This window comes from Platalea leucorodia (genome assembly GCF_965183815.1).
Source record: "Platalea leucorodia genome assembly, chromosome: 5".
NCBI lineage: Eukaryota > Metazoa > Chordata > Aves > Pelecaniformes > Threskiornithidae > Platalea > Platalea leucorodia.
In genome coordinates, this window is record NC_138827.1 from 83640958 (window position 1) to 83785136 (window position 144179).

The 144179-nt window shown below is 39.9% G+C and overlaps 1 protein-coding gene across 8 annotated transcripts; it reads left to right on the top strand.

The window, feature by feature from the left end:
- The first annotated feature begins 22767 nt into the window (after window positions 1-22767).
- RBMS1 (RNA binding motif single stranded interacting protein 1) lies at window positions 22768-119748 on the top strand. Of its 8 annotated transcripts, none has more exons than XM_082313325.1 (14): window positions 22768-22955; window positions 50562-50737; window positions 77117-77175; window positions 80056-80147; window positions 92057-92214; window positions 95506-95585; window positions 104280-104395; window positions 105276-105325; window positions 105418-105511; window positions 110017-110067; window positions 112226-112336; window positions 113011-113091; window positions 114343-114427; window positions 117257-119748. In XM_082313325.1, the coding sequence occupies exons 1-13, from the start codon at window positions 22893-22895 to the stop codon at window positions 114418-114420; spliced, it is 1209 nt and encodes a 402-aa protein (XP_082169451.1). In that variant the 5' UTR covers window positions 22768-22892; the 3' UTR covers window positions 114421-114427; window positions 117257-119748. The 8 variants fall into 8 exon arrangements, with proteins under 8 accessions (XP_082169451.1, XP_082169447.1, XP_082169446.1 ...); XM_082313321.1 differs by having other exon boundaries at window positions 22784-22955; window positions 104280-104386; XM_082313320.1 differs by having other exon boundaries at window positions 22784-22955; window positions 50565-50737.
- The last annotated feature ends 24431 nt before the right edge of the window (window positions 119749-144179 follow it).

Consider the following 144179-nt stretch of genomic DNA (forward strand, 5'->3'; position numbering starts at 1 on the left):
TGTTAAAAAAGCAATGTTTTGTGTTGGTGAACAGCCCTTCCCCCTCTCCAGGAGGGCTGAACCATGTATATAGGAAAACAAGGAATGTCCTTATTACTGTATGCTGATCATCATGGTTTTCCTGTGTGTTCCTAACCAGGATGGACATGGGCTGTGATTCTTTATTGCCTTGCCCCTCATGAAAGTATTTATAGCAAAAAAAAGGGAGCATAAGGTGTCTGTTATCCAGAGTCTTCAAATAAATCTACATCAAAACCAAATCTTCAATAGTTTTCTAACACTAGAATAATTGACTACCCAGAGCATGGGGAATTCATGAGTCATGAATCAGATCTCCCCCATCCCAGACTACCTGCTTGTCTTCAGCTTTCCAGTAATGGATAGCTTAGGTAGTCTGCAAATAATCCAGACAAAAGGTTGGTCCAAGAGTACCCAAGACAGTGGGAAGTCTAGCAGCAGGGACACCTCCTGAACATTGCAATTCCTAAATTGTCCCTTTAGTTAAAACGCTTTTGTACCTTCAAACAAATAAATCTGACTTCTGCATTTGGAAGAACGATACTGCAACCGTGTAATTCCCTATTATAGGTAAAAAAAGTCCTAATTTGCTTTCAGGCAGGGTCAGCTTTCCTGTTGCAAGGCTGGCTTGTCAACACAATGTCTAGTTCTCTTGTCTAAACTAAAAATCTGGATTGGTCCAGCAATATATATTTTTTGTCAATCAGATGCTTAAATCAGATCTAATCCCCATTATGAATGTTTGCAGGCTGCAAATGCACAGCTTCCTGTCTGGTGACTGCCTCCATACTTCCATTTTCCATATTTCATATAGCCATTATCTATGTAATAATATTTGCAGTAGCCTGCCAGATCACTTCAGCACGGTAGATGGAAAAATGTCACTTTTCCCTACGTGACTCATGGTTTCTGTTGTCTCCCTTTATTTCTCCCAGTTAAAAGCAGCAGCAATTAAACATGGTAAGACAACGGTTCACCACCATTTTCATTTGCTCAGGTCTTATCTCTATAATCTTTTAGATTCTTCTGTTGACTCTTAGGTTGTAAGCTGAATTGTCCCAATTTGTCAGCATATGAAAGTTTGAACAGCAATCTGTGTGAAGGGAACAGTACTGTCTCCAGTTCCCAACTCAGCTCCGTAGTGCAAGGAACTTTTCACAGTCCCACTTGAATGTATCTTGTGCCTCCCATGTTGACTACAGAGGTTTTAGGACACTACAGTAAGGATTAGGTGACGGTAATCAGTAGGGGTGCTGTGCATTCTGCCATGATCACCAACAGAATATTATTCACCTATTTTATACTCTGTAGCTGTTTTATACGCTGTTTTGGTGTTCTTAAATGATAAAGGTATCAAGACCTGAGGTCAAAAAAAGAATTGAAACATCATTCCACCTAGTGGCTTTCTTGGCCGTGCCTAAACCAGTGCTTGTCAAATGACTATTGACTGCATGTTGCAGTAACTTTTTATTTTATTTAGATGTCATTTTCTTTAATAGTAAGTCATGTTTTTGAAATACTGGAAGTACTCTAGTCTGTCTTCTATGTTATGAAGAGATAAAAAGCACTACTAGGTTGAGAAAAAGATTAAATTGGGTCTCCCAAATATTGTATGAGTCAACTACTTTAAAAAAGATTGGCATAAACATCAAGATTCCAAGCAGGTAACGTGAAACACAGACAGAACTACCAGCTATTATACTGGTTGGGTCATGCTACAAGTATACAAGCAGAACTGCTTTAAAGTCAATATTAATAACCAATATTGGATCGAATAAAAGGTCAAAGTACATAAAATCTTATTTAAATTCTAAGGGTAAAAAAATGTTCCTAGAAGTGTATGCAATAACAGGTTTTTTAAAGGTTCAAATATGAACAGAAAAGTAATAGTAGATGAAGAGCAACCATAGCTCTAATATCATAGTATTAATGCCTCCTTTTTCATCGATAGGCTCAAAATAGCTTTAAAGTATGATCCCAGGATTATCAGTGTATTTTACTGCGGAGGAATGAATGCACAGTGGAGGAATCATGCAGTGGCAGAAGTAGACTAAAACCTATATAGCTCTCTTGCATCCTAGCGTGGTATGTTAATCACTAGACCCCTTTACCATGAGTGTCCTTTTTTGCTAGGGGGCTCAAAAGGACAAACTTTAAGCTATGTATGTTTTCATCTCCCTTTTGTATTGGCTTTGGATACTTGGATATTTGTACTGTAGTCCTTTTGTTGAAAGAAAGTAAGTTCAAAATTAGTGTACAGGTTAGAATCTGAGGAGTAGTAAACTGTAATGGTGGGGTAACAGATACGTGATTAAAATGATAAATGATATTCCGAGCATATCAGCACTCTGTTACTGAAGTTTTAAGCAAAGGGGTAATAATACGGATTTCAGTGGATGCTGAAATAAAAGCATGTATTGTCAAACTTGGTATGAATACACTCCAATCTATTGTCACAAATAGTGCCTTTTTACTGCTCAAATGTATGTCTCAAGCTTTTGTGCAAAGTGTTTTTCTCTTCTTTTCCCTTCTTGTAGCAGCTGTATTTCCTAAGGAGAAATGCTGAATGGTAAAAGCAGGAACTTCTAGTTACGCTGTTAGTTCATTTGATAAAGGTGCAACACCTCTCATCTGCACAAAACCCACTTTGTGAAGGTGCTGAAGAGCATTTTGGATGGATGGAAATTAACTGACAAGTACATCCCAGGACTGTACCCATCTCCAACAGCTTTTTTAGCTGCTGGCCTGGCCCAAGAGCTGCCTCATTCCAGCAAATGGTGTGAAACCCTAGAGCCTGTGGTTTGGAGAAGTGCGTAGGGACCCCTCCAGTTCGGTGCATGTAGAGCTAAGTCTGCTCCCACTGGATTCAGAGGTAGAATATCTGATTATTTTAGCAAAACCAGAATTTACTTCGTATTCCAGCACATCTGCCAGGGGAGCCTTGCTGGGGTTGAAAAAATGGGTGTTTGTGATCTGCGTTCTGCCTGTGTGCGTGCACATGTATCTGCCTTTCAGACTAAGCATACGCATCTAGAAAGTATTTTAGGGAGAGTTTTGACTTCCATGCTATTTTTAAAGTGCATTATGAACTGGTGAGTTTATATAAATACTGCGTAACAGTGATAGCCTCAAAACTTCAAGGTTGCTTTATATATTGCGATGAGTCAGTGAGGCTGTTGGCAATATAGAGAGGCAGCTCTCTGCAGAACTGGAGGTTGTGGGTGGGTGGTGAAGTGTTCCAAATACATCATATACAAACTTTCCGAATAAGTAAAAATGCAATTTCCCTAATTGAATATACTTTTATTCTTCCTATCACAGGGATTTATGGGCTCCCTCTAGTGGGCAATTTTAGCGTGTGAGCTTTTCTTACGGGCTTTTCTTCTCCGAGAGTTTACAGCTGATAAACAAGATGGCTGACAGGCTGCAAGCGCCTCAAGATTTAAAAACCCTCCCGTGTTTCTGGTCAGTCTCTTGCTACCGCCGCTCTCAGTAAAGTTACGGGAGAAGTTACACAGCGCGTACGATGCACCCGCCTTCACCCGGTTTGTCTGGGAGCAGGGGCGCTGGCAGGATTCATTGCTCAGGGGCTACCGCCGCCTGCTCCTCAGCGGCCTTTGGGCGGGCAGGCGCTGCAGCCCTGCTGGCGGCCGCCCGCGGCCCGGGCGGCGCCCCACGGCCCTCAGTTTCCCGCCGAGTCCCGCGGCGGGCGGGCGGAGGCGCCGCCCCGCTGCCCGCTCCCCCCCCCCCCCCCCCCGCAGCCGGGGCGCCGGGCAGGGCCGCCCGCCCCCAGCCCCCGCGGCCCCGCCGCCGCCCCGGCGCTGCCCGCCCAGCCGCCCCGCTCCTCAGGGCGGGTATTGCCACGGCGCGGCGGGAAGCGCAGGACCCGAACGATAAGGCGGTCGGCGCGGCCCGGAGGCGCCCCGGTGCGGGTCGGGGGGCCGGGCGCCTTAGGGCCCCGCGCTCGCCTGCCCTTCAGCGGGTGGTTTACGCCGGCTATTAAACACAAATTTTAGAAGTCTTAAGCCGTATTATGATGAACACCGTTTATTAAAACTGGGAGCGTTTTAGGGACCTCGCTTAGGCTTGGTTGCTTTACAGAAAACATTTTGTTGTAGAAAAGAAAGTAATTGGTTTAGCTGCTTTCATTTTTTTCAGTCCGTGTGACTTCCTGGTTCCCTTGTCTTAACAGAAAGCTGGAGCGTCTGGGGTGCAAACGCTGATGGGGGGTTTGATCGTCACCGTGTATTTCTACTTGTCCTCAATTTTAGTTTGCCTAGTAATATATTTTTAAGGTTTGGAGAGTTTTTTTGGAGAGGATTTTAGTAGGTTTTTTAATTATGCGTTTGGGGCTGATTTGACCAGATAGTGTCTTGCTAAAGCTTCGAAGAAAATTAACTCTATCCCAGCCGAAACCAGGACAAGCTTGCATTGCGTGAAGAATATGTGCTTGTCATCTGACGTGCATAAAACAGACAGTGCGTTACTTCAAGGAGAAATGATCGGCTGGACTCTTGAATGCTGAATCCTGCAGTTGTCTTAGCTGCAAAAGTCATTAAATTTGGTTATTTTTCTTCTCATTATAGTGGCACAAAATAAGAGTGGGAAAATGCCACTGAAACAATTAAAATTGGCAGTGAAAAATAAGTGGGTTTTTTTCTTTCCCATACCTCCAGCATAGTTACATTTATAACTGAGTATGTGTCTCTTGTGGTCTCGATTACATCCTGTGTTTTTAGCTGGCAGCGTTTCCTCTGCAGAGGCCCTGTTCTGTATGCCAGCATACATTTCTGTGAATATTAAAAGAACAGAATCAAGACGAAATAGTAAATGAAACTACACCCCCCCCCCCCCCATAAGTGGGTTTTTAATACTAATGCTTGGAACAAAACAAGAAGCTGTATATCTATCGTCGTGTTTCTTTTTGTAACACCAGCGAGTGTGCTAGCTTTGTGTTGTCAAAGAAGATTGAGCAATTCATTTAAGTCATCAAATGTCTTACACAGACCTTTCTCCCATTCTTCAAATATTTGAAGACTATTTCTTCAGTAACATTTTCTAGAAGTGGAGCTTGTCTTCTCTAAAGTATTCTGTGTTTCAGAATCAGGATGCGAATCTTCACCTCCAGAAACGTCTTTTTCCAGTTTGCATAGAAGCGTTTTTGGAACAGTGAACTCTGCTAACAGCTGTATTCAATCTTGAGTAAAATCACTTCCTGAAAAAAGTGAAATTAAACTTAATATACAAGCTTGCTTGGAATATAATACCATGGAGTTAGGGAACTTTGTGATTATGAAACCAAATCCATTCACCCTGCTGAGGTAATTTCTTGTAAATTGTACACTATGGAAATCTTTAATCAACGTCAATGTTTTTAAAGCTAGAATTCATACGTTTCAAATGTGCTTTTTATTTCCCCTCACCCAGAGAGTGCATTAGTTTGCTGGGCTTGTTTTTGTTGTTTTTTTTTTTTTTTTTTTTAAAAGAAGAATTTCTGCTGTGGTTGTGCAAGGTGGGAGAGGAGAGGAGTTAGGGCACGAAGAATGGCACCCTTACCTGCCCTAAATGTTTGGCATCGTAAGTCCAGTCATGAAAATCATGAGACTGGTTAAACAGACAGGTATTTAAAAGCTACGTCTTACATTTTTGTAAAAAAATTCTTTTTAAAAATCAGGCTGTTCTTCTGTTTAACACTGCAGTGTTACACAGAAGGGGTGGGAGGTATTCTGTATGTTTTTATATATTTAAGATGAAATGTGAGGTTCTGGATATATTTATACTGCAATCCAAAGGTAGAAACTGAGCTAGCCTGCGTACTGGTAAGCGTCACTCTTGTGGTATAGACTAAAACCACGGAATAATGCTCAGCTTGCAGCCAGACTTAGGCCACTGACGCTGAAACCCACCTTGCGGTGACTACACTGCTCAGGGTACATGAGTTTCAAAACACAAAACAAAACCAAGAGCATCCACGGACTGAAGCTGCATGTTAGAATTGTTGACATAAGTCTATCGTTCATCTGACTTCATGATCCAGGACTTCAAAACAAGACAGAAAAGAACAACACACCAAACCCAAATTGCTCAGTTGTATTTAAATTTTAAATAGAGGAAGAGAATTTTTAAATCCTTATAGGGGCTGAGCAGCTGAGTCCGTCATTGGGGCACTCCAGTAAAGTCCTGCCTTAGCTGGTACCTAATATGTACCTAAGGATCTAAATATGTTTTGCATATATTTCTGCATTCAGTAGCTTGGAAGCAGAATATAAGGGCAAAGATTCGAATGTCGTTTTCTTATATATGGGATGAGTGCCATAGCCACAGGTTACGGAGTCCATTCCCCTTCTTCCTTATTAGCATTTCATTATTTCACATAAAACTGTGACCACGTTGATAGCAGCAATTGAGAAAGATCCAGTCGCAGATGCTCAAGGCAGCAGGCGCTAGGACAGGGTGCGAGTGCCGGCTCCAGGTTGAATTTGGGGCTCTCGTTTCTACTGGGGTGTTCCAAACGCGTGCGTCTTCTGCAGCTCCTCGCATGTATGGTTTTATTCTGAAGCATGTGTGGTTTCTCTTCCCTCTCCCTTTACTCATGGCATGAGTAACCTAAGGGCCTACCTTGGAGCAGGAAATTCCAGGAGGGGGAAGGCCACCTACTATGTGCTACAATAGCTAGCCAAGTGACTGACAAACTGCCATTTAACTTCCCATGCCCTCAGCTTTAAAGAGAGACCCTCCTTTCAGCAGGAGTTGGGCTTTAAAATCAACTTTCGCTTCCTGATTTACCGGGAGAGAACAGGAAAAAAGGTATCTGAAATATTGTAGAATACTCTAAATTCTAAGAAAAGTTAAATTTTGTGTAAGCACTGACCTTTTGGCTGTATTTAGGTAACGAAACAGATGCAAAAATTTCTCTTATGTGTCATATTGTGGATTCTGGAAAGTAAAAAAGGTAAATTTTAACTCTTAACCCACATGTTCATATGCACAACATTTCCCATTTGATAAGGACAGTCTCTAACTTTAGTAATGTTTGCTATTTTTATGATTCATCAATCTAGAGAGTTGTCAGGGCAAGTTAATTATCTAGCGTGAAGTGGTGGGGTTCTCTTATTGCTTTATATGCTATTTTACATTAGGTTTTGATTATCTATTTTTCTGTGGAAAATATAGGTGTAAATTGCAGTAATGCAACAGAGTGCTCATTGCAGTACAAATACTTTTGTACAAAAAATATACATTAGAAGTTTTCTTTTAATGCAAATAAAAATAATTGCTTTCACCCCACTTGAGCTCAGTTACGGCTCTAAGGGAAGCAGAGTATCCTTAGGGCTTCATCTGCTTTATGGTTGGAACACCGTGTTTTAGTCAGCTTTCTTGTAAAATGTCGATTATATACTCATCTGTGGGATGATAAAGCCCTCTTGGGAACAAAATTAGTTTCTTTCTCAGCATGATTTCTCTTTATTTTATCCAAATTCATATAACGAAAATTAAAATTCTGCCCACCCCAACCAGTTTTTTCCTTTTTACTGCCGACAAAAGAACTGAGCATTTTTTCCATTCCTTGTCCAAATTGTTAAGATGCCCCTGAGGACCTTTGTTTACAGTGTCTTCTCATTCTTTTTTTTCCTTGACATTCTCCCCTCCCTCCAGCAGTGAGATACTAATTAAAGAGAGGACACGGTGACCCTGGGTTGTGTAGAAGTCACAGGGGAGGGGTGGTGGCACAATGACAAAACCATCCCTGCAGGAAGTAATCAGGCCGGAGACCCAGCACAATACTCCCTTCCATCACCTGAAAACCCCTTTCAATTTGGAGATCCAGCCCAGGAGCAGATTTATTTTCCCTTTAATAAAGTATCTTCATTACAAACAAAGCCTCAGTATCTCTGTGTGTCAGTCTGTTTGTTTAACAGGGTTATTATACAAGTACGTTTTTTTCTTAAACAATTACTGGAAAACATTTCTTTTAATAGAGTTTGTAAAGTAAAAGCAGTATTAATAATAGCATGTTACCGAATATCATCTGCATTTGGCTTTAATTTCAGGGGGAAAGTAGTTGGTTAGCATGATATCATCCAGAAAGATTATGGTCTTATCTGGTATATATGAATTTTGCAATATTATTATGGCTATTATTACTTAATTACTGGCTCATTGATACTTGTGTGCTTTACAAGCACCCAGCGACAGACAAATCCAGGATTCATTCCAAATTAGATCCTGTAAACTGGACCAAAAAACCATCACTTTGGATTTACACCTGTGAAAATAAGATTTCTGTTTATCCAGAAATCTCCGCTGCAGGGCATTTCCAGCGTAAGGTAAAGGCCAGGTCCTGCAGCCTGCGCTGGGGCACCGCCTGCTCCCGTGCAGCATTCTGCTGGCAGAGCCAGGGAGACTCTGTTGATATGTTAGTGCAGCCAATTAGATAAATCAGCAGGCTCTAGCCCTAGCACTCAATCTTCCGTGTTATCTGTACCGTTTTATCTTGTACCCATAAAAGAATCCAGCTGATTTCAGTAGCTATCCACTTGGGCTGGCCTGCGTAAATCAGATTGCAGTGTTGAAGTTAGCAACATGATACCTACCATTCCTGTTGAATACATGGGAAAAAAAATCCTGCTGTCTGGGAACTGGATCAAACTGCAGACAACATGCACTTTAAAATGCATAATTAAGGGATTTTTTGATTTTTATCTTTATGGATTTTTTTTTTAGCAATTAAGAATAAAATCGGCAAGGAGAAACATTTAGAAGAGCCCCATTTGAGGCAGAGGAGAGAACACCATGTGTCTTACTCCACAGCCTGAACAAATCGTTGTCTTCTTAAAAATAACCTCTTAACTCTGAGGTTTTGTCTGGGTTGTTTTTTGTTGTTGGTTTGTTTTTTTTTTAATTTTGGAGGTATGGTGATACCTGGAAAAATTACAAGTTTTAGTATGCCCATGTCACTGAGTATCAATCTGTGCAACAAGGTTTACACTTCACAATTAAACATTGTCTCTTCAGCCCAATTTAAAGGGTAAGTGTAACCCAAGTATGGTAGACATTGGATCAGTCAGTTCCACGTATCTAACATGCCTTTCACTTTCGGTGTTAAGGGATGTAAAATATATAAGACCAAAAAAAAGAAAGTCAGTGTATATGTATTTTCAATTAGTTTGCAAAATCTTTGATTATACCAATCAAAAATATCCTGGTCAAATGTAAGGATTTATGTAAGAGTATCTATATGCTAGATAGCAGGCACCAGAATTTTGATAGCATTTGTTCCGTAAACGCTTTTTCTACTCTTATTCTGTAATGACCTACCGATCCCTCAAAAATAAGGTGCTGTCAGTTTTGATAGGCCAGTGGTCTTGCGTCTTCAGGAGGACATTCTGCCCCAGCACCCTAAACCAGCCTGAAGAACAGATGATGTCCTTCCCTGCCGTGACTCCGTGACCCTTCGCACCTACCCGGAGCGTGAGCTGGCTGTGTAACTAGAGACCCGCAAAGTTATTAGGCTGGGCAACAGAAAGGAGCTAATAGTATCAAAACCTAATACTGTGGTCCCATGATCATTAACGCCAGATCTGTGCCCTGTGAGACTGCTTGGCTGCGCAAATGTGATCCAGATCAGGTACGAGCGCACACGAGCTGCGTTGCTGCTGCTGAGGCAGAGTGCACAGTGCAGGGCTTACGATCGCAGAGCTGGAGCAGTACCTGCAGCCTGCCCGGAGCTCCTAGCAGCCTTCCTGCACCTCTTTCTCCGTGAAATGCAGGCGGTGTGTCACTGGCTCCTGAGGCAGGCGGGGTTTCTGGCACCGCTAAGGGAACAGGCTCACTGTCTCTGATGCAGCAGACACTGCCCTGGGTTGAGCAGTGGTGACCAGCGTCCTCCAAGGTGTTGGATTTTTGGGTGTTGGGATCATTTGTGGGAGGCAAAGACAGGCACGAATGCAGCGACTGTCCAAGGGAAAGAGCCTGCTTAAAATGAGAACACTGACATTTTGAGCACCACTGGGGACTGCGATGTTGGAGTAGAAAGGAGACAAAAAGGGATTAAAAAATGCCTCTGTCTGGGTAATCTTCAGTTACAGAGCAGTACAGATGTTTGAGACTGTGATGAGGCATATGTATGGCTGGACTAAAATTGTCGGCTTTCAAAACTTTGGTAAAAAAATGAGATACAGTTTGTTTTTTGAATAACTTTTACCAAGGAGAGCCCATTTGTGCTGAGTATTGTGCATCGCATCATGTGGCGAGCGCAGCTTTGAGCCAGTGCAGACTTTCCTAAAACTTGATTTAGTATCAGGGAATCACGGCGTAATTGATTCAGACCAAAAAGTATCAGCCAGTGTTCTTGCCATCGCTGTTGGTTATTGCGCTGCCCATTTGACTGGATTGTTATTGTTCGGATTCCTTTCTGGTTTTGTAATGGCTGTATTTCACATTAAAGTTCAATGGTTTAATTAAGGAAATGACTGAATAGGAAGTTACTGTAACCATGATTTCAGCTTTTAAAGAAAGATTTGCCATACACATGAGGAAAACTGTGAACTTAAGCTTTTTGTTAAATGTGCAACATCTCCACTTTATTTTTAAACCACTGATACTCCGATGGATAAATCACACGATTTTCTTTCTCCTTGTAGAGCTTTATTAATTTGTTTCCAAGCGTATAGTATGTTGCAGTGTATTTCCCTAAAGTACGGTTTTAAACAAAGATGATTTCATTTGCAAGTTTAATTGAGATCTGAAGACAAAACTAAGGACATTCTGTGTTTGCAACTGTCTCTTGAAATGACAATATTTTATGTGCTACGACATAAAACCCTGAGTAGCTGCTTGCTTTCAGTTTTGAGTCTGGTCAGGGCTCTGCAGTCAGGCTGCATCTCGGCATTGCTGTTCCCTCAGCGGCTGGGTGGGATTTAGAAGTTCCTGCCTCTCTGCCCGGGTCTAGCCAAGCCTGCTACGTGTTACAGCTGCTCTCTACATCAGAGCTGGGAAATCAACCCGCTAGGAAAAATATATATGTATATCTGTAGATTTGAACTGTATCAGTTTACTTTCCCACTTCATAGCACACCTGCATGAACAGTTGATTCAGTCCAGCGAAGGAGCGTGGTAATGTCTGCTCTGAAGGGTGGAATAAGCAGCTGGCATGGATGCGGAGAGGGAATGCTGTGGCGGGGAGAGACATCTCTTAAATCAGATCTGATACGAAAGGAGTAGCAAAGTCTCAGTGAAAAAAGAAAAGGAACTCACATCTACTCACTACAACGAGTACCCACTCTGCCAAATGGTATGTTTATTAGTTTGATCAGCTACCAAATAATTACAGTGGTACAGTAAATAGCATTAAGTACTATGCGTCATCTGAAGCCTGGAGTTTCTCAGCATGAAAAGGCGTGACTTTTTTTTTTTTTTTTGGCCTTTTCAGTGTGTTTACTTCATGGTTTACAGTTCTTGAAAGGCGCGAGGAGCAGTCTAGTTAGTAGTCCAGCACAAACTAAGATCCATAGATAGGGATCATAAAATAATTTCCATTGTAGGGCAAGCTGCCTGGCAGGCAATCAACACTGACAATCAAAAAGTAGCTGGTAGTTAATGAGAGGCACATTTGCCTGGCTGTTTTAACATTTTAACAAAGGAGTTCTAGCACAGTTTTGATTCAATTCTTGAGTTTTATCAGTCAAACATAATAATCAGTAATTAGACAGTTTTAAGCATTTAAACCAACTGTAGCTGGCAAATCTAAAATATAGATTATAAGAGGATGTATTATTTTAAATGGAAATGTTATGGTAATACATTCTAGAATTAACCTTTTAGTTAATTTAAAACTGCCTTTTGCGTTGTTAAAAAATTAAAGGTTGTCTACATTGGTGACATTTCAAAGACTTAACCTGATGTTTTTAAGGAAAATAAACAGATTTGTTCTGTATTCTACAATGACACTAGTAAAAACTACAGTAAGGAAGCTCAGCGCGAGTTACTTGTTTTGTATGATTCTGCTCGAATGGATTTGTGGTCAGATTTTACATGTTTTGATACAAAATGTGTAATTTATTGTTTAATTTTTTTTAATGGAGATTCAGATTGGACTTTATTTTGCAGTTTAAGTCATTTATATCTCAAAGTTTTAGCTTCCGCTATTTTTCTCTTCCATTCTGTGAGTAGGAACACTGTGGTCAAATCTGCTGGTATAGCCAATGCAGAGCCCACTGAATATAGTCACCAAGGGATTAATACAGCTCTCTGGCTTTTTTCACTCTGGCCTAGTTCCTGCAAAATCATGTGCCTACATGATTTACTCACATGAACCGTCATATTGTATGTCGTCGCTAGGAAAAAGAGTTTATTCTTTCTCAAGTTACCGAATACTGAAGTAGATTAAAAAAAAAGCTAAAGACCTAGTAACGTCAAAAAAGTTAGTAGTTTTCACAGGTTTTAGTGACTGGTGTCAGGATCCTGCAGCTGAAATTAGCATTACAACCTAAGGGTTTTTCTTTACTCATACCTCTTGTCAGTACATTTGTAGTTGATTTAAGAACGCTCCTTTTTCTCCAGGTAACGTCGCTAGATTGCATACATGCAAGCGCAGAAGTTAATGCGTGTGCTTAAATGGTCTGAGGCAGTGTTGGGAACAACCCGTCTGTGGAATGAAGTAGCAACTTTAGTGGAAATATAATGAACACGGGGATTAAAACGGAAGCATTTAGGCATATTTAGATTTTCAACTTTCTTTTCATGTCTTTTAAATGGTGTCTGTAATTCTGATAAAAATTCTTCTTGAGTTGTGAAACAATGGGCTCTACTCAGAAAACAATCCGAAATTTCTTGGATGCAAAATGTATTTTTTCACTTTGTGCAGAACGTGATTTATATAACATCTCAGCTGACATGATCTGACACGTTTTTATGAATTCCTTTGCAAGGCAAAAATGCCTCTAGTTGCGATTTATAGTAATGAGACTGTCTGCTGTAAAGTAACTGATTACAATGAAGGTATAAGAAGCAAGCATGTTTGCCTTTCCAAGCCATTAACCGCTCCTGGCTTCTGGAGTACCTAAGCCTGGGTTCTGCAGCAGTGTTATCTGCAGGTCTCTGAAATCCATCTGTTTGGCCAAACGTAATTTTTGTGTGCTTCACCAAATATAGTTGGATGGTATTTTGGCCTGGAGTTCAGCCAATCAGGTTAAATAATATATCCGACAGATAACTGAAAAATACAACAAAGCTCCATCTATGATTATGTAAACAAATATTCACGTGAAAACTTTTCAATGATCTTTAGAATAGTCAAGGGTAAATTGTGTCTTAGGGTGAAAAGCAATACTATGATAGTACCCAGTAGTCTTTATTATGTACATTACATTAGGGGACAACCGGATCAGGTCCTGAAGTGGGCAGCTGTTTATTTGGTAGTTTTGATGGATAGGTAACAAAAACCTGACGTGCATGCAAGGGCGCATGTTCACATAGATTCATGTTAAAACACTATAGAGAAAATTATTCAAATTTGCTTCCCGCTAGAAGAAGATCATCGATTTCCTCCTAGTAAGTAGTCCTAGAAGGTTCACGTAGCCATTTGCTGAAATCCTTTTTGTCTTAGAGCCCCGTTCAGCGAACACTGCTGGGAGCTTCGCTCTGCTCAGAAATAAGTGCAGCAGGTTGTACTGCAAGCACTGAAACATTGTGAAGATCTGGTCCCTGGGGAGTTTAGTGCAAAATTCTTTTTGAAGATCCCAGAACAGAGAAAATCCTGGCTATGCAGAGCCTCTGACAGAAGCTGCAATAGTGGAAGATAGGGGAAGGAGTTGCCAAGGCAGTGAAGAACTTCAAAGAATGCTGGAACTAGGGGCGAAAGTTCAACCTAATTCTTGTGTTATCCGAACTCGCTCATCCAACTCTGTTGCGGCACATCTGCACAAAATGGCTGGGGCCTGGTTGTTGCAATAACCTCACTTTTCTGGAATCTGACTGGAAATGTATGGTTAAAAAAATGGTCGCCAGTGAAAAATGTTCTGAGTAAAGTTCCATGAGGGAGCCCTAGACTGAGAGAAGCCACCCAGCCAGCAGCACCTCCTCCCATGGGGGGGCACACACCTTCCCCACCTTGCCTTCTCCCAGCTCCATGCTCCTGCCACTTACCTTGTGATGGTCATGTTAGGCACCTCGGTGACCCGGCACAACCCCCTGTCATGGCAGAAAGAAAAGCGGAAGGATTTCTGCTGGGTTTGTGAGCTGAATCAGTAAGCAAAAGAAACAGAGGATCAAGCAAAGGGCTCGAAACCATGAAGCTCAGAGCAGGAAGGGGGAAAGGAGCAGAAGTTTTCCTCCTTTTCAGCATCCTTGAGCGGTTAAATGCATGCGGTAGGTCACAAAAGCACAGTCTAAGTGCTTTCATTCTGGGTGAGATCTGGGACCTGCTGGTAAAGCTCCTGTTGACCAGGCCAGGATTTCATTCCAGGTTTTATCTTTGACTTATGTGCATTGATATGGGTGAAAAGACTTGTGAAATATGGTTGTACAGTATCTGATAGATACTTTGAATCCAACTTGAGAGAATGTGTTGAAAACAACTTTAAGAATCTATTTACTTAAATAAATATAAAACTTAATTATGATGCAATGAAATATTTTCCCACCACGATTTGTGCTGCTGCCAGCCCATGACACTTAGTATGGAACAATTAGTAAATAACTCTATGAATTACTCCCTGAAATAAATTGTCCTAGCCATCTTGATTAATTTACTGATTACTGAGCATAAATATTCAGATCGTCTCTGAATTTAAAATTACAGGAACCGAAATGATGAAGGTGAAGGCACAGACTTGAGATAGCAGTGAAGTTTGTGGCTGGTTCAGCTCAGAGTGGAAGTGGCAAAAAAACCTGTTTGCAGCCAGTGGCTGTAGAGTGTGTCAGAAAATGGCTTTGGTGTTCTGCTCCTGCTTTTCGCCCGTCTGTGGTGCATCAGCCACATCCTATACCTTCAGGTGTAGGATCCTATAGCCCTTCAGGGAAGGGCTGCATCAGCAGGAGCTACATCCTTCTTCCATCCCCGGGAGCGGGCTCTGCAGCCACAAGGTGCGGGGAGCCTTCCACGGCAGGTGCCGAGTGCCTTGCTGCTGGAGGTCCTTCGTTGCCATGACCAGCGGGCGGATGACATTTATGAGCTGCTGAGTTTACACAGGAGGAAGAATTTTCTTATTCTGAAGGTGTATCTGTTGATCATTTTCTTCTGTGTTATATTGGTGTTGTGTAGGTGCTACAAATGTAACAAGGATGCAATTTCAAAACTCAGAGGGGTAGAGCATGCATTTTTAGGGAAAAAAAACAGTTTATAGCTTCTTTGGCAGACTGAAAGCCATAACGCCTGTCAGAGATGTAAGCTACACCAGGTACTTGAGGAACAGTTCTATCAAGGCTTATGTGGATACTTCTATTTTAAAGATATTGAAAATGAGATAAGATTCAGACTCATTATTGAATATTTGCTTAACTTCTGCCACATGATCTTGTTTCTTCCCTTTGTACTCTAAATTAGGTTGTTATAATCAGATTTTGTATTATAAACAAATGTCTTTCTGTTTATATGTGATTATAAAACAAACTTGGAGGGTAAAGGCTATAATTTTGAAACAAATAAAATTTATATGCCCCTTTGAAATCTATATGGAAATTAGTTTCTCACACTCCAACTGAGATGATGTAAAGGGACACCAGAGAGCCAGTACCGTGTTGTCAGTGTACTCAGGGGACTTTGAGCACTGTAAAGACATTTGCAGGTCAGAAATGAGGTTAATTGACAGGGATGTGTGTGAGGACAGGAAAAATTTGCACAGTGCTTGTCAGCAGGTAGAGCTGTCAGTTCTTCACTTGACCACTAGTATTTGTCGAACAAACACAACAGGACTTCGTTCCAGGAAAAGAAAAAAAAAAAAAAAAAAAAGGCAAGGGGAGTCATCTTAGGACAACAACATTGTTTGGAAAGAGCCACATTTTGTGGTTTTGTTCCAAGATATCCACACGTATACACCTACTGTACGCAATCCCCAGTCTGGCTTGTCACTCCTGCCGGTGTGACTGCTGTCTGCAGCAGAGGTGTGCAGAGCGGTACCTGGTCTGGTTTTTCCTCTGGTGTTCTTCACGCCCATAGGTTGAGTGTGCAAGCCTGGTTTTGCACTAGCGACAGTAACTCCATATTTTTTGGCATATCATATTTTATGTGACTTCTTCCGCCTTTTTCCTCTTTCTCCATAATGAGCCATTTTGGCTGTAGTGTGTGTTGCAATTCCAGTCTGCTCCTCATTGCTCTGGTACAAAATTTGCTTATAATGCAAATAGTGCATGTTTCATTCAAGGCTTCAAAGTATATGTCCCATTTTATAGATGTGGAAAGACCAGGTAAGGGTCTGAATTTTTTTTTCCATAACTGCAGAGCACTGACAAATCTGAAGCTATTTCAGTGACTTAGATACCAAGAAAACAACACACAAAGGAATAAAATTTATGTCTGGCTGATTTTCAGTCAGATACTGTGCAATGATTTATCTTTTCAGTGTCATTAACTGTTCTCAATCTTGAAACATATTTTAATTGTAGGAGTCTTTTCATTTATTTTCTTTCTTATTTCCAAGATTCTAGTAAAATAGTAACCATTCAAGCCTGGCCCACACGATGAAAAATTTCATCCAAGAAAATCAAGCACACCAAAATTTAACAAATTGTGGCTAGAAAGAGCCTCTTTTCTGTTCGGAAACAGCAGATATAATCCTACTTTAGAACCATACTAATTCTGAAGTTTTAGAAAAAATATTTGTGTATTTCCAGATTTTGCTTCATCTTTTATTAATATTTGTATTAAAATGTAAATATGGAAAATAATACATAAAAAATCCAATAGCTGCATAGAATCATTGTTGCCTAGAAAATATTTAGCAAATATTTTTGCTTTCTTCTTCTACTGTTCCATAAATTCATTCTGCACAAAATGTAAAAAATACACGATCAAGAAAGCGTGTCGAAACAGTGAGCTCTTCTAGTAGTCTCACTTAAAACATAAATATGTTTTAATATAATGATGAACAACTTCCTACATAGTTAATAACAAAGCAGAAAAAACAATATACTTTGTCATTTCAGACAGACTTTATTATTTTTTTATACAATAAATCTGGAAACTGTTTACAGACTTTGACTGCTTTATAGTTTCAAACAAGTGTCTGGCAGCATTTTCAAGCTAATGGCAGAATTCAGATCTTATAGAGTCATTTTAGTTAATTCCACAAATAAAGATTGGATTTTGTCCTGTGTTTTAATTACCGATTATGAGCAGCCTCCTTAAATTCGTGTGACATTGTAACCCTTGACAGTAATTCTGTTTCATAGTTGTGCTTCCCAGAATATACAGGGTATATTTAGGAAAGGGGTGTTTGTTTGACAGTGGAAATACTTCTGTAAGGAAGTATCTTGTCCTGGCTTTCAAAGAATAAATAATGCATTCCATAATATAAAATGCTGGCGTGGCATTAGCAAAGATTGAGTCGCTCTCGTGTTCATATTCTTAACACCAGTCATCAGTGAAGGAATGGCAACAATTACTTATAATTGTGCAATTTATAAAGTGTCCTTCCAAGAACATTTAAGGAAGCATGGAAGGCATGAACTGCAAGCTAAAATGAATAGGAGGAGTCAAACCATGTCATGGGAGGCACAAACCCGGCGGCCACAGCAGAGGCATTCTGTGTGTGCTGAAGGGAGCGGAGGACTGCTCTTTTTTTCACAGAGAGCTGTTGGATTTAAGGGAAAAAAACTCCACAGTAAAGGTGATGGGAAAACCAGAGGCAAGTTGGAGGATTCCCAGAGAGAATGATTTGATGGGTTCAAATCAAAAGAAATCTGTTATAGTGACTGTGCACAGGTATTTTATAATTAGTGATAAAACGGCATTTATTTTTCATATTCTAATCTGGAAGATAAGTAATTTGGTACCTTGGTACCAATATTTGAAATGGTACAGCTGGAAAAGATTATTTGTCTTCCCATTTTGGTTGTGATTGTCATGGAGATTCTTTTCTTATTGTTGAATATATTCCTGCGATTATTCTGAAGAGTGCATTCTTAAACAACGGCTTCTCATTGTGTGCGCAATACCTCACCCTTAGTAGGTCATATACAGTGATCATAAACAATGCAGAAGTCATTGTTTCTTAATAATTTTCTTTTTCTAAAAAACAGAAAATTTACAGAAGTTTTCATATAGAAAGTGTTTTGCATGTTCATGGCATTACTATGTCCCATTTTTACTGAACTTTCCTTCTCATCCTCACTTAGCAAGATACAGATTTTTTTTTTTCATTACCTCTGTACTGGGAATACTTAAATAATAATAAAAACAATTAATCATGAGATTATTTATCTCTAAAGGAGCTTCCCATGTAATGAAGTTTACTTTATTCCTTTGGCAGTTACAAATGCTTTTCTTGCTTTCAGTTCTGAATAGATGAATTTAAGCCTAAGATTAAAAATCTGCTTCTGTACTATATTTAGCTTCCTGTACCCCATTACTAACACTTCTCAGGAAATGCTTAATATCTCTGAAAGTGCAGCCCTGCCTACCGTTTGCTTGGCTTGCGTAGGGTATTTCGAAGTATTTTGCACTGCTGTGGCTCAGCCTCCTGCCTACTCTGGTTTGTATCTTTTTACGTATGACTGGATGTGATGAGAGGATGGATCCTCAAGCAAGTGAGCATTGTGGTGGAAAGCCCGTAGGTCTTCTAGGTCCCGTCAAGGTGGGGAAATGAGGTGCCCACAATCCCTCCTCCACTAATGAGCCTTCAGGAGGCCCTGAAGTGGCCAGGAGGGCAGGGTTGTGAGGGAATTCAGGAGATCCAATCTGGACTCGCAGGGTTTCACAATAGACTGAACGTTTCCCTTTTAAAGCAGATCCAGGGCTGAGGGACCATCTGTCCTACAGAGGCACTGAATGCCCTGAGGGGAAATAGCTACTTCAGTTGAATTTTGAGATAAATAAGGGAAGCCATGAATTTGATTTAGAACAGAAATGGTAAAGTAGCAGCATAAATGTGTAGAACTGTTTTTAAAATAATGGCTTAGTTTTGCCAGTCGACTCTTTGTTAAGATTGATAAACATTACTGGAAAGATTCTTGAGGACTTCCGGTTGTCCCCAGGTTTTCAGAGAAATCTTTATTTCTGTATTTACCCAGTCTCTCTGCAAACCTAGATTTCTGAACTGTACATAAAAAAACCAACCAAACAAAACAGAACATGTAATTACAACATTGTAGCTCCAAAATGCACCAGATCTGCTCAGCAAGTTTTCCTTATTTCTGAACGAGCAACTCTGGGTAATTTAAAGAAGCCCTGAACATAATTTGTGCAGACACTTAGATTTTCTTAGACCCTATGGTCACCGTTTTCCCTGAGGATCAAAATGAATTGCTCATTTATAACTGTAAGCAGCAAGATGCCTGGCTACCTGCAAGTCTGTTCACACCTGTTGTAACACAGTTAATAATAAAGTCCTTGAAAATATGATTTAAATTATCACGCCCATATACATTTCATAGATTAGGTGTCTCAGTTTTGGGATTGCTAAATGAGTAAGAGTGGGACTGTTCTTTGCAAACAAGGCATGCTTCTTGCAACCCAGAAAATACATAGGGGAACTGTTATCAGTACCTTGAACTGATATATCACTGTACATGTACTGAAAAGTCCAGGGAATTATCTCGAGCCTTATCAACTTAATCTCAAATATGGGCTTTTACACAGAAATCATTTAGCCTATGTTCTGGAGTAAGAACAAAGCAGCTTTTTCATATGAACATAGGTTCAGGTTGGAAGGGACCTCAGGCATCTGTAGTCCAACCTCCAGCCCAAAGCAACATCAGCGAAGAGATCAGGTCAGGTTGCTTAGGGCTGTACACAGTCTGGTCTTGAAAACGTTCAAGGACAGAGGCTGCGCAGGCTCTCTGGGCAACGCCTGGCTGTCCTTATGTCCAGTCAGAAACTCTCTCCTTTCAGTTCAGGTCTGCTGTCCTCTCCCCTCCAGCCACACTGCTGTAAGGAGTCTGGCTCTGTGTTCTTGATAACTTCGTCATAGCTACTGGAAGGCAGCTATTTCCCTGTTTTGAGATAAAAATGGAGACAGATTACTTAAGCCTTGTAAAAAGAATAGAAAATGTTAATAGGTAGGTTAGCACTTAGGACAGGACATCAAGGTTTTCTTCCCAGAAAATTCTGTAATGTGTTTTTCTTTAAAAACAATAAATTAGCAGATACCATTTGATTGTGATCTAGTAGATGTTTACAGGATTATATTTGTTGTTGTGTGTTTTCCTAATATGTTAGGGAAGAGAGTAATGGTAACCGAGGGAAATGTGTCACATAGTGGATCCAAGAGAGGGAAATCCGAGTCCGAATCATGGAAAGCTGCGGGACATGCGGCGACAGAGAGGGCAAGACGGCAGCATTTCAGATACTGCTTTGGAATAGTCTTGAGTGCCTTCCCTGATATGACAGTGGCTGAGAATAGGCCCGATCGAGCATATAGTGTTTACATCCCTCCGGCCTCTTCCCTGGGGGATGGGGCAGGAAGAGGAGAGGGAAGGAAGCAAGGGATGATTGATGGGTTTTGAAAAGCTTTTCCCCGCAAGGGGAAGGTGTGGTCACTCTACGCATCTCCAGCTAACAAAGCCCTCCTGTAGGTGTAGCAGCTGTAAGCTTTGTCCCCCCTTTGGTGCCCAGAACACTGTGCAGAAAAATATTGTTCCTATTTTTCATTTGGGAATACCAATTTGAGCAAGGAAGTAGCCTATCACCGTTACAGTTTATACTGCTTTAAGACAGCGTTTCAGCAGTGAATCCGATTGTGTCATCTGTGACCATGGGGCTATAATAAGTAAGACCGGAGCACAGATCACCTACTGTATGTAGTACATCTCGGGAAGGCATGAGCACACAGCTACATTTCTATCAAATTAAGCCACAGGTACATGAACATATTAAGCCAATATAATCTGATACTGCTGCCAAAACAAGCAGTCATGTCCACCCTCTCGCCCCTGCCTATTTTTGCTCTCATGCTGCCTCCTCCATTACGCTGGCATAAGCAGCCACATGCTGAACAAGACAAAGGAAATGATCTGGAAGAAAACTAACCTGATCAGAGAGGAAAAAAAAAGGTTTCTTTCACCCAGAATCAGTTGCTGAACCATTGCTTTTTTCAGCAGTGATGCCAACTGATGGTGTCGTAAAGTGGGCACGAGGCTACGGCCTTAACCAGACCAGGAAACATGAATTTATCCTAGCTTTAAGCCTCTGTGCTAACTTTATGTCAGCAGTGAGAATACAAATGATCTGTGATCCAGCATGAAGGTAGGGTAGTACAGACAGATGGTACCTGATCTGGCATAAAGTCTGCCAGTACAAACTTCTTCCATCAAACATTTTTCAATGGCAGTAATCACCATGTGGCTGCAGTGCTTTTCATCCAGTACCAGCAGCCCTTAAACTTGTGTTATCAAATCCAGGCCAAACTGAATGAGATCCGTTTTAGGAGTTTAAAGAGGAAAAAAAAAGGAAAGTTATGCAGAATGTAGTTCTGCCAAGTGATGGTGCTTTCTTACCGTTGGCTGTACTCAGATGGGCTCTGATCTGTGGTGGCAGTGTATTCGGATACCAAAATACTCAGTGGTTATTTCTAGAGAACTGAGTAACTGAAGATTATGGCTTTTGTAGATACTAGCCTTGTCAGATGGCACTATGGTACTCGGCCTTTCAGTCATGAACTACCTGGCAATTTTTTGTTTCTTCCCAGCTGTTTCCCATCGTCATGTTTGCGTGTGCGAGATCAGGGCCATGGTATTACCAGAAAGAGGAAGAGAAACCAAAAGGTGCCTGATGATGCATGTCTGTACCAGAAGGTCTTCTGCAGTGTTGCCAGTCAGAAACTCAGTGGCTTGACAGAGCTGTAACTCTGGACTTCTTAAAAAAAAACTAGATTACCAGCATCACTGGGTAATGTAATAATGTAAACAATGCAGAGTAATAACGAGTGAAGTGGGAAACTCCCTTTTCTCCATGTGTCCCAGTCTTGTTGCCTGAGAACTGTAATGTTTCCTAAGGCCGAATTTTGTGAAAATCAGAATTTCCCCTGCTTCCCAAATGCTGCCTTAAGGCATTAATGAGGGCTTCGGCCGGATGTTCCCCCCCCTCTCAAACATCTCTAATCAAGAAAAACTTGAGAGTTAAGACCTGCAGTATTTAATGCAGTCACAGCACCCAGCCCTGCAGTTGGGGGGGGGGGGTATTACACAAAAATCAGCTCTCCCTGCATAAGCCGGGAGCTGGCGGCGGGCCCGCGGCGGAATGCGCGGCACGCGGGGCCAGGCGCAACTTGCGCCTGGCCCCGCGTGCCGCGCATTCCGCCGCGGGCCCGCCGTCCGCTTAGGCGCAACCATTGCGCACGGCGGGGGCGCCTGCCGCCCCGCTCCGCGCCTCCCCTGGCGCCGCGCCCCGCTCCGCGCCGCCCCGCTGCGGCTGGGCGTTCGCTCCCTCCCTCTTTCTGGGCGGTGGTTGAGGCCGGCGGGAGGTGGGGATCGGCGGGGCTGGGCTGGGGAAGCCGGCGGCGGTCAATGAGAGCCCGTTGATGGCAGGCTGGGCGGCCGCGGAGGGGTAGGGTCGGCGCGGAGCGGGGCGGAGCGGGGGGTCGGGGGGGGGGGAACGAAGAGCCGCAGCCGGCGGGGAAGGCACGGAGGCGGGGAGCGCCCTGCAGCCCCGCCGCGCCGCAGCCCGGCGGCCGCCAAAGTTGCTCCCCATCCCGAGGGGGAGCCGGGGATCAGGCGGGGCGATGATCTTCCCCAGCAGCAACAGCAGCGCGGCGGGCAGCAGCCGGACCCCGTATCGGAAGCAGGTAAGAGCGGGGGGGGTGTTTGTGGCTCCCCCACCCCCGCTTTCCCCCCACACTTCCCCGAGGTGCGGGGGGAGGAGTGGGGAGAGGGGTGGCGACTTGGCGTGAGTTGCAACTTGCAGCCTGTTCGCTTCTCGAGGGCCGGGATTTACAAAAAGAAACTCTTTTTTTCTTTTTTTTTTTTTTGCCCTTTTTCCCCCCCGTTCTTAAAAGCTGCACCGTGACCTTGCCGAGTGCCCGGGCGGCCTCCGCCGGGTGACCTTAGCGGCCGGGCCGGGCGGTGCGGGGCGGTGCGGGGCGTGCGGCGGCCGAGGGCCGGGCGGCTGCCGGCCCTGCTGAGCTCGCCAACAAGTTAAAAAGGACCCGGCGTTGCAACACGGGCCGCAAAGCGAAACTTGGGGCTGGATGTTTTTCGCTCGGCGTGAAATGAGCGAAAGGACCGCGGCGCGTTCTTTCTTTCAAACAAGCCTCCAGAAGTCCGCTGCCGCGCTTCAGCCTTGTCCCTTCTCCCCCCTTGAAGCGCACAAGGGAAATCCTGTGACATTTTATGGCAGACAAATCGCTCTGATAAGCTCGGAGCACTCGCATCCATGGAGCTGTACTGAAAGAGGTATTTCTTTGTTTGTTTGTTTAGTCGTTGGAAATAAAATAGTTGAAATAGTTGGGTTACAGCCTTGCTGGGCCGTTGTTTCTTTGGCCGCGCTTTTGATTTTTTTCTCCCCAAAAAACGTTGGCGTTAATTTTACACTCTTTACTGCGAAGTGTGTTATTTTTCATTGACTCTTTGATTTAAAGAAAAAAAAAAAAAGCTTACTTTTTAAGTTCATCGGAAAGTGTGTTGTGTGTTTGTGTGCCAGAGGGTAAATGGAGTAGAGGTCGCTGACAAGCTCCCGGCTTGACAAAGCATGCCAAAAATACTATGGCAGGCTTCTTTCCAGGTGAGGAAAAATCCCTCTGTGTCTGCTGCTCTTAGCAGCTGAAACAAGGAATTTGATGGGTTCAGTTAGCAGTACTGGGGGAGTTGTCCTATTTTGCTCGGGGTCAGAATTCATTAAGGGCAGAAATAGCAGAGTGGATCTCGCTGCTGCACACGGTGGGGGGGTTTCATAGAAATCATGGGGAAATGGGCTTCGAAATTTTGAGCTCTCAGTACGTCATTGGGACGGCGTGTGATCTGCGTGGCTAACCTGTGCGACAGTGAAAGTTAGACCCTCATATTTTCTTGACGCTTAAACAAAAATGTCTGTTTCCTTTCTCCTCCTCCCTTATTTTATAGAAATATCTTTTCGATAAGAATCGCTGGTGTTATCTCAGCAGCGCTCTGCAGATGCTGCCTAACAGCGTGTGGAGTTATCTCAGTATCTTACACTCGAAGTGTTCAAGTCCATACATAATAAAACATGCTTATTGTGTGTGCTGGTTTTGGTTTGGTTTTAATAAATGCCCTGGCTACGCCCACGCTGGTGATCTTGTCTGCTGCTCCTGCATACTTTGTAAATGAAGCCAATTTATGAGATACTATTTTCTTACTCCAGCAGAAAGGACCATGAATTAGGGCAGCCCCCGGCCTGCTGCGTGTGCGGGGCGCTGGGCAGGGCGCTGGCAGGAGCGGAGGGAGGGCAGCCCCGGCCAGGCCCGTTGCTGGCAGCGCTGTGTTTTGCGTGCGGATGTGAGTTCGCCTGCTGGTCTGGAGCAGGCTGATAAGATGCTCTTCTTTTCACAGTGCACTCCTTAGATTCAAAGAGCTAAAAGGGCCGACTGAATCAGAAAAACAAACAGACCCTTTTTTTCCCAATAGGCAGAGAAAGAAATGAATGCGGGGGTATTATGTGGGCTTAAGACCCTGGGTACCAAAGGTTTCTTTTGTTAGTGTGTAGCCATTCTCTGCTCAAACACTTCCTACATAAGGAGCCAGGGCCTGAGCCTTTCTCCATTTAAGTCCATGGAAAACTCCTATTAACTTCATTCACGTAGACTAAGGTCGTTTAAAGCTTGACTTTCTGATCTCCCTTTCACTCAGGCTTCACCTGCAGGGGTGAGCTGATGTCAAACAGTGCTGAAGTGTGTTATGAGCCTAATTTTTCAACTCTTGATAACTAAGAATAATCCAGATTAAGTCTCTGCATGCTCTGTGGAACCCATATTCAGACAATTGAATTATAATTGTGCTTTAGTCTGAGGCACTAGGTACTGTTAGTCTAGGAAAAGTAGTATACCATCATCTCTAAAAGGAGAAACTTGATTTCCTATGCTAACAGCATGTAGCATATGAAGCTGAAAAAAATTTAAGTAACTTAAAAAATGAAACTAAAATCTTCTGAGTAGCTGGTATGTCTCTCTTAGTATTGTGACATATGTGATATCAGAATAGTATAAGAGCACTTCAGTTTTAGTGTTTTCCTGTTTCATTTTTAAGAGTCTAGAACAGGTTCAGGTGAAAAGATGAGTGATTTATTGGTAAAAGGCAAGGCGATACTCTCTTGATTTATTTTTCAGGCACTGTAATGTAATGTGAAATTCTGCCTTCATTTAAAACTGACAAAACACCAGTTAGCTGCAGTAGGTCCAGAGCTTTATCCCTACTCTCTTTTTGTTTTCCCAAAGAACTATGTTTTGTTTTATAAACGAATCTGTGCTTATAGTATTATGCTTGTTATCTGCTGTATCTATTTCAGTGTGTAACTCAGGCATGTAGGAGCCAGTCGACATCCTTGGTTTCAGGTCAAATTCGATTGGGTGGTGCCTAATCTTTTTCTCTCTTTTAGAGTACTTGTAAGAATACTAAAATATGGTCTCTGAAGTGGTATTTTCAAAAGGATTTCCTGGGTTATCGGCAGACAGGCATATTAAAAATACTCCTACCAGGCTTAAAAGTTAGACGTTGCTTAAATGAGTGGCAACTCATCTGAGAATTGGCTTGAAATGCAAGTTCAGGTCTAGTTAAAAAATGAAAGCCATACAGTATCTGCAGTAATAACCTATAACAATGCTCATGGCCATGCATCCTATCTGAAAAAGGTAGGCGTAAGCTAATATTTTTACTAACAAGGTTACTTGAGCTATGCAAAGAATGCACATGTGTGCATCTGTAATGCGAAGGAAACAAAATGACCTACAATATCCTGTTTAATACAGGCTTTCTTAGCTCTCAGTTTGTGTGTGCTGAGAACGGGATGATTCGGTGTCCCTCCTCCCACTTTTGTTATTCTCATGTAAATCGGGAGGCGCTCCTCCAAAGTAAATATTTCTACACTCTGTAAAATTATCGTAAATGGAAAATTAGGCTTTCTCCTGCCATCTGCTCCTTGAATCTACAGAGCTAGTGCAGCTATTTGATTAGGGATTTTAAATCGCTTTGTGCAGGGAGGTTCCTCTGCTCTCAGGTTTCTCGAAGAGGAAGCCGGCAGCAGCTCTGGAGGCCTGGGATGGAGGCGAGCGCAGGGTCCCACCTACCACGGCCTGGGTGCTCAGGAGGCCCGCTGTGTCTGTGCCTTTTAACAGCTTTGCCCAGTAACAGTGGTTCTTGTTACGTTTTGATGAGTGTAATGTTTATCTCGCCAGCGTAAGGAGATTTACATAGTTTGCTGCTTTCGAGCAGATTAACTGGGCGTAGTTGCACGTGAGGAATTTAACACTGATTTGGTGTTTGGCCTGTGTAAGGAGAGACATACAAAGCTTTTGATTAATCTTTTCATGCAGCTCTGTTAACATCAAGTGCTGTGTCGCAGGTTGGGTTTTGTTAAAAGTTGAAGATTAAGGTGGATTTAAATGATGGTTAAGTGAAGAAAGCTTTTGCCAATCTTAGGCTAAAAATGTAGATTAGCTTTTCACTCTGTCTATGGGTTTAACATATCAAGAAGCTACACCTGTAATCCTACTTTATTATTTCCCAGTTGGCACTGTGTGTGGTGTCTGTATGTGTGAGAAGGAACCTCATTAAACTTGCAAGACCTGGGCATGGTCATAACTCAAAACACGCAGCTCCACAGAGCAGTCTGCGACCAGACCAATTTGACATTACACCTCTTGTGCGTATACACCGTGCTGTGGAGGGAGGCTGAGGAGCTTAAGAATGAGCAGATATCTTTGGTTACCTCAATAAATGGGATTAGTTTATTTTTGTTTCTTTCTTTCAGAACTATAAGAATTATGTCATTTTGTATCATAGGCTTGTGCTGACAAGAGTCTATTTCCCTTTACATTGCATGCTATGTTAAAGCGTCTACCTGGGTTTAACAAGACTCAGCTCTATATTAAGTACCAGCTATTTTAAATTTTTAAGTGCATCTATAAGATTGTTTGTGAAGTTCTGCTTTATTCTCAAGGGAGCAAAATTGCGCAGTCAGTGGGTTTCTATACTTGTAACACAAACGTGAATGAAAGAAATAAAAGGAAGCATCTTATCTTGTCAGGCATGATATTATAGATTATGAAATGTGATATGATTGTCTTATCTGTATTTAGCAATTTGAAGTTTTTGTTTAGTATTTCTAACAGGATGAACAATATATTTTTATCTCTTTGGAAGTGTTATTGTTTGAAGTATGTATCTTTGCCATTAAGCTTCACATGGAAGGGAAAATAGAAGTCTGTGTCTTGAACATCTGCTGTTTTGTTTGTTTTGTTTTGTTTTGTTTTTTTTTTTTCCTGAAACTTCCAACTGTTAAAAAAAAATTTGCTTGAGTTAACACATTTCAGAAGGGTTAGATCCTTTAAACTAGGATTACTGGCAGGGAGGAGAGGGGAAGGAAGGAAGGGAGGGGAAAATCCTTTCCTGAGAGCTTGAGATGGCTCCTAAATGTCAGCAGAGTGCTGCAACCAAGTAAATAAAAATAATGGTCGTTAGACATGATAGCTGTTTCGTCTGCATTTTTTTTTTTCCATCTCTAAAGTCTTCATTAAAATTGATCTTTGCTTGTTGCATGAGATGGTGTATAACAAAAGAAGTCAGTGGAGAAAAGGAACTTTTTTTACTGGCTTTCCCTCACTGCTCTGTTTCCAGCATCTTATGAATGTTTTTCTCCGTTTCTACATCAGATTATTTTTAAAACAGCTTACTTAGGGGACTCTGTGAAGGCTTATAAAGCTGTAGTCCTAATAAAGAGGTGCATGGAGGTATTTTGATCTTGGATGGAGCGTGTTGGTCAGAAGTTTTCTAGAAAGCCAAGAGAACCACATTTAAATGCTCTCAGAAACCTTGTTGAAGTAATTGGTAGTTATTTTGCATACGTTTCAGAATTGCAGTGTACTGTGGTAATTATAACAGCCCTGCAGAAGCCACTGTATTTGCAGCTTCCTGATGCAACAGGAAAGGGAAGGGATGAGTTACAAGTAGAGGAGAAACGTCGGGGGGGGAACCATGGGTTAGATAAGCACAAGCCTCCTAACCCAGCAACTTAGGAAAACATGCACACAACAAAAAAATCATGTGCTGTAGGGGCTGGTTACTGTGATTAGCACAGGTTTAGCTCCATTTTCCTCAAGAGACTGCAGTTAAAGCAGCATAGCTGCAGCTGTGTATTGACACACAAAGTACTTTTAAACTGCAGTTGAAGTAATTGAATGCTGGTAAGGGATCGCTTTAAAAAGATTAAAGATGAACTAGGTTCATGTTAGTTTATTTATGGCAGTTTACATTTAGTAACATTTATTACAGTTCATGTAAATTGATTTTTAACAGTAAAACTTTATACCAATTTTAAGGCCTGACCTGTGCACTAAGATGCACTGGCTTAAAAATATCTAGCAAATGTTTTGAAGTGTTATAAGCTCTTCGAAACAGAAATATAGTTACAACAGTTCAGAAGTGTCTTTTTCTGAATTTATGATGTAGTTTGAGGATATATCAGCTCTATGGTCTGTTGCAAAATAGAAGCTGATAATTACAGATATCTACAAATATAGAATAGTATAATACAAAATAATAGCTTTTTGTTCATGTGTCCTCATAAAAGCAGTGTTGTTCGCTTAACCATAATAGTTTAGGAAATCACTGACGTGTGTCTTATTTGTTTAAAGTATTCTGCTTTAGAAAAATGATGTGTCAAATAGAGTGGGTGTTTTCATTTTACTTACTCGGTTGGTAGAACTGTAGAACTTTGTGAGGTTGCAGTGGAAACAAATAACGCATTGTTCTGGGGAGCCTCGTTTGGGCTTCATTTTCCTTGGTTCCTTGGTTGAAGAACGGCAGAGACAGCAGGGCACGGTGAGCATCAAACTTAGTCTAGCCTGACATATACCTGTTGTGAAATGAAATGCTTCTTTACAGCATCTAAATATACGTAGCTTTTTATTTCATCATTGATTCTGTTTCTTGGCAGTGTCTCTTATTGGCAATGGCACTTTCACACCTTATTCTAAGCATTTTTTCTGTTTCTCCACTTAGACGAGAAGGGGATTTCTTTCCTTACCTTCTATTGTTTTCTGTTCTTTTATACCTGAATCTCCTCTACCATATGGTGCTTTGCTTCAAGAAACTGGAAACATGACTCCGTAGGTTAACTACAGCTCATATATTCTGTCATCTGGGTACTAAAGCATAACAATGTTAGAATTCAGTCCTTTAGGATATCCGAGGTATGTGTGTGGCACTTCCATTTTTCATGTGCTTGGGGAGTGAAATCCAGGATTCAGGTGTGAGTTTGGGCGAGTGTTACAAGGGAGCTTTTCTCAGGATTGTTAATCACCGCAGGGCACTTCTTTCATGCCTGAGGTGTTACCAGTTCCCAGGATGGCTGCTGCAGCTTAGTGGAGGAGAATCCAGTTATCTTTGACAATCCGAAGCAATGTTCGGAGATGCTTAACTCCTCCAAGGTGATTCAGAATCCTGTTTTAGGGTTTGTCTGACCCACAGGAAAAGTATCAGGTTGTGCTTGTGCTGCTGAAACAATCCAAAACCACTCAAAGCACCAGGCAGGTGAGGGTAAGATCAAATGCAGATCCTTGTTTACAAATCCACAAACAAAAATATGAAATTCTTAAAGCTGAGGAATGGGAAAAAAACAGAGTAGTGGTACAGGACCTGAAAGTTTCCTTTACCTTGTATGCAGCCCTGTGGCAGACGACCTTCAGTCTTCCCAGGGAGACTCTGAATATTGTGCAACCCTGTTGCCTCAGGTTGTGTTCAGAGAAGAGACTCTGATTTAAGGCTCTGTATTTCCTTTTATACTTAACCCATTTGGAGGGTAAGGAGTAGAGGTTTCTTTTTATTTTTTAAGTCGGTCATGCCTCTTTCACTCAGCTGCCTTTCACCAGACAGTAGGTTGTTTTTTCCTGCTTTGGAAGTAATAATGTCTCTTGGGCATCACCAGGTGCAACGCTGCCCGCCCAGGCTTTGGAGGGCTCTTCAGCTAAGCACTGAAGAGATGGTTGGTGTGTTGCAAAGGAAATTTCGTGCTATGATGGATGAATTTCAAGTCTTGTGGTGTTTTTCTTTCTCTTCTACCTATATGTATAATTTGCTAATAATGTTTTAAACAGTTGTGTAACAGAGGCTTTTCTCCAGGCTGCTATTAGAGTGGGGGAGACCCTGTTATTCCAGCTGCTGCAGGTGACTGGCAGCTGTGTAGCCTTTGTGCCCATCTCTGAGGATGGCCATGGTGACCCATTTTGAACCATTTGTATTGCTGCACACATGTGTTTGTTGTTCTGGCTTAGCTATTCATTTAGCTAAGGTTTTAAATAACCTAGTACTGCATGAAACTCCTCATGTAGTGTACAAGTAACATACAGTACAAATTTCTGTTAACTTGGCCCACTGCAGCTGTGCTGTGGGAGAGGTGGAACAGAGTGGGTGTGCCATGCATCTGTGAATGCATTGTATGGCCAGGAACGTGCCTCCTGCGAGCCCGGGAAGGCAGCACCCGCACCAGATAAACCTGGGCTTCGGCAGAGCCGGGCACGCAGTTCCACAGATTTCTGTCCAGTATGAAAGCAACTGCCAGCAGGACGAGATCCTTTGAAGTGTTTAGTGGTCTGTCTTCCAGATGAGTTCAAGAAGAGTTCTAAAAATGTGGGTCTGAATTTTAAGACTCTTGCTTATGCCAGTGCATATTTACATACCCAGTGGTGCCACTGCCTGTGGTGAGACTACTGACGTGAATAAGTGCTTATTGAGACAGAGAACCAGAAGACTTTTGAATATCCCCAATGAGAAACCTGAGATGAATAATTGGTGTATCCTAGGGTTGGTATTAGACTGACATTCAGCAGAATCAAATGGTATTTAAATTGCTTTAATAATTCCATCCAGTCTACTTGGCTTACACGATTCTCATTACAGTAGTACTTGTGCTTATTTAAAAATACTTCTGCGTAATTTGGGAAAAACATTTGTGTTGGGTATTAAATACAACTGCTTAGCTACTAACCTTTGAAACAGGGACAGTTTTTGGCTTTTCTTCAGCATTCCAGGAGATGTAGCTCTGGATGCTACTTATAATAAGAAGCACTTACCAAAACTGGATTTTTAAAAAAGCGTTTCTGCAGTGTTTAGCTTAAACAAAAAGATAAATGATAACTGTTCCTTTATTGTCTTAGGGCAACAATGTTTCCAATATACATGTATACATGTAAATATTCCAGAATTAGGGACAATTTTTGAAAGGAGAAAAGGGGCAGTATCCTACAGTACTGGGGAGCTATAGAGCATGTTTGAAAGCTTGAGTAGTTTTTATGGTGAAGAATACCAAGATGTAATTCACTATGTAGAATTCCAGTTGGTTAAAGGTGCTAGTGAAATTTAGGGCACACCCTGGCACCAGGAGAAGAATGCAGTGGTTTTTTAGTTGTCTGAAGTGTCCTAGGAGCTGCCTCCATTCCCAGTTATGATAGTCCATGATCCTATGGAGGTTGATGCAAGATGGAAATGGTTAAGGAAATCATTCATTGTTTCAGCATGATGTTGATATTTTAATGTCTATAGTGACAAAATCAAGTTAACTTTTGAACCAGACTTTTTCAGATTGCCAACAAACATACTGTTCTTAGATCTGTCAGGTGCAGAGTGTCGTGGTCTCAGGCTGAAGATGGGCTTAGTCATTAGAAAAGGCACTTTGGCTTTTCATGTAACCGTTCTTTACATATTCTGATGAGTTGTTGGGAATACCCTGCTCTGAAGCTCTTGACCATTTTGTGGTTTCTGTTTTAATGTTTCACTTGCAAATTTATTGTTGTTTCAATATAGTTAATGCATGGTTTTGTATTCCAATATGTAAGATGATGGAATGAAAGATCTAGCCTATCTGCGTCTTTTATCCTTCTATCAAAAGACCTTTTTTTGGTGTGACACTTCTCCCGTGACCCTCTTTCAAAATTACTGACTCCTCAGAGCTGGTTTCCATCTCTGCCTTCTTCCTCCTCTGAAATAAGTTCTGTGTTGAGTCATTGTCTTGGGTGATAATGGAAGTCCCAGGTCAGCCACACCTATAAAGTTTATTTAAGGACAGTACAGGGATTAAGATGGTGACATGAAGTTCAAATGGTCCTGTCAACAATATTTTGGATAATCTTAGGTTTGGCTCTTTGAAAGGTATATGTTAATAGTAGTTTCCTACCTCCCATAGGTTTTGTACAGAAATGTACTAACGTCTGGAAGTGGGTCAGATATTATAGCAATTAGGACTAAATATCTTAAATGCGCGCACACACACATGCGCGCAACACGTATACATTTAAGTCTGTTCTCTAAAGCTCAGGATAGAGCAGATTATTCAGAATAATAAAACTTCGTGTTCATGTTCTGCCTGTCATTTACTGTGTGAGTAGTTTCTTTACAGTCTATGGGAATGTTCACGTGAATACTATCATTGGTATTTCCAGATTAATAACAATGGCAGAGTTCATTTTGGCAAGAAACTGGTCTGGTAAAACTATCTAGAACTCTAGTTTTAGAAAGGAGTAGATGTTGTTTTTCTGTTAGCAACAGTTGTCTTTATTTCTAAGCAGAAATTTAGTATGCAGAAAGGCAGAGTTCAACCATTAAAATATTACTGAGACCAGGAATAATTCCATGAAGTTCCATGGCCTAGATCTTGCAGAATTTTTATCTAGATAGCTTTAGTGGTTTTGTGGCCTTTTCTTTCCTACTAAATTAACTTCTTGTTTGTTTTGTTTTGTTTTTTCCCCCTCCCCTCCTCCTCTGGGAAGTCCTTACTCCAATATTCTGTTGTCCTATTTTAATTTTGAAATCCAATGAGATTTGCATAAATTCAAATATTTGGTTTGTTCTTTTAGGAAATGCAATGCATGGTCTTTCAACTTCCATTTACCATGACTTTTGTAGCAAACTAATGATGACTTACAAGATCATTAGTGTTAAACATCCAATGGTTGCACAGATTGATAAGCTGCAAAGGCAGGATTGCTGCTAAGAGAAGTGGAGCTGAATGTTCTTATTAAAAATACAATTCCTTGAAATTGCCTGCAATGTAGGACAAACCTGAAAGCAGTTGCTCAGGACTGTAGCTGTGCAGTAAGTAGAGGGAAGTGATTAATTTGTCTTAAAATGTTAGCCATTAGCTGATTCCCTTTCACTGCAGTGTTTTCAAGTTAATAATAAATTCCAAGTGTACTTATCAAAAGTATTTTCCTTTATCTATAACTTTCTGATGTGTTCAGGGGCATGATTCCTCAGCTGAATTCTTGTACCAAGGACAAGAATGTGACTAATAAAGCTGTGGATGAGTTGGGCTCTGTGCCCAAATGAACTGGTTTATTCCTGACTAGCGTTTGACATGGTGTTCATCTCTAGCCATACATAGCACCAGCCATGGTTCAAGTGAAATGTCCCTTCCCCTCCAGAGCGGAGGCTCTCTCACACAGGTGCTGCGCTCAGGCGTGGCCTGCTGACTGCATGCGTTTCTAAATACATTGGTGACTGCTCTAAGCACTACTTGTATCACTTCTGCGATTTTGGCTATAACTGTTTATATGTCTGAGTGAGACTGTTATCTATCCTGCCAGGACCACTTTATCTTGGCAGTCAAATTCCTCATATATTTAAAGTGTTGTATTAGCAGTACATCTGGAAGCTTTCCTAGGTGTTATCTAATTCTTGTATTTTTTCATTTCAGAATTAACAATGATCTGTAGTGTCTTTGAAAATGATTCATTGTGCAGTCAGACATTCACCCCAGCAGCTATTTGGAGTGTTGCTTCCTTTAATTTTTAAGATGCACCAAGGAATGGCATCCTGCATTTGCTCAGCATACTGCTGATAAATATTTGTAACTTAACTTCAGAACTAAGTTTCTGGATGTAAAAGGAATCATTAATCATGCACTGTGAAGTCACCAACATTTTAATTTTAGAATAAGTCATATCGTGTTGCTTGAGTTTCAGATATCTGAATGACATTCTTAACCCCTTAAAACCACTTTTCTCTCAGAATTAAAAATCTTAGACTTAAAAACTAGCTGTATGAGTTAAAACTGTAGTTTACCAAAAAATAGTTTATCTCCTGGTTCAAACCAAGAGTGAAGTTTCAAATTAGAAGGCAAAATGCGAGGGAAATTAATGAGTACTGTGGAAGTGAGTTAGAATCTCTCTTCTGTTTGCATTATTCAAACACAAATTCCAGATTTCAAGAAGAACAGGAAATGATAAATAAAACAGACATAAATACACACCTTTTTTTTTTGGAAGTGCATGCACAAAGATTTTGGAAAAGATTGTAATTTGTAAAGAGAAAATAGAATGTTTTCAACAGTCGGAAAGTATTGGATCTAGTAAGTGATAAGCATCTACCAAAACATCATCCTTTAAAGAATGAGAAAAGACTGACTTGGGTTTGTTTCAGATAAGGTTATAAGGAAAATCTGACCCTAAGGCCAGAGCAGCATTGCTGCATGTGGTAGGTACACAGGATTTCACTAAAGTTTTAGCAGACAGGTTTGTGCATGCTGCTTGTTGCCTTTTAAGGCTTCGTTACAGACATAGGTATCACATGTATTAGCTGCAGTTGTCTCAGTTTGTGTATGTAAAACCAAAGTTGGTTTAATTCCTGATTGTTTGACAGCCGAATGCTGTTTTGTTACCACTTTCATGAGTCAGCAGGGATGGTAAAAGCAGCAGTCTGAACTTCCTATTTCTTTCTTTTTTTTTTTTCTCTCCTTGTTCTTTTTCAGCAAGGGGGAGACACTGGGAGGGGGAAGGAACAGCCGTGGGGGCAAGGACTACTGCTTTTAGCAGTAGTGCCAGCTCAAGTTACTCCTTGAACTGCCATCTCAGTTTGTGGGTCTGTGGTCATCCTTAGCTTGCCATCAGTCACATCTCTCCCTTGTTCCTGTCCCTGTAACTTCTGCCTTCTCTCACACTTGTGGCTCTGGGGCAATCCAGATCGCAGAGCTGATCCAACTGAGACGCACAGGGCCATCAATTGCCTCCATTGCGCTTTGGTCTTCTCGGCCAAACCGAGGGAAAGGGTGGCTCGAAAGCTGAGCTGCTAACAGGGCTGGCAAAGTCATCTTTGTTCTTTATTTGGTTCTGCACCAAAGCCAGCTTATCAGACCAGCAGATCTAACCACCAGTGTTAAAGCTTTTTGACTTTCTTATACCGCCCTTTTCCTTTTCCCTATCTGCACATCCTAGATCTTTCAGAAAGTGCAGTTGCTACTTCACAGCTTTATCAGGAGTTGACTTTCTGTGTTAAAACACCCCATCAATAACATTTGAAAGATTTCAGCTTTCTGTGCTGTTCTTAGTTGACCTGATGCCATGCTCAGACCATCGAAGGTCAGTATAGACAAATCATCCCTAACATGCAACTAGACATCTACTGGGGAGCTCCCTTGGAAATCTTGCCCTAGTTTTTATGGATGAATCTTCAGTTTTAATCTTGCCTACCTTTACAACTTTGAGAATTTCATCCTTGTGAAGGAATACTGATTTCCTTATTTATAAAGAGAAGCAAGCTACTATTTATAAAAGCAGGCTCATGTGCTGAATTTTGCTATGCTGATTTTAGCAAGCTCCTTGCCGTGTTTCATCAAGTCCCCAGATTTGTTGTCTTCACAGTATTGTGGTGAATTGCCTTAATGTATGAAAGGACTCCCATCTCATCTGTGCATGCTTGATCACTTGCATTTAGGAAAATATTTACATTTTTTAATAACTTTGCATAAAGAAGATTAGATTTACTAGTTGGTTAGATTCCCTAACTGCTACTTTTAAATTAAATGTGTCATGCTCCTATTTGTTATGGCTTAAAATTCAAAAGAGTTCACCCACAGATCGTCTTAAATCGGTGCTCAGCAGCTTTGTGCTTTAGACAGACGTCTAAAGTCAACCTCTCTGGGCCATGGAGGTAGATGTGCTGCCTGAACTGGCTTTCATCAAACAATAACAGAATGGTTTTGCTAGAAACAGCCTGAATCTGTTGAGACTGATGCCGAGCAAATGCTAACAAGCCCTGCTTGATCCAAGTTGAATAGGAATAAATAGTATTTGTACTATACTAAGCATTGTATTCTGGAGTATCCTAGTCCCTATGTCTTCAAATGGTCCTGGGAAAGTGATCTCTCTATTAAGTATGCTGGTAATGAAACAAGTGATATGTATGTTACTGTAACATCTGAAACTACCTTTAAAGAAACAAAGTAAATGCTCTTTTTCTACTCTGGTGCATGAAGATTGTCTAGCTGGAGAGAGAAAAAGTTGTCGGAGGGCATAATCACTGACTGCTGAGATGCAAAAGACGTACTGACTGGAAACGTGTGAAGAGCATGCTTCCCTCTACTAGGAAGCTAAACCAAGCTACGGTTGCAGGTTAGGAATTTGAAAATGTCTAGAGACAGAAAATATGACTTCCTTGTCTTTTCCAGGAGAAAATTGTCCAAATGTCAACGTTTTCCTTGTACTCTTCATAGCATGTGGTTTCAAGAAAGCAGGTTATAAAAGCTTGTGGCAAGAAAAAGTAGAAAGTGCATGATACTGTCTTAGTCCTCAGTGTTCAAACGACCTGTAGTTTAATTCAAGATTTGAGTAGATGGGATACACAAATCTAAAAGATATAACTGCTTTATGTGTGTATACTTACACACACATGCTTTTTGAGGGCAGAGGGGCAGGATGGTAATAACAAATCAGAAAAAACATAGTTCATAGTTTCTTGCTGCTCGTCAAGCTACATTTTCTGCTGCTAGTGTTTCCTGATCAGCTGGGGCCATCTTAAGTTGTCTGTACTGTCTTAGCAGCATTTTCTGTTGTGATAGCAGCTGCAGGGTAAGTGGTGTTTGCTATTTGTCTGAACTGTTCATTGGCCAGATGAGCTGTTCTTGTTTCTGTCAAACGTAGCTGCTTTCGTCATGCTAAACCGATTGTAACTTGTTCTGTGGTGCGTGTGCATGGGTAAATCTCCATGTGCTACATAGGGGAAAGTTGTACAAATCGTTCTGGGCAAGACAGACTGCTCCTCCTTTTTTCCAGAAGAGCAGAGGGTATCCTGTGTGTGGCTGCGTGTTATGTCATACATATGCAGAAAATGGACCTTTTATGCCACTTAGGCTGAGTATGCCGTAGTGAACATTTGGCCAAAAAGGCTGGATGAGGTGGGTTTAATATGGCTGTGTAACAGTGCAAGATCATCTCTGAGAAATGTTAAAAGTTGACTGGTATCCACTGGCCCCAGAAATTTAGACACAGTTGTCCTTGGCACTAACATCAGGTCTTCCTGCACACAGCTCTTTCTCAGCTCTTGCTTTAAATCACTTTTGCTGGGTATAAAGCATACTTAAAGCATTGTGGTATTCATCGCCTTTCATGCGAATACAACTAACAGCTTGTCCCTCCTGGAGTTCGTAGCATGCACGTAACTACACTGATATAGTTGCAGTAATGAAAATCTTTGGTAAGTACTACTGCCATGTCACACCCGTGCTGCGGGCAGTGCAGCCACGTGCCCACATCGAGGTTTGCATGGCGTTTGCAACACTCCTCTCCCAAATGGGAAACGATGCAAGAGGCAAATGTTTTAAAAGCAATGAAGTTCAACTCCAGTTCTTTTCTAATGAAATTCTATGTTTTATTTTAGGAAGCCATGTAGAGTCTCGAGAGTAATTTAGAAGACTTTGGGAATTTCATTTGCAGTCTCATGTGCTACACACGGTCTCGTTAAAATCCAAAGAAAACTGGTATACATATTGTAGCGTGCAAACGAAGCTGAGTTTGCTCCCTGATACTCTATAGAAAAGCTCTATGTTAAAAAGTTTTGCCAACATTATACACTTGTGTCTTCTGGTCTGTAAGTTTTATACAATGTTGAAATGTATAAAACTCTTGGACAGATTTTCAGCTTGTGTAAATGAATGTAGACCCACTGGGTGAGAGTGGAACTAGGCTGATGTGTGCAAGTGCAGAAAACTGACAACTCCTTACATAATGACTCTGATTTAAAAAGTTGCTACTGATTTCACTCATGTTCTAAAAATGGCTACATTGCTAATTTAATAATGCTTGGCTGCTTCTATTCAGTTTGGTGTTTTTGCCATGGGGGAGAATCACATTTATGGAGGTGTGGTCACCCTGCTATAAAGAATTGCAACTTCAGTGTCAGACACCCCCACACACATTCCCACCCCCCCCACCCCCCCCACCAAAATATGTGTGTGTGTATGTGTATATACATACGCCACTTGCAGCAACGTGGTCTCAACCATGGACTCCTTGAATGTCAAAATACCATGACAAACTTAGCACGAACTCATAGTTCCATTTCTGCTGAAATTTAGTTGATAGTCACTTCAACCTGTGCTGAAATAATTGTAAAAGTATCTTAAGTGTCCCTTTTACGTGACTGCAGAGTATAGAAGGCAGTGGGGTATGAAATCCTGAAGTGGTATTTAATCTGAACTATTAGTGTTTCTTGAATTAGGTATGTGCTCTCCTGGTTATACCTGAGAGTTGCTTTAATACTTTACCAGCAATGTTGTGTATGTTCTCTTCCAATGTGTTGATTATAATGAATTGTATCTGCTGCATTTTATCGTATTGCAGAATATAAGAACCACAAGGGCACTTTTTGAAATTTCGGAAGTGAGTAACAAAAAGATGAAAGGAACTTTCAGCCCAGCACAGATCATGCTGACCTCACTTCTATGGCAAATACTATAAAGGACTATGGAACTACTTGCAGTGGAGTAACTAGGAAGGGCAGTGATGCTCAGAGTATGTTTTCCTGTTGTCCAGCTTCTGGAGGAGTCATTCATTCCCATGGAAAGTGATGTAAGATGCTACCATTCTCACTGAAGTTGGTTTAACTGTAACTTGGCATAGGCACATAACAAGCTGCTGACCAACAGAATTGGACCTTCTTGGTATCAGTGTGACCGTACCCTTTGTGTGGTACTTGTGCAGTGTGTCTACACTGGCTTGCTCTTTGCTGATACCTCTGCAGTAGTTAGGCCTGGAGACATAGAAATGCATTAGACAATTAGAAGAGGAAAAACATTTGCAAACTGAGTAGGAAGGGTAAAATATCTAAACTGATCTCTACTTTAAAGCATAAATTGTGCAGCTCAAAAGAAGCCTGTTCATGGGGTCATCCGTACTCAGTCTCGATGATTAAGTCTTACAAAACTGGCTTCTTTTTCTACAAGGCTTTTTCTGACATGCCACCCTTCCTCCAGCTGGAGATGCTGGCTGCAGTGAAGTGGGTGTAGTCTGTCAGAGAAAGGTTAAGATTTTGGAATGTAGGAGAAAGGGCCAGAGCCAGCTGCCTGCACTGTCCCATCTACATTGTCAAAGAATGCAGCGGGAGAAGCAGGACTAGGCTGGCGTATACTGCACTGGGCTACCTATGAAATACTGGCATAACAGAAAGATGGCCTTGCCAAAAAGAACGTACATCCTCCTCTTTAAAATAGAAGAGAGGGATGCACAGTAACAATGCTGCTGCTGTGCTGGGTGTAGTATACAGCCCATAAGGAACCGGCAATTGTAGACAAAGGGATTTTGACAGGAATTGACTCCCTCATACATGGTTGGGCACAAGTTCTTCAATTTATTTTTTAACTTGAATAAACAGAAAATGACATAGCGGATCCCATGTCAGCCAAAAGAGCCATCTGTGGTCTAACCCTGTGACAAACAGTATAGCAATAATTCCAATGCCACCAACAGTGTGGAGTTTGCCAAAAAAGCAGATGCTTCTTTTGACATGCATCTTCAATGCTGTGCCGTTTCTATCCTATAATTGCTGTCTATGGAGAGAGGGTGCATAGGATAGCCAGATGAGCAGAATGATGAAATTGTAGTTTTGGGGGAAAAAGCAAGAGTTTGGAAAATAATAACAAAAAATAAAAAAGAAACACTATAAAAATAATTTTTAAAAAAGGCTGAAATTAAAAAAAATGCAGAATTCTCGTATGTGCTTCATGAAACCTGTGACACTTTTAAAGTAGGAGACAACACTTGCAAGAGCTTATCAGAAATCTTAAGTCTAATACAATATGGAAGAACAGTAAATAATACTTCAGAAACTTTTCTGCAGTTTTTAACTTTTCAGAAGAAAACATCTCTTTCTCTATTATTTTAAAGAAATAAAGATTGGCCAAACATACTTTTTTTTTTATTACTGTACTGCCAGTCTTTGTAATACAGATATTCAAGTGGTTCTCTGAATAAGCTACGGTGGGTATCTACATGTCTGTACTGTGCTATTTTTTAACATGGTACTTAGACTCATCAACAGCAGCTTTGTGAGATATATAGACTTAGCTGGACTAACCACCAAAATACAATGATGGATGTCATCCTCAATTGTTAAGAAAAGAGGATGACTTCATGAATGTTGCGTATTTACTACTTTATGAAATTAAAAACTTAATTACCTATGTCCACAAAAATATGCATTTTTATGTATCAAAAGTAGAAGTACTTGAAAACAGTAAGTTCTCAATCACGTTGAATGTTGTCTGTGGCCCCATTTGTTGGCACTGGAGGTAAAAGTTCACAACAGGTAATGACAAAAAAGGTGAACAAAATAGCAGTTGAGCTGGAGATCTGCAAGAGTCTGTCCTCTGAACAGAAGTAACTGCCTTGTGTGATGCAGGAAAGTCTCACTGCCAGAGCTTAGTTTTGCAGGATTCACTTAGAGAAATGGTTACCTGCTGCTTCTCTTATTTTCCTACAACGGAGCCAAAAACCAACCAGCATAAATCTAAGGCTCTCATTTTCCATATGTTAAGTCCCACCTGGTGGTGCTGCTTTTGGTATGTTACTTCTTCCCATTACACTATAAATGCAGTCAGAGGATAATACATATTATTTATTTTCAGATGTCAGTACGCTTGTTTCCAGATTCCATGAATAAGAAAAAACAATTGCCATTTTTCCTTTACATTTTTTATTATGGGAGATGTCTGATTGTTTTTAATTTTTCTTTCTAAAAAAAAAAAAAAAAAAATTGTGTTGTCCTAATCAGAGCAGTTATTTTCTACTTTGAGGTATTAGTGCACCTTCTGATCTTCAGTCTTGTTTAGGGTAACTTCACTTATTAAGCAGTGGTTAAAAACAAAAAGGCTCAAAGTACCATGAATTTGAGGACTGGGGAGGAGGAGGAAGCAATAGGATCGATGATGCCTTTCAGTGTGCCTCTTGCTCCCCTTCCTCCCCTCCCATGACAGTGCACGCTGAGAAGCTAATGAGTATATTAGCTTGTGCTCCCCTCCAGTCCACACCTCCCCTTCTGCTACAGAGTGCCTTAGAAAGGGAACTCCTGATCTAGGCAATATTTCCTTATTTTGCTGATGAAAATATCATGTGAGATGGTGTCAGAAGTCTCTGTCAAGATCTCTAGATACTTACTGCTTCTGCCTTATCCACTAAGCTGGTTGCACTGGCAGTGAAGAAAATTAGATTGTTTTGATGTGATCTGTTTTTGACAGATCTATTCTGTATGGGCTTCTTTGTCATTTTGTTATCTTCTAGTTTCTTGTAAGCTGATTATTCAAGAATTTGTTCCAGAATATTTCTGGGAATTGAAGTTGAGCTGACTGCTGTGAAATTCCCTGGGTCATCCTCTTCCACTTTAAAAAAAAAAAAATTGCGAGACATTTGATGGCTGACAGAGAAGTGAAACTGTTTATGGGAATTCTATATGTGCCAGCTGCAGTTTGGCTGGACGATTTTTTTCATGTCCTGGGAATTCGACAACTTTTGTGAAGTAGAATAATTGCCTGAATACTTGTTCTTTTCTTTGATTTTTCATCTGTTTTGGGCTGACACCTGAAGAGTTTTTAAATGGTGGCAGTGAGTAGGAGTTTCCTGTTTAATGAATGCTTAAGCAGAGTCCTATATACAGTGAGAAGGGACCACGATGACCTTTTAGTTTAGGGATCTCTGAACCTCTTAACGCTGTGAGCACCGAAATAGTCATCTGTCCGAGAGGCATATGCAAATACTACATTTCTGCACTTTTCCCCTTAAAGCTCGTAGCTGCTGCCTTCAATGCTCTAAGAAACCTTTCACGTGCTTATTGCTGGCATTTCATGGACTCCACTGGGAATATGGCCCATGCCACTATGTAGGACCTTCCTGCTAGCATATGACTCAGTGTGGCCCCTCTCCCATCACACAGCTTGAGACATAAAAAGCTTACTGAGTCATTTTTGACTTAGAGTCTGTAAGTACTGTCTTCTGAGCTGCCACTGAAGTGCTTGTGAGCTGTACGTGATTTGCCAGCTCTGATGTGACCATCCCTGGTCTAGTCTTATCTACTGCATGACACAGGAGTTTCTCAGTTAATTGCTGTTTCAGTTGAAGCATTTCTCTTACCAACAATATCTTGGATGTTTCATGTTATGGAGAACATTGTAAGATTTTATACCCTGCTATTAACATGTACCAACAGATGTGTAATGCAAGGGAGGAATTATTTTTATTATTTGTATTCAGTGTCATGTGCTGGACTTGCTACCTTTCAGAGGCTCGCATAAACCTATTAGTATGTGAGTTAAGCCTCTCTGAAAATAAATGTGTTTTCTTCTAATTGTAATTCAAATTCTCAGTCTGGAACAAAAACTTTAACATAATCTAGGGATTCAGTACCATTTTCTCTCTGGATCCTGAGCAAAAGCCTTGGCTGGTTTCACTGAAGGAAATAGGTCTGCGTATTTACTAGAGTCAAGAAGGAAGTTAGCAGTGAATTCTTTTGTGTCTGTTGCTCAATGAAGGGCTAACCACAAAAACACGTACATGCTTTTTTGTCCAGTAGATCTTAATACCAAGCTCTCTTTCTTCATGTGCTTCAGTGTCTTGACTTTCTTTTTATATTCTTTTAACGTAGACTAGCCGTTGGATTGCCGCAGCCTGTTCAAATTTCAGAAACTAAAACTCAAATATTTTGCTTTAGATGTGTCTGTAATTCTGTCATGGCTTGGGCATGGTACCAATGTATTGTTTCAGAGGATTGTCCAGGGAATCCAGGTATAAAACAGAGAAGGAAGACGATGGTGTGATTCATGATGAGCAAGTAGAAGGGAGAAGGGTTGACAGCATCGGCAGAGGAACAGGACATAGCCCAGCTCAGCACTCCCGTCTGTCTCCTTTGTGATAGATACCTTTTGTGCTGTGGTGCAGCTAGTTGCATGTATCCGGCACTTTCTATTTGTCTCTGGACTAGGGGAGTCAGTCAGTGGAGCACTTAAAAATCTCTGCCAGGGGATAAAGTCAATGGAGTAGGTGAGCTCCTGGGAACTTTGAAGCTTTTTCATTATCACTGTGACTTTAGAAGAGCTACCTGAACCAGGAGGAGCTTCCTGCATCCATTGCTTGCTCTGTTGTTGCAACCTCTCCTGCTGTCTCTAAGTTAGAGATTTTTTTTTTTTTTAGTAATAATAATAGTAATGAAAAAAAACTGTTCTTGGAGAAAAAACTGTTCAGTAGCATCAGCCTGGGTTTTGTCATATAATTCAATGTGGCCAGGATTACGCTCCCACTTTTTCAATTCTATTCATAAAAAGGAAATACACAGATTTGGAGCTTTGTCTCATTACTAGCAGAAGATTGCCGTTGCATTAAGCTTTGATATGTATCATTTAAATAATATTGGTTCCATCTCCTGTAAAAAAATATGGGAACGTGACATTTTGTAGCAAACTGGAATGGTTTGCTTCTGTACTTTCTGTTGTTAGTAATCGTTGCTTTCTGGTGAGAACAAGTTTAGCCCTTCTGTGTTACTGTGAAGGGTGGTTTGTCCTCTCACCATCCTGAGGAAAAGGAAGCAAAATAGCTGTCAGTGGGGAGAGAGCTTGGGTTATAATCAGAATAGTCTAGGGGTGAAATTGTTAGGAGCATCTGAGCTATGACTAAGGGTTTATGCTAGACTTTGTCTTGTTTCGTTGCTGATCAAACCACTCTCCATAAAGATCTTTTAAAAAGGAAGCTGAGAAAAGCACCTACTTACTCCTGCATTTCTGCATTTCAAGGAAGGGCTTCTTAAACAGCTCAGAAAAAGAGGTGTATTGACTCCTTTCCTGGATTTTGCTGGAAAAGCTGCTTGTTCTTTCTGGCAAGATGGTTCAATTTAGTTAAAACACAATGGACTTGAGAAGAAAGACAATATTAATTAAAAAAAAAAAAAGTCAAAGTGAAAATAACTTTTTTTTACTTTCATGCATACGTGATGATATCTACGTATGTTTTTGTTTCCTTTTATTTCCTTTTAGTATGGAGAAGACTGTCATCTGTATTTAGAAAAATAGTTTTCATAGGACTTGGCTATAACATACAGGCAAGAAAAAGGGCATAACCCTCTATTTTTATCTTGCTCCTCTTAAAACTTATGTGTTAAGGAATAAATTAAAGCTGAGAGGCTTTTTGTTTTTCCCTGTTCAGTGTGTTTGTTCCCCCCCCCCGAGTACTTAATTTTCAACCTGATTGTTGCAGTCCATCATTATCATAATGCCAGCTGTAGTTTTTTGGGCATAGTTCTTCCATGCCAAAGATATGGAAGGTTTAGAGAGCTTTTTGGGAGAAACCCAGGGCTGGATCTCCAGGTGCTTCTGGTCTGCCTGTGATATTTCGTAACAAGGAGAGTCTCTGCTTGATGCCAGCCTCCACCCACGGGGTCCTGCCTCTTCCCAGCACCTGGTTGTTTCTGCTCCCTGTGGCTGGAGCACCAACACCCATCTTCACTATCTAAGGGAAGATGGAATAGGCTTGGATCCTGGGTGTGCAAAACAGCTCTGTATGATCATGAGACATGATATCCGTGGTCTCAGCCTTGTGCAGTAAACTAGCCCTTGCTGGAATAGTCCTGTTAACTCTTGCAGCATCACTGTGAGACCATGTTCTTTATCCATGTAAGGAGAAGTTAAGATCGGTGGTTTAAAGGAGGAAGAGGGGGCAGGTCTCAGGGTTTTTCCCTCCTGAAGAGATTTTCAGCAGGAGTCCAGAAGACCCAGCTTCTGAGATGTTCTCTACACTTTATACTGGTATCACCCTGAAAATGCTTAGAAAGCGACCAACTTGCTGAATCTTCCTGTGACAAGTGCTGACAGACTGAAGAACAACAGTCAGAGCACCTACCCTAAGGCAGGAGATGTGAATACAGCAGCGGCAGATCTTTGTTTCTACTGGTTGACTCATGTCCACTGAGAATTGGACTTGGAGAGGCCTCCAGAAATTCAGTTTTGCTTGCCATAACATTTCAGACACGATGATGGAAACCATGAAATAGAATAGTGCAGGACACTCAAAATGGCAACTCCTCTACAGCCGTCGGTTTGCAGGCTTAGACTAAGCGATCAAGATTTAATGTTTCCTTATCTAAAGGAAGGTGATAAAGCAACTGTCTTAATCAGTGAACAGTCATTTCTGTTAAACATTTGGAGTTCTTTCTGTTTGGGACATGATTTTATTCCAAACAGCCTTCTATTTCCTAAGTTGTGCACTAAGCGTGGCAGTGTCTTGCTTCACTAGATGTGGCATCTTCTATTTTCCTGAGCCCTCGCTTTTATTGTACATGTAAAGTTCTGTGTTAAGTAGATTAATAAATAAATAAAAAATCAACACCCAGTTTAAGCCAGAAATTTTCCGGATTCATGTAATTTAATACTTTTTATCACTGTTGCACACATTCACAAAAATGTATGGTAATTTTTATATCAATGCCAGTTACTGAAGGTGCTGTTTCAAAATGCTGTTTAGTGAAACAGGGAGGTTAGGCAAAGTCAGGCAGGGTAAGCAGGTACCTGAAGCTTAATCACCTGAGCAAAGCTAGGCAAACACCAGTGACAAGATTTTGAAACTATGAGATGATCCAAGTAGCAGTTCAGGCTAAATCAGATAGTTAATGTGTGCTGTAATTTATGGTTTCAATTTAGAGTAGATGTGTGAGAACTAACTCTGTTGTTAAAAGTCATGGACTTTTCCCATCAGGAATTTTAGCTGAGCGAAGGAACTCATAATTAAATGCTAGCGTGTTATATAACTTCATAGACATGCTTTTATAACACAAAGTTAGAGACTTAAATGGATTGCTACCATAATAATCACGCTCTGCTTTGGGACAGTCATTATCCAAGTTACCTTCTGCTTGTTGGAGTTTCCTTGGACTTGCGTAGTCTGAAGGCAAGCAAGGATCAGTATCGCTCAACTCCCAGGTCAAAGGAATTTCGAAGGGTTATTCCATTTTGTTTTGGTTGGGTGTTTTTTTGTGTGGTTTCTTTCCTGTTGACAGCAAAGAGGTTCTTCTCCTCCTTGGCAGGCAAAATCCTGCTCTGACTCATTTCCAGTCCTTAAGCATAGAGTGGTTTATAAGACAGACAGGAATGGTTCATATAAAGATGAGTATATTCTCCAGTTGTTTTTCAATACTTGTGATTATTCCTGTTTGGATTTTATATCAAGAAGAAAACACAGGCAGGCAGTTTTCCTTGGTTTAAGGCACTCCATGGTGCCTGTTCTGTCACTGAGCTTTTCCTTTTCCTAATGAGTACCTGTGGTTTTCCCACTGCTGCGGTCGGGCTGTGGAGGGCTGTAGGGAAGGTCCCTCGGAGATCAGGCAAGGGTGTTGGGAGCTCCTCACAGCTGGCTCCAGAATGGGATGGAGTGATCATACAGCATATAGGATGATCATTCTGTCACTAGCCTTTTTTGCTTAGATGTTTGTTGAAGATGACAGGAAGGAAACTGCTGTGGAGAGTGATCCCTAATTACCTTGGGGAGCGAAGACTAAGGAGGAAATGGCAAACCAGTGTGAAAATTATATTTCTTGTGAACAGGAATATTGTCACAAGAAATAATGGTCTGTTACTTAGATTTACTCCTCCGCTACTTGTGTTCAGTGTGTTAAGATGCAATGTTTAAAAAGAAAAATTAATGAATGTGGTTTTATGTATGTTACATTATTGCAAACTGTTGTGAAGTCCATATGATAGAATCTTAAGAACAGCTTTTGATAGGAATTTGTGGCAGAGACTACAGTTTGTAAAACAAAACTTTTCAAAATTGATTTCAGATTTTAGAAAAAGCTTTCAGTTAGTGTTCATGAAAGCTGTTTCTAAACAAACAACCCCAAACTTTGGCCAGGTCTCCACTGCAGAACATCTTGCCAATGAGCACTGTATCAGCCAGGGGCGTGGAAAAAAGTCATGCATCCTCGCTGACATGGATACATTGGCAAAACCCCAGGCTGGATGCAGCTGTGCTGGCCGAAGAGAACTTTTATCAGCTTAGCTTATGTCGTTTGGGGAGGTGATGCAACTACGCCAGCAGAAAAACTCTTCTCTTGGCATGCGCTGTCAGCGTAGGAGGCTCTGCCAGCACAGCTCCAGCAGCAAGGCTCTGCACCACCACCAAGCCTTTTGCAGCAACTGCAACTGGTGAAGGAAAGCCCCTTTGAACAAAAGAGGGACCTCTATCATTTAGTTTTTACAAGTAGTTGTCGATGAGGAACAGAGCAAAAAGAGTGATTCAGATTTTAAAATTAAGTTTTAACGTAGAAAATGTGTTTTAAGTCGTATGGCTTTAAGATGTCACTGGCCCTTTAATGGTTGTCTGTGTGTCACTAGGTTGCAGGGTTTGAGAGCCGCATTATGCCCAGCATCTGTGTTTTATAAAGCTTTGAGGCTGGTAAAGGTATGAGTTTCTGTGGAAGCAGTGAAAAAACCTTCTGTCTGTAAACTTGGGAAGACAACTGTAATCACATTTACATTCCTATCATATTTGGATGTGACCACTAGCACTAGAGCATCTTCATGTTTAAATAAAAGTTTAAATTTCTCAGAATGGAGTGTTTATGTTTTACAAGAAGACAGAGTTAAGATTCCTGCTCTCTACACACACAGACATTTTTCTCTCCTGCCTTTGGCCAGCTGGTGACAAGATTTTACAAAACTCCTGTTCTTCATAACATAGAAAAACAAAGATTTTAAGGGAAAAACATTGTAAGAAGTAAAAGCAAAACCAAACCAAAGATACTGAGAAACAGAAGAGAGGCTCTTAGTCTCCAAGAGTAATTACTAGTTAAGATGAAGACTGGTACGTGTATGTTGACTCCTATGGCAGCTGTACATGCATGCATGAGGGAAGCGTGTGTTTTGATACCTTGAACAGAGCAGTTGTGCATTTGATCCCTGTGTGCGCTTTGAGAGCTCTGCTGAAGGCTTTTTGAAGAGAACAGCAGCACCGTGCCAGACTAAGTTTGTTCAGTTTGTTATGAAGATGTTTTGAAACTAGTTGCTCTGTCATTCTGCATTGCTTCTAACCCTAAAAATAATTGCCTGGCGTTACTGGAAGCAGAACAGTCTGACAGCCTGACTTGTGCTGCTATAGTTAAAATCCGTCAATGTTTCCATTACAAACTTGGAGGGAGGGTTTAATCTTTTTCCCATTTTAAATCATGCCTGGAAGAAATTCTAGACCAGCGCTTCAACTCCAAGTACAAATCTTTTGGAAGAGATTTGATGTTTCTAAAAATCTTTATTTAAAAACAAACAAAAAATCCCCCAACCCTATGGCAATGAAATACAGGTATTGAGTTTTGAAATGTTAAATGATCAGGAATATATTTAATTCTTTTTGGTAATTTTCAGTTCAACTAAATTAGGCAACAACAATGTTTCTAAATATCAATGTTGATTTTATAGCGAGCGTTGCAGTTTGTTGTTCCAAGCTATTACTGCTGCATAATAAACTTTGCAATATGCTGAACGGGAAGATTTCAAAACCTTCCTAGGGAAACACAAAAAAGAAACACATAATTGTCATAAAGTATCTGATATAAGGCATGTCTTTGTACTTTTCTCCCACTCACAATTTCATTCCAGTTTCCCGAGGTTATCTCCAAAATAGTTTCACTTTTCTTGTGTATTAAAGCTGTAGTTTCATGGATGCTTTAAACCAAGGTGAACTGTAATCCCCTCCTCTCTGCCTACACATTCCTGTTCCCTGCCTTGTGACAGCCAAAGCTTTTGCGCAGCACAAAAGCACATGTGGTGAACCAGATCAGGGAAGATAATTTTTTTTGGTTCAGGCTGTGGCTACACAACTGTTTGTGCTAGTCCAAAGAAGAAGGTGGCACCGGGGCGGGAACAAGTGAGTCTACACTGACACCTCACTTTATATTCCACGCCCCCCCCCCGTTGGTTCTTCGCTCTGAGCTTCTTGAGCTGTGGAGGCTCAGGCTTTTGCAAAAAAAGGGCTGCACGCAGCCAGTTTTTGTCAGTGAAAACCTCATAGTAGCAAGACTTTTACTGGCAACTTTAGTTCTCTAGTATATTTGTTAAAGTATTCCTCTTTTACAACACCACAGACCTGTTCATAACACTTTCTGTACAATGTCCTGCTATACTGTTGTTAATGTAAATGATTAAGACTGCTCTACTGCAGATTTTCTCTAGGACATTTTTACATGCCATTAGGGTCTGATTTTAAGAACAATAGCATTAGATACCTTGAGGACTAGGTAGAAGTGCTTATGTGCTTTTCTCCTTTTGAAACTTGAATTTTTTGCCATTATACAGAACCTTTTTCTTGACACTTGAAATACTCCACAAATACTAAGATCAGTGGCAGCGTGAAAGTTCTGCCAAGGCACGCAATTAATTTAAAGTCTGGTCCTTAAGCTGTCTGTGCTCCCTCTCTATCTTTAAAAAAACAATAGCAGTCTTGTGTGAAGTACGAAAAGCCAGAAGAGATACAAAAGAGACTTCTAATTATTTTTATATTTCTGGATAGATTAAGGAAATAGCATAGTCTTCGTGTCTGCCACAATAATTCATTTATGACATGTGGAATAGTCATAGTGATAGCAAACCTAGTTTATACCTGCTGGAACCTAGAGAAACAATATCTCGTGTTTCCTTTTCACATCAGGTGCCACAATGAAGAGTGATAAAATCCTATGAGTAATATTCAGCAGAGGTTGTATATAATTTGAGCCTGTGTCATGCATTGAGCGTGCTTCAGATGGTGGTTGGGTATGTTAGAATGTGCCTGTGCATCCTGTCCCAAATGTGGTGTGAAAGCAGGTGTGTTTAAAATACATGAGTAATTACACAGAGATTTAACACAGCGCTCCAAATGGTAAACAGGCTGCTATAGATTGAGCTAATGTGCATGCTGTGATTTCTATCTATAGTTTACTCTAACGTGCTTTTTCCTTTGCAGCAGTCTATTGTACCAGCCCACCCAATGGCTCCTCCTAGTCCCAGCACCACCAGCAGTAATAACAACAGTAGTAGCAGCAGCAACTCAGGATGGGATCAATTAAGTAAAACAAACCTTTACATCAGAGCACTGCCTCCAAACACCACTGATCAGGACCTGGTAAAATTATGCCAACCGTAAGTACTATGCTTAAATATAAATTACAATGTCATACCTTTTAAAGCTTATAGTAGGTATACAAAATGAGTGTTTGGATTGTGCGGGAAGTAAAACAGATTTGTAAATGAAAATCCTTGTGCTGTAGTATGATGGCAAGTTTCAACTTCCCTGGCCATTAGAAGGAAAATAATGTGTTTGGTGCTTTGGAGAAGCAAAGAAAGTTGAAATAGAGTGGTGAACAGAAGCAACCCATTGCTTTGGGAAAAACTGTGATCACCGTCCTGCTGCCTGATGCTGTTGAAATCATAGATAAATGAAAATTAACACCTGAATGTGAAACTTGCTGTTAAGAACCTGCAACAGAGGGTCTCCTCTGTTCACTACTAAGATAAGCTGTTAAAACAAACTTCTCAAGTAATCGTTCCACATCACTGTAAATTACAGCGTGCATTTGAATGCTTATCCTAGTTTCAGACTAATTTATGTTGGCTGTACATTACTGCACAGCTATATTTATGACTGGAAATAGTCAATCTCTGTAAGAATCCTCCCTCGTGGCTGGAGTTCTGGGTAGACTTGGCTTAGCAGAAGGGTTTCAGGCAATGTTGTTAACATGAGATTTTTTTTGCTTTTGTGAGTTTTTGGTTTTGTTTTTTAATTTTTACAGTAGCACATGCCTTTTAGTTACTTTCAAATGTGGGTCAGATGTCAAGAGACTGTGCAATGATGTTGTTTATACACTGTTTAAAATCATCTTTCTTAAATGTTTTACAGAATTTTTAAAATCCTTAGTACTTCTGAAATTCATAGTGCACTTTCTGGATTATTTTGAAATCAAAAGTACTTAGCTAAATTTTCAATACTACCTTTAAGAAACCACCCAAATCTCTCTTGAATGAAAGGAGAATCATTAAGATTTGTATATAACACTACTGTCTGAGATTCTCAAAGTAATTTTATGTTCAATTTAACAGACAAGTAGCTAGTAATATACAAAAATACATGCCCAAGATCACAAGTTAGCAAAATAGCTAGGAAAACCTGCAAGTCTTGGATCCCAGCTTATATGAAGTGTCTTTGATTTTGAATATTGCAAAAAATCTGATACCTAATTTATAGAGAAGAATTTTTATTTTTTTCTTCTTTAAGCAAAACTTGGACTTTCAAGATAGTAGTCACATATCAGTCAGTATTATAATAAAAACAACTTGCTCTCAGGTCTATAAAGAACAAAATTTTCCATTTGGTCATTTTCCCAACAGCAAATGAAATCCATGTGTTTTACAGAAAAGAGGACAGATCATCAATCTGTGAAAAGATTCATTGATAAATTAAACTTTGTACAGCTGCCCGTGTGACAATGACCTCTTGTCACTTGAATTTTAGTTGCAAATGCATATTTTACAGAAGTGGATTTTTCCTTCCCATTTTTGTCTTTTGAACTGATGCAGAAACCTTGGCCTGCGCACTCGTGTTATCTTAGGACAGAGTTGTGAGGTTATTTTGCACTGGCACCACCCAGTAACTACTGTTTGTGCAGTGGTTACTATAGCACCTTAATCTCTTTCTGAAGATGTTTTGGTTTGCACGGTCTTGGATGTCATCGATGCATGAACATCCTAGAAAAAATATGTTCAATACTTTGCTGTAACTGGTCCTTTTCCTCTTGGATAGCCAAAGAATCCAATTTTGTTGTCGCGGTTCAATATGTAATTGTAGTTGGAACAGCATGAATTTTGCAAATAAAGAAAAGGCAAGAACTGCAGCCATGAAGTTATTAAATCAATTCTGATGTGAATTTATAGACTTGGATGCTCGTGGCGTTTCTTCCTATGAGAGGTTTCTCTTTGAAATGTCTAACTTGTGAGGAAAGGAAGCCCTGTCTCAAAATTCTCCATTTCTGCTGAGGAACCAAGTGAGATGTCCAGAAATTTTAGGCTTGGAATATCTTTCAAAAATCTGGGTAATCTATTAAGAGCCTTAGGCTTCTCTGCCAACATAGCCCCTTAGCAACTAACTTGATGCTGCAGTAAGATACAAATGACGGCACTCACTCCTTGTTCACAGAAGCTCAGTAATCCACTTCTGTAGACTATGGAAAGTTTCAGATGCAAAACGCTTCCTTCCTACAAATCTGCCTAAACTTCTAGGACATAGAGGGCAAGATACTCTTGAAAGTGAACCTGCCATGCTCATTGTTTAAGCTGACACAATATAAAATAAATGAAGAATAAAATCTTGGACATGTAGAAGTCAATGAAGAAACGGCTATTTACTCCAGATCTCTGAAATATTTTCATTAACTCTTTCCAAATGCCTAAGATTTTATTGGGAGGCTTTAGAGTAATTTTAGCTCCTTTTCCCCATATAGGGTGGATCTTACTGTCCTAAGACAGTGTCCACTGGAGTGCTTGATGCTAAGAATGGATAGAAAGGCTGCTCTGCATATTGTAGAGATGATCTTCCTAGCTGGCAATAAGCAGTTTTCAGTGGATGTACAGAAAAAGGTGACTGGCTTTTGTTTTATATCTTTTGGCTGTTGTCAGACAAGACAGAAAACCACCTGTGGGCTGAGGAAATAATGGTTGAAAAACGTCATTGTCACTACAAATGCCAGAAACGTCCCATCTGCACAGATTTTTCCCTCTGATCATCATAGACTTGTGTCATATACTGTGCTGAAAAGTTATTTTCAGTGATGGTTATTGTAGGGGAATATTGCTTTCAATATAATCCCTCAGAATACAAGGCAGAAAAATCTACAGAGTTCTTGTGTGTGTGTGTGTGTGGGTCTGGTTATACAGTGACTTTTATTTGCTTTAGTTCATGTTTGCTTTAGTTCTTGCTCACAAACAGCAGCGTTAATTTTGGCCATGTTTTTATTTTGATTAATTATTTTTGGTGAATCACTAGAGAAACCTCTTATCACGTTATAGAAGTGTTGGGCTTGCTTTCCTGTTGTAGCACAGCTGTGCAGTATTTACGAACACAGTTAGCAAATGTTAACCATTTTTGTGGAAAAGTACTTTCCTGGCAAGAGCGCAGTTTGCCAATATACGTCTCTACAAATCTGCTCTCCACCTCCATCGGCTTGCTTCTTTCTAGTGCTCTATTAGGTGAAGCTTTCTCCTCTTCTCCAAGATGAAAAGAGCATATTATAATTTTGTTGTGAAGGCTTAGCTGGGAGTACAGCTAGCTATTTTCAGACAGTATTATTGGCTTTTATGTGGGAAATGAAGCTGCCGTGTTTCTGAATAATAGTTCATTCAAACTCAAGCCTGCTACTCCAGTTCTGTGTTGGGAAAACAAATTTCTTCATATCAGTTGTGCCAGAGGCAGAAGCGTGGGGAAGAGTAAGGTAGGTATTATGTTTGTCGCAAGGATGCCGTAACAGCCAACCCAGAACCAGAGCCCGGAGTGTCAGGGGGACGCCATGTGAGGCAGTCCTGGCCATAAGAGCTTTCCATTAGGTATGTAAGGGTAGGCAAAGCAATCGATGCAGTGGCCCACAGATACTATCTTTTCCGTGGAAGACTGGACAGGAGCGATCAGCTAAATAGAAGGACAAGAAGAGAGGAAAGGAGAAATTAGAGTAAGGAGCCGATGAGCACGGTTTGGGGAAGCCTGCAGGAAGATGCCTGACTCTGCTGTGCAGTTTCTTTCCCCGAGCCATGTAGTGCCATTGCATGAGCTCTACTGTACTGAGCAAACCTCTGCCATGAAGTGCTGGTTTTGCAGGGTTGCTGGAGCAGTGTTAGCCTCAGCCATGCCTAATTAATTGTACTCCCTTCCCCCGGCGTGGCTATCAGTACTTGCTTGATGTGCCTCCTTCAGCTGTTGTGTTGGCTTTCTGTTTATGAATACATTATTTAGGCTTTAATTGTACTTTCTTATTTGGCGACTGTTAGACAGTAATTTCTTGTAGCATATTTAATATCTGGATCTGAAGATGCAAGATTAAATCCATTCCAGTTATTCACTGAAATTGTTGAGACTGCTTATGTGATTAGGGACTTAAGTAATTGTGTCTTAGGAGATTCAGCCAGGAGTTTGTAACTTGCTTTGACACATTTTCTAGGTGCTTTCCAGACTTTCACTAAGTGCTGTGTTTCACTGTGGATGACCTTTATGCCCAAGCCACACGGTTCCAAAGCCCTGTGCTTTCCACCGTCTTGCTTATGATTTACTCACTAGCCTGCAGCATGGTATCTCTGTAACACTGAATTTCTTCACAGACCTCCTTTTGTGCCATTTACATCATTAAATGAGGATGATACAGTAGACCCTTCATCCTCCCAACAATCCCCAGTCCCAGGGTAAGATTTCAAGCTTTGAGGCTTAACCCAGGTCTCCCCCATTCAGTTCAGCATAAATCATCACGCTAGCCCACCCTTTGGTGTGCTCCCTTCCAGGCCATTTGCTCATACTGTGTCGCTTGTATCGAGCTGTTCGTAGTCAATATGATATATTTTTTTAAAATCTATTTTTGCTCTGGACAGTTTCACTTAAGCCTTCCCTCTTAAATTATTGCTGTATGGTTGTAATGTGGGTTTTTAATGGGATTACAATTAGGAAAGCAGCTGGTTTAAGGTAACAAAGTTAGTGATATAATTACCCTGACAGACATTGTTCTGCTCGAGGATGGCCAGAAGAACACAAAGACAGAACCTTGTAGCGGCTGCCTTTGCTTATGTGTTTTGGGAAATCACGTTTCTTGTTGAGAGAGTATTTTAAGGATTCCTTCGTAAATATTCAGCATCATGAACACAAGCATAGCTAAAGCTAATGGCAGGCTAATGGCTGTTTTGAAACATTTGAGCCAGGCCTGCTATACAGCTTTGTTTCTACAGCATGGAAACGTTTTTTTGTAGTTGCATGCTCTAATGTTTCCCTGTTTCGGGGCAAGAGCACCTAAAAGTTGTTTCAATTCCCTGCTCTTAATAAAACACACATTTTTATTAAGTCATGTGACAGCCATTAGCATGTTAATGTTTCCGTGTTCTTTGCTTGCCGTGTAATTGTGACCTCTCCCCGTCCTGCCATTTCCCATCTCCTTCAAATACACTCAGGACTGAGAAGTGGTGAACTGGAGCTCAAACATTTACTGTAGCAGCGAGCTGTCGTCACTGTGGTCAGTTAAGAGCAAGAAATCTGCTAATTTTACTTAGCATATCTCATTAGAAAAAGGACATGGCTGGACTTTAGAAAATAGTCTGACTGCCTTTTGCATTTAACTCTTTTGGGAGAATGGTCTGGGCAGGTCACTGCTGCTCAGTTCAGTCTAAGGAAATGCCTGTAGCATGTGAATACAACCCCTTTAGATAGATGGTGCAGTAAGGGAAAGCGGAATGGAAGATTTCAAAGCTAACTTCTCCAATTTTTGAAAGTATTTTCTCTTCTTTCCTTTCTTCTTTAGTCTCCATTTTTCTTGCATTTTTCTTTCATGGTTTGTCAGCTCTAGTGAAATATTGCATTCATAATTATGTGGAATGTGATTTCATGTCATATAATTAAGTGTGATACATCAGTGTCTCTGAAACTGTTCCCTTTGAGATCAGTATTAATACTGATTATAATGGAGCAGGAGCCTATCTATTGTTCTTACTTTTTTAGGGTGGAAAGAAGTCATCTACAAATTAGTTCTTTTAGAGGTTTATGTAAGCATTTTTTAAAACAGTATTATTGCATACATCTCTATAAATAACACCAGGTTTACAGAATATCATTTGGTTGCAGGAGGAGGTAAATTCTTTAGCAATTGAGCAGTATGTGATTCGTAATGTTCAGCTCTATGTTGTATGGCACCAGCATCATCATCATCTTTATTCTTTCTTCAAGCACTGTGGCATGGTTTGGATTTTGTATAATCTACAGTAGAATTCCCTTAATGGTACTTTTTCATCACGTTTTGCTCTTCAGAGCAAGCATAACACCAAGAATGGTGAAGCCGTGTTCCCTAGGTGTAATAACCGATCGTGCTGTGTTGCCTGTGTAGGCACACGGTGGTGTGGAACACAGGGCAGTGCTGCAGAGAAACACCCGCAGTAACCTCGGGGCCAGGATTTAGATAACCTCCCTTGTGTTCTGCCCAGCTGATGCACCCAGGTTCTCAGCTAGACAAACTGCCAGAGGAGGAGTTGCATGCCAGTATGGTATGTAAACCGGCTCTGCTAGCTTCTGTCTTAGCTGATGATCTTTTAAGAAGTTGCTGTCAGAAGGAAGTATCCCATTTCTACATCTGAAAAGAAACAGTATTCAGTTTTGTATGTCCCTTTTGCCAGATGCACTGGAGAGATGTAGGCCTCACGGGGAGACTGAAATGCTTCTTTTTGTTAGGGTGACTTCCACAGTCAGTGGCGAGGCATTTGCATGGTATGCCGTGGGAATTGCGATTGGCCTGGAGATGTAATGTTTGGTTTAGTCGTATTTCCTTTATTTTTTAGCAAGTGCTTCCAGCAGTCATGGTATGAAGTGTCTATCCTGGCATGATGTGAAGGAAGACTCTCTGTCTTCCCCTCAATATTTGCACTTTAATTAGGCAGAAATAAAATTCAGACAGCTTTACATTCATGATCAAATTAAATCCACGCTGAAATCCTCTCTGTGGAGTTCCAGTGTATTTTTTTGTACAATAACACCTTGTAGAATGTCATTAGGGAGCCGTATGTATTTTTTGGGAAATTGTAACTGAGAAAAAAGTGAAAAAAGTTGTCTTCTAGAGTCCTATCCTGTGGATGCAGACAGTCTCTTGAGATGCCTTGAATTTAAAACAAATATAGTTTTAATTTTCTCTTTCCATTTTATGATTAAGCAAAGACTGAAGCTTTTCAAACTCAGTATTTCATTTAGCCTAACAGTAATCAGCAGCTCCCCTCAGCACACCGTCTTAAAAACCAAGCATTCTGAATACAAATGCACCGAGGAACGCTGTGTCTGCACTGTGGCCGCAGATGCAGGGACCCAGCGATTGCACAAGCTCCATCTCCCACAGGAGATGAGAGTTCTGTTGCAGTGTGGGGCCGGAGGAGAGGTGATCCCATGGAATTTCCTTTAGGAAGTGGGGGCGAGGGAGGAGAGGAGAGTGGAAGGAATGTTTCAGCCACAGCTGCTTGTAAAAGAAGCACTAGGAAAACAGATTGGTAAAAGTTACCACCATCGAGGATCTCTTGTTGGAAAACAAAAAGCTGATTTGGTAGCATGGGGCCTGTAAAATCTGTGAGCGTTTGCAAGTCTGCAGGTATTTGTTGTACAGAGATGCAATCCTTGTTCCCTATTGCAGACCCGCAGGAAAAAAATGTCCAGCAGCTGGTGGAATGCCTTTGATCAGGGTCCCGGTCCCGAGCTTCCCCAGTGTCCGGGGCCTGACTTGGATGGGAGGTGATAGCACCATGTTATGCACAGGAATAACCAGTAATTCAAGAACATTTTGAAGGGGATTGTTTAATTTTGGTGGACTACTGAAAATGTTAATGAGTACTAATCAGGCTCTTCAGTGGGTTCCATGATGCCAAAAATTGTGCCTTCTCTTAGAGACTGCTTAGGCAGGTGTCTCAGAAAGCATTTCAAAATTGAATCAGCTTAGAGCCTAAGTTGATTTCTGCCTCAGCATGCTTACATTAAACTTGCCCTTTTCTCAGGATACCATTCAGCATAGAAAGCAGGATCAGGATTTGCAAGCAGATTCTTATATCTAATGTCTAATATCTCATGTGGCTTTACATAACACTTGGAAATCTTGTGAAGTCTTGACTTTGTTTGCTAAAGGTTAGTTCTGCTTAGCTCTGATTTCTGAAATGTTAACTCCTTGAAATGAAAAAATGAGCCATCTGATGTTGACACATTATAAGACCAGTCATTTTTCAACCTTTTTTCCCCCCCATGTTGTTGCCAAGCTGCATTTAGGGTTGAGAAAGTAACACCCCCAAATTATATGCAACCCAGATAATAAACATCCATAGCAAATATAAATTCAGATCCTGCTACCTCCAATGAAACTTGTAATTGAGGAAAAAAGGGAGAAAAACTAGTGCTTATCATTTCCCACAACTTCTGCCCTAAAATTCTACCTTGTCTTGGCATTCAAAAAATGTCAGCTGCCTCAGTTCAGTTTGAGCAGTGCCTTATTCAAGACTCAGACCAACCCAGTAGAAAATTCAATTTCAAAAGGGCTGCTGGGAGAAAAATTAACATTTGATCATTTAAATGTCTAATCTTTGCAGATAGATGTGCAGTATGTGGAAAAAAAGTCAAATTTTAATTTGAATGTTGATAATGTTATGATACATCGACATAGAGCAAAAACCACCAATGAAAAACACAAAAAGAGAAGACTTTGATTTAGGATCTGTTTTGACACTGTTGCTAGTACAAATATTCCACTTGAAATAACCTGTGTGAGTTGAGTTAATCATTAACAGAATCAATTTTGGTGGAAGAAATATGTTCTGATTTGTTCTCCTATCCTGCCCCTTCCATTTCCCCTCTTACTTACTCTAATCTCTTATTTTCCCAAAAGAGTAAAAAATTTGTAATCTGTTGCTTCACTGCCACAAAAGAAATCCCCCAAGATAGTGTTGTGTGTTATTTCACAAATTTTTTTAGTATTAATAATTACATTTAATTAATTGACCATTTTGGCCATCTTAATTGAAGTATATTAGCTCAAAATGTGTGTTCTTTTTAAATGTCTGCTTTCTCTATTCTGTGCAGTTGCGTAATTGTAGATACTATCTTTTAAAAGACAGAGTATGGATCAGAATTTTTGCCTAGGAGGACTGTGTTGACTTAAGGCCTTACACATTACCAGTATTTCAAATCCTAGTGCTGCTTTTTGGGTTAGATATAGTCACTAACAAGCTTCCACAAGTCTATCAAATAAGGACTTTTTCTTTAATGTCTAAGTGAATGCAGTCATGAAATAAGTGTTACGTTAATAGAAGGTATAAAACCAGGAGGAAAAAAAATGCTTCATACAGGGTAATATAAATACTGGAGAAATCGCAGATCTTTTATTTGCAAACCCTAAATGTCAGGAGTAAAATGGTCTAAACACTGGAAAAAGAGCCAAGCTACTTATTTCTGGTTTCAAGGGCTCTGCTGATAAAGTAACTGAAGGGCTTTTGGAGCCTGAAGACTGGCAGAGTTTTACAGTTCAGTACCTAGTTTTATTTAGCGTGTATGTAAAATCGCCAAGGAACTGGTGTGTTAACAAACCCCGTGTAAAACAGAAACGCTTAGCTGTGCCCCTAAGACGATGGCAAGCTTGACTCCTGTTTGTTTGCAGTGCGCTCGCAAAGGCCTGATCCTAGAAAGCACGGAGCACCTGCAGGAGCCCACAGCTCCGGTTGCCAGCATTGGGGTTTAAAACCACTTAGCGCTCCAAAGCGTGGACTTAGGATTTGTTTGATAGTGAAGGCTGAGCTTTTCAGCTACGTAATCACACAAGTGCCAGATAAACTCCACGGTCTCTGGTTCTTTCTTTTGGTGTGGGGTTTTTTTTTTTTTTTCCTTCTTCTTTTCAACCTGTAGCTGTGTGGTACCCCAAGGCAGAAATCTCCCCCGTGTTAAGTCTGAAAGCCTTGGCTGAGTTCTGGAGAAGCCGTTTGGCAGAGAGAAGAGAGACTCTTTCCCTTCAAGGCCTGAGGGTGTCAGCGTGGTGGGGTATCCAGTGGAGCTGATGTAGCAGTGTGCATCGCTGTTTGTAGTGCTGTGATCTGAAAAGGAGTGTTTGTAAATTATCTGCCTTTTTTTTTTCCTCCACATATCCTGTATTCAACCCCCTACATTTCCCACGCTTGAAGCTACTTGTTTTTATTGTGTGGCAGGCTTTGTCTTAACTTTATTGTTAAGGCTTTTTTATTTGTTGCCAAAAGTCTATTTGCTATATTTTGAAGATCTCAAATACTGAGAGGGAAGGTGTTGCTCCACATTCCTTTTTCTCAGTGGCAGCTTACAGGGCTTCCATGTTGCCGTACAGAGGTACAGTACTAGGAGTGAAAGACTGTTAGCCAGGACTGCCGTTGAAAACAATCTGTCATCATACCAAGGCCTCAGCATGAATGTACTTTTTATTATGTAAATTAGGATCAATTCTTTTTGAACATCTTCCAAATATTCAGAGCTATGACATTATAAAAATATACAATAATCTGTCCCAGTCTTCCATTCTTCCCAAGTGAATTGCATGTTACTTGGTTCCATGAGAAATTCTGAAGTTTTTTCCACCCATTTTATTAATTGCTTATTCAGTTAAATATTTGTTAATTCTCTTTGAAGTCCAGGACACTCATTCTGAATTATGCAGTTTTGCAAATGTCATTAAAGATTTTGAAAAGAGTGGCCCTCCCAGGAAGAGGGGACAGCCCTGACTGTCACTAATCAACTGTTTCCCATCTAACACTTGAACTGAGATTGAGGTGGTAGTCTAAGGAGCACAGGGTCACTGTTTTGGACAACTGAATTGGGTAGAATTGATAAGGTGCAAAAAGTAGGTAGGTTTCAGTAGATCACAGAAAGGCCCAAGTTGTTAGGATGTTCTTGGGTAGGTAGCCAGCGTAAGAAAAGTTTTTGAGTTTCATTCCTTTTTGAAAAACAGGAAAGACTTAATTGTTTTCCTCTTAAGTTTTCATTTAACCAATAAATTGTACTTTTTGAAGCAATAGCCTGAAGCAGACTCCGTGTTGGTCTAAATCGGTATGGAACATGGGACTTCTCCTTCATTTGTGGTGACTCTTTTGGTCTTTTCTGTCAAAGATGTTGCCCTTTTAATTGTTACTTAAAATTCATTGATCAAGTGGCACTGTCTGTATTCTCAAGATAGAGCCCTCCACCTGAACTCACTTGGGTCCAAACCCCTCACTTAATCGGAGGAGATCAGGGATTTGGACTCCTCCTCCTCTGCAAGGTGAGCAGCAGCAAGACTTTACTTTCAAAGGTAACTGGTTGCTGACCAAGCATCCTGGTGATGTTTATATGGTGGATATAGGTTTTGGGAACATTGTTAGTTTCTTTATCTCATGGGATTAAAAAAATTAGATCATTTAATTAGAAACAGAGTGGAATACATCTAAATATATAGCTGTAAAGCCAGATGCTCAATTCTTTATAATTGGCTTGCCATGTACTTCACAATATACTAATAAGAACTCTTCTGAAAAAGGGATCCAGTGCTGTTTATATCAGCACAACAAAGCTAGTTAAATTTTTGCGATGAAAAAGGGGAAATTAGTTTCTGTTTCTCTGGATGAAAATTTATGAGTTCCTGTGATAGAAGACATTTTAGTGCTGTTAGGACATTTTAGCTTTACTCTTCTTTTTGTGGTAGTTAATGTGCTTTTTTTTTGTCCTTTCCTTAAGTGAAGGGGAGGGAGGCAGCTTGAAGTGTAGAGGAAAGAGTAAATTTTCATGATTTCGTATTGTTGTCAGGAAGGAGTATTTCTGAGGGCAATGTTTTCTTCTGCTCATTAGTGTCCTTTCCAAGCTTCTGCTTTGTTCAGTGGGACAGAATTTGCAGAAATTTTAATTGTTCCTCAGGGATTTAACTGGATTTGTATTTGGACCTGGGTAGCTGGTGTTCTGCCTTCTCCAGGATCTAACAGTTGTCTTCTGCTCACGCTTGTGCCGAGATACTTGACAGTTAGACTTCAGCTTCTGCAGTGGTGGAGGAAATGTGAGGCTTTTTCTCTCAAGTTGCTTTCCTCTAGTGGTAGAGGTCAGCATTTGGCTGTGACGGCTCTCCTTTATTTTTTTGGCAGACAGTTCTCTGACATTCTTGCTGCTGAGATCATCCCCACTAGGGCTTTCAGAAGAACATCTGACTGGGGCTCGAATTCTTCACCTTCTGCTGTTCTGACCATATAGTATGTTATAGGAAAGGTCTCAGTCCTTCATCATTAATAATTAATTTGCTTCTAGATACCTTTTGTTAACTCAAAGATCTGTGAATTTGTGGTTTCTTCCTTTCACCGTGATTTGGTTTCGTGTTGAGGGTGTGGATTCTTTTAATCCCAAGGATAATTTAAGAGGAAAAAAAAAGTATCATTAAATTACTGCAGTCTGAGTCATACTTGATCTGTGAGTTTAGTTCCCTGGCCTTCCCACACAGCATTTCCGATATGCAGTGAGCTGAGGGTGTGCAGGAAAGACTGTAGAGTGACCTAGATACTGTTTAACTCTTTACTAATGAGTGGCTTTCTGGCATTGGATATAGCCATTACCTCTTTGGATTCTCAGTCCTTTTCTGTGCCATAGCTGTATCCATTACATTTTCCTGCTTCTGAGTGTTTTTCACTAAAAATATTTTAAGATTTCTGTTTGGATTGGTTTAAGCATCTTGTTTAGATAAATTGATCAGGAAAATGAGTAAATGAACTATTTTAGAATCTGAAGTGTAGGCATTCCTCCTCAAGTAGAAATTACAGCTTCTTTCCTATAGTACTTTATCACTTTTAAGTTCGTTCTGCTGCCCTCTTGCAGGCAAAGAAATAGTCATCTCAGGCTCTCAATAATAAAAAAAAGGTCTGTAAAGCCCAGAAATGCTGTGACCATGTCGTACAAGCTCCCGTGTTGGCATATGTTGCTGAATCTGTTCAAGAAGGGTTGTTGTGATACAGACTAACTTCACTGATTTTGGGCTTGCCTGTCAGCTTTGCTGTCATGCAGTGGTTGGTTGATTTTTCTTGGCACTGTATCAGAATGTGTTTTTTGAATAGTCCCTTCTGTGGCTGCTGGTGCTCTGGGTTCATGAAACTGCCATGGCTGCTCCTTTTAAGAAACTTTGAATCCACGTCTGTTTAATGTAGATGCCATCCAGGCTTGTAGTTTATACAGCGAACTGGTGGATCCCCATTTTCTTTGAGCCTAGTTGACCCAGGCTTGAGTCACTCCTTTGCACAGGTGCTCATGGGCTGGGTTTTCCCTGCTAGGCCAGGATTAACCTCCCTTGTCTGTGTTCTTCACTGTGAAGCCCATTGATCCAAGCGCTTCCTGATGGACACCAGCCAGAGTGCAGTCTGGGACACTGAATTTATCCTTCCGTGGTGGCATTTGACATAGTCATTATACAAAAAACCCCAAAACACTGGAAATGAGGGTCTGGGGGATCACATCAGTTTCAGTCAGCTCAGGGATGTTTTACATGACAATCTGGTAGTGGGCAGTGTGCTGTGACTGCAGGTCTGTCTGCAGCTCAGGGCTAAGAGGAGGCTGAATGTGTGGTGGTTCCAGAAGACTTCAGTTGCACTTGGCTAGCTGCTATAGTGATGGGATCAGAACAGGTTAATGGTGTTTTTAAAGAAAATGGTGTGTTTAAGCTACCAAAAGCAAATTTCCAGATAAGTATCTATTACATTCTCTTTGCAAAACTGCAGAAATCAAACTCTGCCTCCTGCTTGCTTCAATCAATATTCAAAAGACTGTCTATCTTAAGCAGTGTGAAACTGAGGAAGTGTCACTGGATACGACCCTGACGCATCAGCCACAAAGGTTGCACTTTAGATTTTGTGTTACAGCTTGTGATTGCTCATGTATCTAAAATTTTGCAACAGATGGATAGTATTTTTTTTTAATGCATAACACTCCTCTGTCGCTATGTCAGCACTTAATACTACTGCAGACATCTTTTCAACAGAACCATGCAGTTATAATCAATAATATGTGAGCTGATGTTTCTGCTCAATAACATACAGCCACTTAAATGCCCTTCTGAAGTATTTTGACCCCTGGAGAGAACTACTTTAGTACAACCATTTTCCCTATTGAAATGGAGATATTTGCTATTCAGCACAGCTGGGACTTGAGACTAGAGAAGCAGATTCAAATAGGGATCAAGTCTACATGCCGTGCTATTAAGGGGGCAAGGCCTCTGGAAGGTTTAGCAGTGATTTTGAATAATTTGTCCATTTAGTGCTGTTGTAGTATGATTGACGTTAAGTTACCAGAAATTAGAGGAGATCAGACTCTAATATTAATTTTACACTTTCTTCATAATTAGATGTTAATTCCAGTATAGAATAGCTATTGAAAGCAGGATGTTACTGTGAGTATTTCATAAAAGAATGACTGTTAAAATGCAGTTGAGAGAGACTGGAAGTTATTTGAATGTATTGGTTGTTTTCCTTTTCTGCCCTCCAGACAGAAGAGGGGCAGTCAGCGCTTTCCACGATAGGGTGTTAAATTAGTGCAAGATGCAGATAAGAACAAATAGATATCTTTGTGTAGAAGGTATTTTAACCCAGCAGGCCAGATCTTGGATTCATCCTGTTGACTTAGTGTTGTCGTAGTATTACAAAAACAGAAGGAAAACATATGAAATACACTGACATATTTTTAAAAAGTTATCAGTTACAGGCATTATTCCAGTGACCAAGCATCTTCCATACAAGATAAATGTAAGAAAAAGCATTATGTGTGTGTGTACATATATATGTATGTGGTTTTATGTCTATGTATATATGTAATGTACACGATATGTGAGACGACAGTTTTTTGCCGTTCAGAGTTGACAGATGGGTCAGGGCTTAGGAAATGGGATGTGGCTCAAAGTGCCCTTGTTCATTGGCAATCTCCAATCTCATGGTTTTCAAGACTTTGCCAACATATTCCTTGGGGCGTCATTTATTTAAACTGAGGGTGTAAGACTTGGTTAGCAACCTTCACTAGAAGTGAAATTAATAGGCAAGACTAAATTAAAGATTAATCTTCTGCAAGTATACAGGCTTGTAGCATTAATAGGTGTCTGTCTATCTATCCGGATAGGAGGTAATCTCACACTAGCCTGGACTGCAGCCAGAATAACACCTTTTGATTTATACTGTTCTGACTAAATCAAGGGAAAAAGGTATTGGGAAGTATTGATAAATTTAATGATTAATTTAGTGATTAATATTTTCCCCTTGCCTTGTCCTTAACTCCCTCCCACAAGAAAGAGAAATATGCTTAGGAAAAGCCAAAATAAAGGACAATGCATCATATGTGACAATAACTGAATTTGACTTCCTTGGATGGAAGAGGAGGAATTGAAAAAATAAAAGGTCTTCAGGTGGAGAGACTAATTTATGCTCCCAGGCTGATCTGTACTGTTTAGCACAGGGAAGAGAAAGGAGTTATAAATTATGAATAACAAGAACTGCTCTCTTATGTTATCATAGTTTTATTCTTTCAAGCTGTTAGTGCAGGCACTGCAAAATTGGTGAGGCTGAAATTTGCCAAGATTTATGGCTGGGTGTAGAAATACTGCCTTACTTTCAGATTAAAACAGCTAGCAGTGGTAAATCAATACGTGCATGTCTGCAGACCTGACATGAGCTTGGCTTATAAATACATATTAGCATTCATCTGGCTTAATTTCTCATCTTCCCAAATCATTGTCTTGATTAGTGATCATTTCTCAGTGTGAAAAAAAAGATAAAAGAAATTGCTAGACTGTAGAAATAATATTCCAGACTTGTAATCTGAACCTGTTCAGAACTTTATTATTGCGTGCAAATGAATTATGATTTTCAAAAAAACCCTGTATCTTTCATGGCTATGTGATATCTCATATTTTTTATATTCTTTATATTCTTTCTGGGAGCCACAGGAACTATGATAATTTATTTTGAAAGAATATTGCTTCAGGTTTTGCTTTCAGTTGTGTATAAAACGCAGATTTTTATTTTTTTTTTTTTTTTTCCTTTTTCCTCCCAGTGCTTCACTCTTAACCCAGGCATAATTTATGTCCATTCTGTAGTATTAGGGTAAGAGAACAACAGGGTGAGACCATTTGCTTTCTTAAAATAATGTGGCTTTGTTCTTCCATCTTGTAGCTGTAGGAAACTGTAACCCCTTCCCACATACCTGAGTAGCCTTGTCAGTAGGTGCACAGACAAACTCCTGCAGAAAATGTAGATTGTCCTATGTTTTTTTAAGTAAGAATGATTGTAGTACTAAAAAGTGGGTTAGCCAAGAATTCCAAATATCTTTTTAATTAATTATCTCTTTTTGTAAAATAAGGATTCTCCATAGTTTGCTCTGCTAAACTAGATGCTGAATGATACAGATTAGAAAGTGCAGCCTGCTTTGTAAGGCAGGAATTGGGAGGCAGACGTCTTGATTTTTTTCTAATGTTGCAGCATTTACTGATAATTTCTTGTGCAAATGTCTTAATATATGTTAGTTGATTTATGATAATTTATGATAATTCGGAGATTATTGTTTGTGACTATCTGAATAATTGCACAAATCATTTTCACATTAATGATCCTCAGTTCAGTGCCTTACGGTAAAACTTGCTATAATGCCTTTAGTGTAAGAGTACTTCATATATATTACAATATTCCAAATTAGAAGTAGTATAGTAGCAAATCAGTTTCTAAACCATTCAATCTAAATTGCACACATCACTTCATATTCCATCCAACTCTAAAATATTTTTCTCAAGGAACAATGCCACATAACATGTAAGAAAAATGCAGAGTGGTCTTTCGCTAACGTTGGTCATCAAACTCAGTAGAACATTGGCAGGAAACAACACTTTTAATGTCAACAAGCATTTGTGTCCCTGCTAACAGATGTTTGAAAACGTAATGTAACTACGTAGTTCACACCTTGCAAAATACTTTGCATATGAGTTTTCAAATGGGTAAAAAGAAAAGTCTCCTAAAAGTGTAGGCAAAAATAAGTTACGAAGTATTTACTTAGCTCTGCTGAACTGTTGATTTCATAAACTGTAAAGATGATGATAAACATAAACAATTTCCTTTTCTGAAAGAACAGATGCTTTGGTTAATGCATTACTGTGATTTTTATTTTCTTTTTCTTCAGTTTAGGAGAAAGCAAGCTATGGTTACTTAGACAATACTTGCCCTTCGAAGCGTGTCAGAGGCAAATCCGTTTGTGTTTCTTAACCTATAAACTGTAAAGTAACAAGGCTACTGAACTGATAGATAGCGGAGCAGATGGTTCAGAGATTATGCTAAATCACCTCAGCTTGTCAGAAGTTAGGTTGGGTTACTGCAGGGGCAGTGGCTGCACGAAACACTGAATGGGATCATTTTTCTCAGTTTGTTGCTTGAAATTCCATTTTTCTTCACAGCATGTGACATCTTGCGTCTTTACAGTGAAAAGAGATATGTAATCAACAAATTTAGGACCAGCATGTTAGCATCCTGGCTTTCATAAGCATCATTCGGAGGATGAGAATCTTTAGGTGTCTATAAAGATGATCTATGCAGTGCAAGAGTTTGGCTCTGCCACTTTTGCTGTTGTTGCTCTCTCCTTTTTCAGTGTCCAGAGCTGTTGCTTTGGTCTTTCCCTACCAGCAAGTTGAGCATTATTATCTTGCTAGCCTATGAAAGATTAAATGGAAATTAAATACCATGTGTTTAGTAGTAAAAATCATGTTGCAGCTGAGCAACGATAGGCCAAGATTCAGGGCTTTGAAAAAAATCTCCCCCTGAAGAGTGGGTGATTATTAACCACAGTTCTGCCAAATACCTGTATTCACATCCTCGGTGGAGCGACTGAGGCGACAGATGCCAGTAAACTTGTCAGAGCCTAGAAAAGAAGTTATAGATGCATCCTTCAGAATTTGCCTTTTCTTTTTTTCTTTTAAATTAACAAAAAAGCCCCAAAACAAACCCTGATGTAAAGATTTTATACTTAGGTTTTTAAATCTCTCATTATTTCAGTTCTACTGCTGTTGTGTTTTTCCTCAAAGTAGCATCAGTTGAATTCTTCTCAATGCCTGCCAGGGAAGAACACGAGAGCCTTCCCCTCCACTCCAAAAGCTCTTTGGCGGGAGGCTTCATGGATCCCCCCCGCCCCGTGATTGTGTCATAATACTACTTTTTTTCACATATTGCAACATTCTTAACCTTATAAAGTAAGACTAAATAAACATTCCATTACTTTATTTGTTGATTTAAGATTGATGGAGAAAACACCTCTGCAGGGAATTGCTGGAAATCTGTTGGTTTAGTACACACTAGAAAGCCACATTAGGAATGCTGTTTTAGTGTCAGCTGTAATATGTCTTAAACATTTAAAGTACAAAAAAAGCAGTTTTCCTCAGTTGTGCGAAATGAAAGGGCATTGTAGAGTGGGTTGTGCCTTTAAGATAATCAGTTTGTTGTGCAAAAAGGAGCATACTAATTGAAAAACCTTTGCAAAACGTCGTAAAAATAGCTGTAGGATGCTAACAGGACTTTTTCCCCTTGACTTTCAGTCAGCTTCTAAGGAATGGAGAGAGATTATTCACATTTCTACAAAGCAAGAGGAAGCAAACGTTTCCTGATTCTAAAAACATTTCTTCCCTATCCCCACGGCTCATCCTCGGCTAAACCAGGAAATAACTGCTCTTACGAAAAACAAAATGGGTAGCTGAAAAATAATAATCTCCAAAATCTTTTTCCTGTGTGTCACTTTGCTATTTGTTAATCTTCAATTCCTGGTTCTTTTTAGCTATGGAGCAGTTACATTTGTGTAGAGCCTGTACACTATAAACCAAATACGTATTCATAAAATACTGCTTTTTATCTGTTAGAATTAATACTGTCCAAGAAACTGAGAAGGCATTTGGTCACACTTCACCAAATTGTATATGTCCGTTATGCTGAGCATCTGCTCTTCTAAGGACAGATAACTGTAAGAGCTGATAGTATATCTGACTTTGCATCTGTTTTTGCTATTTTTGATTATGTCTCAGTGACGTCTGGAATTGTAACCTACTGAGCCTGAAGAAAAGATCGTTTGTACCAAAGGAATACTGGTTTGTGCTAGTATTGCTAACTGCATCGGTAATGATGATGATACATGCTTTTATCCACTGATTCTTATTGAAAACACAAATATGCAAAACTTAAATGAAGAATTAAAGGTAGAGAGGTTGTGAAGAAAGCTTTCTTGATCTTGTGAAGAATTTACAGCAGCATGTAAGACTAATGAATTGTCAGTAAAGCCAAAGATCTGTGGGACTGGGTTTTTTTTTGGTTTTGTTTTTGGTGTTTGGTGGGTTTTTTTTGTTCGTTTGTTTGTTTGTTTTTTTTATTAGTACACAGATCCTAACTCACCAAAAATAGTCTTTACATTAAGGGACAAAATGTAATTTTAGTCATTTTGTAAAGGCAATCAAAGCAGTAGTTGGCTTCCATAATAATAAATTCTAGTTTATTTGGAGGTATTATTTATCTCCCAAGTAAAATAATAAAAAATGACAGAGGACTACTTGGATATTTTGAAAATACCATCTTTCTCTCTGAAGTACCAGAGAGTCAAAGGGACAATTAATAAGAAAGGAACTAGCTTTGTGTCAAAATCACATGACCATTTGACAGAATGTCGTCAAAGCAGCGCGCTAAGTTTAATTTAGGTTCATAAGGAAGTCCTGTTTTGCACATAGTGAAAAATATGGTCCAGTGCCTGAAACAGGGCACATCTGGCTGAGTTGATTAACCCAGTGCTTGAATATCTGAAGCTAGTATAGGAGATTTTGCTCAACCAAGCAAATTAGTCAAATCTGTAACGGTTTCAAAACACAGCTTGTACTAAGCTAGATTATGCATACCCATTAACTGTGCAAATAAAAATAAGAAAAATATAACTGCAACTTTTTATGTAATGTTTAATTACGCACTAAAAATGGTTGGTCCAGCTTTTGGTGGTAGGTACTCATTATGTTCCAGTAGCAAATCTTTAGGTTCATGATGGCCATAAAGCAACTGAGTGATTCCAAAGAGTTTCTCAAAGAACAGTGTGTCTTCCAACAACAGAAAACAAAATACGGACAAAATGTTCTCAGCAATGTCTCCTTCTATGCTAGGGCATAGATGTGGTGAAGAAGAATTTAAAAATGGAAACCATATGGTTTGATTCTGTTCTCCAAACTCAATATTCTGCTGGATTGAATAAATTTCTTTATCAAGTTTTTGTAAGAGAACATTTACCCATCATTAAATAGCGGGATTAGAGTAGGCTACTACAAGGACTAGCAGTATAGTATTGACAATTATTTTCTGAAATTCCCCTTATTGGGAAATTAGAAATTTGATACATGGAGAAACAAAAACTCCCTATGTTTGTCTAAGCTTAAAAGGGAGTAAGAGCTTAAGGTTCAGTACACCACTTTCCCAAGATGCAGCAGAGAGAGGGAGGTATGGGAGACAGATAAAACCTTTTGTACTGCTCAGAGGTGTTTTTTGGATCCAGCAGAAAAGATTGCTGAGGCTGATTAATGTTCCCTTAAGGCTGTGCTGTTGGCTTAGAAATGCCCTGAACACTGGAAGAGCAGTGAGGTATGGGAGCCAGCTGTACCAGGTCAGCTCTTGCTGACAACTCTCTTGACTCTTTCCCTCAGTTACAGGGAATTTTCTTTGCTCCTTTTGCACCGGGTGGTATAGAGGAGCTGAGAACTGCAGCATAGGTGAGGCCTTCCCATGGACTGCTCAGGTGCCTCCTCTTCAGGTCTCAGTCGAGATGAATGGGTTGGGCTTCCATGTACTCCACAAATGAGATAGACTGTGGTGAGGACTTGGCTATTAAGACCATCAGTTTCATGTAAATGTTTTGAGTCATACTGTTCAAAATAGAATACTCTGTTTGAGGAGGTGAGGATGCTGTTTTAAAAGTTGCACTGATATGCAGGAGTCAGTGTTTGTTACATGCATTTATTTAGGGTCATACTGAAGGATAGTAGTATTCCCTTTCAAGCAGGAATTTACTGCATTTAGAGCACATGCAAGGTGCCCACTGACCACGTTGTGCACTGAGTAAGACCATGTTTGAATAAGAAAGTTATTTTGGTGTGTTTTTTGGTTTGTTTTTGTTTGGTTGGTTGGTTGGTTTTTTTTTAAAGCTGATTTACAGACTAAGCATCCCCACCTGCATGTTCTTTTTAGTGTCGCAATTAATATACAGGAATTGCTTTGGAAGTATTTGCTTTATCCATTTTGTTCTAGTTATTTACCCTAGTCTAAAGTAAGGCTTATTTTGATGTGGATCCATTCAGCAACTGCAGTGTATTTTAGGATGAACTGCTCTGCTCTCCCACATGACCCTCCTTGCTGGATCTGCTTGTTTGTTGTCCTCTCCTGTCTTTGGCCACCTGGTGGGAATATTGGCTCCCTACCAATTTTTTTATGTTCAGCCAGGTTCTCTTTCCTTTCACAATTCCACCTGATAGTGAGTTCATGTACTCAGAGCCACTTATATGTTACGAAATCCATTCCTGGTTTTACCACGATTCTGACTCTTAGAAATAAAGAGCATTCCATGAAGGGCAGTGATAAGATGCTAAGATGTAAAAATTAATCTAGAGTAAACACAGAAGATACGCAGCATTGTTTCTGCATAGCAGAGGAGTTCTGACAGCACTACAGTAATGCAAGGGATAACAGCAGGATCTCTAGGAATGCTCTTTTTACAGCTGGACTGGACCTAGGGAAAGAGAGAGCACTGCTCATCTTCAACACAAAGTTCTGGACAGTTCAGGATTGAGGACCTAAGGAGCTCTAAAAGGCAAGGACTTTCTGTGGTAGCAGAGATCCTTATGTCATGGTAGCGTCCGAGTCAACGACAGGTGATAGAGAAACCCTTCACGGCACAAGCTGGAACACAGTTTAAAAGTACTGCAAAGGGAAGCACTGTGAGCTTGGTATGAGGTACATTAAGCTATTGTGGACAAAGATTTGAACATTTCGTTCCAGACAACCCCCATCAAGCCTCTCACTGCCTGTTCTTATTGTACCTCCCCTAATGCACACACAGATAAGTTCTTTCAACACTCAAAGTAGCACTTGTGGCAGAGACTTCAAGCTACTTTATTCCCCATTCTTTGTCATGCTCATGATGGCATCTTATCGCCCTCATGTTTGCAAGTATGTTTGTTACACTAGCAGATGTACAAAGGGAAAAAAATAAACACTGGTTCAGTTTGATCCGTGTACTTAGTTTTCCAAGGACCTTTTCTTCCATCATCACAGAGGTCACCAAAATTAGGCTACAGAGGTGTTTTAAATGTCAAAAGTATTCCTAGCTATTTGTAACAAATCTGTCAGTGTGATTATTTGTACTGGGTTTGACCGTGTTGCTGAACAATGTGATTTTTAAAAAGTGTATGTTGATGCTTTGCTTCAAGCCTTCCACTTCAAAAGTATGTAAGACAAAGGTATAGTGCTATGTTTTGACGTTCACGTTGCCTGGCAGTAGATCTTCTTAGGGCAGCTGAGTAGGTGGGGTTACCCTTTCATTTCTGCACAAAGAGTGTGTAATGGGCAGCAGTAAGCATTATCCTATTTAGTAGCAGTACTGCTTATCTTCCTAACTTAGCTTTTGAACAAGTTTCTTCTTTATCTTGTATCCAAATATCCATTTGTATTGGTGTTCTGTACTATAACGATAACCTGTGCACTGGTACACAGACTGTTACTGAACATACCCCTTTTAATCCTATAACCAGTGCACCCTGGCTATTATTTACCTGCTTCTTATCCAAGCCCTCTCTTCTTTGATACGTTAGTTGACATTGGTACAAGTGCTGTATAGAAAAGTGATGCAAAGCTGAAAAGATCTTATAATCTCCAAAGATAATTCAGACTAAAGAGGGAATGTGTTAATAGCACTCAAAAAACAAACAAACAAACAAACAAACAAACAAAAGAAACCAAAAAAAACCCAGCCCACCCCAAAACCCTCTATTGCTGCTGAACATTCATTTGATGTTATTTTTGGGAGAAAAATAACCTACTTAATAAGGAATACATAGTTGCTTGTTACCAGCCGGATTAGCTGTTATTTCTCAAGATTAGCACTTAATTTAAAAGAAAGCATATTTTTAAAAATTGCTTCAGAGGAGAGGGAATGAGCAATCGCCAATCACTGTAGAGTGATTCTGCCAACCATGAGGTGTGCTCTGCCTTAGGTAGCAAGTCTCATCAAGCACGCAGTAAGGCTTTGGAGCAGAAGAATAGCCTCAGCAGGGTGCCTAAGACAGCTAGATACGTGTGAGCTTTGAGAGGAATGATGATCTTCAGGAAACACCTAATATCACAGACGTCTTTGGAATATAAGTTTTCTCTTGTTTGCTATATTCCTTTTTGTAAGCAGGCAATACATATTAGTTTGCACCGTGACTTTTATGTGTTTTATAGCTCATTGATTTCTGGTGGGTCTCAGTTGCAGTTGCACCTAACAAATGAGCAGTTGAACGCAGGAGTCTGTGTTAACAGCAGTATTACGACTGCAGGATTTAGGAGGAAGGAAGTAGATTTTCATGACGGTCATCATTTGAAGGAAGCATTTATGAGGAACTGCAAGGAGTAATTTCCCCCGATATCAGACCACATGGTGGGAGCAAGGAGGGGATGTATCCCTCTGCCCAGGCTGAGGTGGGGTAAACTGCGTTTCTGTTCTTCATGGCGTGAGTAGAGAGCTAGCACTTGGGAGGAGTATTCACAGGGAAAATCGTAGGAGAAATCCTGGTGATAGCTGCTATTGTTATACTGGTTCTCCAAATCGTTCCTAGACTCACACTGCTGAAACTTCTTGGCAGCCTTCCATGGCAGCTGGTTCTTTGCAGGAGCCGTGCTATCTAGGACAGTGAATTAAATCGCTAGCGGTCTTGCACATTGGAAGACGGTCCATGAAGTGGTTGTAAAAAACAGACATGCAGACATGTGTTTATGGGCTGGTGTGTTGTCAGCATCTGCAGGCCAGCGCAGGCCATAGCCAGCCCCTGACTCCCCTCCATGACCAAACTGGCGGACGGTTGCAGTTTGTTTATGTAGATACCCACTGCTGTAGTTTTTCACCACCACCGCTTCCTACACTTTCAAGAACTGAAACAGTAGCAGGGACAGGATTGTACTTCAGGGATTTTTTCCCACAAAAGGTTATGTAGCTGTTGGCTTTAAGAAGCTTAGGGAGGCTGATAGGGTATGGAGAATGCTGGCCGTCAAATATAATGCTGGGTGCAAGCGACTTGGGACACAAGAGTTTAGTGGATCTTGAAGAGCACTGTCCTTGAACGGTTTGCCTCGCTCATTTATAACATGTACGTTTACTCTGCACTCTGAAAAATTCTGGGGGAAGTTTCAGAAGTTTTGACTTAAGAGGTATAGAGCTTTCTAAATGGAATGACATATTTGGAAAATAAGTGGCACTAATAAGGAGGTACCTGCGCCAACTATTAGGCACAATTTCTATTGCTTTATTACAACTTCTAGCGTATTATATTTAGGTATGCATTGATTTTCATTGACACTTGTACATTTCTAGGCTATAGATGGATAGTTCTATTTTATATCAGTGTCTGATCTGATCTGAATTCTCTCAGTGCCAGGAGGCACACAAGGCGCAAACATCGTTCTTCCACTTCGATCAGTCTGCGGCTGCGTGCTCTGGAGTCCCAAGGGCCACAGCGCAGTCTTCTGTTGGTTTTTTTCCTCAAGACATGACCGATCCAGTTCCATCTTCTCCTCCTCACTTCATTACTGATTTTCTCCATCTCCGAGTTGATGCTCGTTGTTTCTGCAACTTTTTATTTTTTTTTGTGGGAGGAGGTAGTTGGCCTCCTGCCCAACCCCCATGACTTGGAGGGCCAGTGGTTTTTCTGTCAGGGTGGCCTTCCCTTAGGCTGCGTTGGTTCGCAGCACCTTTTTCAATTTTATCCGGTGCACCCTCCAGAGAGGGATCCCCTATCCACCACCCAGGGGACGCGCCTTCTAGCCATACAGCCCCAGCTGAAGGTTTTATCAGTGTAGACGCTCACAATTTCAGATACAATAAGGAAGCCAACACCTAGTGGCTAATGTCCCAGGTTTCCCCCCTTGCAACTGTTCGAAGCCATACAATAACTCATTGAATAAACAGAACAGGTGCTTGAAATAAACATAAATAGGTGCTTGAAACTGGTCACAGAGAGTGATAACTACACTGAAACATGTATTTAAATGTTCTTTAGGGGGAAGGTACTTTGTAAATAGGCTTCATCCTTGAATAACTATCATTTTGCAAGTGAGCAGTTATTTGAGTACTCTTAACTAAGCTTGACTTTATTTATTAGGCTTCTTATGTATTTTGAAGAACTTTTAAGACTAATACAGTCACTGCAGAAATTGAGTTAGTTGTCTTTTGAAATAATATCTTTTTGAAATGATACTCACTCTGTTGAAGTTACATTTAGCAGGTGAACTGGCAACACTTCATTCTTCCCCAAATTCCACTTTCTTATGCTGGTAACATTTCGCATAATTTTCAGTTCGTTTTGGGTTCTTGTACAATGATAAAGAACCTCTTAGCACACAGTGCTTAGGTATACCTGTTAGTGTAATAAGTTACATTATATTCTCATGTGAAAACCAACTCATGTTGCATCGTTTCTCTGTTGTATACTCACAGCACTCTATCAAATGTAATTCACAGGCAAACAGAGGAGGTTGTGGTAAGGAACTTGGGAAACCTGTGCTCCGTTTCTGATTCTGCTCCTGATGCAGGCCAAGGGAGTTGCCTTTTTAAAACTGAAACTGGGATTTGACTTCCAAGGAAAACTGCAAGTTTTCACCAGCAGTGACAAAGTCTACTCTAAATTTGATCAAAAACCTAATACTGATAAACTTTGCAGAGCACTTCAGAAACAGCAATCGTTCCTCTAGCTGGGATTGCTGTCTGCCTGTTTCCCAAGCTTAATTGCCCTTAGGTGTCTGGGTGCTCACCTTTGGACTGCATAGCAGATTGGCACCTGGACTGCCCAGTTACTGAGAAGCTGAGGAGCAGGCAATGCCTGTGTTTTTCTTTCAAAAAAAAGAAAATAGAAACTTTCCTGAGAGATGTTTTGGTTTTAGTTGAAATTGTTTACATTTCAATTTTCCATTTGAAAAATACAGAAGGTTCTTTACCACCTTTGCTGCTCAGCTTTCATAAATCTGACTTGCACTTGTCGCCTTCCAGAACAGAGTTTTTAACTTTGGGGGGGGGGGGGGGCGGGGGAGGGAGATAGCTAAGTTTTCTACTTCCCCTGCCCCCTTGTACCGTGTTAGTTAACAGCCTAGCACTGACAAGGCAGTGTGTCTGCTTTATCTGGTATATGCTGAGAGAGTCGAAGCTTATGTCTAAAATGTGGTTTCTTATATGTACCAGGATTTTAACTGTGTTGTATTCTTTTCCGTAAAGCACTTTTTCTCTGGCTTGTTTTGTGATTCTGCTGTGCCACTGAGAACATAGGGAGAATAGAACAAGATCGTGCTTGAAATTGTTGATCTTTTTTGTCAGTTCTATCTACATATGAATTTTCATTGTATAATTATATAGTCTATTATTGCATTTTGTTAAAAGTAAAGGGTAATAGGATATAAAATAATGTAAATTGGGTATCTGTTGTAATAGGATTTTTTTTCTCACTTCCCTTACATATGTATAATACATTTTAGGTATGGGAAAATTGTATCCACGAAGGCTATTTTGGATAAGACAACAAACAAATGCAAAGGTATGTATGTTTGCCTTTATATTACATTCACCTGAAAGTCCTAATTGATTCTATAAAATACACTAATGCTGAGTTTTAAGTGCTTTGAACTTTTTTTTTTTTCATTCTTATTCCTAAACTAGTCTTATTCTTGCCCATGGTCAGTGTATTCAATACATTTATTTCCAGTGGAGCTGGCAGACAGCCTGTGTCAGCAGTGCAGCCAAGCCGGAGTGAAGCTGACATGCACAGTGCTGGCTGGCGGTTTGCCTCTATTTTAAAAACAAAAATGGAGTTAAGAGCAGCTTTTTCCCTTTTGCCTGGAGAAACTAGGGAAGCTTACAGAAGAACATTCAACTGTACTAAGCATCTGAAAAAATTATATATTGTGGAAATCAGCTCCATTGATTAGAGTAGTTTAAAGCAGCACTTAATTACATGTTCCAATCCTCTAATTGTGTTTTGTTATATGCAGTTGAACGTATTGGGAGCAAAGAGAGGGTTCATTTTCACCAAAGTAATCGCAGCTGGAAAAAAAAATATTAGAAGTCCTTGAGATAAGCTGCATACATCAGTTCACTGATTTTTGTCACTCATTGCAATTACATTGAGATCATATCCCAGCAATGAGCATGGTGGGAGAAGATGTGGTAGCAGACACTGAAATATCAGATTTCAGACTTTCTTTTTTGCTTAGGAATTATCCTCTTAATTGTAAAGTGAAGAATTAAGTCAGCTGATTTAACAGTGTTAATAAGCGTAAAGCCCATGAATGAGCGTAAAGCTGATAGGCAGCGGCAGGAAAGAAAAGTTCATCATTAATTGAGACACAGTTTTTGTGCAGAACTTGGAAGCAGTGCAGGGGCATAGCTTCTTAGCTCCCCATCTTAAGCAACTAAAGGGGTGCTGACAGTTCAGAAACAGAAATTTCTAGAAGTTTTTTTTCCAGCTTGTAGGCACATGTCATCTGCATATATTGTGACTAGGAAAGAGCAGATACTCTCTTCAATTATTTTAATTCATTAATACCTGCGACAGCACTTAACTGATTTATTCTGTCCGTTCCCCCAGTTCCTGAAGACATCAGTAGCTCTGTCAGTGATACAGAAATTCTCACATTAATGTTTTAAGAGATTTAAGCTGACTTTTCCAATATAGATTTTTAAATCTCGCTGGTGAAAAGCGGTAACTAACAGTCTGTTGTAACAATATACAGCAAGTTAAGGCTGCAGGGAAGCTCACTGCATGTCATTGAAATTGCAGTAGGAACATAAGTAGGCAGAATGCAGATATCTAACTGGAATTTAACCAAAAGATTGACAGCATCTCTGCCTCTTGCCAAAAAAACACACCCTGGGATTTAAACTAACTGGAGCAACAAGTAATTGAGTTTATGTATCATCCAGGAGATGGCAAAGCCGGCTTTGATGGCATGCTTGGTATCAGTATGTAACTTCATCTGTATTGCACACTGCAGCGTGGTGATGTTGATAACCTGGGCTGTCATGGATATGGAAAGATAGTTTTGGGTATGGAAAGCTAGTTTTGCCTTGGCAGCACAAAACTTGATATGAGCTAATTCACTCTGTTTCATGTCAAGATTTAACAGTCCACAACACCACATGTTACACAGAACAATATGCTGCTTTCTTCAGCTTCTTGGCACGTTAAATAAGCTTGCACTGATGTACGAGGCTGCTCGAGTTGTTTTTCCTGAGTTAAGGACTTTAAAGCTGGTTCAGTTGTATCTTCACACAGCCTTTTTGTCTTCAGTATAGACATACTGTAAGAGAATACTATTACCTTCTGGAGAAATAATTCCATTTTTTATTCCTCTAGAGCTTTGTTTAATTGTTGGGTTTTTTGTTTGTTTTCTTTTAATCCAACTTAGACATTGGAGAGGGATTTCTTTAATATTTGAGGCTGTTCACTGGTGGGAAGGAAGGGGGTTGAAAAATGCAGAATGAAGTTTGCAATAACATCTAGAGGAAGTAGCTTCCAAACTCTGACTGCCTTTTGGTGAGACTTGAGCATCTACCTCCCAGGTTGCCTTAAAAATCCCAGCCTGTAAGGTCAATGTCTGTAAAGGCTAAGGTGTATTGCTGTTTAGATGTCCTGGAAGCCGTTAGCTGTACATTGTTGTTCAGAATAAGAAAAGAAGCTACTGCAAATATATGGAAATTGTTGCAATTAACTTTGTGTTCACTTTAACATTTAAAGATTGCATTATATAGCATAGAAAATGTTTTCAGGACAGTTTTTTTACATTTTGGTTTCAATAACAAGGGGAAAAACTCACTTGGTTTCCCTGAAGCTGAGTTTTCACTCACTTTTTAAATTTAACTTTTAATTTTAATTTAATTTTATCTTTGTACATATACAATGAAGTAACTAATTCACGAAAAATTGGGTTATGATGCAGTAGATATGTGTCTTTTAACCTAAATTCCTCTCCCAGTTTTGAGTAAATGATGTGTAACTTAGAAGCTTATTGGTCACTTACTCAAACTTGACTAAGAATTTAGTTTAGAAAAATCAACAGATTATGCTTTACTCGGTGATCTCTATGAAATAAACTGATGATGTCACACTTACTCCTAGAAGATACATACCGGATAACACAAAGCAAAGCACCATGCTACTTGTTAGCAATTTGGACAAGGTCCTGATAATTGAGTGGGCATGGAAATGGATTTTTTCCACTAGGATAGGTCCCCACCAGTTCAAGGTTGAAGGACTTCGGTAGATTGTTTTTTTGGGACTACATAAAGAACTTTGGAGTTCAAATTGGCCCTCTTCGCCAACAAGAAAATTGTATTAATTAACCATGCTGGTAGTATATGAACTGTTTGATTATAAGCTGGTTGCTGTCTCGTTAATGAAATATGTTTTGTATTTCAGGTTACGGTTTTGTTGACTTTGACAGCCCGGCAGCTGCTCAGAAGGCGGTTTCTGCTTTAAAGGCTAATGGAGTCCAAGCACAGATGGCAAAGGTGAGTTGAAATAACCGGCTAATTCTTACAATAGGTTTTGAAGATGAACAAGCTTGTATGTTAGCAGAGCGTCAGCAATGTGAATTTTCAAGTTGCAGGTCCTTCACAGAGAGCACAGTTCTCAAGGCACATGATATATTAAGGTAACAAAATGGGGGCTTTTGATTGCCATATCCCAAATCATCTTGGCTAATGAAATAGAGACATAGTATGGTAAAGTCTCCAAACTTATCTGGTTGGATTTATCAATTTATTCATTGTACTATTTTTCCATTGGCTTCATCAGAAGAAAGATTAGCAGTAAGTTGTAAGAACTATGGGAGGCTTAATGGTTTAAATACAACATGTTAATTCCTGGAACAAGCCAATAGCTGAAATACTTTCAGCACAAAGGTATGAGAGGTTTTATACATTGCCTGCTTGTTGTTACTGAGGTTAGCAGCCTCGCAATTTGGGGATAAATTTTTAGGCACAGCATGGCAAAATTTAACCTTGTCACTTCGTCTTCAGCCTTTCTAGTATATTTTCTGTTAACATAAGTAAAATTTAAGTCTGGGCATTCATGACAGATGTCTTGAAATTTTTAGCCAACTCTTTGACAACCTATTTCTGCATCAGGGCAAACCCAAGCATTATTAAAAATAAAGAAATATGATCTTTCTTCTTTTTCTCTCATTTTTACTGATCCTTCCCTCTGAATCAAGTTATTAGCCAAAAGTGATCTTCAGAGCAGTGTTCTTCCAGCATAAAATAAGTTTCTCAAATCAGGGAGATGATACATTAGTAATGATTTTGTCATGCGCTTTTTTTACGTTGGATGGCCTGGTTCCAATAGAGTGCCATAAACACCACTACAAATTTATTAAATAAATAAAATATTACCAACATAATCTGTTCATATAATTTGTGATACCTCTTAAAGCAAATTTTTTGAGATTGAAAATTATTTTCTAATTAAAAAAAAAAAAAAATCCAGTAATTAAATAGTAATCTGAGAGACTTTTTTTAATAGTCTGCTGCAGTTCTAGCAAATCTTTTATAGTTATCCATTAGGTACAGATTTTTTTCAGATGAGATATTTTCCACAGCTTCTCAGCTGAGGGGAACAGTTAAGCTAACAACATAAAATGTCTTTGGATGGATTCCAGGGCAACAAAATGGAAACCATATGTTTCATACTTAATGCATGTTTCATTACAGCCATGAGACAAACATACATGCTTACTGGAAAACACTTGTTTGGTTGGGTTTTTTTTTATTCCTTTTTATAAGGTTTTATGTATGCTTAATAAAGACCTTTTAATTAATCTTTAGTTTTTAGGTAATCACTTTAAAATACACACCAGATTTTTTTCAAAGCCTCTGTCTGCCATCTTCTGGATATGATATCTAGGTAGGAGGGGAGAAAAGTGAATGTGAAGTCATGTAAATTAATTTTGCTAATGAATTTTGATGTCTGATTTAATTGTCATCTTGAGTAGATGGAGAAACTCTAATAATCTAGTAATCTAACAAATAGTTTCTTAATTTTTCCCATAGTGTATTTTTGACTCATTTCCTCTGACAGTTGCAATATTGCTAATATTTCTTTCTGTTAGCATTAATGAAAAAATGTGCACCATAATACCTGACAGTTTTGATTGATTTTTCTGACATTGTGTCAAGCCTGGTGACCTGTGGGAAATCTGTAACTATAAAGTCTGCATTCCAGTGAAACTTGTTCTGCTTCTCAACATGGAAATAGTATTTGAATTATTAAAAAAAACCAACCCCAAAATCAACCCATTGAATAATACCACAACAGTCACAAGTGACTAAGAGTTTGAATGCTTTGATTTTTGTCTATTTTGAGCCATCAGATTTTTTTTTTTTTTTTCCTGGGCCGTGCTGCTCTCCTTTTGTCTGAAAAATCCTGTCTCCAAACTGGGAATTGCCAGTCACTTAGTTATTTTGGCAAGATTAGCAAATCAGACTCTTCACATGCAAGACACTATAGAAGTTTACTTGTGTTTGTGTATTTAGTATTTTGTCCTTTTGCCTGTTACCACCTGTGCCATGAAGTGGTCGTCTTGCAGTGAAACTGTTCAGGCTTTAGCCTGAATGTCCCAGAGAGAGATCTGGAGGATGGTTTCTCAGCTGTCTGTCCGATGGACTTCCTCACTGACCACTACGACTGCTTCAGTTCCAAAGAGAAATAAATGCCTGTTGGCAGGATTTGTCCGTGGGAAGGTGTTGTTATTACGCTGTGCCCAGGGTGTCAGCCAGGAGCATGGCTCCTCAGTATTCTTGCCCTCCTCCCAGATATGGTGGTGGCCCCTGACCCGCAGCAGCTGAAGGGGAAGGAAAATGTTATTGCTGAAGCCTTGTTCTGACTCTGGCTGCCGTAAACCCCTTTTTGTGGTGTCCTGCTGTAGCTATATGTCGGTGAGTTAAAAATTACTCACGTCAGCAAGATCATCTACAAATCCTAGTTTAGTGGAAGTGGTTCAGATTATATGTATTAAAATGTTTGTTGCTTGTTTGTAGAGATAACTTCAAATATTTGACTTTGTGAGCTTTTCCTGTCCATGGGGTAAGATCATGCTGTACTCAGCGGTCTGCTTCCAAGTTGACCTGATTCCAGAAAAATATAGCCTTGTCCACTATGTTTCGGCTATTGTTGAGCAGACCGGGAGGGCCTGGACCCCGAGACGTGGCTTCAGGCCATGTCCTGACAAATCTGTTCAAGGGGGTTCACTGTTTGTGGAGAAGTGGCCATGTCTTGGGAGACGTCGTGATGATAGTGTCAGCGAAGGAACCCAGTGTCAGACCATGGCTCAAGAAACATTATGTCTTCAGTTATTCTGCTCTTTCTGAGATCTGAACTGGGAACGCTTGACTAAGATGAAGCAGCTTGGGAAGTGTTTTGCTCTGTGCTGGTTAACAGTATCTTCCAGTCACTGCTGAAATGGAAACGCCTCCAACAATTCCTGTTGGTCAGATAATGGTGCTGTGAGTTTACATGAGATGATATTGCATTGCTAGGGGATGGGAGTAGCTTTTGGACGGAAATTTAAAATGGAGGTAATGGGCTAATGGTAACACCCCTCTCCGCTCTTCACACTGAGTATTGCCAGCATTCACTCTTGTCAGTCGTCTTTTTCAGTGTGTACAAGTGGCTGTGGAAAGGGATCAGGAGATGACGTTTGCTGTAGTGGTAGCTGGCATGTTTCAGGACCTAGTACAAAACCAACAGCTTATCTCTTATGCTAGAGATAAGGTACGGAAAGAGCAGATACATGTCATGCAAGAGTATTGTTATTTCTAAGCTAGTTAGTAACTGGCTGAGTGCCTAATTTTTATTTTCATTCATTTTTATTTCTCAAAGTTTCTTCAATGTAATGAGTTTATTGTCCTTGCTTCTAGAGGAGTGCTTTGATAATAAACCAGTAAGTTCAAAAGCTCTGATTTTGCAGAGCTGTGCATTCTTAGGTGAGATTAGTAGTAGTATTGAAGAGCTCTGCCCATTTTCTTTGTTAGAAACAAAGATGCACACAGAAAATCTACTGTATATTGGCATTTTGAATGGAGATTTAAAAAACTGAGAATCTGTAAGGGATGTTTTAGAGATGGTGAGGTCTAAATGCTGTGGAGATATGAGTCACCTAAACCCTCATAGGTTTTTTTGACCTTGAACTTAAGATAAGGCATTTGAGTCAGTGTCAAACAAAATTCTGTCTCATCAGATGGTGTTCAGCTAAGTTCAACCGTAGTTACTGAAGTAACTGTGTTTCAGATGATTGGAAAATTGCCACTTTTAAGTGGAAGGTTGAATTTAATTCTTATTCTTCTGGATGTAAACTAATGTGTAAATACAAAAGGTAAAAAGAACTACTGAATAAGAACGGAAAATAAAAAAACAGTTCTTCTCATCTTTCTATCTAGCAAACTTAAGCCAGGAGGAGAATGATTGTGTTTGCAGCCCAGATAAAGTGAGACAAAGAATATCTATATTGTACTGACAGCAACGTAGAGATACACAAGCCAGCTAGAATACCAGCCTGCCTGTGGCAGCTCAGAGTTCATCAAGTGCTAAACAACTTCCTTCCTGGCATGGCAGTGACATTTGGATAGCCATATTGACTAGCTCATGGTAGGTTAACAGATTCCTGAGATAATAAAGTGAAAGGAATATATCTACTAAAACTGTTCTACGTATGGAGGTACCACTTTTTGGAAAGAGCTGGTAATGTACTTTGAGCATCACAAGAAGGATTAACATAAGTTCCAGTGTTCTCACAATTGTATTTCAGCCCCGTCCTTAAAATTAGTGTAGCGTCCTCCCTTTAAAATGATTTAACCATCTGAGTCCAACACAATTGCTTTAGACTCAATGAGCCTGATGCTCCAGACTTTGTTGTTAAAGACCTTGTCTTCCTTCACATCTCCTCTATTCTCTCTCCCTATTCATGAGATTTATAGTTCTTCCATATGTACAACTTTGCTATAAGATTGTCAAGATCATTTGTAACTTAAATAAGTGATATTCTTTTCCCGTTTGTGTTTTCCTGGGTTTTTTTTGTTTGTTTGTTTGTTTTTCCTATGGAAGCACAAACTTACCTTTAGTAAACATATGCCACTTATAATAGAACCCATGAAAGTCGTCCATGGACGTGGTAGATTTCTGTGGTCAAAGAAACTTGTTAATTTGAGCCAAGGAATGCTGTTCCATGTACTAATGTGCGTTTTTGGGGGAAGACTCATTGTTTATCCATTCAGAGATTTCCCCACAGTCGCACATTTTTAGGATTTAGGACTTCAGATTCGTAATGTTATAATTTCCCCCTCCTTAAAATCTTTCCTTGCACTGACACAATTAAATATGCTCCTGCTTATATTGTATTAGCTCTCACATTAACAAATCACTAAATATTTTCAGATATTTTAGGCTTGTGCAAAAAGTTAGGGCCATCTTCAGAATTGTTTCTTATTCAAATTGTGTCAGAAGGATACCTGTGATAACAATGCAAAGGATGTTGTACCATCATATACTGACTCTTCCACCATTTTTAAGATACAATTTCTGTTTTCTGGAGTGGTCTATTGGCCTTCAAAGCAACAGACCAAACTCTCTGAAACTCATTACGTGGGGGTGGTTTTTAGTTTATGATAAATATTAGCCCATTGTCTAAGTTCACGTTGATCCCCCAGAACCCAAAGATGACATGAATTCATAATCTTTGTATTTTTTACTAGTGGTTACAAAGGCAGAACTGTGAAGCACTCCCCATGTGCTGGTAGCTTTATATTTCTTTCCAATTAATATCAAAGTGGAGCATTTTTTTATATTCTAAACTTACTTTAGGTGACTTTTTTCCAAGCATATTTGGAAAAGGTGAACTGTCACGCTACATAAAGTGTGAACTGCACAGCAGGTATGGGGTTTTTGGGAGGGAAAGGCTGCTTAGCCACTTGTCCTCATCCCTGTAACAGAAATCAAGGCTTTTCCACAGCTATTAAACATAATGTATTAAAGGCAGTCTTCCTTTATGTCGCTGATGAAGAACATGGTTTTGAGTTAGCAAAAATGAGAACCAGCTAACTTTTATGACTTTTAATAATGTATTCCTTTTTGTACTTGTCTTAACTGTAGCAGCCTTCTGGCGGATTAAATCAGTTTTCATTCCTACAGAGTAAAGTAAGAAAATAAGTTTAGGTTACCATGGTAGCTAGTGCACTTAATCTAACTAGAGAAGGTAGGCATATTGCAATTTTTTTTTGTTCTGCATCTGGGCTTCTGAATGCCAAAGAACAGATGACAGACAAACAGGAGCTAACTCAAGCAGATTTCTACAGCAGTTTTTAGCAACTATCTTGTAAGAAAAGTTTTCTTTTTACCTAGTTTGTGGTACTTCCTGTAGGCAATAGTATTAAATCCTAGTGTAATAGACTAAGTAAATATAATTGATTTTCCTCCTTTCATTTGCAAAAGTTCTTAAAAGTCATTATAAAATAAATTGAAGGTAAGCCAAGTTTTGCTTACCTGGGGGCTAAATGACCATCCTTTCAGGAACTGCATTTGCATTAAATAAGACGGTTAACAACCACTTCCCTTGAGTACACAGCTTCAACCCACAAAAGTCTTATCTCAGTTGCTAAGCAGTGCTACGGCTTGTTCACACAAGGGTCCAGTGCCCTGTTCTGAACCACGGTGGGTTTATTCAGTGTTCTATTGAAAATGGTGGCATCCATGAGCAACGTGCAGAACTCCCAGGGAGCACCTTGGTGCCCTTCTAGCAAAGGGACAGCAAGAATGCCAAGAAATAAAAAGGGAACGTATGATTGCAGTGATGGTCTGAGTGCAAACTTGAACGCAATGCTTATTGTCGTTAAAAATTCCTTTTCTTACAGTTCTTATTCCTCTTTGTAATACAGATGTGCCTGTGAAAATGAATTAAAATGTTTAGCTTATTAATCATACATAGTGTTTATGCAATTCTGGAGAACAAGTGAAGATTATGGTAGTGATTTTTCCACTGAATTGCCTTGTTAACAGTCTGTGGTCAGACAGTATTGAAACTGTGGCTAAAACAGACATATTTCAGAGAGACACAGGCCAACTGTAAATTTAAAGTAGTTTCTATACGAAGGCAGACAAGCATTTAATCCCTTCCCTATCAGCCAGAGGATCTTCCATGCTGTGAGCAGTGCCTAGTCACATGTTCCTGAATGGCTATCTGTTCGCTCTGACCTTACACAGAGCAAGAGAAAACAGATGTCTTATCATTTTGCCAAGTTTCTTGCTTGCAATTTAGGAACGGTTCCACACGCACAGGGAGGTTTTTGTTAATTTCTTTCAGATGACGGTAGAGCGTTTTGCATTATGTAGGACTCCTGATCACCACTTTTCTACAGAAATGAGCATTAGCAGTTGATTATTCCTATTCCTTTTATGAGAAATACTGCATCTTGTAGTCAGCTTATTAAGTTAGTACTGTAAGTGCTTTTTAGGAATAAGTGCATTAATCTGCAAGAGCACTGTTCTGCATCTTTGTATTACAATGTTCTGCTGGAGAAGTTCTGGAGGCACAGCTAAAGGTGTTTGGTGAGAAAAGACCGATAGAAACTTGCTGACGTGAATTGCTAAAAATGACTTCCTAGTTTCCTTGATAATACGGATACTTACAGTAGCCCACAAATTCCCTGACATTGTCCATAATCTGCAAATACTGAGCACTTTCAGTGTCTTTCAGGACCTGCTGAGGGTTCTGTTAACTGAGGAGACCCTGCATGAGATATGAAGTCTCTCAAATTAAGCAGTTTTCCTAAATCATGTAGAATTAAAAAACAAAAGAAAACAAAACAAACAAAAAAAAACCCCCAATGGTTCAGTGGTTTATATTTTAATGTTAGCTTGCTACCCTAAAGTAGGAAGCTTTCCACTGACTTTAGTAATTCTTTTTGATCATTGCCATTAAATGGTGCAAAGAATTTAAAGAGATTTAAGATTCCTAAGGTGAAAGCAGCTTATATGATTTCATGGATTTTAAAGACAGGAAAAAACCCTACCTTTGAAAGCACTTAGAACAATTACAGTGTATAGGCAAGGTTTGAGCTGAGTTGTTCTTTTTTGCTGAATTCCAGAATAAAAATTAGAAACTTAGATAGCAAAGGAATTATTTTTCTCTTCCTAAACATGACTGTAATAACCATGTGAATTAACCTATGGTGAGACGGGTTTTGGTAAGGAAGGAAGTCACAGAACTTAATGTATTAAACTGCTGTTTGCCAGAGAGACAGAGGGACGAGTTAAAAAGTTTCTCTCCCTCTCTCTCTCTCTCTCTCTCTCCTAACTTCCTGAATTTTTAACTGTTTAACCATTTTCCATGCCAAAACCTTGTATAAAAGCAAACATCTGTTTGTATGGTGCCTTTTGTGTAAGACAGGATAAAGGTGGATGGGGAGTCCTAGTTGTGGTTGCCATTTGGAAGTCAGCTTGGAAATCCAGCATGTTCTAAGGGGAAGGAAATGAGTTGCTGCTTATGTTCTCCTGAAACATACCCAGATAGCTGTTTTAAGGTTTAGTAGTCTTGTGGAGATGACAGAAACTGCACAGTGACGCAAGTAATTAACAGGAAGAGAGGAGGTGTTTTTGCACATTAATAGGTATAATTTTTCTGCTGCCAAACTGTACAAAATTCTAAATACACTCGAGAAAGAGTTGAATCTTGCTTTAGGTCTACCCCAACAGTATTATTTTAGTATTGTAAATGAGCTCTCTTGAGAACCAATGGCAGTCTTTTTTTTCCTGCAAAGTGAAGAAGTGGATTAAATTAATCTATCCTGACCTAGTTGGACTGGATGATCCTTATGGGTCCCTTCCAACTCAAGACATTTTGTGATTCTTCCTTACAGCTGAACTGCTGCTGCTGCTCCCCAGGGCAGCTGTTGTGGGTTTGCACCTGCAGTGCAGATACAACCTTGGTGCAGTGTGGAATGTGTTTGTTGGCATTTCAACTATTTTGTTCTGGGAGAATTACAGATGGATGAAATTTCAACTTGTGTTCCGGGATTTCGTTGTGACATCCTCATCCGTTGGCCACTTTTTTGCTCTTCCTCTCCCACGTCTGCCATCTTTATCAGTTTTAGCTATGGACATATGTAAAAGTATCTTCAAACTCCCCTTTTTCCACTGTGTCGTCAAAGGAGCAAAAGCAGAAATAACTGAATCCCTGGGAGTATTCAGGCTGTAATAGAGTGACGTAGAGAAAGGGTCAGGGAAGCAGAAGTAAGTCCTTTCCAGTCACCCATTCAGCACGCACCTGACCAAAACCCAATCTAGTTACTAATAGAAAATACGGATTGTTTCATGGGCTGCAAGTCAAATTTTTCCATCACAAAATGTTTTCTCTTCAGAGAAAGCAATTTCCTTAGAACCATTTCCTCAGATGCACTTTTTTTTTTTCCTTCATTCCTAAGGGATTTGCAGTGCGGGTTAGTGGTAAAGTCACTAATACTCTTTCACAGTTGGGCATTCCCTTCTCTAACAACGTTGTTACATGATTTTATGGCATGGCATTTTCTCTGCTAGGTGGGTAGGTACAAGAATTGAGCTTCCCCGTGTGTATGGAGGAAGATCTTCATGTTTTACAGTGAATTGCAGTAGGTCTTTGTGTCCTTTCTGGCAAGGAAAGCTCATGACCTCTCATCTTGAATACACTGCCTGTATAATGCAAAAGCGTGGTAGCCCCCTAGGCTGGAATAGGAGCCCAAGAGAAGGGGAATGTAATCTCCCCAGTTACCCAAATAAAACAGATTGCTCTGACATTCTGCAGTTGACTGAATTTCTTTCTCTATTAGGTGTTTCTGAATGTAAGCATTTCTTTTTTGCATGTAAATTACATTTTTATTAGTGTGAACAAAATGGGGCCTTTTTTTTATCTTTCCAAATGTTAGGCTTTTTAATGAGAACATTTTTATAATATAATTCAGACTTTCTGTTATTATAGAATAAAAACATTGGCAAATCAGATGAAAACATGCGAAGGGTCTGATTTTCCAGCTTGTATACTGTTTTAGGTTATTTAGGGAAGTTTTAGGATATTTGTGTGCAATATATTTTACAGCTTATAATAAAAAGTAAAAAATCCAAAATTTTTCCCTTTAAATACTGTTTGGAATTTCAGAAAATTATGCTATAGCTGCAAGTGCAATTTTGTGATGCACATGGCTAAAACCTCCTATAAAGCTTTTGCTAATAGTGTTCATTAAAGAAGGAAGTAAGCCTACATATCTCAAGGTGCAAAACAAAATTGGCTAGTACAATCTAAGTAACAAACTAATTCTAAAAACGTGAAAGATGTCTTCATCTCACATTCCTGCCTGAGGAAATTTGAACTGTATGTCAAAGATGTAACTACTGTAACATAGGTTTTTCCCTCATGGTTGAATGCTGCCCAGTAATGAATATTAATGTCAGCTCTGGCCTCTCAGTGAATCCATTTACTTGTCTTGTCTTTCTGCTGATTTTTCTAATATGAAAGAGAAGTCAGATATTCTAAGATAATTTAAATCACAAACTTCTATGTGTACTGTACAGATTCAGTGTTATTTTGGGAGGGGAGATATTCCCACTAGGTAACACAAGGAAAAACATAGATGGTAGTCCAACGCCATTTGTAATGGACTGCAAAGGGACTGACTAGGGTAACACTTGGGCACTTGGAAAAGTTTGTGTTTGTAAGGTATGTGGGATTTCAGCGTGGCTAGGAATTACAATTCTATCAGTGGCACAGCGTGCAGATCAGGAGGATGTAATTGGAACATATTTTCCTTTTAGAGGACCTTTGATGCTGCAGTTTCTCAAAAATCTTTACAGAAAACTTGAAAGCCCTTTCTAAATGAATGTGAGACTTGGGGTGAAAACACAGATAGTAAAGGTCTGTAAGCATAGAATTTGCTTCTCCATTTTTAAGTTTCATTAGTTTTTGGAACGTGAGAATTCATTTCTATGCTTAAAAGGCACGACCTGCCTCCCCAGCCACCAATCCCTTTCTTTTTTTGTCCTAGGGAAAACCAACCCCAACTGAGAGGTGATATCCAGAATAGTAAATTGTTAAATTATGCAATATGCTACCAAAGGTACTGAGATGTTATTAGTATAAGGGCGTCTTAAGGACAAATTGATGTCTAATCTGCATAAGAAAGTATCACCACCCATACAAGTATAATCACTTTAATAAATGCTTTAATTCCAGTAGGAAAGTGTTGTGGTTTTGTTTTTTGTTTTCTGGTTTGATTCAAACTTCCCTGTAAGTCAGTTAGCCCTCTTGTACGGAATGAAAATACGCTGAGGACTATGCCAAGAAAATTGTGTTTGTTTTCAGATCATATCATTCCTAATGCCAGAAAAGTTCTACTGAATATAATGGATCCTGCAGAAACTTAGATCTGTACAGGGAGCCACAATGACGACATTGAGGTTTTGCACAACTGTGAGGGCCAAGTCATACAGATCTGTGTAGATTAAGAATGTATTTCATCACGGAGCATGGCCAGCAATTAGCAGTATGAGAGGGATGCAAGAGATTCTCCCTAACCACAGCTGGAGAATCTGTAGACAAACACTGGAAATTATCAATTTCAACAAAAATGTTTCTTTGATTGGGACAGAATTTCATAGTACATACATAGATCACACAAAGTAGATAGCCTAAGGTCAGGGGTGGCAAAGACGTGACTACATTTGTCTCCTCCCTAATTGCTCATCTCCTGGTTGCCCTCCTCTGTCGTTTTGTTCGTTTCTAGAGAAAGTTTTTGGAAGACTTTTGTATTGTCTGAATGCATAATGTAAAAGTTTGATGGAAACTCAAAAACGTTCATGTGTGGGAGAAGACGACAGTGGCCCACTCACTTCTGTGTGTATCAGCCTATTCTTGTGGTAATATTTTGGCAATGTACATACTCCTAAATGCATTGTCTCCTTTTTTCCCCATATTATTTTCAAATTGTCATTCCAATCTTTCTCTTTTTAATTTACATCTGGCTTTTTTTAGCTCTTTCCACCAGTCTTGTATTTCCTTGTCTGTTGATTTCTTTCCTTTATCTTGTTTTTGCCTTTTTTTTTTTTCTTTCAGAAAAATCTGAAACATGAAGTTGTAATACGGACTATAAACTGGTCAATTATTCACCTTTATCTCCACTTAAAAATGTCGTTGTCAGCAGTAATAGGAGGAGGGGAGCTTTTCTCAGGAATGCTGTATACAGTACAGAAGGTGGAGGTCACTAATAGTAGGGAAGAGAAGCCTTTAGAAAGGGCCTGAGAAGTAAAAATCTGTACCAGTAGTTATATGTAATTTTTGTTATATTTTATATTCTAAATGTCTTTCCAGTGGCAACAACAATAACAATTGTTTTTCATTCTCTTTCAGCAACAAGAACAAGATCCGACTAACTTATACATTTCCAATTTGCCGCTCTCAATGGATGAGCAGGAGCTTGAGAACATGCTTAAACCATTTGGGCAGGTTATCTCTACAAGGATACTGCGGGACTCGAGTGGGACAAGCCGTGGTGTTGGCTTTGCAAGGTACTTCAGTGGCGTTAGCCATGCTGGCAGCTCTTTTCCTTTTTTTTTATTAAAAAGGCAGGAATAAGAGGAAAAGGCAGATATTATTGAAAATGATCAAGCTTTTAAAGAAAAGGGAGATCTAGATGGAGATACCAGCAGGGTTTTGTTAATTCTTCCTTTGATAAAGCAAATATGACTGTGTATCATCATCTCACTTAGATGGCTACGTCTGAATCTATTGCTCTTATTGGGCAACTATCTAGCATAAGAGTTCCCTCTCCACCACTTCCTCCTTTTCTCTGTACTTCTCCTTTCTGCTCCATCCCTGAACCAGTAAGCAAGAGTCACAGAAACTTCTGTGACATTTCTGGCTTTTGAGGCTTGAATTTGAGACAGGAGACCATAAGGAAGAACCCCTCCTCCTCCCTTCCCGCCCCTCCCCCCCCCCCCCCTTTTTTTTTTTTCCTTCTTCATTAGTTCCTCTGAGAAAATTGACTCATCACTGCCCTTTGAACATCAGCCCTTTGAATTTTCTGGCTCATTAACATGTTGTCATCTGGGAAAGAAAATATTTTTATTCACTTACAGTAAATCTCACCTTAAAATATTTGACAGCTCAGTCAAATACCTCTCCCAAATCAACAAGAACAAATATTTTCCATAAATTAGTAGATACCTCCTAAATATTTTGTCCGTGTGAATCTACTCTAGTTAATTCAGTTATTTGTTCTGGGGTCTCTTCATCGAAGCCTTTTCTGTGCCTTTCTAATATTTTTCTCTCTCTCATTAAGTCCTGCTGTAAACCTAGATGGCAATCAAAATTTGGAGGTTTTAGATTGGAGATTTCTATCATCAAAAATAGGGGCATGCTTTGCGGAAAGAATTGGGATTCTCAAAATATGTTGTAAAATAAATCTCTGTCAACAGTCAAATTCCACTAATTCAGATGTTCAGCCAATATTACAATAGCTCTGTAAATGAATAAATAGCAGAATCTAAAATTGGTGCACAGAAAAGAACTGAACAAATTATATCTCCTGATAAAGCCAAAATTTTTAGGGATTGGTTTCCCTGTGAGTTGGCTAGAGGTAGTTCACAGCACTGTGAACTTTTTTTTTTTTTTTTTTTTTTTTTTTAAACACATGCACACGCACACACCCCCCTCGTTTATTTGCTTGGCAGACTGTCCAGTTTCAAGAAGATACAACAAAAGAACAAAATTAGAAACAATGGGATGATACTCCTTTATTTAAGAGTGCAAAACCAGCAACTTTGGTTTCTACCAAAATTTCTTCCTGTCCCCTTTAAATAAATCAATAAGTATTGTAATATGGTTGGTGTAAATTTAACTGGGCATTTTAATTTCATTCATACATTTGCATGTTTTTCATATAAGCATATGCATAAGTATTTGAGTGTGAACTGCATACAGGTACACACAGAATGTGTGTATGTAGTTCTGGATGATGTACAAAGCAATATATATCCAAAAGTTATATTTACTAATTTTGAAAAATACTGGTACTTGCTTAAATGCAGCTTTCACTTTTTGGTATTATGAAGGGCAGAATCCAGTAGCACCCAAGCTAAAATTCAGTAGGCATTATGAATTCATTCAGTCTTTTCTCCCTAAACTTGCTTACCTACTCTACCTTGAGTCAGTGGTACTTTAGGAATGCCTTTATTCTAATATAGCTAGAAGACTTTTAGAATTGTATGTAAAAGTCCAAGAGACTTGTGTGTATCCAAAACCTCGCTTGTACTGAAGACATTAAAAGAGATTAGTTTTAAAGTATTTTCTCAATAGGTTCTGTATTATACATTATATGTTTTATGTAGATATATAAATGTGAAGTTATTTTTATATACATTTTTTTTATTCACATATATTATACATAATTTATAGAATAAGCTGTTGCTGTCATATCTAATCAGAATTTTTCCCCTTCTGCAAGGTAGGTATTGGAACGTTTTTGGATAAATAGTAGTTAAAGTTAAAATTGTCCAAGAAACATGTAGACATTAAATAAAGATTTTAATTTCTTGCCTTTGGGAACATTTTATTAGGTTAATAAGGGGTGATATATTTTATCAAGTCCAGACTTGAGTCTGAAACTAAATTATATTGTTTGTTTCATGTGAGACAAAAAAATTTAGATTTCTTTGATGCAGATCCAACAATCCGGAACTTCTGAAAATTTTCTAGAAGGTATTTTTGAAACCATGAAGAAAACTTCTTGTTCAGTCTGGCATTTTGAGGATTTTGCTTGTTGTCTGTGACTATATTTCATCAGCCTGTGCAGAAAGGCTATCAGAATTAAAAAGGTGCCAAGATGCAGTAATTTTTAGTACTGCTTCTTTGCTGCTGAGGCCGTTGGCCTAATTTGTGGATCTGAATTACAGAACTTAATGAACAAATAAACCCAAAATCTCTGTTCAACATTATCCAAATATCATCTTGCAGACAGCTGCAAAATATATTCTTCTTTTAAAATAAATTTTGTTATGCTTTCATGTCTCAGTCATCCATTGCAGCTTAGTCCAAGTTGGCAGTTAGGACCGACATATCTACATTGCAATGTAAGGATGTAGCTGCAACCTATGGAGCCACTCCCAGACTAGCAGTAGCTTAGCAGTAGTCCACCCAGTCTATTAAGTCTAGTTTTGACAACATAAGTGCACAAACCTGTTCAGGATGCTGGATAAATTCTCAGTAGCTGTCACAGCTATTCTCTTACTGGTTTCTGCTTTCAAGGTAACTTGGAGACAATTAAATAAGAGACAGGTACATCATTTAGTTGGGATGATACGTGTAAGCTAAAAGCTGCAAAGGCAGTTTGGGTCATGCGCTCAGGCGTGTTTATATTTGAGTTTATTACTCTTAAACTGTACAGACACTTCAGAATCCTCTGTCAAAAGTGGCATTAACATTTGTTATATGTGCCGCGGACACTAAGGGTTCAGTTACGAATGATTGTGGATCAATCTTTCTGCTTCCTTCAAGACAGCATAGGTACTTTGTACTATAGCTGTCCAAGTCATGTTCTGCCTAATTTCTAACTAAATAAGGGTATTGTATTTGCAGTTTGGCACTGACTTTGGCCTCAGAGCGCATAAAATGTTAACTGCGTTTAGTTTTACCTTTCTGAAGTTGTGTATTCTTATAAAACATCCTTTCTATTGCTCACACATTGGAAAGCAAGCCACAAAAGTGAAGCAAGAAAAAGCAAGACATATGCTTAAAAAAATCACAAACATGGGAATCTGGATGAGTGTTTAATTTATGTAAATTATTCTTTATTTTCTTAGAATGGAGTCAACAGAAAAATGTGAAGCAGTGATTGCTCATTTTAATGGAAAATTCATAAAGACACCAGCAGGAGTTTCTGGTATGTTGCATATATTTCTAACAAGATGTATGAATGGGTTACTGCTTACATAGTGGAAGCCTGTTACGCTGATTGTTGCATCTGGCTTCTCATTCAGAGGCAGGCTTATTAAAATTAAACTGTGTCTTGTTGGATGACTGTAATACTTGCTCACTTGGAACACAGTATATCACTTTTCTACTGTAAACCTTTTCTAGGAATCTAGTAGTGTTCTCTCTTAGCAGATAGACAAGCAGCTAAGATGCCTTAAGCCAGCTATGCACAAATTCACATCCCACATAATCCCAGTTGAAGTCAGGAGGCAAGTATGTGTTGTATGTGTATCAGAACAGAATTTGGCTGATTGTCCGTGGACATTTTTTTTTGTGAGAGGCAAAAAATGGACTAATTTTGCCATCTGTTGGTGATTTTTTTCAAAGTAATTTTCAAAAAAAGATTTGATTAGGAAAAAAATAGATTCTGCAGCAATGCCTTAATGCCAGGCACTTTACTGGGGAGCTGTGACTCTGAAGTCAAAGTAGGCTTTGAGGTTCTTCAGGAAGATGGAAGGAGGTCAATGACGAATGCTACTTCTAGAAATATTGTGCAAGGCAAAATACAGAGAAGCTACGTAGCGCAATTTTATTGTCACACCAAGTTCCTCATCGGTTTGCCTGCTTTGTCAGCACTGTTTCTAAGAGACAAAATGTATATTCCATAAACACTTAAAAATGAGGAAAGGAAATTCAGAGCAGCAGAGTAAAATAGAAAGGAGGTCAATAAAGGAGGAAAGAATACATTCCTGACATTCCAGGCAGCTTTCGGTAACCATTTTATTGAGAATCCCAAGTGGGAATTTCACAAATTACATTGTTGGTATGGTGGCTGAAGCCACCTTTATCCCGTTGGTGAACTCCGCAGGCAGACACCGAGGAGGAGGAAAGCAGCTCTCGGCAGGCAGACAAGAATGTGGCTTGTTTAGTAAAACTACATACATGCCTCATCCCTGAAAGATTACTCCAGTTTGAGGCAGTCTGTGCTGCGGTAGGGATGGAAAGCTGCTTCAGAGCACAGGAAACCACTCCCTTCACCAACACTAATCTAACGCAGGGTTTTGACTTCCCCAGCTTGGCTTTTGCAGACCCTTTGCGTTGGGATTGATTGCTGAGATTATTTAGTTAAAACTTTGTTATATATACGGGCTGTAACATTTACTTTTCTATTTCATATATTTAGCAATCTGTGTTTTATGAGATGGAAAATCCCTTTAGGGGCAAGGAGATCATGGAACGATTTTCTCTGAATGCTGACTGTGCTCTGATCCACCCTCCCTGATTAGTTTTATAGTGCTGCTATGGCTTGGACATAATTAAGAGTAAAAAGTGTGGAGAAACCAGGAGTTCAAATTAACATAAAGGGGTTTCTATTCAATTAGAGACAGTAAAAAAACTGCAACAGAACCTCCTATTAGTGCTTTTTAGTTCGCTCATTTTTATTTTCACTTGCATTATCCTGTTCTCAATGAACGAGCCGTCAAGCATGTCATTGCTAGTCATGCTCTGTCTCTGGTGGGCCATTGCTGAAGCTTCAGTTGCACCCTTATATGATCAGCTTCAACCAGGCAGAAATAAAACGTTGCTGCATGGAATTGTAAGAATGATTTCTGCAGTGTGGAGGAAAACATTTACCAGAAAAGTGGGATTAATTAGGGACAAGAAATTTGCACAGAACTGGTGATTGTCAGAAAGCGGAAACTAAAAAGGGGTCTCAAAATGTAATCCACCTCGCGGACTTCAACTTGTAATGCTTACTTGGCAAAGTAGCTATCTAGTCCCTCTGTCTGAAATAGGTAAAGAAGCACACACCTCCAGAGACTGATGTATCTTTGCTGTCAGCTGTCTTTGTGGTTACAAAGTGTCTAGATGAATTGCTCAGAAACAGATAATCTAAATGTCTGAAAGTCAGTTAAGTGAGATGAGTTGCACCCTCCATCACACTGAAAAATGCGACAGATAAGCAGGTGCATAAGGGAGTCATGAGAACCTTGTTTATTAAAGACTCTCAATTTTGTTGTATAGGGTACATCCCCAACTCTAATTTTCCACGCTGGTGCTGTGGAGTTGTATTGTTCCTTGGAAAGGTTTTTATGGAGTTCAAGTTCTTCCTGGAGTTCCTCAACACATAGCAAGCACTTGTCCAATAATGCAATGTTGTTAGAGGATGCAGCTTATGCATAATAATATGCTGTAGTCTGCCAAAAAGTGGGGCAGAGTCACAGGGCAACTGTGGTCTTGGGCTACCTGCACAGGGAAAAGTGGACGTAGTGGGAAAGCTCTTGGACAAATAAAGGTTGGGAAAATGTTTTGAAATAGATTAGCAACTTTCGGGGTTATAGAGGAGCAAGTTCAAATACATGCAAAATAGAATCATAGAACTGGAACTATGTTTAAATTAAAACATTGTGTCCTAGAAACTTGGCTAAAATCAGCAAAGGGAGCTGGCTATAAAAACACTGTTATCAGGATGAGGAGGGTAGGAGAGACGGGCCTGTAATGAAATAGGTGTGGGAGGAAGAACATCTGTTCAACAAAAACATGCTTTCATAATTACAGCTTTGTTATTTTAACTAAGTTTGGTTTAAAATGGAAGAATGGGTTAAACACAGTTATAGGAAGCATAGGTGAAACCTCCTTTGGAGCATGAAAAGACAGAACAGAAAAACCTTTATGAATCTGAGAGGGCCAAGGGTAGCACAGGACGGTCCCAAAAGCGTTGACTGTAAAATTGAGTGAGTGACTGGGCACTGATGATACTGAGCAAGCTGAACCCAGATGTAACAAGTTTTTCAGGCTTTATTACCCTGCTCCGTATTAGCTTAATGAAATATATTCAATATTTAGTGTATCCTTGTTTGTCTTCAGTCAGGAAGAAGGAAGGTTAGCTCAGGGAGCGATTTCAAATGCACTGCAAGTTGGTATAATCCTAAGACTCCTAGCAGTGGTGTGTTAGTTTCACCATTTGTTCTAGTTGGGGTTTGTACTTTTGTTATGTAAGTTACTGTAATAGTTTGTTCTGGTTTATGGGCTATGACTTTCTGTCTGTTTCTCTCAGGACTTTGATTTTTGTATTATCATTCTGTTCTCAACTGTATGTTTATTACATCATTGCTATAATCTTGAAATAACTTTTGCATGTAGTTCTACTTTTCTCTTTAAAGAATTATTGTTTTCAGTGAATAATGTGATATTTAAAGCTTTCCAATTCTCCTGTGAAATGGGAACCTCATGACGTGAATTGGTGGAAGCAGAGACTAGACTAGTATAAGGAGCCAGGACACTGAAGATGAGTAGTGAGGACAGAGCAGCATACTTAGCTTCCTTCCCCTAAAGATGACACTTAATGTGCGCTGTCTTTTTGTCTTGTCTTGGACCTGTAACAATTGTAGAAATCATCTGCTGGGCAAAATCATGAAAGGCATCTCCTCCCTATCACAACAGCGTGTAGCTGCATGATGATACGTGATAATAATTATATAAATAATTACATAAAGCACTTGTGCTGTAAAACACGTAAGGTAAATGCGTAAGGTATGTGTAAGTCTGAATGTATTTGTCTCTTTTACATTTAAAATGAAAAATATAGAAGTTAAAAAGTTACAAAAGTTTTATGCCAGTTGTATAGGCTTTATGGAGTATTGAATACTTTTTTTTGCTGAAAAATAACTTAGGTGATTTTGTTTTAATGGGTGTAAGGTAGAGAGCATTTTTGCTGAGCAGCCCGTACCATTTTCGCTTCAGGAATGGTGGGTTACGGTGATGACCCAAAAATCATAGGTTATCCATGACCCACCCTCCTCTTCCCACTTATGGTAAAGATATTGGTCACTCAGATGCTGTTTTAGGGAGGAAATTGAAGATAGGTGTGAGAGTCCTGCTCCTACCTGTGCTCTTGACTGTAGACTAGGAAGAGGTCCACCAGGTGTGGTAGACACTAGTGTTTGAAATGATTCTGATCTTGGACAACTTTCTAGTGCAGGAGAGGAGTGAAAATGGGGCCTTGGAGTAGTTATCTTGTGGCAGTCATTTTCGAGGTTTTTCTTATTTGGTTGCCTTTACAAAGTGTCCAGCACTGCAGATCTCTATACAGTGAATTTAAGCTGTTTGACCATAAACTCACATTTCTTAGTTATCTTTCACAGATCCTTTAGAAATAATCAGTGAACCACATTCTGAAAACCACTGCTAAAGGGTATCCAGAGATCACAGTGCTGGTGTTACTCCTGATTGTCACACTGAAGGCAGAGGAACCAAGATTTTACCCATTAGATCAAAGATTAGAAGCCTTTACTGCTCTAATTCTCATAGTTTGTAATTACTGCTTAGCTTTAAGAAGCAACATTGGAATAGAAAAGAAAAATACTACTTAAAACCACTCAAAATATGCTGCTATGACAAATTGTTAAACCCTGTGTAAATTGTTAAAGAAATGTAACCCTGAGCACTGCACTTAAGTGAAGATTAGTATGGTGAAGAGTATATATTTTGTTTCTCATTAAACATATAAAGCTACTGAGATCTTGGGTTGCACAACTTCTTTTTTAATTCCCACAGCTTTTGGCAGAAATTTCTAGCTGTACAGGCTTGCTCTATCATTAAAGTGATGTTTTAATGTCAGAATTCATTAGTCCCATATGCTTCGTCACTAGAAAATAAGCAATGAAAGTCACTAAAAGATGCAGTTTAATTGAAAACTGATTTAAAATAATAGTATTTTAAAACTACCTTGTTGTATTTTTTAATACCTGAAAGCAGGGTTTATTGAAAAGTTGATAAAATTAGCCATGTAAAGTCAAACGTGTAAATACGAAGTCCAACATAAGAACATCAATTTTGTTCTTGCATTTATAGTATCACCTGGTACTTATTTGGGTAGACACTGAACAAACGAAGACTGAATCCTAATGTACACATGTGGACAACATGTGTACGACAAGGAAGTATTTACTCTCTGGACTAATACCCCATTCACATCTTTCTTCTGTAAAAACATTAGCCCTAGAGGAGGGTGATTCAGGGCAGGAGGAGATGGTCAGCGCTTTTCACAGCCAGGTTTTAAAGCACTGACCTGCTGTTAAAGCCCGGGGAAGCTCATGGTTACAGACTGCCCCTGGGGCAGCAGCTCAACAGACATCTACAAACCATTGAGAGTGTCTGTTGTTTTCATTAAGTGTCAGTAGAATGAGCATTTTAAACATGGTGTCTTAGCTGCAGAAGCATAAATCCACTGTAAGTCGTAGCCTTTTACATCAGCGATCTCTTAGCTGTGAATGCAACTCTGAATATTTATACTATGCCTCTGTCTTGCACATACAGACAAGTTACTGAATGATTAATGATCCCCTTCATCACCGGGCCTGCATGTTTCCCAACAATTAAACAATAAAAATTACTCTCCCTTCCTTCCTGGACCACAAAAAAGATTGCTTGACTGGTCTGTAGGCCTTGTTGGAGTTTTTTGTTTGTATCTATATCTATTATATACATGTTTGTATGTGCAAGAGAGAGAATATTTTACGTTTTGTGAAAAATAAATTTCAGATTTAATTTTGAAGAGAGTAAGGGCTATGTTCATTCTTGCGTGGGAAGGGGATCAATACATCATACTTGGCTCCCATGAGGGTTTATCTCCTTCTCATGACCCTCCCTCTGATGACCATCAGTCATTGTGTTCTTGAAGCAATGAATGCAGTAGTACTCAGGCCACATGTATGGAAGAGCAGCCAAAAATTGCAGTTAGGTTTTCAATTGCAGCAGTCTCCACTATCAGTGTTCAGATCTCGAACTGGAATCGGGGAAGGCAAACGCCATAGAGCCTTCTCATAGCAGTTGATGGTATTAAATGGACAGTCTGCTTTGTTTTTTTTCAACATGAGTTGGAGCTTTCACAGCATTTGGCTTCATTTATGGACACAGTGAGGAGCAAGTGAAGCTGGAAGGTCAGAAAAACAAGGGTTCCCATGACCAGATCTGTGTTCAGTAAGATGGCGTACCAGCTTCTGGCAAATAACAAATTAATGCCTTTTTCATTGCTACAGGTTTTGGATATTATGTATGCAAAATCCAATAGATGTGGATAATTCTTCTTCCATTTTTTCTTCATTTTTAAATTTATCAGGAGAGTGTTTCCAATGTACTACAGAAGATGTTTCATCATTTAAAATTTAGCAGTTATCTACTGACAAACCATATTTATTTTTAAAATACATTTTTATGAACATTTTATTCAAACAGTCAGACAGGTTTACTCTGGCTTTTTAAAAAAACTATCTTTATCTTGAGACGATGGGAAATACAAGCACAAATAACGCTTTCAGAAAAGTTTTGTGCAATTCACTGTGGGGATTTTTAATGAAAGCATAATGCAGCTTTAAATAAAGTATTTGCTACCTGTGAGTGCTACAATAGAGAATCACAGATGTAGAGACCTGTAGGTATTTTCTGATGTCTTTATAAGCTGTTCTCATGCCAGTTTCTTTTGACTTCATCCAAAAATTTATAGTGTGTATTTTGGAAGTCACACATGCTTCCCACAATACTAGATAGTTTGAAATAATTTATAAGTATCCAGAGATACTCAACTTGGGGAAAAGCTTTTTTTCATTTAAGGCAGTTAACTTCAGTGTTTGGATCTCAGTTCTCCCTTTCTGATGGATTCTTTTTTTTCCCCTCACTGTGTAAAATCAGAATCAGGATAATTTCAGACCAGAACCTGACAATTTTACACGTATTGAGTAACATCTTCTGAGATTAACTCCTCTTATTTCAACAGAATTGTATGTGGATTAAAATGCTGCATGATATGATCAAGGTTATTGGGATCTAGCTTTTATAAAGTAACATCAAATTATCCATCAACATATTGATATAGTACTTTTTTGCCCCAAATATGTTGAAACAGAAGTTTTTCTCATGATAGAAGACCCCAAAGCAAAACTCAATTCTGGGAATGCCAAAAGTCCCCTCAGAAATGCAAGATTTTGAAAACAATGTTCTCCAGTTTCTATTAATTTCCTTGTTTCCTCCCCTGTCCATAAGTCTCCAATGCTTTTCCCAGTGTCATTAGCTTAACCTGTCCCTGGTTTGTTTTATGATTATAGGATTTTAATTACCATTTTCTGTAAGATAATACATTTTAAATTAATTCAGTTGTCATGTTTACTACTGAAGTCTGACTCTGATATTGAAGTTACTTGCTGAATACCATCATACAGGTAGGAGAGGTGCAAGTCTCTGACGGATGTATAGTGTTGGAGATGAGACAGGGAACCACATACCACTTCTGTCTCCCAGTCTATCCATCTTTTATAGAGAAGGCTGTCAAAAAATGTTTCATATAGGAAGTGGATATTTTCCCAGTAGAACTAGAGCTGGTGTTTTAGGTATGCCATCCAAAGCCAGGGGGTGACTCGGCCATTAGTGTTAGCTTTGTGCCAGTGGTTTGAAAGTCAGGATCTTTGCCAGGGTATAAGTCTGAGGTGTTCAATACCAATCATCTTTTGTCCATGCAGGCAGAGTGCAAAGCACATCAGCACTGGCCATGGTTATACTAATAGATTTTGTTGCATGATATAGATATGCTAAAATCTTTCTTGGGGTTGTTTTTTTGCGGGTGGCCCTCCCACCCCATCTGTTTACTCTGCATTTGGAAACTTGCATGATTTCAGATCCAGCCATGTCTCATGCAGGTGTTTCCAAACAGCGAACGACTGGAGGAGTGTCATGGTAAAGCTTAGACAGCTCATGTGTCAGGAATTATTGGCAGAGAAGTGTTCACATCCAAGTCATAACAGTGCTTCCACCCTGTGATTAGAGAGGGTGTGGTGGGATGTAGCAGAGCTGTGCTTCAGCTGTAGGTACTCAGAAACTTACAGTTTAGGCTAGTAATAGGGAAAGAATATTATGCAAACTTTTCTTTTTCATTGCTTGAATTTTGACATTAGAAACTGACGTCATGGTCAGGATTATGTTATTAAAAAAAAACCAAACAACAAAAAAACCCAGTCTAGTGATACCATTTCATGATAGTATGCAAAGAACAAGATAAAAGAAAAATCTTGAAGAATTTCTGGTTGCATTGTGTGCTCTTTATAGAGCAGAGATAAAAAGGGAATGGGCAGTTGTGGCGTTTTTTTCAGTGCAAGGTGGCAGGAGATAAAGGTGCCCACTCCACCCTGCTGGTTAGAGTAAGTGTAGGTACTGTGCCAGCTCTTCTGGCTGTTCTGGATGAGCAGAGCAGTTGAAGTTTTGGGACATTACTGAAACCTCCAGGGGGTGGGGGGAATATGTTAAAGGCCTTTGGCCAGCTTTATTCTCCACCCTCCTTAGATGTACCTCCTAAGAGGCAAAGCTCAGAATTCAGATGGCAGTTCTCATTTGTCCCCAGACCAACAGACACATACTCAGGATATACAGACCATGTTTCTTTCCAACAGGTTTGAGAGCAGTAGTTTAAAATGAAAGACATAAGGCATTCCAGATGCTCTGTTTGTGTGTGGCAGCTATCTTTGTGCTATGCAGAAGTCGTCGATGCTGTAGTATGAGTCCATGTTATTTAACTGTCATATTGGGAATACAACTTAAAAACCATACCTCATTTGGAGCGCTGAACACCTGTGTATGAACACTACTTCAACTACTATTCCTTCTTTCCTCTCAGTTCCTGCAGAACCTTTATTGTGCAAGTTTGCCGATGGAGGACAGAAAAAGAGACAGAATCAGAATAAATATATACAGAATGGAAGAGCATGGCACAGAGAAGGCGAGGTGAGACTTGTAAGTCCTCCCTTCAAGCTTTAGTGTGGGCGTACAATAATGAATACTTACAAAAATGATAGGCATTGAGACTTCTTGGCTTGGCTCTTTGGCATATTAAAAATGTGCAAGCAACTCTTACCTGACAGTTTGCAACTCTATAAAATACTTAACTGTATCTTTCTTAAGAGGAAAAAAGGCAAAATGTGAAACACTAAATCCTACCTCGTTAAAGTGAACAATAAAATCTCCTTCAACTTGGTCATGAATATGCCTGAGATATTTCTCATATTATAAAACTACCTGAAACATAACTTTATTTACAGGTAGTAAATAGTCCTTTGATTTATGCAGCACTGAAATGCACATCACTTTCATAAGATTAAAATAGTATGCCAATGCACTGCAGCATTAATTTTTTTTTAGTCACAGCTTTTTTAGTCTTTAATGTTCAAGATAATAGTTTCATAGGCTTACTGTGGTTAGCAAGCCTAGACACTTCATTTACATGAGACAAGAAAATACAAATGTGTCTTCTGAAAAACAGCACTCCCCATTCATTCTTATAGTTAATATATTGTAGGCAGCACCCCAACATAATCATCTTCATGCCCTGCCTCTCAAACACACACATGTTCTTTTAGCCAGGTATTTCTTAGATTGCATTTTGTTCCTCATGCTGGGAACTTGGAAACTTGTATTCATAGCCAATATCGCTGACTCTCTTCACTATATAATTACTTCTGTCAATTAACCTTTCCCTAACTTATAGTAATAAACTATTGCAATCCAAATTTTCAGTTAAAAATAATACAAGTAAAGAAAGAGTAAGAGAAATAATTTACAATCAAAATGAATTTTGTCAACTCTTTCTTTCCACTTTTTTTTTTTTTTTTTAAAGGCTGGAATGACACTCACATATGATCCAACCACAGCTGCTTTACAAAATGGGTATGTTAAATAATGGCATACTAAGAAAAAAAAGTTTGCATTATGAAAGATGCACAGAACTGGCATTTAATAAATATTTCTACATTTTCTAGATTTTATCCGTCACCCTACAGTATTACAGCAAACAGAATGATCACTCAGACATCTATTACGCCATATATTGCTTCTCCGGTTTCCACATACCAGGTTTGTATTTAGAACTTAGTAGCTGAAATGGTTCATCAGAGCTTATGTTTATTTATCAGTTGCTACATCTGGTTTTATGAATTCTCCAATAATGCTTCGTTTTAGTGAAGTGGCCTCTTCATGCTGTACAGCATGAAATGAAGGCCTTAAAAACAAAAAGTATGTTTGTTTCAGGAAGCATAGCAATTTAATGAGATATGTGGTGTCTTGCAAAACAAAGTCTCTAACTTGTGGTATCTGATGGCTAAGGTATTTGTAACCACTTCTGCGTTTCATGTATGATTTTTCATTTTCTCTCGGTCAAGTTCTTTTAAGGTCAATAATATATCTTTAAAATAATTATTCTTTATTTAAAACCTTCTTGATTTAGTTAAATTCTATTTTAAAGATGTTTCTCCATGCTTTTTGAGCTTTTCTTCAGGTTGTTTCAGTGCAAAAAAAAAAAAAAAAAAAAAAAAAACAAACCAAAAAAACCCAAACAAACAAACAAACAAAAAACCCCCCAAAAAACCCAAAACGAAACAAACAACCCAACAATAATGTGTTATGTAGCTGTACTAAAAAGAGTACAGAAACTTGCTTGACATTAGAGAAGGAAATTTGAAAAAGAGTTCAGAGTTCAAATTGCATTAGCATTCAAATTCTGTGTTTTCATATTAGGAGTAAAGTATTTAATAGTCTAGAACTGTGTTTCTGAACAAAAAGTTACTTTATTTTGAACAATAAATTAAAAACCTCATTCATGCACATTGCTTGTTCTTGGAGCCCACTCCAAAGCTTCCTAAAAAGGAATTTTGATAGGTGTCATTTTGAGTCCCCACTAAGGGATATTGACAAACAATTCAACATGCTGAGAAATGAGATGGAACAGTTTTTGTACTTTGATATAAATCTCTTAGAAATGCTCAATTTTAGGGCATCATACATTTCAGTTTACAAACAACTTGCATTTAATGCAACTAGCATGACAGTCTCAGATGTGTGCTCTGTAATTACTACTGGAGACATGTCAATTATCCCAGTGCAAGCTAAATGATCAGCTATTTTGGCATTTTACTGTTTAACACATAGATGAAGTAAACATCAGTGATTCAGGTCATAAATAAGCAAGACCAATTAAATTTGGGAAATTCTTACCTGTATATGTCAGGGGAAGGAGAAGAGGCTGTTTGCTTTTTAGTGAGAGAGACGTGCTGAGTTTTCTAGCTTACTGTGGGTGAAACTGAATGTAGGCGGCTATGTAGGAGGCATATAGAAGGCTAACAGAGGCACTGTGGGCCATTTGGTCAGTATTGCCTTGCAGAAATTTCCATGTACCCTCTCATTCCAGGTGAGAAGAATGAGGAAGAACTGTCTAATATTAGTTTGGAGGTCTAATGCCTCCTTGCATGAGCAAAGCGTTATGTAGGAGGTAAAACAGTGTACTCTGGGGTAAAGGGCAGCTGGATTAATTTTGTATTAATTTCTGAGGTGACTTACGCAATGCCACGCTTGCTCTTGGCAGACGGTGCTCGTACTGTATTTTTCAGTATATTGAATCATTCTGCTTTGTACAGCCATACCTCAAAAATTACAGCAAGTTCTTACCCAGAAAAATATTCCAGTAGAATTAGCTGCTCTTCTTTATTAAAATATAAATTATTTATCAATATAAGACTCTCAGATATTCAGAATCCAAGTAAAAGTTGGCAGTTGGCATGGAAATATACTTCTTAGGAATATGGTGTCATTTTTCTGGGCTTATTGAGACCGGCAGACCACAATATTGTATGTTTCCAGAAATGTTGCTACCAGTATTTCAATATACATGGCATGGAGCTTAAATTATTGTGGATGGAGTTATTAACATCATTATGCTTAAAGTGCCACAGTAATAGGAATTGAAAATTAAGTTGAAGTGTTCTGTACTGGGGAGGAGGGAGGTTCTTGACCAGAAGAGTTTCACAATTTGAGTATTAGTCACGTCTTCATTACTGATCCCTTCTCACTGAAAACTGCAGCATTCCGTCATCTACACAACAGGACGTATCACAAGAGCATGGTTTATTTATTTTTTCTTTGAGGCGTAGTATAACCTGTTCCTAGATTTATTCTTATTAAAGGTAAACAAATTTAATAAAGTTTCGGCTAGTGTTTGTTTCTGCAACTCCTCTGTACCCAAATGACAGTACTAAGCCAGTTACTATCATCGTATGAGTAGATCAGCCAAAGCTTTAGTCAGGCTGTACCAGTATTTTTGCCATTAAGCTTTTGCCTGAGGAAAGGGAGGGTTCAAGTGTTTTCCATTTTTGAACTCCTGTTTGCTCTCTTTCTGATTGAAAAAGAAAAAAATTACTCTGATTTGAAAGTCAGTACCAAAAGGAGAGAAGAAATATTTCCATCTTGCAGAAAATACGTCACCTGGATTTTTTCCAAGACTGCCTGTCTACCTGTCCTGTTCACAGGACTCTGGGAATGATGGTAGAGGTGTTTAAAGGGCTTTAAACGTCTGGCAACAGTGGTGAGCGAGTTCTGCATGTGCGGTGCAGGTCAGCATCCTGCCTTATCCTGCACACCTACAGGAGGTGGAGAGGAAACATTTCCATTCTTACTTTTAATAGTTCTTGCAGCACACTTTTTCAAAGAGCTGTTGCAACCAGCTCTTTTTAACTAAGGTCTAATCTATTAGTTTACCTTTTAATCTTTTTAATTTACCTTGTCATGCAAAGTTAGGCATCTGTGGTGGGTTGACTCTGGCTGGATGCCAGGTGCCCATCAAAGCCGCTCTATCGCATCCCTCCTCAGCTGGACAGGGGAGAGGAAATATAATGAGAGGCTCATGGGTCGAGATAAGGACATTCACCAATTACTGTCACAGGCAAAACAGACTCAACTTGGGGAAATTAGTTTAATTTATTACCAATCAAAATCAGAATACGATAATGAGAAAATAAAAACTAAATCTTAAAACACCTTCCCCCCACCCCTCCCTTCTTCCTGGGCTCAACTTTACTCCCAATTTCTCTGCCTCCTTCCCACCAGCGGTGCAGGGGGACGGGGAATGGGGGTTGCAGTCAGTTCACCACACGTTGTCTCTGCTGCTCCTTTCTCCTCAGGGGACTCAGACTCCTCTCACTCTTCCTCTGCTCCAGTGGGGGGTCCCTCCCATGGGAGACAGTCCTCCACGAACTTCTCCAACATGAGTCCTTCCCACGGGCTGCAGTTCTTCATGAGCTGCTCCAGCGTGGGTCCCTTCCACGGGGTGCAGTCCTTCAGGAACAGACTGCTCCAGCGTGGGTCCCCCACGGGGTCACAAGCCCTGCCAGCAAACCTGCTCCAGCGTGGGCTCCTCTCTTCATGGGGCCACGGGTCCTGCCAGGTGCCTGCTCCATCCAGCGTGGGCTTCCCACAGGGTCACAGCCTCCTTCGGGCATCCACCTGCTCCAGCGTGGGGTCCTCCACAGGTGGATATCTGCTCCACTCTTAACCCCCATGGGCTGCAGGGGGACAGCCTGCCTCATCATGGTCTTCTACCAGGGGCTGCAGGGGAATCTCTGCTCTGGCATCTGGAGCACCTCCTCCCCCTCCTTCTTCACTGACCTTGGTGTCTGCAGGGTTGTTCCTCTCACATATCCTCACTCCTCTCTCTCCGGCTACAATTGCTGTTGCGCAGCAACTTTTTTTTTCCCTTCTTAAATATGTTATCCCAGAGGCGCTACCACCATCGCTGATGGGCTCAGCCTTGGCCAGTGGTTGGTCTGTCTTGGAGCTGGCTGGCATTGGCCCTGTCGGGCACAGGGAAAGCTTCTAGCAGCTTCTCACAGTAGTCCCCCTGCTACCAAAACCTTGCCATGCAAACCCAACACAGCATCCTACCTCAATTATTTGGATGGTCAGTGGTTTTGGAGAGAAAACATGCTAGTTGCAAGAGCAGGAATGCTTGTCAGAACCTTCTCCTCTTCCTGTGCTTTGGGAATAACATACCGCAATGTCTTGGAGAAGAACAATTCTCCGAAATCTTTTCCTTGTTCCTGGAACAAGATTCCAGCAGAATTCCTGGTGTCTTTTTTCCCTTGTGAAAATCCAATAACTTATTTTATTCTATCTATCTATTTTATCACACTAGAAGGCAAATGATGCTATACCTTCTGAGATCCCAATTATTTTTCCTGAAAGGAATTTCAAAGACAGAAATTTTTCAATACAGCAGAAATCTCTCATGCTTCTATTTCAACCCTTTCAGTGTACTTGATAAAGTTTGAGACCTGCACTAAAAACATAGAATACTGTTCTGAAAGGTGCATGTGGTATATTGTCTCCAAATCTTGTTTCAGATTTACAGGTACAATCAATACACTTTCCATAGAAATCAGTGTTGCTCCACAGAGTGACTAATGGCATTAAAAAGTGAATAAATAAGGGAGGGGGCTTGTTAACATGATTTATTAAATTATTACTGTATCTCAGTTGGAATATTCAGGAAAAGAATGACTAAAATGAAAAATAAAATACTGATTTTGTTCTAGGTTCAGAGTCCTTCTTGGATGCAGCCTCAACCATATATAATGCAGCACCCCGTAAGTTTTTATGCTTCTCCATTGTTACCGATTGTATAAACACTTTACATACTTTAAACAACAGGAAATAGGTCAGTTCCCACCCAATTACTTTCAGAGTTTTGACAATTGCATCATGATTAAATCATGCATCAAAATGAAAAAGAAACAAAGATGGTAACCTGAATTGGGACCTCATTTTTATTAGGAAAAATAGAAAGCTGCCTTCAGGGTATCGAGGTGATGAGGACAATTAGAGTTACCAAGTCAGCATCCTGAGGAAACTTTTTCTTTTTTCCTTCTTTTTTTTTTTTTTTTTTTTTTTTAATTTAGATGAAAAGCACTTTGCAAATACCAATGTTTTACATACTGTTTACCTATCAGGAGCTGGAATTGAAGACCTAATGTTTTAGAATGGGTCTAGAATAGTTCAGACTGGATAATTTGTGAAAGATAGATGGATGTAGTGATATAAATGACATTATGGGCACTCACTTGAGAAAACCTGCATAGCTTGTTCTGGCTTCACCGCTCATGAGTAATGCTAGTCTCCCTACACTTTTGGCTGTGGCATCTGTACCAGACTGTCAGGCATTCTAATCTATACTCTCCCATGATATTTTGCTTCTTATCTATGTCATTTGCCAATTAAGTACTATTCTGTCTGAGACTTACTAGGTTTCTTGAGATGAGCATTACAAATAACAGGCGCTTTAATATATGCACTCCTGTAGATAACAAACAAGTCTGTTTCCAGATATAGAAAGGATATTGTCTTGACTTTAATTAACCTCTCCATGCAGATTATAGAATGTAAATCTTCTTGGCAGAATGTTTTCTTCTTGTGCGTGCAGAGAAGGTGATACTGAACCAGAACGCCCTCTCACACACTTAATTGTTGTTGTGTTTGTGTTTTTTGATGTTAAACACATGCACACAACCGTTTTTAACTTTTCTCTCTGTCAACACAGATTTTCATAGAAAAACATCTTGCAAATCGTGCTGTGAAAGACACAAGTTGATTCGTTATAATGCTATAACGTGTATTAGTTTCACAGGTATACAAGATGAGATTTCACAGTTGAAAATAAAGATCTAGATTCCTGACTTGAGTTCAGTTTTGGCCTGCGCAAAGACTGGTGCTGTCTTGCTCATTTGCTTTGCAGAGAAGTCTGCAGTCTACAGACAGGAAATTCTTTCAGTGTTTGATGTGCCTGTGACTCATTTCATCTACACTGATCACATGGTTGTTTTTCCAACTATACTCTGCACGGGTTTTTTCTTTTCTTTTTTCTTTTTAAGGATTAGTTATTGATTCAAAATACTGCCTTTCAGTACACTGCAATCATTTCTGTTAGTTTTGAGCCTCCATCAATTTCAGTCAATAATTCTGCAAGCATAAGTCATGCAAAGTATTTGGAAATGTGTTTTTGTAGAACATGATTGGTAAAATGAGATTTGTTGATAACCACCTATTTCAGATTACTCAGAAAACCTTAGGAGTGTACCCTCCATATTTAGGAATCTCAAGTGTTTAAAAATTCGACATGTACTTTTTATGAAGTTAACGAAATGGTACAGGAGTGTTAGAAAGGTCATCACAGTAGCTAGTATTTAGACAAATAATCGGCATTGCTAACCCACTCTTCTAAAGTGTGTGTGCTAATGAAACCAGCCATTAAGTAGGCCAGCTGTCTTGTGTGTGAACATCGCATGCGACGGGTAGAATTCTTCTAACACAAATGTTGCTCCAAAGCCTCCATTCCTAAAGATGAGACAAAAATTTCTTCTTAAAGCCTGAAATTCCAAAACTTAAGCTACTAAGTGAATCTATACCTGGTAATGTGTGCAGATTTTTGCTTTAAAGTTAGCATCTGGTTAAACTCATATTTTACAAAGTGTTTTCAGCAGGTGTCTCAAGCGCCTTGTACATCAGTTGCGTGTACAGTAGGAAGTCAATGCAGTTCTTACCCCATTACCAAACTGTGCAAAACACATCTGCTTGAGGAGAATATTCAGAATGCCCTAGACCTGCTCCCTACGTCAGTGCCTGGGATTAAGGAGAGTTCTTGTGGTATACCCCCTTGGAAGGACAGCTCATACTTAAACTCTCAAATCAAAAATGTAATTAAAATCTGAGTGTTGCCGCGACCATTTCTTTCTTTCTCTGTTTTAATAGGGTGCTGTACTGACTCCCTCCATGGACCACACCATGTCACTACAGCCTGCATCGATGATAAGCCCTCTGACACAGCAGATGAGTCATCTTTCATTAGGCAGTACTGGAACAGTATGTAGCAATTTAATACAAAATAGAACTTACAGAACTAGAAAATACTGCATGTAGATCACAGTATGCATGTGCAGCTTGCATGTAGAAAAAAAGTAATCCTTTAAGTAGTCTTTCATCCAATAAAATATTAAGAACTGTCTCCATTTTTAAATCATATTCAGCAGTTTTTATTCAGTCTATTAGCTGATCAGAAATTGGAAATGAGTAAATAAAAATAGATCAAAGCAAATGAAGGGAACCCAGGAGGTAACTCCAGAGTTGTATTGAAAAAGAAAGAATAGTTGTTTTTACTGTTCAGGAGATCAGAGTTGCAGAAAGTAATACAAAGTGTGGAACAGAAACTAAACCAGAAGAAGAAATGCAGGCTAGCTTCTAAACTGAAAGACCCTTCTTTTCTGAGCAGATAGAATTAAAAAAATAAAATATGATGCTCGGGATTAACAGAGAAGTTGTCCTTTACCTAGTCTTTGAAGTCTAAATTTGAGTTTTCTCAGAACAGGTATCTCACTTTTCTGAGAAGCCTATTGATTTCAGACACAAAAGTCTTTCTCTCATGTATATTGCTTTAGGGAAACAGTCAATATCTATTAAACAATATCACGATAGGTATTTTGAATACTCTTAAATTTACATTGGACTTCAACTCAACTTAATGGACTCTCTCTTTCTAGTACATGCCAGCCACAACAGCTATGCAAGGAGCCTACATACCCCAGTATACACATGTCCAGACAGCAGCGGTTCCTGTTGAGGTCAGTATATTTTGTAAAGGACCAGAGATGAGAGACATGAATATGATATTAGTTTGGTTTGTTGTTTTTTTGTTTGTTTGTTTTTCTAGGAAAACTACTGTTTAAAGCCTGACATTGTAACTGTGAATGTACTGTGAATACAATGTATATTAAAACCATTACTCCACTAATATAACTAGTATTATAACAAAGAATGACCTGTACTTGTAGCAGTACAGTACTTGGAGCAGTCTTCCATATGAGCATAGCTCTGATGAACTTTGTGTTTTGTGAAAACTAACTTCCAATAGGAACAAGCCAGAGGGTATATTGTAGTTTTGATCTTTCATTTAGTTTTCCTGTGAGCAAACTTCTCTGCTGACAGACCGTGATTGTAACTTTTTGCAAAGAATCCCAGTTTTACCCTGGTATACCTCAGGATACCATGCATATTTGCCTAATAAACCCCTCTGCAAGTCCAGTTGAAGAGCATAACTAAATGGGAGACAATAGTTTGTCTACTATTTTGACTTACCATACACCCTTTCATAGGTCAGTACTTCTTTAACAGAGGAGCTAGACAAGGTATGCTGCAGCTCTTGTATTCAGAATGAGCGCTAGACAGTCTCTTCCAGAGCCTGTAAGAAAAAACATTTCATTTCAAAGCCTATTTGTCCAGAAACTCCAGAAATTGTTTGGTTCAGTTTATGCATCTGCCCATGTGGTTCAGAGAAAGACTTTTGGTAATTAGCTGATTGCACTGTCTGCCAGAGCACTCTCAGCTGCATTAATTCCCTGGTTCGCGGGGGTCTGCGTGCGAAGTCCCAGTTACAGTTCGTTGTGTTGCCTAGTGCCAATCACACCACGGTACTCAAAGCGATAGTGTTTGTACATGTGGTAAGTAGATCTCATTCTTCTTGCCGCCCCTCAAAAGGAGAGGGGCAGAATGCTCTTTTGCATTTGCAGATAGAAAATATACTAGCAGTTATTTGTTCCCTCTATGTATGTATTTCTATAATGTCAGAGGCTTTTTTAATTATCATCAAAGCAGCTGGAGAAATACAAGGTTTGCATGATCATTTTATATCTCTATTTGCTGAAATGTAAATCAATGCAAAGTTAACACATCAAATTTGGAATACCCCACTTGAGAAATGTTAGCAAGACTTCAGATTTTAAGACTGTCAATCGTATGAGTCACATGGAAATACAGATTGCAGATAATGCTGCCTGATTTTGTGTCTCACGTCCTGTCTTCTGTTTTATTTGCAGGAAGCCAGTGGTCAACAACAGGTTACAGTAGAGACGTCCAGTGACCATTCTCCATATACGTATCAGCAAAATAAGTAACTGTGAGGTAGGGGCTCATCCTGTAACATAAAAGATGTAAATTCAAAGATATTTTATTTTGTAACTTGCAGTACCCTGTATTGAAAATTCTTTTTTTATATCATATAAATAACACTGATAATATCTGGGGACAGGCAGTGAAGTTAATTTGAACTTGGCCAGAGTTAGAAGCCAGGAAAGGAAGCACAGGTTCCAGAAGTGAGTTAATGAATTATGAGTAATAGTGTTTTAATAATTTCTCTATAGCATAACTATATTATGTTGTATTTTAATATGTTCATCTTGGCAGCATGCTGTATACAAGAATAACAATGAATTAGCGCACAAATACTAGAATCACAATGCTAAAGGCAACTGTATTTATACGTATAATATCCTCTAGTTCTGTGGTACATGTAAGATTTGGAAGCAGCTCTGTGACTAACTTACAGACCACAGGCAGGGGGGTGGTCTGGTAGAAATCCTTGCTGACCCTTTCTCCTGAAGACTTCCCTGCTAGGAAAAAGCAGTTTGGTCCAGAATTTTGTCAATTGATTTTTAAGCCACGTCCTAGCTTGGCTCTAATTCCAGACTTGTTTTACTTTCCTACTCCAGGTTTCCTCTGGTTTTGCTTGCATGGCCTTTCTTTACTAACCAATCACTAACTTTACCTGAACTCTTTCCATGCAAAATTTTTGCTTTCTGTAGATTGCCATCCTGAAAATATTGTTTGCTTCTCCATCTTCCATGTTTTAAAATTCTGGAATTTAGTTGTTCCTTAACTCATCTTTTTCGAAGTGCTTTGTAAACCAGGCAACTCGACTACAAAATTTTTTTTATCATATTTTGTAAGACCTCATACTCAAAAATTCTGTACAGCTGCAATAATGTGCTAGAGGCCATCTTAGAAGGGTTTTTCTACAGCCCTCATGGCATTTATTAGATACTCAAAAATCATAAGCAGTTATGTTTGAGGAACTTAACTAATTGTGTGATATTCTCCCTAAAATATTTGCCGTTACCTTTGATTTTGCAGGTCAGCTGTGTTATTTGACAACACCACTGTCATCCCCGTTATTGGCATAACAACTTCTTATATGTTCAAGAATGTAAAGATAGAAACAAACCAATGGGGAAACTTAGCACATTCAACAGATGGCACAGTCTGCATAGCGCAACATATGACCTGTGTTTATTATTGTAGCCTGGCCAAATGCCGGCATCTAGAGAAAGCCTACATCCTTGATTTGCATCCAGGGCAGGGAGAAAGCAAAGCCACAGACTCTTCTCGTTATCCACCTCCTGGTGTTAAAATCATGGCTCCTGCATGTTTCCTATGCCAAGGCTATTGGCTGGTGTTAACTGCTTTTCAAGGAATTATTTGTTTTGCCTTAAGTCTCCCCTGTGGGCATGTAAAACCTCCTTACCAAGAGATCTGTAGTAGACCGCGAAGCGTAATCCTGCATGTCATCTCCCCGTCCTGCATCTCTCCCCCAGCCCGTCCATATCTTTCCCATAGGCTGGGGCCAGGTAGCAGGAGCAGTATTTAGTCTCCTGAAAGGATGAGATGTGTTGCCATCTGAGACACATTTCATAACGATGACTCTGTGTAGAATACCGAGCTCTGTGGGCAACTCTGTGTGTTTGCTGTAAGCCAATCCTCCACATATTTTATTCTTCAGAGCAGTAGTCACCTGTATTTATATGCAGTAGGAGCCAGTGAAATCTATGTCAGCAATGGCTATGGCAGTGGGCACGTGAGGAAGGTTAATATTACTCAACTGATTTCAGACTCGGAGTATGGCATTTGGTATTTCTATCCCTAGATCTGTTGGTACTTGTCATTTTTCAGACAGGTGAAGGGAGGGAATTGACAGTTATTTCTTGCCCTAAATACAGGGAACGCTGCGGTCTCTTAATTGTTGTGGCTTCGTTACTATTGTCAAATTGAAACTTCTTTCTAAATGCACATGCAGCACTTTTGGGAATGTCCTATTAAAAGTCAGTATACATATTGCCGTAAATAAGGGGTAAATGGCAACTAGCACATTTGCACAAGTGGATGCAGTCAATCAGAAATACACAGCATCTTTCCTTTGACAGCTACATTTAATAACTTTATAGCTTCTTTTCAAAAAGTTGCTACTATGTGAAAATAGTCAAAGGGACTTGTAAAAAAAAAAAAAGTTATAATTATATTCACCTATAAATGTACCAACCTTGAAATACCAGACTTTATCTTGCCTTGAGAAATTAAAAAATTGTCTAAACTTTTTTCATTAGCTGGGTATTTTTTTAAACCCATATGGCAATATAAGCCAATACAGTAAATTGAGAAGTCTTCCTTCAAATTTAATGAGCCCTGAATTGCTGTTAAGTATTAACCATCATGGAGGCACAGTAGCTGTCTCTGTGTTGTCTGTTGTAACTTGTACATCGTCTCCCTGAGGCTGCACCGAAAGAAAGTTGTGTTCCTTTTCCAGAGATCAAAAGCCTTGGAGATGCCGCAGGAGTAAGCTCACACACTCAACCACTTTTGGTCAATTAAAAGGAAACAACAATAACAAAACAACAAAGAAGGAAATAGCTTTGAATGCAGTCATAGGGTTCCCCAGTGGGAACTCTGCATGCTGAACAGGTATTAGAGGGGGAAAATACAATACAGAGAGCTTTACCCTGGGAAGGGCCGAGCACCTGTAGTGCCGCCTGTCTTACTTCTCAAATTTGTACTCAGATTGACTTAGTCTTCTCACGGCTGTCTAAAATAGGAAATGATTTAGTTTTATGGACAGCTACATTAGAAAAAAAATGCATGCAATTGTAACTCTGCTCTAGCTCTGACCTTTCTGTGTTACAGATGTCCAGTGTTGACCTGGCCTGGAGAAGGGTGCAAAGGCTGAAACAATCATGGATTTTACTGATCAATTGTGCTTTAGGAATTATTGACAGTTTTGCACAGGTTCTTGAAAATGTTATTTATAATGAAATCAACTAAAACTATTTTTGCTATAAGTTCTATAAGGTGCATAAGAAAAACCTTAAATTCATCTAGTAGCTGTTCCCATGAACAGGTTTATTTTAGTAAAAAAAAAATTTTTATCAAGTGTATGACGCAAAAAAAATATTCAAATTTCTGGGTATGCACAGATGACCACGAAGACTTATTCACGTGCATGACAGAATTTGTGTTTTGGTTTATTTTTATTTTGTTTGTTTCTTTTTTTTTTTTTTTAATTGTATGAAATGGGTTTTCTGAAGTTTAAAATAGTAAAACATCTAAGATGATGTTCTGTGCTTGCAGTGTGTGAGTGTTGCTTTAGTGCAGTGTTGCAGTTATAGTGTCTGGTCTTTTAGCTTTCTGTTTTTCTTTTAATGTAGTGTGAAGTGTCTTATCCTTTTCTATAAATTCCAATTTGCCTTAAATCTTTCAATGCTGTAGCTGTTTCAGTACGTAGTCCAAACTAATGGTGTAGAATGCTTTGACCAAATGAGCTGGTCTATTATGCCTTGTAAAACAGCAGCATAGGGCTTTTAAAGGTAGTCAATAAAATTGCTGAAAATTTGGCTTTTTTAATGTGTAGTAAGTGTTTTTAATGATTTTTTCACATAATATGTAAGGTAGTGAAATGCAAGAGGGGAAAAAATGTTTTGTGTGAAACACATTTTCTGATGGGAAAATTTTAATAGGATAAATTGTTTGTAAGGCCATATGCCAATAGTTCCCTCTGGTAGTTTGAATGATTTAGGAACTCTGCTGTATGATGCAATGTAAAATCTTTTTTTGCCTTTTTTCAGAAACTAACTTGATGTTCTAGTTTTAGCATAGGTAGAGTAGGGAGTTTGGGGTGGGGATATCACCGAATGTTTTTGTCCTTCCTTTATACTAATGATAGTGCTTTAGGATGAGGATTGTGCTGAGACTTAGCAAACAGAGAAGTTGCTATTACAGCAAAATGGCAAAAGCTAAAGGACTCGTTTTCAAACATACGCTGAGATCTGAGTAGAAGCATAATTGATTGGGTACTAGCTCTCTATAGTAGGTAAATAAAAATAAAAAGACTTGGCACTTTTAAAAGGTAACTTTACCAAAGAACAAAGAGCCAGTAACCAATAATTCTGATTTGTCTCAGCATTACGTCTTCTGTACTCTTTTATTTTTGCCGGACCAGTTTGCGGTTAGGAGAATGTGCCTTTTTTGTACATTTGCATTTAGGTTTTATAATTTTAATTGATGTATGGACACAAAAGCATGAAGGAAGACTTGGATCCAAGCAGTGCCACACTTTACATCATCACTACAAGTGTTAAGTGTAAAGAAAACCAATTTTGAAACTATGAAATTCCTGATTCATAAATACACAGTTATTTGTACTTCACATATTAGATAATTCACTGCTACTAAAGCTCTTTATTACAATTGCATATGTTTTAAATCGAATGATAAATTAAGTTGTCTTCCAAAACTGTGTACTTCTCTGGTCAGCTGTATATGATCAGTTATCTACCTCAAAGTTTATTTCCTTTTGTATTGGGACAGGTTGCTGGCCCTCCCTGTTTCCACAGACCAAATCATCCTAGCTCAGGAGCTAGGGCTAAGCAGTTGTTTCTTTCAAGTATTTTTTAGTTTTTAAATTTTGTGTGAGTATTGGAGTATAGATGTCGGTGACATTTCATAGTTTCAAAAGTAAATTGCTGCTCTGAGAAGTGTAGATTCTAGTGAAATACATAGTCATAAGAGATGTGTTTTTGTTTTTTCTTTTTTTAAAAAGTTGTGGTATTATTGGTTCTATGCTCCCTGGAATATTACTGCTTTGTAAAAGTCCAGACTTCCTGCAGCACCTTGCCTGTATCTGGTAACTTTCCAAACCTGGATCTCTCACTACTTGATATTTTTGCGTTAATTAAAACTGCAGTATGATAGCTGTGTTAGAGGGAGGGAAGAGCTGCTGCCAGAAACGTCTGAACTAAGTGCCATACTCATTGTCTGGGTAAGATTTGGGAAATTTAACCTCTGTACATAAAGAAATAATCAGTTACTTAAACATCACATAGTAGACAGCCATTAAATTATAAAAAATTAATTTATGAAGAAAGACCTTTTGTACAGATTGAAAAAAAAAGATTTTCATAGAGATATCTATATGATCAAGAGAGTTAATTTTTTATTTTTGTTTTACTAGTGCCACAAACTTGCCAGTGGTAACTTATTTGTCCGGTTCAAGATAACTCTGTAGTTTTGTTTCCTAGGACTTGTTGTTAAACGCCAAAAGACATTTTTGAACTGTAAATTTGATTAGATTGTTAGCTTTTTTCTGTTTTATTTCTTTGAAAACTTTTGAATAAAAAAGATCCAAAAAAATGAAAATGCATTGCCTTTTTCCTTCAGCTGCTCCTTTACTGGGGGAAAACCCAAACAGGTTATGGTAAAACTTCTGCGTTTATTTTGAAGTGCTCAGAGTTGCTTTCTGCTTTACAGTCTGGGTTTTTCCCTCCTCAATCTTTCGTTAAAATCAAATTGTAATTCTTTCAAACCACATTACAAAGTCACCTATTCTTTCAGACAAAACAGGAAAAGACGTATGAAAAATACATGATGAAATACCTGCTTTGAATGCAAGGACTCTGTTGTTCTGTGTGTCAGCCCACACTGAGAGCTGTATATAACCAGGCCTGCACACTGTAGTTGTAAAGGCAAGAAGTAAGGGTGGAGATGGAGGGTCACTTTGGTAGTTCATAGCATTGAATTGCTGCCTAAAAGTCCTTTCGCCTTCCCAAGTGTCCTGGTGTTGGCTGGCATACCCAGTTCTGGAGAGCAGAATACTTCACCGGAATTAAAAATTATCCCAAGCGTTTGCCTTCCAGCTGCAATCTTTGAGCATTTTATTTCTTTAAAGATAATCTCAGATTTTATTATCCTTTTGGCAAGATCACCACTGCCGATGGTGTGTATCAGATAGAGGACTGCTCTGCCCAAAGTAAGGCTTGGAAAAGATAGGGAGTAAAATATGAACTAGTGTGTCTCCTCAGCCAAATGCTTTTCTAGTTCCACAGTCTTCAACATAGCTTTGTATCGACACGCATGGCAGGAGAGGGGCTCTGACCTAGCCGCGGGCACCCCAGGGTGCACCCAGAGGCAGAGAGCAGTGACTGGGTGATCCAGTGGGCTGCTGCGCCTTGTCACTGGTGTTGGATAGGCAAAGGGGAGGCTCGCTCGCCGCAGGCTGTGCCGCCCTGGAGAACTCTCTCCCCCTTGAGAGACAGTCCTTTACATTTTACACCTGGTTTTTGACATATCCCAAGGACTCCGCCAGCCCCGCGGCAGGCCAGGCAGCCTGCTGGGTGGGTCGGCTGGGGTCATGCTGCACGCAGTGCGCCGCCCCAGCTTTCTGTCGCACGATGCTGAGGCGAGATACTGAGAATAAACGTGTTTCCAGGGGAGCTAGCGAAAGGGACTCGCCTAGAGGTTAGGATACTTGATTTACATTAGCTTAAGCAATAAAGACATCCTCGACAATGATGGCTCTTATTATTAATGAAGAGAAAAAAGCCTCACACTGTATGCTGCTAAGCACATTTAGACTCCTGTAACTGAAGAAATGCCATTTTACCATTTTGTGGTAATTTAAATACTGGCCTAGTATGTTGCCTGTCTAAAATGCAACGGATGAGAAGATGAATACAAAAAAAATTAAAGGTTTTTGTCACATTATTCGTATTCATCACCATACTGAATTAATCTCAAATTAATAAGCAGTCTTTTTGAACTAAGTATGAATACTGCCTTACAAAAGCTATATGTAATAGACTCAGAATAATGCAAGTTGGAAAGGCTTTTTGCTATATATTTGCTTTTCTAATTAGCCCCATGATAAATGTAGCTCTCTTACCTTAACTCCAAATGTATTTGATAAGAACGAATGCTTTCAGATTAGTACCTTTTGCCTGATATAATAAGGTCGTGTGTATCATTTATATCAGGCAATCTGCAATAATGCAATGTCTTTATGTAATATACTTTTATTATATATAATAAAGCTCATTTATTACCAACTGGCTTGTTCAAACGTTGAGTCCATCCTGTTGCATGCAATTTTTGAACCCTACTTGCAAACATGCTGTTAATAAAATGTTTTACCTCTTAACAAATACTGATAAGCATCATGTTCATGTAGGATGATTTTAAACTGATACAAATATTTTGTGCAAGCTTATGCAGGGACCCTATTGTTTGTTGGTTGTTAGTGATAGAAAGTAGTCTTTCTTTAGGCACTGAATGAAATCTTCTCTCTTTCTCTGTTTTCTAAATTAACTGAACTGGGCAGGTGCAAGAGAAGCGCAAGCAATGCAGTAACAGCAGTGTACCACGGTACCGTTGATCAGCTGGGCCCCGCTAATGGCTGCTTGCATATATTGGGCTAGAACGTTTGTGGAGTAAGTCGGAGTAGTCTAAAGCACTTTCCTGGTACTCTTTGTCAGTTTTCCTCAGGAAAAAAAAAAAAGTGTGCTGTTTTGCTCTCCCCTTCTGGCTTTAATTTATACTACGGTACCTCTACCATACCAGACAAACTTGATGATTGACTAAAACTCTGCCACCTCACTTTCCACAGAAACATCATATGAGAAATGCTATTTCTGTGCCAGAATATTTATATGAGTTTGTATTCCTACTCCTGTGCACACTTCACTGCACTTGTTCCTTTTGCTTTGATCAGCCGCTCCAAAATTATTTGCAAACTTTCGCATGCATTGGAATAAAATACTCAAACCTATCCTGTCCAGCAGTGTCTTATTGTGAAAGCCAATGTGTTACTTGGTGGCATTTAAGACATGTATGCTGTTACCTTCCAAACGCTTGCAACACTGACGTACTCTTTCAACTGTGAAAGATCATCTGTATCATTCCCCAGCCAACAAATTCTGGCATTGATTAACCCAAACAAATCTGAGGCTTTTGGCTTTCACACTTGGTCCGTTAATTCTATCCAGAATAGGGGTTAGGATATACAAAACCTATGCTGTTTGGCAACTTCTGCTCCAGCTACTAAGAACAGCCAAGGTGATGTCAGAACAGCAAAGATTTACAGTGCAGTGACCAGAGGGAGTGTGTGGAAGCCTGCATGCGGAGTGAGTCGGTCTTTCCTTTTCAGGATGGCTCTGACTGCATCTACCATCGGAGAAACCTGTGCAGCCCATTTCTCTAGTAAAGAAGAAATCATACCACAGGAAAATACTACTGGATTTTTTTCCACGTCCCAGAGGAAAGGATGGCTTGTCAACAGGCAAGCTTTAACTGTTTAAGTTATCTTGCCTTTTCCACCAGTATCCCCTCACTCAGTACTTACATCAGCGTTGTTCTGAATTGTACTGCGTTTCGTCGGTCTCCCTTCAGCTGAATAACGGGATCTCTTTCGACAGCTTCACTGGGATAGAAAGAGATTTTTGGAGAACTTAAAAGGTATGTGGCACCCTGAAGGCTTCCCACGTACACACTGCAGGTGTTCAGGTTGACCTGCTCAGGCAGCTTTCTAAGTAGCTTTACTGTATAAGAGCCTAGCATGCTAGTGTTACCAAGGGGAAAACATTTGGAAAATGATTTCTGCATGTACACTCTTCTGATCCTAAAGAAGTCATCTGCGGTAGGAATTTTCCCCAGTATTTTCACCACCTGACATTCACACACGGGGCTGATGTTTTTAAGCAAAATCTGTGAAGCACTTAAGGGTAATGGAATAAAACAACGGTTTAACAGAAGGCCAAGAGAAAATTTACTAGTAAATAGGATGTTTTGGTAAATAGTTTTAGTTTTCTGCAAGCACAAATAGAAAACTACTTCTCCTTTGTACACTTCAGTCTTTACCCAATGGGAAATGCTTTTCCATCAATGAGAAAATACTCTGCTTTTTTTTTTTTTTTTTTGCCTTCCAGTGAATGTAAAAAATATGAAAATTATTTACAAGTATTTGTTACAGCCTCGCTTTTGTATCAGTTTGTTCAGGTATCGTTAGCCAGTCTCCAAGATAATCTGTAAGCAGAACATACATAATTAGGAGCATAAAGCAGTTATTTATTGACTAGCCCACAGAAGAGAAAGGTAGGATTTCACGAGCCATTAGGCTAAGCACGAGCGTGCTCACCCAGCAAGGTACCTGCGGTGGCTTTGCTGGCCAGGCAGGCATCGGGCCGGGCCAGTCCCTGCGGCTCCCTGCAGCAGAGCCTCAGCGTTGCTGCATTTCCATCTTCTGCCAAGCTCCATCAGTGCCCCGGCACTTGTGACTTGCCCCAGCAAACCGACCTGAGGCTTCCTGGCTAGCCTTGCTCTTTTCTTCCTTTAGATTTCATACCTTTCCACGTTTCTGCTTTCCCTCCTGAATCCTTGAGCTACGGGCAATCCTGCCTCAGCAGCTCTACCCCTGTCTGTAATTTTACCTTTCTTATCTCTCTGCAGACTTTCTCACAGCTTTTTTTCAGCAGTCTGAGGCGAGGTTACGCAGCTGGGCTGGATCAGAGCTGGGCCTTGGCGCACGGGCTGCTGCAGCCCTGGGCGAGGGGAGGGAGGCGTGCGGCAGGGGCTGCAGCGAGGGGGTGACATGCTCCAGGTCTTCCTCCTGTCAAGAAGACATCATTCAAGTGCAGTTGGAGGAGTGGGTAGCCAAAGAGCTCCGAGTGCTGCTGTCTTTGCCAGAACAAAATGAAAACTAGGTTTCAAACGGCCTTAAGAGGGGCCGGTGTAGCTCGGTAGAATAAAATGCTCCAGAAGTTACCAGCTGCGTGTATCATAAGTTCATGACCTTTCAGCCCTGCTCTGCTCACTTTACATAGTTCAACAAGTTCCAGCTGTCGGTAGGAAGAGGGTTCATACGTGAGTGGGAAGGAGGCAGCTCATCAGCAAGTCACAGGCTTCACGTCGTAACCAGCCCATTGCCACTTGTGCAGTCACTGTGCCATGAGCTCTCGGACCACAGGAGTTATTGAACAAAGACAGCGGTAGGGCAGTAAGCTTGTGTACAAGAGCGGGAAGATAAATCTTAAAAACCAAGCTCAAGTTTCACCCTTCGTTTTTAAGTTGTTTCTTAGTAAACTATATTTGTATGTAAGAGAGTGGTCTGGCTCCACCTTTACTGTGCTGTCTCTAGAAACGACAAAGCGTTGCCCTCCATTCTAGGGCAAATTTTTGGTAGTGAATTGCTGAAAATCCAGGTTTCAGTTATTTAAAAAAAAAAAAGAACTAAGCAGTTCCAGGAATTCCTCTCCTGAAAATATTTTGCAGATGAAACTAGCCAGTCATCTCTGGGAAAATAATTCAGAACAAACCATACCATTGCGTGTATTACAGCCAGCGTATGCACAGCTCATCTATTCCAGATGGCGATCATCTGATCAGCCCCGTGATGCACAGTCCTGCCCTGTTTCAAGGCTGCAATTAATTTCCTAAGCAACGTTGTGCATGTACTCACCAGCAAGCGTTGGGAGCCGTCCTTGGCCAGCCGGACTCGCTCCGGTGAGCGAGCGGGCAGAGCCCCGGGCTCCGAGGGGGACTCTCTGCTGGCCCCACTGCAGCTGCCTTTGGCTGCCGGTGCAGTCGGGGGGATGGACTGGGGAGACCCCGTCCCCCAGCTGTCCCAGTGCTGCTCTTCTTATCTAAGAGCTTAAATAACTTCTTAATCTTACAACCACCAGAGGGCATCTTCGTTTTAAGCTGAAACAATAAAAAAAAGTGAACTCCCATTCCTAGTATGTAATTCTGGTGTATTTATAGTTACCTATTATTAAAAGCAAAACCTTATCCTGCCTTTGCACAATGCAATGCAAGTGCTCACATTTCTAATAATGTGTTTTTACTCATCGTTAAGACAGCAACAGGATTGTCTTTATCAGAGGAAAAAAAAAGCTGTCATTTTCTTTTGGTTAATGAAATGCGTAAGGGTGCCTGTCACTGTACAGCAGTCAAGGAAAAAAAAAAAAAAAAGAAAAAAATGAGTCTAATCAAAACCACAACATCACCAAAAACACAAGTGCTCCAGGCAGGGTCAGGGAGAATCGACAAGTAGCTTGTATGTGACAGACGAACACAAGAGGAGCCAAACAGCAAGGGAATTCTGGAGAAGTCAAGCAGACTGCGGAGGCTCAACCCAAACCAGACCGAGAAACCTTTTTCCTATTAACTCAAAGCCAGTCTATTTGCATGTACTCTCGGGAGCCTCCTTTTTATTATTTTTATATCTTTGTAAGAGCCAAGACAATTAAAAATATAGTCATTCAAACCACGGGGTAAAAGAAACAAACACCTTTTTGGGAAGGAGATAAAGCTCTGAAAATTAATTGGTATCATGGGGGCTAAATGAAAAACCTATACTACGAAACAAAACTATGCAAATTATTTGGGGTGGTACAGAAAAGGTTGCCCATTTTTGCAAAGTTCACTCAAGAAGACCGTTCAGTGGTCATTAAAGATGACTTCTTATGTATCTATCCAGATTACGAATACAGATGGGGAAGGTGGGAGGGGGGACAACAGAAACAGTTATTTTTGCTGCCTTGTCTCTATCTGCAGTGCAGCTTGAATCTAATGAATAAATTATTCATAACCCACAGAGGATGTTACTGCTTCAAGTCTCGAGCTTTTTGTAGCATCCCTTTTGGTCAAGGGGAATCGGCTTGCCTACGCATTTCAGGCAGTCGGGTTCACCGCTGGTTCTGCTGGGTGCTCGGCCTTATACTGCATCGTCAATGCCCCAGGCAAGGCCAGCGACTCTGACCAACACAGTCTTGCTCTTAGATGTGGACTACAAGAAGCATCTGTTAACCTCTGCTGGGGATTTTGTCACTCTTCAAAGTAATTAGATGAATCACTTCTGGACCAGGCCAAATTTCTGTATCGGGCACAATAAAAGACCCAAAGAGCAACCAGAACAAATAGGACAGTTCATAGGCATTCATGAATAAAAGCACTGTAAGTCTGAAAATATAAAGTATTTCTCTGTTTTGCATACGCCCTAGCCTTAGGCTAAACAGTGCACAGACACAGACCTGAATTTCTGGAAAAGGATCTGATCCAGGCGTGTGTTTGCAATTTTTGAGGATTGCTTTTTATATTGAATGAGGATTGGGGAAAAAAAGACACAAATCCTTTTTTCCCCCCCCCCCCCCCCAAATTTCAGACCTGAAAGCTTTCCTTCTCTGTGTTTTTTTTTTTTTTCTTTGCAGTCTCGAGTACTTGTGACTATCTTCTTTTGGCATCCACCTCAATGTCAGCGTGACTATGTTTGTCACAGGTTTTCCATGCTGCTGCAAGCAGGACTCAAATTAGGATTGGTGTGACCAAAGGACAATAGCTCTGCCAACAAGACAGACTTTTTTTGATCTAACTAGCAGATGCTCTGCTAGCGTCTCTCACTTTTTTGCCTCTCTCTTGCCTAAAGGACTGAAACCAGCCTGTCAGTGTGATTGTACTCACGGGAGCTACAACTGTTTGCACAAGATTTGAATCTAGCCTAATACTTACTTTAATAACTGCTTCCAATAGCTACTTGTGAAGGCTCTGATGGTAAATTCCACTCAATATATCAGAGCTTTTTAAAGCAGAGATTTTTCCAGAAATGGCTACTCTTTTTATAGAGGCTATTTTGCACCCTAGTGGATTATTTTAGATTGTAACAAATTGTTCCTGTATATCCCTGGTCATCAATCACTTGCAAGAATAATATTGCAGGGGAAGGAGGCTAGAAGGAGACCCTGCTGCGGTTTAAACCTTGAATTCCTTTTTTTTCCCCTCTCCTCTTACTTGACAGTGGTTTTGGAAGAAGAAGAAACTACCAGACATATTAAAGACCTGGCATAAAATATTGGACCAGCTTTCCAGGTGTCACTGAGGGGCAGCGGGTCTAGAGGTGTCTCTCCAGTCCAGACTTAAGACGATCTTAACTAGCTTTAGCTTTTCAAGCAAGCCTGAAGGCTACTGGCTGCCAGTCATCCTGACAAGGTGATGACTAATGGGGACAATTAGCTCCCTCCCCTAACATGCTGTCTGTCATGGCGATTTGAAAGGGAATAAGAACACTTTTCCCTAAGGAAACAGGTTGGCAAATGGGTTTGGGTCTGTTAAAGCTTTAGCGTAGTTTCATATTAACAAAATGTCAAAAAGTTGTTCCGATGAAGAGCAGGTTCAAGCCCATATTGTCTGCTCTGTAAATTCCTATTTAATTCATGTTTACATATTGAAAAATTCACCCTATAGCCAACTGGTAATTCCACAGGAGTAAGCTGCAGAAAGCTCTCTCCAAAGGGAGAAAGATGGTGTTTTGTGTTGTCTGCTTCATAAAGTAACAGCTTTTTCAATTTTAAGTAGCAACTAGTTAAGCTGTATAGGATGAGTTAAAAAGTAGCAGCCATCAATAATTTAATTTGTTTGAATCTCTTTCAGAATGGTATTTTCAGTTTATAGACAAAGTTGAGACACATCTGACTGGTTATTATTCATTATCACCATTACCCAGCTGCTAATCATTAAAGCTAATGCTTACAGAAGTGTCTGGCATCTCTGATGGATTGATTTTAGCATCCCTCGTAGAGCTTTATTTTCAGATCTGCTGAGTGCCCAGAGCACGATGGTCAGCTTGTGATGCATATTCACTGCTGAATGTTAAGAACCAAAGTGCCTTCAGTTGGGCAAGTTAAAATTTTCCCTTAGTTAACATTTCTTAATCAACTAGTTTTAATATAGTTGACTGCATGGATATGAGCAGAACTTGCTGAAAAGAAAGGAGAAAGACACAGGAGGGACCACCACTGACCTAGACTACTCGTTACAGTGACGAAGAAGCAGTCAGACTTTAATCTAAGAGCCGCTGTGGAAAGCTACATGACTAATCTGTATTTTCATTGTCGAACGGGTAGGAGGAAGGAGGCTGTGGCACAACAGTCAATTTATTGGAAGAACAATGTAGTCATTCAACAGGGCATTATTCTGCACTAATTTAAATGACAGTAGAGCAGACCACTCTTGACTTAAGAAAACACGAGTCATTCAAATTCCATATCTAATAATGAAATTGTTCCACTGACTTATTTGTTGACATAAATTACATATAGCTAATATGTTCCTGTTGCAGACCCTGAGGACTCTTTGTTTATGCTAAACATGAATGTATTCTAGCACATGAATTACTATCCTCCTGCTTGCTTCTTGGGCGCCTCCAGAATAAGTAATACGTTGGCATAACTTTGCCATTTGTCAGCCAGCAGTCTGGTAGCACATTTGCTCGTCAATCTAATTTTAACCTTTTCTCATACGAGCACTTGGTATTCCATGTAAATCAACCAGACAGTCTGTCATTCAATAGGACACTCGCTTCATAGTCTTCTAAACTATGTGTTCTATCATATGTGTTCATTTTTAAGTAGCAGAGGAAAAGCAAAACTAATATATTACTTCTGGTTTCTTAATACCAGAATGCCAGGAATCTCTTTATTACCACAATAGAGACAAATGATATGTCTAGCAGAGGTTTTGGACAATGGGCCTGGTAATGCATTCAGCACTTTCTGAACTGAAAGGTCTGTCCTGAATGGTAAGTAGTGCAACGCATGGGTAAAGGCTTCATAGCACATATTCTAGGTCTGTTCCTACTATCACTGTAATTTGCAGCTAAGAATACAAAAAATACATGCAACTGATGAATTAAAATGTATTTATAAATAATTACTCTGTGATTCCAACAAGTTTCTTGCTAAAATACTGATGCTGACTGCCAATGAGAGCAAAATCCATTCTGAAATGCAGATAAGTTTGTGAATGCTCATTTCTTTTGATAATTTGTGTAAATAACATGAAAGGTTTACTAGCATATCCTTTACTTCAGAAGGTTTTTCAGAAATTGATTTGGCTATGAAAATAGTATGCTTGAAGTTTAGCTGTTTTGTCAGGGTTGCTGTAACTATGCATCACTTTAAGTTCCTTTATTTTTTAAACATGAATGAAGGTCATAGTCCTTTTATGCAGCCTAAAACCCATTTTGGCTTTTTCAGATATTTTACTGCATTAAAAACGTTTAATAAAAGCAATTGTGAAGTTGTACGGAAATGATCTGTGATGTCTGCTAAGAGTTCAGTCCCACACGACACCTGTAATCGTTCACTGCGTGGTACAATAGTTAATTGTTCTAATAATTGTGAAAATTATAGTTTGACTGATCTAAATTTTCCTTATTAATACTTTGAGACTATTAACACCGCATTACATTTCACTCCATTCAGGCTTATGACTGATAAAATAAAGCTACACATATGTAATACTAGATTCTGTTCTGAATAGTAATTTATGGCACTGTACTTGCTCTGGGGCAGACCCTGCACGGTGCCTGCGCTTCTCCCCAGCACAGCGCTTCGCAGTCCCCTTACCAAAGAGCAGAAGCGAAGCTCATTCACTCCCGTGGCATCACGAAGCCCCTCCTCAGTCCATACTCTCCTGTGCTGCTGTTTCCATCACACTTTGAGTCCATCCCCGTTGCCATGCCCCCTTTCTAGCAACTTCTGTGCATGGTATGCACCCCAAAATTTACCTGTATTCCTGTGGGATTAATTCACCCGTGTTGAGTTTCTGGGGTATGAGTTGCATCTAATGATATTTGTGCAGTTTCTACCACAAAGTCCTGTTTCTGATTGAGGTAGTACTGTAATAGAAGTAATAACATATAAACTGCTTCCACCACCACCTCCAGCATCTTTTCTATCTGCAAATCAAGTACAGGCAATATTTGCCCATCATGATCTAAAGCGATACAAGGATTTAGCACTAGTTTGACTCAAAGTCTTAGCCCCAGATTAAGTAAATCTCTTCAAGAACACAGACCTGAGAGTTCTGGCTGTAAGTTTTATCTGGAATAAATATACATCAGAAGAATTTGACCCATGAAATATTCAGGTACTTCTATTACTTAATTTTGCATAGCAGAGTTATACATGGGAGTTTGTTGGGCTTCTATATCTAGACCTTTTATGCCAGGCACCTGCAGTTTCGGCTCTCAGGGATGTATCTAGGCAAATTCAACACGGTCAGTGAGGTGGACTGCCGTTAGCAGTGACAGCATTTGATTTCACTGAGCTTGTCAAAAATAATTTTACATGTAATTTGTTCATTGCATATTAGATCCTCTGGTTTACCACCACTGTTCTTGCAGCTCCAAGCTTTACCTAGTTCAGGGAAGCGTAAATTGCCAATAAATGTTTGCTCTGAAGAAAAGCAGTGAATTTCTGGGGATGGGAGGAGGCTGCATTTTATTACAGGAGAAATATTTTCTGGTCTTCTTGTTTGTGCATTAGGGCACATGTAGTGTTTAACAAACATCCTCTTTCCCTTCAAATTTTCCATGACTCTTGATCCTTATGGGCTACTGAAGAAACAATCTATCAACAGAAGCAGAAGTTACAGAATTATATATGGGATGAATCTAGCCTCAGATCTTTATTTAAGAAGGAAATTAATCTTTTAATTCTATGGCTGTATGAAGAAAAAAGAAAAAATGATGGTAATGCGTTGCTAGCACTGCAGACAACTTGGGTCATCTTTTTCCCTGGGATACATATATAAGGAAAAATTCGGTTCTAGTTATTAGCAATATATTCCTCCAGGAAGCAAAGGCAAAAGCCAACCATCTCTATTGGAAGGGCTCAGTCTTCTTCTTCTCGTGTGAATTTTTTATGTAATTCAGAAAACCCTTAAAAGCATTTTCAGGTACTGCTGGTGAGACAGCTTTAGAAATTATTTTCCCCAGAGCCATTAATCATACTAATTCTATTAATCTCCACTGCTTTCTTAATCTTGACTCAGTCCCTCCTATTAGATGGGAAGTCTAGGTATCAACGCCTAAATTCAGCTCACTTCATTTTTTATGTAATGTTTCTTCCAAAAAGGGAAAGCGGATGCCACCCAAGGGACAAGTACAGCTCACAGTTACCATTTGCAGCAACCTCGTTATTAAATTGGTGCTACAACAATGTACTGTCAACCTGAGTTGCACATGTGCGGGCCCCATATGAAAACTAATGAGAAATGAGAATAGTCTGTCCTCCCCAGCACGTGTCTGGCATCCTGGCTGGTCAGGGTTTGCATGCCTGTCCTTGAATCACCAGATTAAAAAATAAAGTGAAAGAATAATGTGCTAAAAATGTAGCTAGATACACTCTGCTGAAAGGAGGATTTGGTGAGCTGCACTTGGGAAGAGACTACACTTATTTAAGTAAATAAAAATACCAAAACCGAGCAAAAAACCCTGTCAGATCTAATAAATTACCTGGTATCTACAGGTTTTGGTCCAATATCTTTTGACAAATTAACAGTACTTTTATGCTAAAACTATCATAATGGTATATTGTGCTTTTCCACTCTACTGACCATGGCCCAGAAGTTCAGTAGAAAAGTTTTATTGCTTATTATTATTAGAAAGTCATTCTGTAGGCATTTAAATTCCATTTTCAAGGGCACCTAATAGAATTCCCCAGTGTGTCACAGTCCTAGCACCACATTGATGGTAAAAGCCCAGGAAAATGGTCTTTATGGTTGGTATTATATAAATACATATAAATGCATATCAGCAGCTGTTACACAGAGCTAGGCTGCCGGCTTTGTGTGAGGTCAGGGGAGATGTCCGGTGCTGCCGACACGGTGCGTCTCACGCGCTGCCCACGGGGCGGCTCGGTCCCCCTCGCCTCGTGCTCCCCAGCTGCCGTGAGCAGCTCGTGCTTCGGGCACATTGCGGGCACGCTGCTCGGTGACCCCGTACGCCGGACACAGCTTGCCAAGGCGATTTGTGACTCACTGTCTGACTCACTGCGCCTGACAGCCAGCAACGGGGGAGAGCAGGGAAGTGCTGCCCACCTCATGCAGCTCCTGGCTGGAGGAGCGTGGTGGGCTTTCTCGCTGTGTCATTCCACATCCATGTTCTCTGGGTGCTTCTGGCCTCCAAATCAACTGCCAATTTAAAACTTTAGGCCCCAATTAGCTTCCAGGGACATATCAATGAAAAGCCATGATGTGGCTTTATAGGGGGCAACCAGTGTTACTGTTCCTTCAGAGCAAAATTTGTCCTCTGCTAGTTTTTCCATCCAATTCTAAGGGACTCTTCTTTTACAGTATAACCTGCTACTCCTACTCTGACCTTACTGCCTCTCCTATCAATTCTACTTTGGGTCCATGCCCAGCTCCCTGAAGATCTTCTGCTTGTCATTTGTTCCTCTTCTCCCTCCCCTCTGAAACACCTCCAGAGCTTGGATGCTCTCGGAGGAAATTGCCTTCCACCACTGTCCTTTCACACCCCAGCACAGGCTGGACTGAACGCAGAGCCATCTCTGGCCCAAGGCAACTTTCTGTCAAAAAGCAGACACAGGTGTGGGTGACACTGACGTTAAAGAAGTAACCTCCAGCGGTCACCACAGTGTACCTCCCTGGGGTCTGCTTTCCAGGCATGGTCCTGCCTGAGCATGGCATTGCAGCACAGGTGGTCCCATCTGAGGACAGGGACACACCAAGCGGAGCAGGAGTGGGGCAGAGCTTTGCAGGGGTGCCCTGCAGCACCCCACATCGCCCACCCTCTGAGGGACCCCACGGCTGCCACAGGAGCTGTGCCACCAGCTTGCTGGTGGGAGTCACCCGCAGGCACGAGGTGGGTGAAGTTTGCTGAGGGATTTCATTTCTTTGAAGGCAGGGAGGGGGAGAGGACAATGCAGGGTGCTTATTCTGCAGCAGCACACCCCACGCGCTTGCAGCATGGGGAGAATCAGCATGGGGCCCTGTTGCCTCCCCACCTGTGTGCGTCAGCCCAAAGGGCTGTGCCCCAGGCAGGGTGGGGCGGACGTGATGAGGGAGGGTGGAGCATGAGCTGGTTGTTATCTTCCTACTTGGGTCTTGCAGGGATAGGGTGGTTGCTTCATTTATTACTGTAGGTAGAGAAAAAGTGGCAATATTGGTAGTGAGGGGTCCCCACCTGGGACTGAGGGCTCCTTTGCCCCTGTAGCAGGGCAGCCTGACCATGGGGAAGGGGCCAGTGGGCTGCTGACGCCCCTGTGCCACCACAGGGTGCCCCAGGCACCGCAGCTCCCAGCCCTGCTCCAAGTAATGCCCTTTCCCTGCCTCTTCTCAGGTTTTTCCAATCCTCCACTAAGTGTTTCCCTAGCCCTACATCAGATCCCCATCTCATCCCTGCCTGCTTTCTGTGTGCTTTCCCTTTCCTTACAGTGCTCCCCCAGCTCTTCATCTCCTGCCCAGGGAAGTGACGCTTCTGCTCTTTATGCTCAGCTTCCCACTTTAGTACCTTAGAAGAGAGTGTTATGGCTGTTTGCTGCTCTAATTTGCAATCCGGCTGGTACTGATGCTTCCTTGCTCATACCTGAAGGTAATTTTGCCTCCCTGCCACTTCTGGTTTGGGCTGGGGCTTGTCTGGGATTCATCTGTTGTTTATCCCAAACTAATTGTATTCTGCTACTCAGCTCAAAGGACCTAATTTTATGTCTGTTAAGATGAACCTGCAATGCAGTTTATGGGGAAGAAGCATATTCAGAAAGTGTGACCTGGGCAGAAAGCAAGTGTGCGAGAGGTGGGAGCACTGCATTGCTGAAAGAGAGTGGATTAGGATTATAACGAATATAAAACTTTTAAAAATCCAAATAGCTTCAATGTTACTCTTTAAAATAATGGACTTATTACTCCAGTGACATTGTGCTACGTGTCCCTGTGCTAAGAGGGCTTTTATTTCTTCCCTCTGGAGTGAGGAAAGAAAGTGGTTGCTTAAATCACTGTTGACGTACAGCACATGAATTCCAGTTTTGATTTTATGAACAGCCTCTATCATCATGTCTCGTATGGACTGCCTCATGCTCATTGTACTGTGGGGTTAGACACGCTGTCACCATTCCTATAAATAGCCTGGTTATGAAGGACTATTAGTGTTTCCTCTAGGAAGAATAGGACTTTTGACTAATAGCATTTTAGGCCAGTTTTCTTTAAACTTTCTAGAGGAGATAGGGTTTGGAGAGTAGAAAAACTGCTAAAGAAAGCCAATGATCAAGGTATTAATGTTTGCAACGCAGACATCCGGTGAGCCTGGAGAATTTGCAGAGAAAACCATAGTGAGAAGGAGCAGGACGGTGGCGTGCTTTTAAAACAGGAGGCTTGGCTGCAGGGCTGGCAAGGAGCAAGGCAGCTGCCATGCGGAGAAAAAGAAGCTCCCTGTGATCCAGCAGAAAGCTGAGCGCAAGGACGGCTGCAATGTCAGAGAGTCTGCTCTGCACCCGAAAAATGCTCAAGTGTACTGGGGAACGGGAGGTAAGGCGATATGGTTTTCTGTATGTTTTTGGAGCAAAGTAGGAAGAAATTGTGTGTCAAAAGTCTTATGTTTCAGCTATCAGCTGTTTAGCTGTTAGTATGATCTTTTAAGTGTGGAGAGCACCTGCAGGCACCTCAAGTTGGTTTGGTAAAGATGGATGTTTTTAAGCTCGTGGAGGGAGTGGGGATCCCTGGTTCTAAGGATATAGGTCGTTTGGGCTGTGTGACCCTATTTCTGTGAAAAAATATGCTGGAGACACCAAAGGGAGCACACGTCCTGCTGGCTGTGCAGCGAGGAAAGTTTTATTGCACGCAGTGCAAGAGGTCAAATGCAGCATGGCATTGAATGACAGGTAACAAGGTTTGGAAGGTGTCTTCTCCTGACTACTAAAAGTAACAAATGCCAAGATATTTGGGGGTTTTCCTTCCAACTGATCTGGAATTTAGACCCCACCTTCCACAGACTGGGAAGTTTCCAAGAACGCATTGAATCAACAGCAGCGCCCTTTGTGCAAACAGCGAGCCTGTACACAAGAAGATTGCTGTACCGAAAGGAAAGGAATAAAGCATTACATTTAGGGATGTGACTAACTTCTGAACAGTGAGGAAAGTGCCACACTTGCCAGTTATCTCTTCTGTGCGTTTCCTCAGTTGTGGCTGGGGCCATCTGATGAGTGTTTCCCTTTCGCTCCCAGCGCAGCGCAGTCTGTCTGCTGTCAGCAGTTAATGAAGTCACTCGCAAGACGCCATCCCCTGGGGAAAAGCACTGCTATGAATAGACCTGTTACTTGCGTCTCTGGTTGCAATGCTCTCGGCGCTTCTTTTGCTGTGCCACCATCGCTGATGATTGTGCCATTTTTGAACAATGGTCTTTCACTATAGAGCTACTGTTACTCAGGATGCCAAAAAACGGTCCTTTTCCTTCTGCCAGAGCTGTAGAGCTCTGCGAGTGCTTCTGTGCTGTCCCCAGTGACAGACGCAGGTTCCGAGGTACCACAGGCTTACCAAAAATGTGCAGAAAGCGGATGAGTAATCTTATGGCAGCAAGTACTTTTAATAATAGTCCGCAGTGAACGTCATCATCAGATACTTCAATGCACATCTTACAATAAGGAGGAAAAAATAAAGCTTTTTTTCTGAGAACGAAATATTTCCATGCTACTGAAATAGAAAGGGAAAGTGTTAATCTGATGAGAAGTATCAGATAACATCACCTATTTGCCCAGCTGAGCTTGCATGTCTAGGTATGATTAAGCTTGTGTTTATAAGGAGTTGTGTGTCGGGTCTAGACAGAGGTGAGCTATAAAAGGAACAAAATCAGCAAAAATAAAGACAAATAAAGAACGACGAATTGTGATAACATATTGTCCAAAGTATGTAAGATCATGTAAATATTTATTACAATTTGCAGGGCATACAGTCCTTGTTAGTGCCAGTAAAGTCACGGACAACTCAATGCAGTAAGTCTCTTCAGTGACTGAGTTGTGTGGTTGAGATCTACCCCAAAATAATTTTACAGCTGAACACCTTCGTAAGAAACTTTAGCTAACAATACCAATAAATGGTCAAAAAGAGAAGAACTGAGTAAAATAGTATTCAATTTGAACATTACCTGTTCTCTCTTTGGGAGATGTGGGGGACAACTTTCTTTGAAAGGCGTTTTTTTTTTTTTAATATACACAGATTTTTTTTTTTTTTTACTAGACTTCATGGTCTTCACAGGCTCCCCCCAAATCAAGCTGTCAAAATTTTAGTTCTCAGAAAGCTATGGTGAGGTCTTCAGCAAAAGACAAGTGTAGATTTTTTTTTTTTCTGTGTCATGCTCTAAATATCTGAACCATTTCTACATGAGCAGAGTTAAAGTTGTTGTCTCATATGAACCTTTGTTCAGGTGCCTCATCCTCCTGCTTATATAAAAACAAAACAAAAAAACCTCGCATTACTCATACTTCTCATATTAATTCTGGATGGCTGAACAAGTTTGAGTGATTCATGACCTATGTTAAAATTTAACATCAGCCTTTAATGTGTTCGGCCTGACACATGGTGTGTCTTATAATATTGATATATCTCATCGACCTAGCAATCTGCATCAGCTTGCTGAAGCATGCCATGAAAGGAAAATGATACAGTAGTCCTGATCTACTTCTCTGTCAAAGCTTTAATTAAAACATTCACACTATCTGTTAAGAGTGAAGGGGCTTGGGGAAATTCATAAGATGCCTGTCCTGTCATTAACAACTTTTCATTTTGAAAGTTTAGGAAGATAGGAATATGCCTCTTAAATCAAACTTCTGTGACCTGGTCAGCATCTCAATGGTATCCAAAGCTCTCATCCGACTTGCTCTCTGGTATCCTATATATAAGAAAACACAAATTAATGCATCAGATTTTCCCCATATGCTTGCTCAGCGCTTTCTTCCAGTAACAACCGAAGCAGCTGGGGTCAGGTCAGCAGACCAGCAGAGCCGGAGCAGCCCTGCTCTTGCAGCGGTTCTCATCCTTTTCTTGGGGCTACAGAGGTGCAAACCTGAGGCCAGGTTTCTCCTTTACGGTTTGTTTCCCATTGCTGGCAGCTAGACAGCCTGAAGGCTGTGACAAGGCACTACTCAGCCATCTGCAAGCTTGTCAGCTGGGAGGTAGAGCCTGATCAAAATGAGGTTTCATTTAGTGCTAGCTGCCCCTGAAATGAGACCCTGCCAGACTACCTAGGAACAGCACTCGTATGATAAAGCCTCCTGGCTGTGTCTGCAGAGGTGTCTTATTAAGGTCATACAGAGATTGTTTTTTCCTCCCTTAGCAGAACTGTCTAGAGGGTAGGACTGCAAATGCCGCTGTCCCCCCCCAGGGCAGAAAACCTACTTGTAATGATGATCCTTATCATCACCAGAAGATGCTTCTTGCCCCCTTCAGTCCCACAGTGCCATGCTAGCAGCAATTCCTCTCATCCAGTAGCAATGGGTATTAAAACCACAGCCAATACCTCAAATGGTTGTTTAAAATCGGCTTCAGCAAGCTTTGCTCCGTCTCTGACCTTTTCCTGACTTCCACACCTCCTGTGCTTGGCTGTCCTCCACCCAGGCTTTCAGGCTCGGATTTGGAAATCCCCTGTTCCCAATAGGAGACTGTTATTTTTCTGGCAATATTTACCTGCTGTCCTTGTAGAATTGAATCAAGGCCTCTGTGATGCCTGTGCTGTTATTCAGAGTATTAATAGACATTATAAACAGAAAGGGGTTGACGGATTTCTCCCACAAGAGCTGCACTAAGGAATTTCTTCAGCCAGGAAGGCTGCCCAGGTTGGAGCTTGTGATGCTCTGTCTGACCCTGCGCCTGGACTGGTTCTGGTTGCAAGAGAGGCGCAATTCCTTCCAAGGAACAATTTTCCTCAAGCATCACTATAACAACAGAAGCAGCACAGTACCAGATCATAAAGAAAACGATATACTCTGAAGACTGAACTTAGAAGAATATAAGCAAAAGGTCAAGTCTTGAAAGATTTGTTAATATTGTAAGTTCAGAAGCATGAGCTAAATCAAACCATCATTGCTCAACACACAAGCATAGCAAATAAACCTAAGAGGGGGTTTTTGAAGCAGCAGAGAAAGAAAAGAAAAATACTTCTATAAAAGTGGTAAGGATGAATCAGATGGTAACCCATGAGAAGATTAAATATCAGTTCAGGATGAAGGAAAAATAGGCTTTATTACTTCTCATGAGCAAATATGGAGACCTAGTAAAAATGAGTGTTTTTATCAGTAATGTGACTGTGCAGGCATCGTGAGTAGTTGTGTGTCAGCATAGTCTGAGTAAATAACTGCAATGGGTTTGTTTACTTTTTTGTGTGTTTAAAACCATAAATATTGATCAGCTTTCACAAAATGAGACAGAAAATGATGACATCATGAGAACATGATAAATATGCACTTTCCACAGGACATTATTAGCATACCAGTCCACTGCTGGCACCATTTATTAGATAATCTTACTTGAAATTGTAACCAGGATTTTGAATTGTAGGTCATGTATCCATCCCCTTTTATCTTCAGGTTAACGTGACACAGGCAGAAGAAGGTGTTTGTGTTTTTCTTACATGCAAGAAAGTTCACATTACAGAGGAAGGAGGAACTTCCCTAGCTTTGAAGTTCAGAAAGACAGCTGAAAAATAAAATGAACAAATGATATGTTGGACTGACTTTTCTGGCCCAGATTTCTTCTGTGTAGCAGTAAGCACCTGATGTGCCCAAGTTAGGAACCAGTTTGCTCTTGACTGTGTCTATAGAAAACGCAGAGTGAGGCCCCTCCTGTGTGTTAGCCCAAGACCGACCCGTGTTTGTGGTTCCCTGGAGGTTTGCTTATAACCACATCCGTGGCTTGGCATGGTCCCCAGGTGCAACCGGAGCACCAGTGTGTGACCTGTTTGAATTCTTCCTTGGTCTCTCTTGTTGCTCTTAGACATTACTGAGCTATCATTCTCTGATGTAAAAGGGCATTGAGATGCCTCTTCCAAATTAGCGTTAACTTGTTACCTATTTACCCTTATGTATTTTTTTCATGTAATTTTAAAACTTTGTGGTGACCTTATGGTAGTTAGACACTCAAACATCTCTCCTGATTAGGGTGGGCAGGGTCTTGCTCTAATTGAGAGAGTCTCATCCACCAGATCAGTATCTTACTGTAAATCAAAAGCAAGAATAATGTTGGAAAGAATCACATCATAACTGACTGAAGTATAATAAATGACAGCTATGACTCAATGTCTGCACTTCTTCCCTAACGCAACACTGTATTGTAGGCTGGCTTTGAATAGGTTTTTCACATAATTTCAGGTAATGATTAACTCTCAATGACTAAAATACCTCCAGGAGAACTGATGAAACATCTCACAGAGTTACTCAGATTCAAAAGTATATTCAAGCTTTCACTTTATCCCTTTCATTCAAAAATACATTTATTTTAACTGAAGCTATTTTAAAGCTGCCCCATAAATGTAAAGTCAGCATAATTTCAAGGTAAAATTATTGTATTCCAGGCAGATGCACGCACATGTGCATACGGTTTTATTATTTATTCCATTTATAAAACAGAAGCCATTTTAGCGTCTGTGGCAATGCAATCATCTCTGGTAATTTTGTACCAGCTCACGCTGTAGGATAAAAGACTGAAGGAGGGTGCAGTGAGAAGAACACAAAACAGGGGAAATGTGTGTGAGTAGGTTTGTCCTGAAGGAAAAGCTCCCACTGCAGCATTTCATTCCTGAAGAGGGTGTGTTAAAGCATGCAAGATAATAAAGAGCACCAGATGTCTTAAGAATTGATGTTATGAGGAGTGTTGTAAGGCACTTAACTTTTGAGAAGAAAGAGGATTTTTCTCTCAAACTAGATGAACTCCATTGGAGCAAACATGGTGTTAATTTTCTGGAACCAAGATTGCTATAATTGATATCAATATAGTATAACGTGATTACATCATGTAGCATACTACAAAATAATACATGATAACAATATATATTTATGTATCAGTATAATCAGTAAAAGCATTGTAAGTTAGGAAATAGGAGAGAAGGTTGGGGGGCACTTAAAAGTGACTTCCATTCCTGGTTCTGAAAAGCAGAAAGCGGTGAATATATGGGGGAGAAAGAAACATTAGATGGGAGCAAAATGGACAGGAAAAATCAGTACTGACATGAGTGGGAATGTGATGTGAATGGCCTGGATGTCAGGAATAAAAGGGATGTGAGCAACGTAATTAAATAAAATTTCACATTATCATGGAAAATGAACCAAGATATTTGTACAAAAATGGTGTGCAAACAGATGCAGGCTAGAACTGCAGCAGCCAGGATGACCCCGAATCTCCCAAGAACAGCGAAGTATGGTGGATGGTAATCTGTGACTGAAATGCACTTAAACCAGCGTGTAGATTTTTAAGAAAACTAGAAATAAAAACAGAGGTACAGAGGCATGACTTGGTAACAATGAAGTCACCTACAGAGGCAGAGAGAGGTAGCATAGGCAGAATGGAATTTGTCAAACTAAGGTCTTCTGAGGGACCGCTAAGGAACTGTTAGACACAGCGAAGTAGTAGACATCTAACGCAGATGCCTACAAGCATGAAAAGAGAAACTTCCAAGCATTGTCTCATTGCGGGAGATTTTAACTGCTCAGAAACAGAGTACAAAGCAAATGTTACTGATAATGGCAGAGCCAGTTATTCCAGGGTGTAATAGCTGGCAGATTTCATCACTAAGCAGTCACTGGACTACCATGATGCTATTCTAGGTGGTCTTTGTTAGGTAGTGATGACATAGAGCAGCTGGTTGTAGAAAATAACCTAGCTAAAGTTATCCCAACTTGATTAAATTGAAAATAAGTGAAAGAATAAACAAGAATAAGCCTGTTTGTTAGTTTCTCAAAATTTGTCCTTCTGAAGTATTGTACATAAAGAAAACAGTGATGTCAAGTGGATGAAGGTTCCAAATCTGAGTATTAGAATTTCTTTAATTTAAATAATATTTTTTAAATCTGCACTTTGCACTGTAAGTAGAGAGTGAAGGGTGGTAGCACCTTATTGGATGAATAAATCCTTCAGAAAAAAAAGATATTAGGAGTGAGCAAATAGAGTGAAAGTCTTAGGGGAACAAAAGCCCGCGATATCAGATCATCAATGAAAACAACATCTTGGGAACCAAGAAGCAGAGGGTGCAGTCAGATTTGTCAAGTTTACAGACTTACCACCTGTCAACAAAATTTGAAAGACTGAAAGTTTCTTCTACCACACAAATAAAAGGGGGTCTACTATGTGGCAAGGATGGGGTAGAGCTTAAAGATTGTGTAGCTACTGCCCAAACCAAATAATTTTTCTTCTTTTCTGTGAAGAGGATGGTATAGCTCATGGCGAAAAATAGAATCAGGATGGGAAGAATCTGTAGAAATAAAAGCTAACATTTACAAACCCAAAAAGTAAATCCAGAGTATAGTAGGCCCATAGTGGAATGATGTCTGTTATCCATCCTAAAATGCTGAAAGAATGAGCAAATAAATTTCAAGTACAGGAGCAAGTTTTTCTTAAAAGATCTGCCAAAACAAAGGAGAGGGCAGAGCAGAGGAAGAAGCGACCTCACATCTGCAGCTTCATTAATCTGGCCTTAGTAATATGGAAATTTTGTACACATTTTTGCAAGAAAGAATAAATAAGGGTGTGGAGATAAAATGGAGAAAATAAGATGAAAGCAATAAATGTTTAATACAATGTAAAAGGGCTGAGGAAATGTATGTATGATATCATCTGTTCTGGAAAGGGAATTGTTGGGCTACCTAAAGGTTGGGTAGAGATTTTCAAGCATGACAATTTCAGCTCGTCTCTGAAAGTATTAATACTTTCATTGCTGCTAAAAGTGGCATGGTCAGATGAGAAAAATATCCGTACCATTACATAGACATTGTGGGGGAGCTTGAGAGCTGGAGGTGTGGGGTAGAATTTAATAGCACAAGTGCCAGATCACACACAAACTGAGGTGGAAACGATTTCTGTTATAAATTGTGGCTTATCAGTTGGGCAAGAGAAAGAGCGTAATGTCTTAGTCAGACATAGAAGGGTGCTGAGAGAGCTGGGATGGAGCTATGGGAAAGGCAAAAATGGTCCTCCTTAGATACGATGCAGGAGGCATAAGGAGGGATGTGTAAGTATGGACACCATTGTAGGAGGCACTGGTCAAAGCTCTTCTGGAGTACTGTGAACAGTCTGTCACTCATAATTCGGAAAGAGCATTGAAAGAAATGCAGAGAAGTTGTAGTACTGGACAAAAAGAATGAGGAATATACAATTGCTGTCTATAAATACATCAAGGGGAGGGGAAAGAAGGGCAGGGCAAATACTAGGAAAGGAAAGAAGTTATTTAAGTTACCAGACAATGTTGTCATTAAAACAAATGGATATAAATTGAAAGTTAGTCCATCCAGGCTGGAGCTGAGGAGGTTTCCAGCCAGGAGGAGTGAAGTCTCTGAAACAGTCTTCTAGTAAGCGTGACAGGAATAAACCACTGTAGGTGAGGGTATCACGGTAAAATGGAACTTATTTGCTTGCAAAGTGGATAATACAGAATTCACCTAGTTCTTGCATATACCATAAAGGTGAGTAGAGCCACTTTCTATTTGCCTCTCTGCCAGAGAGTTAAACAGTCTGAGTAGTCTTATGTTGGATTTTTCATAAGTTTATTAACACAGTTGTGTAAGGTGAAAGGACACATCTTCAGTATCTGTGAGATTCTTGGCAGTGTTGTACTGCAAACTATTGTACTTCGTACTATTGTGGCAATAGTATTTTTTGAAATTTCTGTTAATTAATTGGTTCAGATAAAGTATGACTCCCTGGCCTCCTGTGACATATTGACGTGCTACCAAATGTTAAGAATTACATTTTTTAAAAAATTGGTTTAAAATTATGGTAATTCTGTGTGCTAAGTGTCCAACCAAAGCACAGCAATGCGGTTGCAAATGTATGAGATAAGAAGCATAAGGTATCAGTGGATCAAATATTATTGACAGTATTGACATGATCAGTCATTTTTTGAACTCCTGGAAAACATTGTTAGGGAAATTCTACCCTGCCTTATCTTTTTGGTATTACTCAGCCAAAATACTTGGAATTGATTTAGTCGATTTTACTTTTATTTAGAGATGGTTCTATTTACATGTTCTTAGTCTTGCATGGTTTTAGTTAGATATATAATATTCACAGTTCTTGCCAGTTCTTTATGAAGAATTGTAGAAGCACTAATCATTCTATATAAGGTTGTTTTTCCAATGTTTCTGTTTACATGTGAGCGGACACCGTTGGTTTAAATTTCCTTCCTATTTCCATAAGAAACACACACATAGCAACAAGGCAAGAGTTTCAAAATACAGTAATAATTTATACTGACAAAGATATTGGAAACCATTTCTGACATTTCAGAATCATGTAACTGAGCTTATAACAAAGACACTAGAAATAATGTTCCGTTTACTGTGACAGATGAGAATTTGAAAAAAGCATGCTAACAAAAAATTGTAACTCTAATATAACATAAACGACCAAATTGTTTAACAAAGATATGAACATCTCCAAAGGTTCTTACTTATGTAGCAGGGGAAAATATTGCTAACAGGTAATAGGGCTGTTAGTATCTGAACTCCTTTTTTCCACGTGTTTTAAAGTAATCATTTCTCTACTCCAGAGGAGCAGAGTAGCCATAAGATGGCAGCACGCTGTACAAAAGGCTCCTGAAACACTAAATCCTGTTTTTTTCCCAGAAAGAGCCTGCACCCACTGGCGGGGGTGAGTGGCCTGAACGCTGCGTGTCTGTAAATAGAAACCATGCTGGCCGAGTTCAGAATAGCTCCTGGAAAGCTTCAGAAACAGAGCTGGCTTCAGGCAGTGCCTGAGCCCGTCTTCAGTTTTTAGCAGCTGTTTGGGTGTTGAGCTA

What these genes read in the sequence shown, in the direction of transcription:
- RBMS1 (XM_082313325.1), top strand. Translation starts at nt 22,893, where the DNA reads ATGATCTTCCCCAGCAGCAACAGCAGCGCGGCGGGCAGCAGCCGGACC. An exon ending in CTGGTAAAATTATGCCAACC is followed by an intron (nt 50,738 to 77,116) that starts GTAAGTACTATG and finishes AATACATTTTAG; the next exon opens with GTATGGGAAAATTGTATCCA. An exon ending in GACACCAGCAGGAGTTTCTG is followed by an intron (nt 95,586 to 104,279) that starts GTATGTTGCATA and finishes CTTTCCTCTCAG; the next exon opens with TTCCTGCAGAACCTTTATTG.